This window comes from Cnephaeus nilssonii (genome assembly GCF_951640355.1).
Source record: "Cnephaeus nilssonii genome assembly, chromosome: 1".
Classification (NCBI taxonomy): Eukaryota; Metazoa; Chordata; class Mammalia; order Chiroptera; family Vespertilionidae; genus Cnephaeus; species Cnephaeus nilssonii.
In genome coordinates, this window is record NC_137072.1 from 20,610,988 (window position 1) to 20,755,166 (window position 144,179).

The following is a 144,179-nucleotide window of genomic DNA, read 5'->3' on the forward strand; positions in this document are numbered from 1 at the left end:
CCTCACATCAGCCAGTTTCTGATTTGTCTGGACTGCAGGGCAATTCCCCTGAGGATGCAAAGGAGGAGGAGCTAGCCCCCAGGACAGGACACTCCCCATGTGATTCTGCCCAGGAGAGGGGGCTAGCCTCAAGGCCAGTGGTTTCAGGATTATTTAAACTCTCCCGGGATGTATCATGCGCACACAGTACTGTGAGTCTAACTATAATTACTATAAATTACCTTTTTCAACTGTGCCAGTGAAGAAATACGGGAGAGGATAGCATGAATCATCTTAGTAAGGAGAGGTAGAAAGGTGTGTACACACAACAAAGCTATAGATTTGAATTCCTTTTTTTTTTTTTTTTGTCTCCTCCTCCTTCCCCTGTCCCTCATCCTCCTCTATCTTCTGTCTCTCTGTGTGGAAGACCTTAGAAATCACCTGGAGTGGCAGCAGCTTGGGACTGATAAAAAGCAGAAGGTTTGGAGTCAGGGGCTGCCACTAGATTCCGGTCATGCTCCTGGCACCCAGTAATTATGCGAAAACGGGGCAGGTGACAACCTCTCTGAGCCTCACCTCTCTTAGCTGTGGGTGGAGATGGGAGGTGCCTGCTCTGTCTCCACGGTCTCTGTAAGCACCACGTGGATCCTGCCGGGACAGTGCTTAGCAAACCGGAAAGTGCTTGCGGGGTGTGTGCTCTCTGTCCAGCCCTTTCATCTCCTAAGCGAGGCAACAAGCCCCCTGCAGTGCTCAGATGAGAGCCTCGCCCTTTCACTTGCTCCCAGCCCTCGCCTGCTCACCCAGGATGCATTAGACACTTTCACAGCACCTGTGACGGAGCTGGTCCCAGGGGGAAGGGGTCGGGTGGGAGGCACAAGCTCTGGTGGAGGACATAAAAAAAGAAGATACGTTCTATGCTTTTGAGGAACTAGTGGTTCGGGTTTCACGCCTCCCTAAGGAGTGAAAAGACTACTTCCCTGCGAGTTCAGAGACCTGTACTCAGAATCAGCATTGCCAGAAACGTATTAAAAACTTTGGGCATATCACTCACTCTGCTTCCCTGGGCCTCAATTTTTCCCTGCTGTAAAATGAAGCAGTTTACCCAAGATGTCTCTAGGAATTCTTTAACCTCTAAAACTGTACTATTATGATACCACTAGTGGCCTGGTGCATGAAATTCATGCACATTAAAAGGGAATTAATTAGAGGAAATAATTTAATATTCATATTTGCCCTTTCTCTATAATAGAAGTGTCAGAGGTGAAAGAAAATTAGTAAAATGTATATGAAAACCTTCCTCCTGTCAGAGACTGGGGCACACCATGGGACCCAGAGTCAAGTCCCTGCCCACCACCCGCACGTGCTTAGAAAACACAGGAGACCCAGACCTGGCCAGCCCCACCCCCATCAAGCCCCTCTGTGGGGGAGTGCGCAGCCTCAGGTCCCCTGGCCCAGTGCTAAGTGGGGGGTGCAGTCTCAGGTCCCCCGTCAAGCTCTGCTGGGAAGGGTGCACAGCCTCAGGTCTCCATGCCTGGCACCAGGGTGGGGGGCATGGCCTGAGGTCCCCTGTCAAGCCCCGCCGGGCAGGGAGAGCAGCACAAAGTCTCCTGGCCTCGGCACTGGGGCAGGGGGTGTGGCCTGAGGTCCCCCATCAAGCCCCAACAGGTGAGGGGTGTGGCATGAAGTCCCCGTAAGCCCTGCCGGGCGAGGGGCATGGCCTGAGGTCCCCTGGCCCAGAGCTGGGGCAGGGGGCATGGCCTGAGGTCTCTGGTCTGGCACCAGGGCGGGGGGCATGGCCTGAGGTCCCCCATCAAGCCCTGCCAGGTGAGGGGTGTGGCCCGAGGTGCTCCGTCAAGCCCCGCTGGGCAGGGGGAACAGCCTGAGGTCCCCCGGCCCGGCGCTGGGGTGGGGGGTGTGGCCTGAGGTTCCCTGTCAAGTCCTGCCAGGTGAGGGGCATAGCCTGATGTCCCCTGTCAAACCCTGTGGTGTGGGGGGCGTGGGCTGAGGTCCCCCGGCCCGGCCAGGCACCATGCAGCCTCAGGTCCCTGCTGTTTGGTTGTGACATTACGGCATCCCGGCTAATTTGCATATTCCTCTATTATATAGATAGATTCAATTTAATTGGGCATCAATTTTTGATTTATTAACTGTAGATTTGAAACACTCATTTGCTCTGGGATCCTTTACTTTAAACATATTATGACTTGTTATTTCCATTTCTAATGATCTTATATGTGTAATAAGGACAATAATACATAAAGTTATTTTTTTTTCTGAAAAAGTAAAACAAAATGCCAATGGATAATTCATATAGGTAGGCTCTAAATAAGCTTTAAGTAGGTGCTTACTTGGGAGGTGCTAGGGAAAATTATTCTGACATTTGTTACAAGGGAAGGAAGACTTCATTCAGGACTATTGCAGTGGGGAAGAGAGATTGGGCTTAACTCCAAATACAGAAAAGGCAGCTGGGGATTTGTAGCAGAGGAGCAGAATGCGGGGGTCACTGGATGGAAAAATCACTGAGAGGAGACATCAAGGGTAGGGGATGCTTGCTAAACCATTTCACAGGATTCTTTCTGGAGGGAGACCAGAGTGAACAGAAATCAGGGACAGGGATAGGAATTTGATCTGATTTTGAGGTGGATCAGATAGCGGTGGGAGGGGTCTCAGTAAACTGACTTACGAGGATTTTTCTACAACTGGACTAGGCCCAAGGATGAGTCCTGGTTGAAAAGAAGACTGTCTAATGCTTGGTCAAGGAAAAAATTCTTGTCAGTGAGGGGAACTAATCTATTTTCTACGACAATATAATAGATTTGTGGGTGAATTTTAAGTAATTATTGGATAATTAGTTCTTGATCATTGTTTTACAAATAAATGATGGAGTTGGGGAGGAGGATGTAAAGGAAGGAAAAGTTCCATAGTGCTCAGATCATCCACCTGGCGGGGTGGGGGGAGCTTGGAACCATGGGTTACACGATATGGGGGAAACGACATCTGAGTCAACCACCTATGCTTCCACGAAAAATAGCTGCCAGGACTCAATGTTTACTATGAAAAGGCAACTGCTAGAATGTTTATCGCATTGCTCACAGATCCATCATTTTATAATGGAAAACAAAGTTTTAAGAACCATCCTATTAACTAGTGCTCAGAATGCACTAGGTAAATGTCACAGTGTAGACACACATTATATTGTCTATACAGCATGCTTCTGTACCCTGCCCCATTCAGTACCTCCCCATCCCCGAGCACACTTAGGACCCTGGGTTCTGGAGCTTCAACAACACTGTCTGTAGAACAGTTCTAAAAGGAGAGCACCTTTTTTGGGCTCTAATACAGTATTTTAATTCAAGATTTGAAAGTACAACTTTGAGAGAGAGATATTTTGAACTAAGGGAACAACAAAGTAGGTGTCTGTTATTATCCTTCAGGCCTTGGCTGCAGGGACTTGGGTCGGGCAGGTTTAGACTCAATAGGGATGAGAAGCAGGTACAGGCCCTGCCTTCTAGGAACTTCTGGTTAATATAGGAACACTGCCCTAAATGAGGTGCACAGAGCCACTGGGACCGCAGGAGTGAGGGAACATTCAGAACAGAAGAAAAATTGGCACAAATGGAAAAAGAAGTCATAGCACAAACCACCTCCAGACCGTCTGAAAAACAGAAGGAAAGTGTCTACTTCCATTTGGTTTTCTCAGACTTTGAAAACCTTCCAGAAGCAAAACAGAAAAATGGCAAAATAAAATTTAGAAATACCTTTCTAAAAAGAGCAAAAGGAAAATAATGTTGCCCACTCACCCTCAAATATAGAGAATGGAGAAAAATAAGAAAACCAAAACACGTTTTGCTTTTCCTTTATATGCATGTTTTCAGTGGGAAAAACCCCCCAACAATTTTCAGATTATATTCACAGACTGGCTTTGCTGAATAGATGTAGAGTCATTTCATTCTATCAGAAAATAATTATTTTCAATTAGAACCTATTTGAAGACAATGCAGTTTTAGCCATTGAACAGAACTTTTGGAGCTATGATCAAGGGGTTCCTTGAAGCAGTTTATGGGACTTGAAGTTTGTCTTTTCTTGTACCCAGGCACAGCGACTTCAGAGCCCCAGTGCAAAGGCCTCCCTAATTCATAATTGAGAAAAAAAAAAAAGCTCCTTGCTCTGATCCATGGTTGGAGCAACTCCAAGAGAGCGTTGTCTGGTTAATCTGGACATGACTAACTCAGCCAAAGTGGATTTTGGAGTTGACTAAAAATAAATTGTATCCCAATCGCTTCCCTCTAAACCAAGCATGTCAAACTCTCAGCCCACAGCGAATATTTCTGCAGCCCAGCCAATATAACGATATGTAAGAAACATTTTAATAAAAATTTCATAACTTAATTTTTACAATATCCTGTTATACATAATTATTAATAACGAACTACAACGTTCGCGAATGACTGATTATTATAAATGTGATGCATTCATTTTCCTATGCGCCTTTCGCGCAGGCGCACAATTTCTCTCCACTAATACCGGCAGCGAATATTTTAGCAGCCAATTGCCACGTCCTTAGTCTTGGACTGACTTGTTTGGTGTGCGCAACAGGAAATATTTCGCTTTCAGAGAACAAGAAAAATAGGTTTATTTGCGTTATACTTATTAATTTGTGCAGTTATTCAGTGTCTGGTAAGTTAATGTTCAAGAAAAAATATTAATTTTTATTAAAATGTTATAATAATATATTATGTTAACGATTACTCTTTATTTCAGCCCTTTGTATTAATATATTATGTTAACGATTACTCTTTATTTCAGCCCTTTGTATTCAGCGTGTCTCTATTGAAATAAACCTACATTTCTATGAAAATTGAAGCTTTTGTTTTTTTGTGGCCCTCATAAACTTAAACCTTGTTTATTTGGCCCATGTTAGCCTTTGAGTTTGACATGCTTGCTCTAAACCATCTCAGTTCCCATTCTTCCACTTGGGCAGCAAAGCACCCGCTCCCAGGATTCCTGCCTTGCCTTTCTGTCACACTTTCTCGGCTGGGAGAACTTTCTGGGTAATTAGCATGCAAATGTGCGTTTCAATGGGGGGCGGGGGGGGGGGTGCAAGCGAGCTCCACTCCCCTGCGAGGGGTTGATTTTGTTAGAGGGCTCAGGAAGGCGTGTTTTTCGTGGAGACATGCTTGCGTGACTGAGCACAGAGGGTAAATTCCACCGAGGCAGTAACTGATAAGGAGCCCTATGAGCAATGAGCTCCATCCCCACAGCAAGGCAGCCAGTCTGTGCTGTGCCCTGTGCGGGCGGCATGCACTGGCCGGTCAATGAGAGCGGCTCGAGGAGTGTCTGCTGTGAGCGATTCCTGCTTTTTATGTATTTAAAATGTTGTTGTAAAGGAATTGTTTAAGAAGCTTCCGTGATTATCTGCAGAATAGCTGGTAGAGGACTGTATTAAGTCACACGATCTCAGCTCATTTATTATTTCCAAGGATGACTCCCGAGGGCCTTTGTTCAGTCTTTTTTCCTTCCCCGGAAGGAGGCTCCGTGGAATGAGGCCTGCGCAGGCTTTTCTCTGGTGATACCCAGAAGGACGGCTTCCTTCCCTCTTGTAAACAGAGCTGCTTGGAGCACGAAAATGTGCATTTTTAAGACTGGGTTTCCTGGATTTCAGTCTGTTGATATTTCAGATGCTTCCCATTTCCCCCCTGGGATGACACATCTAATAGTACCTGAATAAACTGAGCAGGGAGAACTGAGCATTTTGGGCACCAAGGCGGTTGGAAGCTCCTGGGGTCATTTTTGGCCAGACACCGATTGCCTGAAATGTGAGCTCCCTGCCTTTTGAGCTGAATTGACGCCGTGGTGAGGGGAGGCGAGGGGAGCTTTGCCCTTGAATGGGTGGTGATGGGGGCAGAGGATGAAAACGGGAAACTTCTTAGCATCCGGGATTATGGGCACCTCAGCTTTAAGTCTATAGGGGGCCAAATGCTTACAGTGCTCGTTATCTCTGTCATGGGACTGTGTGTGACATTTGCTTCTTTACATATTTGCCCACATTTTTAAAACCTTCTACAACGAGACTGGTGCTTGTAGAATCCAATTCATTTTAAAGCTCCTCATTCTGAAGGAGGTCAGGGGGTATCACGGAGCTGGGAACCACGGGAAGGCACTGAGGCGGAACACAGCCCCGTTTGGGCTGAAACCCCACCCAAGGCTCCCCAAACCCTGACACTGGCAAGCAGCCTGCCTTCTGCTGGGGTGCTCCAGCTGCAATATGGCCAGGGTGGGGAGTCTGCTCCCCATGAAGGAAATCTCCCATTCTCTGCCAGGTGCTCCGAAGGCCACCTCTGCTCCCCATCCCCACCTCGGAGGACGTGGGGCCTGCGTTCCCTTAGCGCTGCCCTTGACTCTGGTACCAGCTTCTAGCACGTTGATTTATGGAGCTATTTGGTGTCAAGTAATTGCCCATCAATATCCTATTTATCACCGAGCTTGTCACGGATTGTGGCTGCTATTCCACAAAGCCAAGGCTTTTGAGAAAGAGCCAGTGACTCAAGACAGAAAAAGAACGTAAGAGATGCAACGTGTCCAAGCTCTTGTTGTTGGCTTCTTACCGCTGGGCCTTTGCATGAACAAGGGGAGGGACAGGCCTGTCCCGGGCAGGAGCCTCAGCAGGACTGCTGGAAGATAGGGGGGCACCTTCTCGCCCCAGCCCTTCTCCCCAGCATCCTTCCTAAATAAATGTGCTTTATGTTGGGAATAGCAACAAAAATCTGTATATGCAGTAGGTGATTATATTTTTAAAAAATGTCCAAGTTAATAGACTGGAAAGAAATATATCAAAACATAATACTCTGTGGCTGATCGAAAACTTTTTTTCTTCTTTGCTCTATTTCCCATGTTGTCTCTAATGAGCACATATCTCTTAAAGAAAAGAATACATTTTGCCTATGTTTACTGGTGCTTGATATTCCCCAATTAAAGAGTCATTTATTCAGCTTCAAGTTTTTCGTGCTTTTAAAATGCAGAATCTTTGCGAAGGTGTTTTTAGCCTCCAGCTGAGAAGAACATGGGTCTAGAAAAAAGGCTTTGGAATTGGTGGCCCCCAGAGATCAGGCTCTAAGGGTCCCACCGTGAGTGGGGTGAGGGGAGGGGCTGAAAGACAGGGGAAGTGGGCCCACCCAGGGCTGGCCTGGGTGCTCCCGGTGACCTGGCACACCGGGGTCTCAGTACAGAGTGAGGCTCCTCCCCACTTTGCAGCTGAATTCCGGGAAAGGCCAGTGCCACCCGGAGCCCTAGGGATCCGGAATCAGATGGTCGGTATTAAGAACTCTCCAGGCCCTTCCCTTGCCCTTCAGCTTCAAGGGCTCAGTCCAGAGGACTGGCTCTGTGGGGGGGGAAAGGAAGCCTGAGTAGCTGTGTGTTTCACAACAGAAAGTCCCAGCTGCTGAAGCTGAGTAATTCGAAGTGATTTTTCTTTTAAGAAAAAAACAACAAAGCCTTTTATCATACTCCTCGGGCCGTCAGAAACCATTTGGGTAGATTTTCCTGGTCTTGTTTTCACATGCAAAGGTGGGAGGACATACCTGTCCTCACCCTGACTCACCCCACAAACCCCCTGGGGAGAGAGAAAGAGAGAGGGAAAGAGAGGGGGGGAGAGAGAGGAGGGAGGGAATGAGGGAGGGCGGGAGAGAGGGAGAGAGAGAGAGAGAGAGAGAGAGGAAGATTTCCGGTTCTGTTCCTCCCAGCTCCGCCCTCTGTGGAAGAGGCTGTGTGTGGTTTCTGTCCGCAGATTCCTCATTCTGCTGATTTTGTCTAAAATCTGGGTCCCAGGGCACAGGGGTGGGATGAATGAGATGAGCAGAGCTCACGTTCATTGGGTACTTTCTCTAGTCCCAGGCAATATTTTGACTACTTTCTCCATCCATGTAAATCTTACAATCCTATGAGAAGGGAGTTATTCTCATTGCCATTTTCTGGACAAAGAAACCGAGGGCCAGAGAGTCACTCCTGATACCACTCATTCAGTGAGGAGCAGAGCCAGGATACGAACCACCTTCACCTGAAAACCATGACCCAGGTTATCTGTTTGCAGGTGCTTAATTCAAATTTGCCTACATCTGTGCATAGAGGTTTTAAAAAATAATTATAGTGAAATACCTTTCCAGGCATTATGCTAATTATAATGTGCTAACAATTCACATCTCTAATTAGGAGGCTGGGGACTGAGTGTTTCTGTTGCTTGAAAAGGGAGGGCACTAATATCTCCCCTTGTGAAAATACTTATTCATGGTCCAAGAACAGAAATAGCATGCCAATAGGTACTGATACCCAGTGGGAGCCCAACATCTAAATATTCTCAAGACCCAAGGATTTTAGTGATTAAATATCCCCATGGCATGAATCTATAAAGATAAGAAGGTGGGCCAAACAACTCAAGTCTGCCCCACTTCAATGAAAGAGAGAAAGAAATATTTTGTACTCTCCTCCTAGGTTCTCTGGCTGGGGCCCTATAAAGTGGATTAACAAAAGAAAAGCATGGGGGGGGGGTGTGTGTGTCCCTCAGCCCAGCCTGCACCCTCTCCAATCGGACATCTCTCTCACAATCTGGGACCACTGGCTCCTAACCGCTCACCTGCCTGCCTGCCTGATTGCCCCTAACCGCTTCTGCCTGCCAGCCTGATCGCCCTCTAAGCGTTCCCCTGCCAGCATGATTGATGCCTAACTTCCCTGCTGGCCCAATCATCCCAACTGCCCTCCCCTGCCTCAACCCGTCTGCTCTGCCGGGACCCGCCTCCGCTGTGCACGTGGCCATCTTGTGATGGCCATCTTGTGACGACGTTAGGGCATAATGTGTGAGGGCGTGACGACCACCTAGGTATTATTAGTATAGATAAGTTTTATGTGACTCAGAAGCCATCATAAGGAAATGCAGACCTCAAGAAAGGTGAAAGCTGAGGGTTTTTATACTAGGCTCAATGAAGAGTAGAAAGTTGTAGAAAATCATGATGGACAAAAGGCTATGAGCTCATTGTAGTGAGCGAGGCCTGTCATTCGAATTCCTCTCCTGGTGCCTCTGTCTTCAGAGATAAGGACGCTCCTTTTTTGGGGGGTGTAGGGAGGGCACCTCTCATGTGAAGATCCCAGGATCTGCTTCAGGGGAGATGGAGGAGGTAAGGGAGACCTTTTTGCATATGCCATTCCTCAAATTTCTTCAGCTAAACATAGTCAATATGCCAAGTGGCCATATTTGGAGTAGCGTGTTCTAAACCCTGTCATTAGCAAACAATGAAATGTTTAAGCTATTGACATCTTACAATCAAGCTATTCAGTACAACATAGGTCTCAAATTTCCTAGACAATATCCTATATAACAAAAGCCTAATATGCTAAGTGTCCAGTTTCCGGTTGGCTGTTCAACCAATCAAAGTGTAATATGCTAATGATATGTTAAGGCTGCTCAATTGCTCACTGTATCATGCACTGACCACCAGGGGGCAGACAGTTGACTGGTCAACCAGTTGCTATGACGTGCACTGACAACCAGGGGCAGAAGCTCCGACCAGTAGGTTAGCTTGCTGCTGGGGTCTGGCCGATCGGGACTGGGGGAGGCAGGCCAGACATGCCCTGGAGCCCTCCTGTAGTCCCTCCCCAGCCCCAATCTTGCACCGGTGGGGTCCCTCAGCCTGGCCTGCACCCTCTCGCAATCCAGGACCCCTTGGGGGATGTTGGAGAGCCAGTTTCGGCCCAATCCCGCAGGCCAGGCTGAGGGACCCCACTGGTGCACGAATTCTTGCACCGGGCCTCTAGTCTATCTATAATAATAGAAGCATAATATGCTAATTAGACCGGACATCCTTCCGGATGACCTTCCGTATGAAGCCAAGGCTGCGAGGGCCAAGGCAGAGGCGACTGCCACAGCGGGCCTCTAGTATATATATAAAAGCCTAAGCGACCAGCAGACTGTCTGACCATCTGACCGGTAGCTATGATGCGCACTGACCACCAGGGGGCAGACGCTCAACACATGAGTTGCCGAGCTGTGGTGACTTGGCAGTTGTGGTTCTCGGGTGACGCATCCGGAACCAGAGAGGAGGGAGCCTGATTCCAGGGTGCGTCACCCGAGAACTGCCCTCTCACAATCCAGGACTCCTTGAGGGATGTCGAAGAGCTAGTTTCGGCCCAATCCCTGCAGGCCAGGCTGAGGGACCCCACTGGTGCACGAATCCGTGCACCAGGCCTCTAGCCCATTGGCTCCCCACTTCGGTTCTGGTTCCCCACCTGGCCTCTAGCCCATTGCAGAGGTCGTGAGTCTGGCCCTTAAAAAAACTTTGACTCAATTAGCTAGATGAGGTGTTCAGACCCTACTGACTGTGGCCCTGACATCTGGCCATCAATTTCCAGTGAAGGCAGCAAATTTTCCCACTACTACTCTTGGCTGGGAAACTGGCCATGGCTTCCCTCCTTCCACAGTAGCGCCAGCCAGCGGGCAGCCTCCAGGGAGGGAGGAGGTGAAGGAGCAGCTCAGGTGGGAAGAAGGAGGTGCCCACCACCACAGGACTCCGCCTGGGTGGAAGGGCCTGGGCGGGGCCTGACATTGAGCAGGGTCCTGCCCTAGGCTGACTAGATTCCAGGCTAAGTAAATCCTGCTTGCTGAATAATTGCATTTTGCAGCTAAATGCCCTCAGTTACCACCAAACTTAAGGTAAAGTGAGATGAAAGAAGTGAGACAGATGCAGAGAGAAAGTGACATAATATTGGGAGAAGAGAGGAGGGGTGCCTGATTCCGGGGTGCCTCACCCGAGAACTGCCCTCTCACAATCCAGAACCCCTCGGTGGATTTTGGAGAGCCAGTTTCTGCCCGATCCCCGCAGGCCAGGCCGAGGGACCCCACTGGTGCACAAACCCGTGCACCAGGCCTCTAGTCCTATCTAATAAAGAGGGAATATGCTAATTGACCCTCACACCATTGCAAAGATGGCGGCACCCACAGCCAATAAGGAGGGAATATGATAATTGACTGTCCTGTCCTAAAAGATAGCCAATAAGGAGGGAGTATGCTAATTGACTTCCCTGCCCTCAAATATGGCAGTGCCCACAGCCAATAAGGAGGGAGTATGCTAATTGACTGCCCTGCCCTCAAATATGGCAGTGCCCACAGCCAATAAGGAGGGAATATGCTAATTGACTGCCACGCCCTCAAAGATGGCGGTGCACACAGCCACAAGATGGCGGTTCCCAGTTCCCTCAGCCCCCCAGCCACTAAGGGCCGGCCTGAGGCACAGGTAAGCCTTGGATGGTGGCTGCCCAGCCGCCCAGGGTCGCCCGAGGCTCAGGTAACCAGGGCCAGCCAAGGCTTGCGCTGCTGGCAGTGGCAGCAGCAGAGGTGTGATGGGGGCGTCACCTTCCCCTGATCGCCAGGTCGCCTCCCACCCCTGACAGCTCCCAGACTGGGCTGAGGGACCCCCCTTCAGTGCATGAATTTTCATGCACTAGGCCTCTAGTATTTAATATAATTTTTGTCTTGTTATAGAAATGAATACACTCAATAAAAATATTTGGTTCCAATTTTTTTTAACTTTAAAGAACAATAACTTGCAAACCTCTATATGGATTAATGCCTTAATATGTGGCCTTACCCTTGGACATGGAAACTTGAGCTGAGAGAACACTTCGGATCCACTCTGACCTTCTCTCTAGAAATTTCTAATTCATAGCTGTACTCTGTGGGATTTTTCATTCTTTCTACATAGTATCTTTGACAGAGATGACAACTGTACATGAAAAATGATAACAGAATGTGTCCTTGGGGGAGCCACTCTCAGGCGTCCCCTCCCAGACCTCTGACAGCAAGGGCTCTGAAGTTTGGCCAGGGGCGCCAGGCTGAACGCAGACCTGGCTCCTCTCCTGGAATGATTTACATTAAGTCTCTGGGCCAGGTTCCCAGCCTGATGCCATCCTCTCCCCCTGCCTAGCCCAGGACTTCTGGACCATGCCAATAACACGGTTTTAGGTAGCCCTAAAACTAAGGTTAAAAGGAATCAGATGGTCAGTATTAAGAGATTTACCAAGGCCTTCCTCATTTTTTCATTTCCTTTCTGTGGGATTTCACATTCATGGGCATAGTCTCTGATTGTGATGGTGTAACAGTATTAGACGCGGCCATCCTGATTCTCATGGCAGTCATTTTATAAAGAGCACGTGCAAGAGAAAGCATTAGAGTTATCCTGTAAATGTTTTTAACTCACCAATAATGTTTATGCAGCTAGCGAACATGGCTCCGGGCATGGAGAGGGCTTTCCTGTTGCTAAATGTGGTGCTACTCCTAAAGCCAGCCCAGATGGGTTCCATATTACCACTTCTGAATGGGGCTCTGAAGTCCATTTCTGACCATTCTTAGCTGTCTTTTTATTTTATTATTGTCTTATTAACAAAGGAAAATAACTGCATAAGGGAAGTCTCATCTCACTCAATAATGAACATTCCCCTCTCATCCTAGTTCTCAAAGGAGTAAATAATTGCATAGAAAAGATAGAAGTCAAGCTTTCCATTCTGTAAGAGTTTAAGGAGTCAGCATATTTCTCTCTCTCTCTTTCTCTCTCCCTCTCTTATTTGTATTAATAAAATGAGGTTAAAATGTTTTTCTGGAAAGCTAAATAAATGAAATCACATGGCTAGAAAGCCGTGCATCCAGGATAATGACTATCAATGATTTAGCAAGATAAATGACTTGATAATACAGACATGAATGCATTCATCCTTTTTTTCAGAGTTTTCCTAAAGTAAAGACCATGGAATCAAAAGAAAATGTAGACACTAACTCAGATTTTTCAAAGAAAGGAACCTATAAATAAACTAATTGGACTATCACTTGATTTGTATGTCAGATATGTAAGTACTTAGAGAGAACACTGTTTGCTTCAGCTGTTCTCATCAGTATGATTGATGACTACTTAAAAGTGCTTGATTCCATTTGTATGCCAGCTGTTCTTGTGTAGAACAAACGGGGACTTTCTCAAGACAATCAGAGTCGGACTGTGTGCAGGATTTGGGGGCTGATACCTAGGAGCTGGAAAAGGTTACCGATGGCTCTTAGCTCATTGCTCTGAGATCAGACCACACTCGTAATGAAATACAATTGACCTTGAACAACATGAATTTGAACTGTGTGGGTTCATTTTTACACTAAATATTTTAAAATAAATACTGTAAATGTATTTTCTCTTCTTTATGATATTTTTTTACCATTTTCTATTCTCTAGCTAACGTTATTGTAAGAATACAGTATAGAATACATATAACATACAAAATATGTGTTGATGTTTATATTATCGGCAAAGTTCCCAGTCAACAGTAGGCTGTCAGTATTAAGTTTGGGGGGAGTCAAAAGTTGTATGCGGATTTCTAACTATACAAGCAGTCAGTGCCCCTCACCCCCGTGTTGTTCAAGGGTCAACTATATATCTAAAGTAGATGCTGTTAAAAATAAGAGCCTGCTTCTTTGCAGGTTTGATTGGTGGAAAGATCTTAGCCAATGTTGAGCCGTTGTTAGCAAGTTAACAAGAACCTAAGTAGTCTTAACTCCACACACTAATAGTACTTTAAAAGGTAAAATTGCAAGATGAGTCATTCAGGCCACAGACAAGTTGGGCTAAGCAGCGAAACGAACATCATCAAACCATGGAAGTGATGCTATGTCCTTTCCTAGGGAAGCAGCTGCCACAGGTTACGCCTCTGGGCAGCAAGGTGCCGGCGGTGGGGAAATGAACACATGCACATGGGGGATGACTTCAGACATGAGCTCCAAAGATAGTGGCAGGTCTGCATTTTCACTTCCTGCTGTGCATGTTCCAAAGCAGCTGTCCAATAGATGAGAGTGATTTTCTTTACCACAAAAGTACTTTCAAAGGTATCCAAATGAAAATAAAAAGTAAGAAAAATCTCATTGTTGTTTTTAAGGTCAGTTAATTTCAGGCGTCAAGACGGTCAACAAATGCTGCTCAAGCTACTCTGTGCCCGTGACTGTACCAGTAGGGTATACAGCAGACCTGAAATAGCTCTCTGTTTTATTGGGGGGGGGTCAAAGCATAATTGCTAATGGTTGTCAACTGCTTACTCTGGTTAGTTAGCTGAGCATGTGATATGCACTATCTCTTTTATTCCTCAGAGCAACCTTATGAGATGGCTGCTATTATTATCACCCCATTTTAGAGACAGGAAAACCAAGATGTTTTCTCAACATCCCATTGTTAAGAATGGTGGAAGCAGGACTCAACCCAAGTTTCTCTGATGATCTTTGCCCCACATGCTATATGAGTGCTTTAGGAAAATGGCAATGCCAGGCAGTCAGCTATGGGAAAATGCTAAACTGACTGACAAAAGGTGTTACAGAAGGTCATCAGAAGAGCAAAAATCATCTGGAGAAGCTTAGGGAGAAGGTGAGGCTTAATCTGAATTTAGATTTGAACTTGTAGACAAAATATTACTGGGTAATAATGAGGATAACTACCATATCTTCTCACAAATATTCCTTGGGTGCTATCAGAGAAAAAAAAAATTGGCCTCATGAATCATTAAGCTGATGTACTGTGACCTTTCTTGTATAATTATATGTATACATATAACTGTATGTGCATATAAAGTATATGTAAAATTATAGAAGTACTGGTGAAAGCAAGTTCACATAACCAGGTGTCAATCATCTCTTTTATAGATGAGAAATTGCATAAAGTTTTGTGTACTGTACGAATTGCTTAAGGTATTGGGAGCAATTTTCCAAATCTTTTTTTTTTTTTTATATAGAAAGCAGGAAAATAATTTATTCCAAAAGATGGCAGAAGTAAGAAATTCATCCTGAAAATGGACTTGGTGTAATTCCGTCGGGACAGATCTCCCCTTGAATACGCTCTCCTATGGCTGCCGCACTGGAGTCTTATTGTCTCGTGACAGCATTGGAACACGTCACTGGCCCCCGTGTCATGGCAGGCAGGAGCCGTCTTCAGGCCCACAGTCCCACGGAGAGCGCCGTGTTTCCCAGAGCACCTTCTGTCTCAGAGCAGCACATCAACACTTGGTGGCGTCGGCTCCGTTTAGATGAAGGAGGCACATAGTTCATCCAAGTGTAAAAGGCTAACAGGAGAAACACTGCCCTGCAGAGTAAGAGAGTCCCCTGTGCCCTGCGTGTTTAAGGCAGCATGGCCAGGCCAGGCGGGCCAAGGGAGGCGGCCCATGTGGAGGTGACTGCACATCTAGAGGCATTCTCGTCATGACCTCCATGGCTGGGCAGCGCGTCTTCTTCCTCAAGGCCAGTGATACTTGATATACCAGGTGGTTTCATTTTTCAAATGCGGTCCAAAGAGAGGGCTGAGTTGGGCCAGAATTGCAGTCAGCCAAAAGAGATAGCAGCAAACTGAACAGGTAACCAACATGGTGATGCTAACTCTCCGGTTGGGACCCTTGGAGATGAAACAGGGCACCAGGAGGACGACGATGTTCCAGAACACGCTCATCACGATCAGAGGCACCGTGAGGCTGCTGTATGCCATGGTGGCTGCCTTTGCATGTCCTATAAATATGGGCTTCCTGACAGCCCCTTGTTCAGGGCTGTCTTTTCAAGGTTGTTAGCAAACAGCCTCAGAGGATATAATGTCTCCTCTCTGGTGTAAAGGGCAGGCATGCTTACTCTCCATCATAAAAGATTGGGTTCTCTAAGCTCAGGGTTCCTATCCTGTAACACAACTCACTGCGCTTGTAGGCATCTATGTGGGTCCCCTCACATTGCCTTCAGGACATCTGAGAGCCAGGAGAACTGACTGTCTCATGCTACTTGCTGTGCCATGAGTGAGTGATACAGCTCTTTGCCTCTGACCCAGAATCTTGTCTTCTGACAGCAACCTTGAAACCGTGGCAGTTAACTCATGAGTAGGGTAAAGCCTCAGGCCCTTCACACTTTAGAAAACAGGAACATTTATTTTCTCCTTTCGATAGGCCAAGTCTGTCCTCATCCCTATTGAAAAATAAGGCACCTGCTTCGGCATTCATTAGATGGATATCAAGTAGATCCACGTTGGAGCCTGGAGAAACCAGGGAAGATAAGATGCCCGTGTGAGTCCCCCCGGCATGCTTACACAAGGTGCTCAGGGAGGAGTTTCAGCAAAGCACAGCCCTCCCATGTCCATGCCCTCCAAGTGCTCAACAACCCGAGCAAGCTGACAGAGTGGCCCCTGGGCCAAATCTGGTTGACCTCTGTTTCACCACATAAAGTTTATTATCTAGGTATTATCTGTGGCTGCTTTTGTGCTACAATAGCAGAGTGGAGTGGTTGCAATAGAGACCGTATGGCTGGCAAAGCTTAAAATATTGATATCTGGCCCTTTAAGGAAAACATTTGCTGACTTCGGATCTAAAAGAGACAGATACATAAAGAATAAAATATTCCCTCAAAGCATGCTAACGGCAGAGGTATGAACATCAAATGGAAAGCTGTAAACATGCACACACGCATACATACACATGCACACCCACATGCACACGTGCATCTATCATTGATATGCATGCTCTTATTTCTTCCTCACAGTACCTTTATTAAGCATATAGATTGGTTCAAGTTTGAAGCTTTGCCACTACTAGCTGAGTGATTTTGGTAAGTTACTTAACTTCTCTGTGCCTCACCTGCTAAACATGAGTAATGCTCCTTATACATCATAGGGTCACCGGAAGGATTAAGCGAAGGCATAACTAGCCTCTGACACGTAGTAAGCAATCTGTAAATAGTCCTTATTATTCACCCCCGCTTTCCAGAAGAGTAAACTGAGTGACAGAGAGGTTGAGTAATTTTGTCAAGGTCACACAGGAAGAAAAAGATAGATGCAGAAATTAATCTCAGCTCTAACTCCAAACCTGGGCTTTTTACCTCTGTTATGATATTGCTTCTCAATACTTAAGGCTTAGTGACTTAATAAATAAAATCACCACAATACAATCCTTTTACCTTTTCCAACAATTATTTTTATTTTTAAATTATGATTTGTGGTTTATTTATTGACAGATCCTACAGGTCTCTGGTACCGTGTGAGTTCTGGAAGAGCCTTATTTAAATTCACTATAGTAATACATTCACACTGAACACTCAGATAGGTATTAACCAGCTTTATATTAAAATTTTTATATTCATAATTTTAAAAGCAAAGCTTTGTTAGTAACCTATATAATAATATTCAAGTAATTTTAAATACAGAATAGTACTTTTAAATACTAAGCTCTAGATAAGTGATTTGATACTACTGTCTTCCTCTAAGAATACACCAAAGTGATGTCTTCCATATAGTTTTCATAGAATCTGCTTATCCTACTCTTAGTATTTAGCTGAGTTAAAACAAAAACAAAACCCATCCGTGTGTGGATTACAGCCTTCCTGTGCATGGCTCTAAGGGAAAAGGACCATCTCCTGACACACCTGCACCTTACCTCCTGATTACTGCCTTTGGCAGAGGACTGCTATTGACATATCTTGCTGAAAAAAAAGGTTACTCTTTAAAGAATTGTATGTCAATAAAGAGAAAAGGTCAGCATCCATTTTATTGTTTTTTGAGCTTCAAGAAAAGTGTTTTTCATGGATGACATTGCTGTTTCTTTGACCAGGAAATAATACTTTTGAAATCTGATATGTACTCACTAAAGGTGCAGTGCAAACTGGAATCCTCATTTATATCTGCTCAAAGGCTGGAAGCCTGTAAAAAGAATTCTATTTAAACTAGAGGCCTGGTGCACGAATTCATGCACCAGTGGGGTCCCTTGGCCTGGCCTGCAGGATTGGGCTGAAACCAGCTCTCCAACATCCCAAATTGTGAGAGGGCACAGGCCAGACCGAGGGACCCTACCAGTGCATGATTGATGATTGGGGCCAGGTAGGGTCCCGAATTGTGAGAGGGCACAGGCCAGGCCGAGGGACCCTACCAGTGCATTATTGATGATTGGGGCCAGGGAGGGACACAGGAGGTTGGCTAGCCAGGGAGGGACTGTAGGAGTGCTCCAGGGCATGTCCAGCCTGTCTTGCTCAGTCCCGATCAACTAGACCCAGCAGCAAGCTAACCTACCAGTTGGAGCGTCTGCCCCCTGGTGGTCAGTGCACGTCATAGTGAGCAGTTTAGCAGCCTTAGCATATCATAAGCTTATTACGCTTTGATTGGTTGAACGGACGACCAGATCACTGGACACTTAGCATATTAGGCTTTTATTATATAGGACCAGAGGCCTGATGCATTAAATTCATGCAAGAGGCTTGGCCCTCACAGCCCAGACTGCCTCCGCCCTCGCAGCCCTGGCTTCATCCTGAAGGTCATCCGGAAGATCGTTCGGCTGTTGGGTCTAATTAGCATATTGGCTCTTTATTATATAGGATGTTCATTTCTCCATTTAATTAATAGCTATTTTTGAAAGTTAGATATTACTTTTAATGAAATGGTTTGATTTCCAGAAGAGAAACTGAAGCTTTTGAGTCTGGCAAACTAACAAGTAGCTTTAAATTGTTTTTGAAATCTCACAATACAATTGCCATAGTTTCCAGTTTTTAAGTGATAGGATTCTAACTCAGCTCTCCATAGTTCTAGACATTGCCCCATATTTCCTAGATCTAGTGCTGACTAAATTAACATGCTATGCCAGCCCAAAACTTGTAAGTCCTAAAGGAGATCCTTAGCACTTTGTCATCCCACTGTAGTGACCAAGTTCAGGTGTTCCAGCTACAAATGGAGGAGCTGTTCTCAGCCTGGGTCCTTGAGTGACTGTGTGGAGCAGAACCCCCTCTATGGGCCTGTGTTTGACCTGTGATGTGATAAATAACTTTTATGTTAAGCGACTGATATCCAAGGATTGTTTATTACCACTGTAATAGATATTCTATTCCAATACAATTTTCTTTGCTTATTCTCAAAGTGGATCATCATCTCCCTTGGACCATCTCATTGGTTTTATAAAAGCTCTTTGTTTGTTAAAGATATGAACATTTTATTTGTTATATAGGCTGCAATTTTTCTCCCTGACTATAATTTTGCTTACAATTTATTTTGCTGAACAGAAATAATTTTGCTTATTCTGTCTTTTTCTGAATAAGAATTTAAAAGTTTTATGTAGCCAAACTTGTCAACTATGTTCTATGGCTTCTTTTTTTTAATCTTATATAGAAAAGATCTTCAGTTGCCCAGATCATAATTTTCTGATTGTCATTTCCCCATCGAGCAGAAAATCTACATCTGGACTTGATATTTTCTATTTTTATGTCTGTTTTATACTAATTTATTTATTATTGTGTTTTAAGTATATGTTCTGATATATGATGGGGCTAATTCCTCTATATTCCAAAATATTATTGGCATTCATATGCATTCACTCTTCCAGATAAATTTTATAATTTGTCAAGTTCTAGAAAAGAAAATGTGTTGGGATTCTATATGAAATTATACTAAATGTATATGTTGCTGAGTTTTCTATCAAAAAAATGGTGTGTATCTTCGTTTTGTCAGATCTCTTTAAAATTTTACGTTTTTTTTATGTATTTTGTGTTAAATCTATTTTTAGGTATTTTATAATTTTACTAGTAGCCCATTTGCACGAAGATTCGTGCAATAGACCTTCATTCACCTGGCTGCCTGCACCAGTTTTCTGCTGGCACCAGGGACCCAGGCCTTGGCTGTGGCCACCGCCTTCTGCCTTTTTCAGGGTCAGGGCTTGGCCCCGGGCGGTGGCCTTGGGCTCAGCGGCACCCAACATCCTTGCTAAGGATCGCAGGAGCCGACCCCCAGTGGTTTCCTGCGATCCGTGCAGGTTGCCCACTGGTGCCCAAGGCCGGGAAAGCCTCCGCCCCAGGCTTTCCTGGCCTTGGGCTCACCGCACCCAGCGTCCCTGCTACCGATCACAGGAGCCGACCCCCAGTGGTTTCCTGCCATCGGTGCAGGCTCCCCGCTGGTGCTCAAGGCCTGGAAAGCCTCGGCCCCTGGGACCCCCGGGAGCGGCGGGAGGGGCGGGATGGGCCCGGCCACGCCCCCCCGGGGTGCCGATCGCCCCAGGCACCCCGGGGAGCGGCGGCATGGGCCCGGCCACGCCCCCCGGGGTGCCGATCGCCCCAGGCACCCCCGGGAGCGGCGGCATGGGTCCGGCCACACCCCCCGGGGTGCTGATGGGCCCGGCCACACACCCCCGGGGTGCCGATCGCCCCAGGCACCCCCGGGAGCGGCGGCATGGCCCGGCCACGCCCCCCGGGGTGCCGATCGCTCCAGACACCCTGGGGAGTGGCGGCATGGGCCCGGCCACGCCCCCCGGTGTGCCGATTGCCCCAGGCACCCCCAGGAGCGGCCGCATGGGCCCGGCCACTGGGCACCGCCATCTTGATCTTCTCAACGGCGGATATGCCACCCGGAGTCCCGCCCCCAGCCTCCTGCCGGCCCAATCGTGGGTGTAGCGGAGGTGCGGTCAATTTGCATGTTTCTCTATTATAAGGTAAGATTGCTATTATGAATGTTTTCTTTTTATACTAGATTGTATTATTATTAATAATAAATTAATAATACATTTTATTGCTGTATACTTAACTGGTAAAACAGAATAGATAAACTTTAAAGACTTGAGAATATAATTTAAACTCATTCCTGTTCAATAATTACCTAGAACCTAGTTAAGGCAGACAGTATACAGAATGTCTCAAATGGAGAAGAAATGTCTCGGCCTGTGCCAGACTGAGAAATGTGGTGTCCACCTGGACTGTGTCACAGTGGCTCTGCAGGGAGCCTCCCTCATCCCATTGTGATCTTAGGCCACTGCCCTATGAAAACTGTTCCCAGAACTAACTAGGAGGTTGCTTTTCAAAGATGGTATTTTCTGTATTACATTTGTTATCTGTATGAAGCTCCAAAGAGGAATTCCCTGGTCTTTGCTCCTCCTGAGAAACTGCTTTGTGCTTTCATCTAGTGGCCCTGATTATAAATCATGTAACTTATAGCATTTCCTTCTGCATTGGCTGCTAGAGAGCATAGAGTTAAATTTTCACTCATCTCCAACAAATGCATAAGCGTTACATGGATGCATTTGAATTCTAACCCTATTCCTGGCCTTGTTGAGCTTTCTTTACTCTCTTATGCCTGTTTTTTGTTTTTTTGTTTTTATTTTGTTCCATATTTTATATCTTTGTAATCCACTTTAAATTCTTTCTGGATCAAAACAGATTTGAAAATGCTTAGACAAGTATGTATCCTTGGATCCATGCTCTAGTTCATGAAATTGCATGATAAATATAATGACCACACTATTGGACATACAGAACTTTGTTTTGAAATAAAGAATTATACATTCTTTGAGTTTATAGATTGGTTCACATAGAATAATCTTGGCCTTAATTTCTAAAATCAAATTCACTTTTAAAAACCTTCTAGTAAAATGATTACACAGGAAAACTGTAGTCTTAAAGCCTGACCAGGAAATAAATACTTCATGAGATTCATCATATTACTTATTTTTATCTCTCTTACCATTTAGAAAAGTGTGTTTGCTTCATTTTGTGCTTAATACTGAAAACACAACTCAGCAAAGATTTATTATATTTCCATATTTCAAACTTTCACAGAAAAGAAGAATTTTTAAGTTATATAAATTTAAAATAATATTTTTGTCACCCAGCATTAAAATGTGTAAAAGCAAAACAGAATGTTTTTTTAACTGAAGGTATATTTCCAAGTCAACATAGATAGGACAAATACAATTTATGGAAATAGTTTTTAGAAATATTTATATTTCAGTGAAGTATATAAAACAGTGCTCTTAATAAGTTTCAAAAAATGTGAACAAAGTCATTTTAGAAAGTAATTTGTAATACTAGAATAGATCTATAAATAGTCAAACTCTAAATAATCTTACTTTAAGCAAGTGAGAAAGGAGACCGAAGGAAGACATTAAAAAAAACATCAAATTTTCTTAACCAAGTGTTCCTGAGGCCTTCTGGGCACGAAGAATGACAGTGATGAGGCCACAGAATTGCCTGCGAGCAGCAGCTGAGTGTTTTACACAAGAATCCCAAAGGGCAGGGATACTCCTTGGGAAACAGTGGGCTGGGTTAATTTTGACAATAATAAGCTTTTCACGAGGGACTTTTCACAAGCATAAGGTGATCTAATCAGACTACACTTTGCCAAAAGCCTGAAGTCAGAAGCACAACCATGTCAACGCAAGTACCCTCATCCTGACACAGAGAGAAGCTTTCCAATACTTTTATTTAAAGAAATAAAATTAATGGTGGAATTTCATAGAAAGTGTATAGGATAAATGTCTTGTTTGAGTCACTTCTGTGTTTATTTGCTACTTTAGAGAAATCTGTAGCGATCTGCTTCTTTACTTTTCAGCTTCATCAGTCCTCCTGGATGGAATATGAGGTCAACGATGTATACTTCAGGAGGAGGGAGACCTCCAATCACTCCCTTTTGAGATTCATTCATCAGCTTCACTTCATTCCAAGCTCTGCCGTACTCCCCTCGAACCAGAGAGCAGCCGATGCCAATTTTATCAGCCAGAGCCTGTGGGAGAAAACACAAAATCAGCCAAGAGTGAGGAGGGAGACGGGGTGGAAAAAACCCTCCGTTGTAGGACCCACCTTGGTTGAAGGTGAAATATACAACTCTTGCAAAGAAGTGCTTAGAAAAGGAGGCTGAAAAATGTGGAATAATGTGATAGGAGCCAAGAAAATGTGATATGTTCCCTTGTTCCTCAAGATCCTGTAGATTTAAAATCTCTGTGTAGGTCCTGCTGGGAAGTGACATTTTTCAGGCAGCTACACTGCATTGTATCAGGACAAGATTGATAACGCCATCGGAGAAAAGCTATTCCACGGGCTTTCAGCACTAGTGCCTCTATCAATCTCTCCAGGCTCCTAGGCTGCTCGCTGGGTGGGAGGCACAGGGGGACTGAAGGAGGGACCAAAATGGTGGGGACCTGTTTCTAGCCAATCTCTTCTGTGTGATGCCCGTGGACAGGTGCTGTGGGGCAGGAGGGAACGAAGGAGTGGTCGGTCCTCCTTGGGCTGCCTGCTGCCACCTCCTCAGGGTTTGCTTCTGTTTTGGGGGAGTTGTTTCTTCTATTTGTCTTGACATTGAGGTTATTTTAAAAAGTACCCTTGAAATAATCTAGAAACTTCTTAGCCACAGGATAGTGGATAGGCTCCGATTGCCTGGATTTGAATTTCAGCTCAGCCACTTTCTAGTTGTCACCTCAAGCAAATGGCTCGGCCTCTGTGTGCTTCCATTTCCTCTGTAAAATGAGGATAACAATGGTCTAAAGCAGGGGTCCTCAAACTTTTTATACAGGGGGCCAGTTCACTGTCCCTCAGACCGTTGGAGGGCAGGACTATAGTTTAAAAAAAAAAACTATGAACAAATTCCTATGCACACTGCACATATCTTATTTTGAAGTAAAAAAACAAAACGGCAAAAACACCCGCATGTGGCCCGCGGGCCGTAGTTTGAGGACGCCTGGTCTAAAGTTTAGACTCTAAACACTCCTCATCGGGTGGTTACACAAATGAAGTGAATTAATACATGTCAAGTGCTTAGAGCTGTGAATGCTGGCACACAGTGCGTACTCAGGAGGTGTTCCTAGTACTACAGGGCGGGAATTGTGTTGTTTCAATAATCTCTATATTCATTTATTAATGTAATTTATCTGAATGTATAGCATTCTGTGATACTGTGATATATTTTGGTCTTCATCAGGGTTTGTGGCCCAGAGCTCCTAAAACCCTGGGAATTTCCTAAGAAATGAGAACCAAAAAGGTGCCTTTTGTTATGACAATGAGGTGACTTGGACACACCTGAGGATGGGGGCAGATTGCCTGGAGAATCAACCACTTGATTAGATGTTTGGAATTTTTGGTCCTACTCCCTCCCACTACCTCTGAGGAGAGAAGAGGGGCTGGAAGTGGAATCAATCAATGGCAATGATTTAATTGATCATGCCTATGTAATGAAGCCTCCACAAAAACCCGAAAGGACAGGGTTCGGAGAGCTTCTGGGTTGAGGAGCAGGTAGAGATTTGGGGTGAAAGCTCCACACCCTTCTCCCTTATGTTAACCTATACTCTTCTCTCCATCTGGCTATTCCTAAGCTACATCCTTTTATGATAAAATGGTAATCTAGCAAGTAAAATGTTTCCCTGAGTTCTGTGAGCAGCTCTTGCAAATTAATCAAACCTGAGGATGGGGTTGTTGGAAGCTTCGAAGTGGGGGAGGCAGCAGTCTTGTAGGACTGAACCTTTATCCTGTGGGGTCTGACGCCGTCTCCAGGTACAGAGTGTCAGAATTAATATGAATGTAGGACACCTAGCTGTGGTCGGAACAGAGGTCGACCAATGGACACAGACCCTTAGCGGGGGTGAGGGTATGTGCCGGGGGGTGGGTGGGTGGGGGGGTGAGGAAGGCGGGTGGGAGGAGGTCAATGGGGTAAAAGGAGACATATATACTACTATTTGTAATACATTAAACAATAAAAACAAAACAAAAAAACAAAAACTGAGGTCAGATAATTTTCCCAAGGTCACAGTAAGTGGGCCTAATGTGTGAGCCAGGGAATCTGTCTCAAGAGTCTGAGTTCTTCCGAGACCATGTGAATTCCAGCAACAGAGAGGAATCGACAGGACTACTCCAGCCATGAAGACAGAAGAGAAGCAGTCCAGAGATGGAGGACGCTGACGTTGCCTTGCCATACTAGCAGTTAGCAGCTGTGCGTCACTGCAGGTTGCCCAGGACCAAACCAGAGTCGGACCTGCATTACCACCATTTGTCCACCATCCAGAACTGAAATGTCATTGCTGACATGTACACATAAGGAACTGTTTAACATTGAAATTGGGTCTCAAAAGAACTGTTGGCCCAGAAAGAAACTCACTACAGACTGATTCATTTGCCTGTCAGCATAACCATTATTGCTGGTCTCATTTTCGGTTCTTATAAGTGTATTTCTAATAGCACAAGATCTCACTCATCTAGGGGAAATAATGAACAACATAGACTGATGAAACAGAACAGACCCAGAAACAAGGAGGCATGGATCAGACTGTCGGGCCTCAGAGGGAGGGTAGGGGAGGGTGGGGGTAAAGGGGAGAGATCTACCAAAGGACTTGTGTGCATGCATATGAGCCTAACCAGTGGTTAAGGACAACCGGGGGGTGGGGGCATGCGTGGGGAGGGGTGTGGGATGGGAATGGGGGGATGAGGACAAATATGTTATACCTTAATCAATAAAGAAATTAATTAAAAAAAAAAAAGTCTGAGTTCTTAACCTCAGAATAATATTGCTTTCAGCTGAGATAAATCTGAATGTCTTTATTTTGTTTGTGAAGTGAGAGACAAGGTCATCTGCTTACAGGAAGAAAGAGAGATGCGAAGGTTTAGCAGGACTGGGGAATGTCAGGCCCACAGGCCATATAAGGCCCAAGAAATCATTTGGTCTGGCTCTGCTAAGGCATAGGGGTGAGTTAATTAAATGTTTGACAAATATAGCAGGCTAATTTCTAAGTTGATAATTTTGTATGGCCCAGGAATGATGTTATAAATATCCAAATGGCCCTAGGCAGAAAAAAGGTCCCCCACCCGTGGCTTAGAGAGGTCAGATGTGGTGCACGGTTGCTGAGGAAAATAGAAGCCTGTGATGAGGAGCTAGAAAAGGGTGGCTACCCACATGTCACACATGGTGGACACCTGGATCAGCTGTGGCACTCCCCACTGTTATGTTCCGAAGCCCGAGTGTCATTGATGGAAAGGACAGGCAATCAGATTGGTGGTCTGGCCAGGCAGAGGGGTGGAAGGATGGGTATTAAAAAAATGAGGGAAATTAGTGAGCAAATTATAAGTCTGTGGACAATTCATCTAGGCTTTCAAAGAGGCAAAACAAAAAAGAGCCAAACGACTGGAAGGAAATGGAAGAGACAAAAAATATACATAAGAGGAGTGAAAGATTTAGGATGGGTGGAAGGATAAGAGATTTCATCAGTGAGTTAAATTAGTGTTCAGTATTTCAGCAGTGGCCAAGACCTGGGTAATTGATTGCAAGACTCAGTTGAGGTGTGAGGATAAAGAATTCAGTTTGGCATAATGTTATAACTGAATATTTGTCTCCCTCTCCCCCCAAATTTATATATTGAAGCCATAACCCCCAATGTGAAGGTATTTGGAGACGGAGCATTTAGCAGGTAATTAGGTTTCGATGAGGTCATGAGGGTGCAGTTCCCATGATGGGATGGATGAGTGCGCTTATAAGAGGAGGAAGAGACCAGACCTCTTGCACTCACTCTCTCTGATTATACATTAAGAAAACTGGATGCAAACCAGGAAGTGGGCCCTCACCAGACATTGAATCTCCTGGCACATTGATCGTGGAGTTCTGCCTACAGGACTATGAGAAATGAATGTTTGTTGTTTAAGGCAGCCTATCTATGGTGTTTTGTTACAGAAGCCCAGGCAGACTAATACAGTGCCTATGAGATACTTAAGTGTATCCAGCTCAAGGGTAAAGACATACGTGGGTCTGGAATCAGGAGAGATTTGTGGAATAGAGGAAAGGGTCTGGAAACTTTAGGTGTATTTAAGGCCACATGAGGGGATGTCCTCACGCTGTGAAGTACATAAAGGGAGAAAAGGGAAGAGCCTGATGAGGATCCTGCAGGACCCCACAATTTAAGAGAGGGATGGAGGAAAAGAGGTCTCCAAAGGTGATTGGGATGAAGTAGTAAAAGAGGGCACATTACTAAAGAGAATGATGTCAAAGAAAAAAGAATGATCAATGACAAATTCTTCAACATATCAAGTAAGATAGACAATAGATCACTATAAACCTTACTGAGAGGGAGCAAAAGCCAGACTACAGTGAGTTAGGAAGAAAAATGAGAGGTGTCCCATTGGAAGAACAAGGAGTTGAGATGACTCAGAATTTTGACCAGCAATGAGAACTGTATGGATAGAAAAATTCCGATAGGTTTTATTTCAGATAGGCAGGGGCTCAAATTCCAGTTGTACCTCTGGTTGACCTTAGGCCAATTTCTCCTATAAATATCTGTTTTCTTATCTCTAAAACAAGGAGTCATTTCACTCTGGCATTTTTGAGACTCTTCACAATTATATTTATCAAGTGCCTGGCACATAGCTCAAAATGGTGATGGTCTTGAGAATAGGAGCCATTGTAGTGGCTGTGGATGTTATGAGAAAAGAAAAGATACTTACTCTTAAAATATTGTAGATTTAATTTTAGACTTTAAAGGAGAAATAGCTAAGAGAGAAAGAGATTAAAGACAGGAGAGAAGAATTAAGAGAGCAAGAAATCCAAGGAATTAGGAAAGACTGACATCTGGATTGTAAATAGAATTAGCTAGGAGCTGGAGGCAAGATACACTGAGTGGCCAGATTATTATGATCTCTGAACACATAATAATCTGGCCACTCAGTATATACATGCACGAATTCATGCACCGGGCCTCTAATATATATTAGAGGCCCGGTGCATGAATTTGTGCATGGGTGGGGTCCAGCCAGCCTGGCCAGGGGGAGGGGACATGGGCGGTTGGCCTGCCTGCCTGCTGGTCAAACTCCTGGTCGAGGGGACAATTTGCATATTAGCCTTTTATTATATAGGATATACACTGAGTGGCCACATTATTATACGTTCAGAGATCATAATAATCTGGCCACTCAGTGTACACGTAGATGCAATGAGATTTATAAGTATTTGGGAGAGGGTAATTTATACATTCAGTCTGTGGTTTAGAAACCATTTTCTTAGCTCCTAATATACTACAGACACTGGATACAATGGAGAAAAACAAAGATCATTCCTTTTCTTAACCCTGATCCTTTTTTTCTCACTTCAGCCAATAATGCCTTCATCAGCAGATGCCTTGCCTAGAACCTAGAAATCATTGTGCTCTTCTCCTATAATCTCTCACACCACACCTAGGCAGTCACCAACTCCTTTCAGATTTACCTCTTAAATCACCCTTTCACATCCTCAACTATGGCTTCAGTATAGGTCACCCATACTTCTGCTCCAGTAACCTTCCAACTGGTTTTCCTGTCTCCAGTCTTGCTCCTGCTCTAATCCATTCCCCATTCTGTTCCCTGAATAGTCTTTGCAAATCATGTTACCCATTCAATTCCCCTTAACAATTTTTCAGTGGCTAATCACATGATGCTTTATGATCTGGTCCTTTAGCCTCATCCAACCCTTCCTCTTTCTTCATCCAAACTATTCTACATCTCCCAAATGGCCCATTGACTCATACCTGCTATTTTGTAGAAAATGTTTGCTTTGTTTAAAATACTCTTGTCTTCCTTCCTTACCTGCTAAAATCCTATTTCACCTCCACTATATCATTTTCTCTCCTGAAATTTTCCCTGACATCACCTTAAAATCCACAAGTCTGGCTTTGGTATACCTTGTATGGAACTGTCACTTTGGAATCTCTATATTCCCAAACCCTAGAAGAGGCCTTGGCCCACAGTTGGTACATGATAAATGTTGAATGAATATGCTGTCAGTAGTCGGTGACTATATACACGGAGTGGCCAGATTATTATGACCACCCATCAGTACTTTGTTGGGCCACCTTTTGCCTTCAATACTGGGGCGATTCTTCTTGGCACTGACTCCACGAGATGTTGAAAGGTGATGCGAGGAATCTGACACCATGCCTGATGAATAGCACTGTCTGGTTCTGTGAGATTTGATGGTTGTGGAACCAGCTGCCTGATGGCTCTTTTAACTTTGTCCCACAAATGCTCAATTGGATTGAGATCTGGTGATGGTGGGGGCCCCTAAGCAAGGTAAAGTCTCCCTCATGATCTTGAAACCACTCCTGCACAATATGAGCACCGTGGCATGGCACATTGTCTTGTTGGAAGAAGCCATCTCCATTGGGATACACCATCAACATGATAGGATGAACTTGATCAGCAACGATACTTAGGTATGTTGTGCTATTCAGACTTTGTTCCACACGAATTAAAGGGCCCAAATCATGCCAAGAAAACATGCCCCAAACCATAACATTGCCCCCACCAGCTTGAAGGGTTGTACTCATGCATGTGGGGTGCATGCTTTCATGCTGTTTCCGCGAAATTCTCACTCTGCCATCTGCATGATGCAACTGGAAACGTGATTCATCAGACCACATGACTTTTTTCCAATGCTCGACTGCCCAATCCTTGTGTTCCTGTGCGAATTGGAGACGTTTTATCTTGGTAACTGCAGACAGCAAAGGTGTTCGAACAGGCCTTTAGCTTCCATATCCCACACGATGCAGTGTATGGCTAATTTGCCTACAAACATCAGGTGGTCATAATAATCTGGCCACTCAGTGTATATACCTGTGTATACGTATATACACATACATATATATCTCAAATATAAATCTAAATGATAGGATTAATATTATCCAGTTAAATATTAGCAGCTTGCTCACTCCATTATGATAAAGAGAAAACATTTTTACCTCATGGCAAATGAGACAAACATCTTAAATACCTTGAAAAGCAAAGCTCGATGGGAGAAGATTCCTTTTTTGATCTGTCCAATTGGAACAACATTGGATTTAAGTTGAAATTTTAGTTCACTTATATGAAGTTCCCAGCTGAAATCCTGTAGTTTATCTTTTGAAATTTTACCGCCCATTTTTTCTGCCACATACCTGTGTTAATTGCATTGAGATCAAATCAATCAAGTTGAATCTCACTTTAGACAATTTGAGTGTAACTATATGTAAAATTATATATATATATTTTTTTTCTTTGATTTTGTTGTTTACTTTAAAAATGTACTCACTATAACTGGATAACATTCTGCTTACTAATTCAAAGTAGCATTTATAAACAGATATTCTAAACATTTCATTCAACACATGGCAAGAAATGAATGCTAATTTTCCCAATACTTACAACAAGATACAAATCAGTATCACTAAATTTGTCTCAATGCAGTTTTAAAATTTTATCCTACCCTTGAAAAATATTCGCAAATGATTCAATCTAAAATCAAAGGCATTGTAATAACATATAGTACTTTTTTAAAGAAATTTAAACTCAGAGATAAGACGAGCACATAAAAATTTTCCCATTAGATCCCCAAATATTTTTAAGTTTTATAATTTTTTCTTTTAATTATTTTTTAAATTTAGAGAAGGACATGGTATTTATGTAACACTAAAGTTAGAGGAGAGAGGAAGAGGCAAAAAGGAAAAATTAGTAAATAGGTGAGCAGATGGGATGGATGTATACTTTGCCTGTGGGCTTCTCTTATATTAGGCTCTCACTGAAGAAGTCAGTAAACGCACCGCAAAAATTCTCTGTAGACTAAGGTTACTACATCTTGGAGTAAAGGTAGAATTGCATATTTTAAAGAAAGACTTTTCCTTTTGTATGAAGAACTGAGCAAAGAACAACAGTGACAACCAAGAGAAAGAGTTGAGAGAAAGCTAGTTATCTGACCTGCAGTCCCACCTGGCCCCGTGTACTGTAATGAGAGCTAGCAACCAAAAGCATGGGGACAAATCTCTGTGTCTCTATCTTCATGTGGGCTCAGGTTAACAAGGCAAATATTTGGGAAATGATGAGAAGTATTTCTGATAGGAACAAAGCATGAGGAAATTTGACAAATGTCGAGATGAACTAAATCAGAGTTCTGCTTGAGTCATCCCTTCTCAAGGACATTAGGAAAACTTTAGCAGCCAAAAATATTCTATTCCAGTGCTGGTGGCTGTGTTTCTTGCAGTTGTTGCATCCAGGTTTGATGACTGCAGCTCACTTCTATTTGGAGTAGATACGAGCTCCCATGGAGACCGCAGCTGTTGCCGATCCAGTAGTTCAGCTGCTGGTTGGTGTCAGTCAGGGAGGCTCTCCGCTTCTAGTGATTCCTAATCCCTTACAGCTACCACGTTAAGGTCTCATAGTGCCGTGGTAGGCAAACTGCGGCTCGCGAGCCACATGCGGCTCTTTGGCCCCTTGAGTGTGGCTCTTCCACAAAATACCACGGCCTGGGCGAGTCCATTTTGAAGAAGTGGCGTTAGAAGAAGTTTAAGTTTAAAAAATTTGGCTCTCAAAAGAAATTTCAATCGTTGTACTGTTGATATTTGGCTCTGTTGACTAATGAGTTTGCCGACCACTGTCTTAGTGGAACCAGATTAAATGCTCCAATTAAGAAGGTAACTTCACTGTTTATGCAGAGCGCTGAGCCTGCCCACACATTTTAGAATACTCATGCTCCCACTTTAGAGCAATGTGAAACATATAACATAAAAATAGGGGTTGGTTATTTGTATTAGAAAATAACTTGTGGGTTTACAAATAATTCACAAAAGAATTTCTTTAAATCGTGAGCATCCCATATATCCAGGGAATTGTTTCATTTTCAAACTTTTGATTTATTTATAACTTCTTCAAGGTTAAGATTGAAAGATGCTTTTCATGGTTTACCTGGAAAAATGACAGGAATTTTTTTGCCTATACTCATTTATTTATTTTAGTAAAACATAGTTGGCATATACATAGGTATTTTTCTTTAGGCAATTTCCAGCTACTATTTCTGATTATTGGCAGAAATCTGATCTAAAATAGAAATTGAGAATTTTTCCCCCCAATTCATTGTATTTCTGTTTCAGAGTCAGAGGTAGGAAACTATAAAGTTCAATTTTATTATGGTGTCATTGTCTAAAATTGGCTGAAAAATGCAAATCACTAAAATAAAACATATTTTCCACAAATTGTATATGCGTATATAAACAACTTACTTTGCAAGAGTCTCAATCTGTTCCCTTATATTGGTTATGGGAAGTATTGATTTGGTCACTTCATACACATAAACACAGAAGTCAGGATCAGCAGGAGGGGACCATTCTTTATCTGGGTTTCCTTCTCCAGCCCATTTTAGTACCACTGTAACCTCTTCCTCCTCCTTTAGTTTTTCCTCTTCTTTTTTACCTTTACTTTTCCTTTAAGAGTAAACGACAACAATCAAACTCACAAAATGAATAAGCACAAACTGCTCTGAGTTCATCTGAAGAACATCCCAGAAATATAGTATTTATACCTCAATGACCATACCATATTGTTGTCAAATTTTCAATGACAATGATAGATTTTTAGAGTTTCTATGCTTTGCAGGAGATATTAATTTCAAGAGAACACACACACACACACACACACACATTATGAAAATTATCTATTGGTTTTCTGAACAATTGTGTAGCAAGATTCCTGGCCCATTATAAGTATGTAATAAATATTTATTGAATTGGAAAAAATAGGTTGCCTTCTCATGGAGTCTTTGCCAATTTCATATCATCTCTTGCTTCAGTTGACACCTTCTGAAGGAAGAATGTGGATCACAATTTTTAAGAAAAATTATTGAAAACATAGAAAAAAGCAAAACAAAACAAGGATGGCATAGAATTCTTGTCATGTAGGGACAAAGACTCACCAAAAGTTTATCTGGGGAAATGTAGTTAGTTATTTTTTAAATTAAATTTATTGGTTAATAAAACATACAGGTTTCAAGTGTACAACTCAATAAAGCATCATCTGCACACAGCATCATGTGCCCCTGCCCAAAGCTAAGTCTCTTCCTGTCCCCATTTATCCCTCCTTTGCTCACCTCCACTTCCCCCCATACCCGTTGAAATGTACTTAGTTCTGTACTTAGGAAAAATGGAATATACTTAGTAAATAATGAAGATACTAGTTAATTAAAATATAATATTAATTAAAATTTCCAGATTTAGAGAAATTACTAGTTATTATATAGGTTTTTGTTTACCAAAGATGCAAATTATTTTGTCCAATGGAAAAGATACTCTCAAAGGTTACTGTTTATTGTTCTATAGGATGGTTAATATCCTACAGTATGTTTTGTTATATAATTTTTCAGTCTTTTTCTAACATTTCTTAACTAAATAACTAGCTTCTCAAATGTTCTTTGACCCAATATTAACATCTTACTGATTCTCTCTAATTAATGAGTTGAACAAAAACAATGGCATGGGTTCTTTTTCCAGGTAACATGGAGTAAGCACACTTTAACCTGTCTCTCCCACTGAATACAATCCTAAAACCTGGACAGAATGTATGCAATCACTATTTGAAGATTCTGAAAAGTAATTAGTAGCAAAAAGATCAGAGAAGACACTGAACTCTCGGTGAGTCTAACTCTTTATTTTTGTCCACTATTCTATAAGCTGAACTAAAGATAGCCCCGAATCTGGAAGTGGGCATCAGCACAGGCAGTGAAAGCTCACGGAGAAGCCTGTTTGAGAAACAGGAAAGAGACAGTGGAGTGGGGAAAAGCCCTGTTTTTTCCTTATTTTTCTCATTTTCTTGTGCTCCAGCCCCTAAGGAATCCTGTGACAGTGGTGTTATCTGGGTCCCTAAGAGCCTAAGACTGCCTTAGACTCAGTCCTCCTGCTGTTTGGCTGTATATATGGATGCAGTTATGGCAAAACTGTATCAGGGCAGAGTATATAAAGGGAAGCTCCAATGAACCAGAAAAGACAAAGGAGATTGTGTAGAGGAAGGAGCTCAGGAAAGCCACCATATACATTTGTTTGTGGATTCCTAGGCTTACTCCTAAGCTGTGTGTGCATGGTTCTGACCCCAAAAACAGCTACATAGGTTTTGAAGATGGAACTATGGGATAGACCACTGCCCAAGTCCCAAACTGGACACTAGTTGGCACACAAACAGGGCGGATCCAAACAAAATTGCAAAATCTTTGAACCTGGGACTGACTGTGGATGACAACTCACAGATCATTGGTTGGAATTTGAAGACTGAAAGCAACTGGGTCAATTACCTACTAAAACACACACACACACACACACACACACACACACACACACACACTTAGGAATATCCTCCTTAGAATGCATAAAAGATGCATAAATAAAAACTGCAGCACTCATAACATGATATTACAATCTAATTACTCAGAACCAGGAAAACCTCAACTCATATGAGGAAAGACAATCAACAGACATCAATGTCAAGATGGCACAGATATAAATGCTAAAATTAGTAACAAATACTCTTGAAATGATTAGAGAGTTAGAAAGTTTTAGAAAGAAATAGGAGATATAAAAATAGAATTTTGGAGCTGAAAATATAATACAGAAACTTAGAAAAATACAACTTTCTGAAGGGGTTTAATAAAATAGAGATAACAGAAGAATGAATCCGTAAACTTGAAGACAGATTAATAAAAAGTAACCAATCTAAGCAACACAAAAAACAAAAGATTGGGAAAAAAAAACAAAAAACCACCGACAGAGTCTCAGGGACTTGTTGTAAGATAAAAAAGACCTAATATTGGTGTCATCAAATACCCAGAAGAGTAGGAGAAAGATGAAGTACAGAAAAAAATAATTAGGACTGAGATGACTTCCTCAATTTTGTTAAAGACATAAATCTACAGAGTCAAGAATTTTAGTAAGTGTAAATAAGATAAACCCAAAGAATTTCACTCCCAGACACACCAAAATAAAACTATCAAAAACTTAAGACAAAGCAGATGGCATAATTGTCTATGTAGAAAACCCCAAGGAATCTACTAAGAAAACAAAACCCAAAAAATTCCTAGAACTAACAAGCGAGTTTAGCAAGGTTTCAAGATATATGCTCAACATACAAAAATTGTGTTTCTATATAAAAGCAACAAACATGTAAAAAAGTGAAAAAGTTTTGGAGCACTTACAATTGCTCCAAGAAAGTTAAACCCTTAGGTATAAACTTGACAAAATATGTAAAGAATCTGAGTGCTGAATATTAAAAATGCTGTTGAAAGCAATCAAAGAAGATCTAAATAAAGGATGAACCATACTGTCTTCATAGATTTAAAGATGCAACATATTAAAGATGTCAATTCTCCCCAAAATGATTTCTAGGTTTCATGTAACTCCTATCAAAATCCAAGCAGAGTTTCTTTGTAGACATAAAAATATCATATTCTAACATTTATACAAGAAGGCACAGAATAGCCAAATCAATCTTGACAAAGAAGAATAAAGTGGGAAGAAACTCTCTACTTGATATCAAAGCTCACTATACAATTACTGTAATCCAGACAGGACGATATTGGTGGAGAGACGGGCACACAGGTTAATGCAACAGAACAGAGGACCCAGTAATAGACCCACCAATATGCTCAACTGATTTTTTTTGACAAAGCTATAAAGGCAATTCAATGAAAGAAGTATAGCCTTTTCAACAAATGGTGCTGAAGTAATTAGACATGAAAGATCCTTGTGGTGACAGAAATGTACATTCCCTTCATTGTAGTCATAGACACATGAACTTACAGATGTGTAAAATTGTACAGAACTACACACACACACACACACACACACACACACACGCAGACACACACACTGGCCATAAAACTGGGGATATCTGAATAAAAAATCATTGGATATATCAACCTAAGATACAATGTAATCTAAAATCTCTAAGCAAAATTTAATATTTCTCAGCTGTATCATCTTAACCCTTTCCTTTTATGTAAAACTAGTAGCCCATTTGCAGGAAGAATCCTGCAAGTGGCTGCTGCGGCCGCGTGTGCTGCTGCTGCTGCCGCTGTTGCGGTCTCCGCGCCTGCATCCGCACGCCACTGCCGCCCACCCCGCCCGCCCCGCCCTGCTCCGCCCCACCTGGGCTTTCCCTCTGGCAGCCACCTTGCTTTCCGCTTTTCCTCCCTCTTCCTTCTAAGTTGTCTTCAGTCTTCACTCCTCCCTCCCTCAGCGTATGCAAATTAACCGCCATCTTTGTTGGGTAATTTGCATACTCACCCTGATTGGCTGGTGGGTGTGGCTTTGGCTGGTGGGCGTGGGTTGGGTGTAGCGACGGTGCGGTCAATTTGCATATTACTATTTTATTAGGTAGGATAGATAAACTGAACATAATCACATGCATAGTAAATTAGGAACCAACACTAGGAACCAACACTAGGAAGGTCAATTAGAATGGGTGAGAGCATAGATAGGTTTCATTGCTTTCTAAAATTACAGGCTAAGTTTATAAGACTGAAGAGCTCCACCCTGTGATGACACAGAGCCACCTATAAAACAGAGAGGTGTACTTCTCACTGAGTGTGCTGCCTGCAATAAAAGTCATTTGGCATGTAGAAGATGCTATCCAGCACAGGGGGCTAAGCACATCAGGGAGGGCTATCTCACTGAGGATTACAAATAGATAATTTACCAGAACTCCTGAACACTACTTCCCTGCGGCTATAAATAGAAGTATTTCATTTGGACTTCTTTCCCATGAAGGCTGCCAAGTTTGTTATTAAGGGATTCAATACCTACATGAATTTCATTTCTAAATAAATATGGAAACAAACACTTGGAAATTACAAAATTAATTCCTATAAAAGTAACCCCCAGAAAGAACATCAATTTATGATTAAAGGTAGCAGAGACTAAGGGTTTACCTTTCTTGCAGAGACTTTACCAAAATGACCCCAGAAAGCAGAGATTTACTGCATGGATCCAAAACAATTAGGATATTATCTATTTTCATAGGAGATGAGTAGGTAGGTAGTTAAGTAGATAGAGAGATTTGTCTGGCCCCAAATTGTATACTGATATTTTCAAAGTTTAATCGCTTGCTCTTTATTTGATATCATCAACTAGTTGAATATATAAACTATAGGACAAGGCTGGAGGAAGAAATAAATCATGAATCCAACCCACTTGGGGTTTTAATTTAGGTAGGAAGATTTTGGTGGGTGAAAAACAATCACAATACCAAGTAGCATTCAATGAATTCCATTTGAGTGAAAAAAACAATAAATTCAAGGAGTTCAATGTCCATTGGGTGTCCTATTTCCATCCAGACTATTCCAACAGGATGAGAAAGGAGTATTGTATCAAGTGAAGATATGGTTTATTCAGATTAGGAGGAGCCTATCTAATAAAGAGGGAATATGCTAATTGACCCTCACACCCTCACAAGATGGCGGCACCCACACCCACAACATGGCGGCATCCAGTCCCCTCAGCCCCGCCTCATCCAGCCTCAGTCCCCCAGTCCCCTCAGGCCCACCTAATCCAGCCTCAGTCCTCCAGTCCCCTCAGCCCTGGCTCATCCAGTTGGAGTCCCCAGTCCCCTCACCCCCGCCTCACCCAGTCTCTGCAGCATCCAGCCTCAGTCCCCCAGTCCCCTCAGCCCCGCCTCATCCAGCCAGAATCCCCCAGTCTCCTCAGCCCCGCAGGGGAAAGCAGTTGGGGGCTATTGGCCCGGCAGGAGAGGGCAGTTCGGGATGATCATGTCAGCAGGGGAGCAGTTAGGCATCAATCAGGCCGGCAGGGGAGCGGAGGGGGTGATCAGGCTGGCAGGCAGAGTGGTTAGGGGCAATCAGGCAGGCAGGCAGGCAGGCGAGTGGAAAGGAGCCAGCAGTCCCGGATTGTGAGAGGGATGTACGACTGCTGGTTTAGGCCCTATCCAGGGATCAGACCTAAACCAGCAGTCAGCCATCCCCTGAGGGGGTCCCAGATTGGAGAGGGTGCAGGCTGGGCTGAGGGATGCCTCCCCCCCATGCACGAATTTCATGCACCAGGCCTCTAGTATATATCTACACTAATAAAAGAGAAATATGCAAATTGACCATACCTCCGCAATGCCCATCAGCCAGTCAGGAGTGAGTATGCAAATTAACCCAACAGAGATGGTGGGTTAATTTGCACACACAGGTGGGGAGTGGCCGGGCGGGGCGGGATGCCTATTATGAGGGGGAGGGCGGGGGGCAGAGGGAACTACAGGAGCAGCGCTCTGGCCGGGAGCGAAGACTTGCAAAGGCTCCTGGGTGGTGGCCAGGAGCGAAGACTTGCAAAGCCTCCCAGGCAGCCTGGAGCGAAGCCAGGGGGAGGAAGGCCTATTCTTGCATGAACCTTGGTGCAATGGGCTTCTAGTGTGTGTGTGTGTGTTTGTGTGTGTATGTGTGTGTATATATATATATATATATATATATATATATATATATATATATATTTTAGAGGCCCGGTGCATGAAAATTCATGCACTGGAGCAGCAGGTCCCTCAGCCCAGCCTGACCCCTCTCACAGTCTGGGAGCCCTCAGGGGTGGGAGGTGACCCAGCAATCAGGGGAAGGCAATGCCCCCATCACACCTCTGCTGCTGCCACTGCCAGTAGCACAAGCCTCGGTTACCTGAGCCTCAGGTGGCCCTGGGCAGCTGAGCAGCTGCAATCTGAGGCTTGCCTGCGCCCCAGGTGTTGGCTGGGCAGCTGACATCTGAGGCTTGCCTGTGCCTCGGGCTGGCCCTGGGTGGCTGGGTAGCTGACATCTGAGGCTTGCCTGCGCCTCGGGCTGGCCCTGGGCAGCTGAGGGGCTGAGGGGACTGGGGGACTCCGGAGGCAGGCTCACGGAGTGGCCGAACTTGCCTGGGGGCAGGCCTGGCTGTGCCGCGGGACTGGCTGTGCCGCGTACCTGCTGCCCCGGCAGGGTTGAGGGGACTGGGCATTGCCATCCTGTGGCTGTGGGCACTGCCATCTTTTGTGAGGGTGTGATGGTCAATTAGCATATTCCCTCTTTATTAGATAAGAGATATACTATATATATATATATATATATATATATATATATATATATATATAGTGTGTGTATGTGTGTGTGTGTGGTTTATTTTGTTTGTTGTCTGTCTCCCCACTAGGATTTAAGTTCTATGAGGACAGAATTTTTTGTTCACTGCTATTTTCCCCACACTGGAACAATTCCTGGAACCTAGTGTATGGTCAGTTAATTTACTTTTTCCATTTTACTGATGAGGGAACTCAGGCAAGGATGCCAACTAAGCACTGTGCTAAATAGTGGGGAGGAAGACAGAAATTATTCAATCAGAACATGTTCTTGTCCCCAAGGAGCTCTCAGCCCAGTAGAGGAGAAGCAGAGAGGCCCCATGAAGAGGAAAAGGGAGGTGAGGGGCAAAAGTGTCAGGGCTGGACCGATAGCGGCAGGTTAGAAGCAGAGATCAGAATAATGAGCAACAGAGACTGGCAATACAAAACAAGGTCAGGAATAGAAAGTAAACAGCTCTGCGACCTGGGGAACCTAAACCCTAGGGATCTTAGGGAACAGTCTCAGTTTAGAAAGTAGCTGGTTCAGATTCGTGCCAAATACACTTCAATTCCACAGCGGTTTTGAAGGCTTAAGTCCTCAAAATTAAAGGGTCATGGAGTGTGGCAGGAGGTCCAGGGGGTTTTTGAAGAGTCCAGGAGAGTGCTCACCAGAGAAATAATATATTTTAAAATAAGTAAACAAGTAGGAAGTATGTTTAAAGTATGGCAGGCCTGAAAAACACAAAACCACATTCTGCATGTTTCAACCAAAGAAGAAGTTGGTCTTGTTTCCCTTGTCTCCCTCTGGGAGCTCCCTGTGGGGTCAGAGACCTCAGTGAGCGGCGGGGCGGGATGCGCACAGCAGGGAGAGAAAGAGGACGCCCTCCAGCCTGTGTGCTGCCACCTGCAGAGACAGCCGCCGGAACAGGACAGAAACGTTCCTTTTCAGTTGATTACTACCCTGGGTTGGACTTTTAAATGACTGACTAGAGACTGCTTCTGCTGTCATTTTTGAATTAAAGTGACTGTAGGACTTAATATTGATCAAAGTGACCTGAGTTCTCACCCAGAGGCAGGAGAAGAAATCCCTCTGGGTAAATCTGAGAGACAGTGAGAGACAAAAGTAAAGTTAATTTTAATTACATTTCATGAGTCCTGTTTAGTTCAACATACTGACGCCACAAGAAGAGCTTCCTATTTAAAAGCCACCCCTCCCTTTCACCAACTTTTTTGGGTAATGAAAACTTGACCTGATTACAGTTAGGAGAAGAATAAGTACCACATTTCTTACCTTGATCCTTTTTCTTTAGCGGCACTTTTGCTAACAGCAGTATTTCGTCCAGAAGGAGGTTCCGATTTATCTTCTGTGGGAGATCCAAATCCAGCACTAAAATAATAACTACTTTTTCTTGTCATATGTAAAAAACCACAACCAATTTCAATCATATGGAAAATACATGACATTTGAAGGCATTCAATAGTTTATAAGGTATTTTCACTTCTTTTATATGCTTTGATTCCTTTCACAATTACAAAGCAGGGCACCAGGCATTCTTTCATTTACAGATGAAGAAACTAAGTTTGCTCACAGACTCTAACTCATGTGCTCAAGACCTCACTGTGGGTTCACAGCAGACAGAATGTCAAACCAGGTTTCCTGCCTCCTTTTCCAGAGATCTTTCCCATAGCTATTTTAAAAAAACAATTATGAAGCTATATTACTCTAAGAAGAATCAAAGAATGGTTGCCAAAATCTATTTTTTTTTACTCCCAAATTAAGAGAAGAATTATTTGAGTATAGATAAAAGATCATTTTCTTACCTGGCTTTTTCTTTACTAGCTCTTCTTAAAGAAGAGGAAGAAGAAATACTTCGCCCATAACCAATGTCTGAGGATTTATCTTCCGTAGATGGAGGTGGAGAACTACAATTTTACATATTTGAAATTATGGATGAATTAAAATAATTTACTCATCAATATTGGCTTTGTCCTACAAAACAGATTTCTTCCCTAGAAATCATATTTGGAGTTGACTCTTAACGATGACATTAATTTAAAAGCATAAAGGAGAGGTTAAAATAAGACAAGAAATATTATAAAGCTTTCCATGAACTAGAATAAGACATATTTTTATAAAATGTGTCCCATAAAATGTACTATAGAGATACATGTGACCATTTAAAGAAGGATGTTGGACACCTGCATACAGTTCTGGAGAGTTGCTTGGTTTGCTCCTATCTAGTTATACATTCTTCAATTACTTCATGTCACCAGAAAAGTAAGAAGCCCTGGCTGCTGAAATACACATGGGGTTGACTGGTAACACGGAGTCAGAGGGAAAACCATGGTGCTGTTCCTGACTTTACTATGTCAGGCTATGAATTTATGGGTCAGTGTTTGTTTTCATGGTGCCTGATATACAGGGGAAAGGAAAGAGCCCATACTGGGGATCTTTACATAGTCACATGAGGATGGACAAGCAAAAGTGTATGTGCTTCCCTACATCCCTCTTTTCCCCAAAGACTCACACATCAGATTTACTGTTAACCAAGAGCACAGTACGTAGGTCATTTGGTTCTTGTAAGCAGAGATCCTTCAAAGGCCAAAATTTGGTGCCAGGATTTATCTGTGGATAATTTAAAGATTGTAAAGTAATATCGGCATGCGTTATATTTTTTAATATGATTGCTATTACAATATGTTCTCAACAGTTTGAGGTGTGTGATTTTACACACACACACACACACACACACACACACACACACACACACACATACTTAGAAATAGGAACCTGGGGTTGTGGACATCTTGCTTTTGAGCAGGATTTATCTCTCCAGTTCCCCACAATCTCTGTTGCTTTATTCTCAGCTATTTCACACCATAATGATCAATTTGGCCCCTGAAAGTATCTGAGTTTAAAAATCCATCTATATACATAAGGGAGAACTTATTGTCTGAAAGAGTAACTAGTTACTGAACAGATTACAAAAAAGTTGTGAGACTATCTGAAAATAGGTTAGACAAAGCTCTACACTAGCCATTTTATGAGCCTGGTGAAGAAGATTAGACCAGATCACCTTCTGAGGTCATTTCCAACTATATAATAGTTAGATTCCTCTCTCATCCAAGATGCTTTTCATGGTCCTTTTAAAGTAAGACAGATCATTTCATTCTTCTGCTAAGGTTTCCCAGTTCATTCAGAGTAAAGGCCAAAATCCTTCTAATGGTCTACAAGACTGACATGACCTGGCCTCTCTTCATCCCTGATCTACTCTCCACTCTTCTGCCCCTTGGTTCCCTCAGCTCCAACTGCACTGACTTTGCTATTTCTTAAATATGCCAAGTGTGTTTGCACCCGATGGCTTCTGCAGCAGTTTCCTCTGCCTAGAAAGCTCTTCCCCCAGATATCCCCATGGCTAAGCCCTGCACCTTCTTCAACTTTTTGCTCAGGTATTACCTCTTAGTGAGGCCTCCCTGACCACAATTTTGAAAATTACAACCATCAACCCCAGTCCTCCCCAGCACTACAGAGCCCCCTTATCCTGCCTCTGCTCTACTTCCCTCTCTCCCGTAGCTCTTATTTTAATTATGTGATGTAATTTATTTAGTTGTAATGTTTATTGTTTATTGTCTGCCTCTTCCCACTGGTGCCATGGGAGTAGAGATCCTTGACTCTTTAGTTCACTGACATATTCAAAGCCTACAATACTAGAAATTTAATATTTACTGAATGAATCAGAGAATTCTTCTTTATAAAGGATATTGTCTCCTTAACTTTTTAAAAAACTCATGAACAAGATAAAATTTTTCATCATTTTCTGATCCATGGCAATGATTTTCTATTATGGTCTTTGTTGGTTTTTCTGCTCTTCTCCCTCATTTTTCTTAAAGCATCTTTATACTACTATTGTGCCAATTAAAAAAAAAAAAAAGATGAGATGAGCTTCCTCAGAGCCATGACTTCTCAGCAGTTTGTACGTGCGTTGTAGGGGTGTGTGCCATGTTATGGTGGTGATGGTGGCCAGGGGAAGCAGAAGCAAGAGCTAGAGTAAAATTTTAGTATAGCTATTTTTCATTATTCAAAATACCTCTAATTCTGTCACCATGATAGAGTGTTTCCTGCAAATGTGGCTTAGCTATGGGGTTCTTGTTATGGCCCTGTCTCCTCTGCTTCTTTGGACCAGTTCGGCCCAAGAGGACTTCTGCTGCCAGCCTTGCCCACCCAGCTCCTGGTCCTGCCCTCACCTGGAACAGAGTTTTCCGTTTGTACTTCTGAGTTCTCCCATCACCTCAGGAAGTAGACTTAAATATATATATATATATATATATATATATATATATATATATATATATATATATATATTGATTTCAGAGAGGACGAGAGAGAAACATCAATGATGAGAGATAATCATCTGTACACCCCACACTGGGGATTGAGCCTATAACCCAGGCATGTGCCCTGACCAAGAATCGAACCGTAACCTCCTGGTTCATAGGTTGACACTCAACCACAGGGCCACAGAGCTGGGCAGGAAGTAGTTATTTTTATGGTATTTTCTGAGATCTGCCACCATCAGCTCTCTTGTGCTTTCTTTTTCCTTTTCATTCTTCCTTTTGAACAGCTTCTGCCTGATTTCAGGGATTTTTAGTAACTTTTAAATTTGCTTGAAGTCTGAGGATCATATATGTTTCCAAGTTTTGCCTAAAAAGGAATCTGTGGATTTTAAAACGTTCTTAATTTTTCTTATTGCTTTTGCTTTTGGTTTCCAGAAGAAGCAGAAAACACTGGCTTAAGCAGCAATGCCAAAAAGTCCTCAAGATTCTAATTTTTAGCTTCCCATTTCTGTCAACATTAACACTGAATTGCAGTGTAAGTTGTTTTAAAAATCATAATCAGAAATGCAGTTAAGTAAAACATTATTCTTCTACATTACATTTTAAAATCCAGTACTACAATTTGATTAACTTCAATTATATGATGATAAAATTAAAAACTTATACTTATGGCCTTATCACTAACATTGAGCCCTGGAAATAACAGAACCCCAAACTGAAAATGCTAGTTCTTTCATATCTTCTCTGAAACTTGAACTAACATAGCAAGCTGATTTAAGTAAAAGTAATCAGATTCTAGTTAAAAGTATATGCAAAGGCAAAATCTTGTAGCCAGACAAAGTTAAGGATGAAGTTCTGATTCCCAAGTGTCAGTCTGTAAAAGTAAAATAATGTTAGGTGGTGACGAAATTGCAATGCAATGGCATCATGATTAAGGAAGAAATTCTTACCACACATACACACTGAAATACAAGTCAGTGCTCCCGCTTACCCGGCCGTAGTCATAGAAGCCGTCACTGATGATGTTACTGGATGACAAGTAGCCAGTCTGGCTGTATTTCAGAGACAGGTGGTTGTTGAGCAATTTGTTATAAGCTACCTCACTGAATTTATTTTTTCGACTTACTGATAGATTAATTTCTTCAAGGATATCTAAAGCCCTGTCAATAAAAGCAAAAGGCATTATTTGCTTTATATAAGCCACCCAAGATTAAGTTCTCACTTATCTACCTAGCCAAGATCCTGAATGCAATAGAGAGGTTATAGCCATCCCACCCTTTTAGATAAAGTAATACTGTCGGTTATGAAGACAAATCAGTCTTTCTGAGAACATATACACCTTGTAGTTACTCATATTCAAAGAGTTGAAAAGGACACTTTCAGAAAAAAACAACCATTCTTCATTTAAAGCAAAATTAGTATTTAACTCCAATTTTTGCAACTAAGCAGGCAATATATACAGAGAATAAAAATGTTTAGAAATAGGGTATTCCTGTCTGTGAAACCTAACAACCCTATTGATATGCTAAAAACCCTATCTGTCATTGGTAAGGAACCGGATCTGGGGAGGCTGGCTAAATGTTGGGTTCTGATGGAAAGATTCGGGTCCGGGAAGGAGCAAAATGGAATGGTCATCAGGGCTCACCCATTTTATTTTAGAAAGTTGAGGGACAGATAGGGTTGTGTGACAATAGTTGAGGAAAATGAAAGAAGCATTTCTCAAGATGAAAAAGTGGAAAAGGAAATGTTGGACATGATTTTATAAAGGTGGGGAGGAGGGAAGGACCTTCCTGCCACCAGGCAGTCCCTCCCTTGCTGTGACCTGCAGCCCCCTGAGCGCTCCGTAGACCTGAGAGGGGGAGTGTAGACTCTGCCTGACCTTCCTTTGGCCTGAAAAGTGTGTTCTTCATCTTCTGCTCTTCATCTGAGCCGGAAACTTGAGACAGCTCCACTCACCCGAGCCTGCATAATTCAGAGGCCATCAGCTCATCGCTGGCACAGACCATCACGGCCCAGCTGGCATGCCTTCTGACTTCATCGTTCTTGGAGCGCAGGAGCTCTATGAGGGGCTCCAATCCACCTGAATTTCTTAACTAAAAGTGGACACCAACATTATATGCGTTAGGAGTCCAGAATATAAGCATTATGCTTTTTTTAAAAAAAAAACTCTTTATTATATTGTTTAAAGGTTGCAACTATGTAAAAACATTTTAAGATATTAAATTTATTAAATTTAGGGGGCAAAAATCAATCACAAACCCTTACAAACAAAATCTCAATTTTCTGTTCAAAGTCAAGAAGAGGCCACAGTAAAGTAATCGAGGGAGGTCACGGTGATTTTGCACAGCGTGGGGGCTGGGGAAAGAGCCACCTTCTCACTCCCACAAGTGGGATGCCCTGTGGGCTCCTCAATACTGAATGTCCATTTGGCCCCAAGGTAGACCAAGAAGTCCTTGTTTCTGGAAGGGGTTTTGCAAATGTGATTAAGTGAACGACGATGTCCTGTATTATTAGATAGGCCCAATGCAATCATAAGGGTCCTTAAAAGTGGGAGACAAGAGTGGCAGACGCAGAGAAAGGGGACAAGAGGAACCAGAAGTTAGAGTGATGGAGGAGGGGGCCATGGCCAAGGGATGCACAAAGGCCAGAAAGTGAGTTTTCATCGGAAGTCTCCAGAAGGAACACAGCTCTGCCGACGCTTTGATTTTAGCCCATTTTCAGATTTCTGACCTCCCAAACGGTGAGGCAGTGGATTTGGATTGCTTTAAGTCACTAAGTCGTGGTGATTTGTTATGGCAGGAAAAGGAAACTAATACAGTCCCCAAGGCTGGACAGGAGGAACTGCGGGAGGCAGGGGACACCCGTGTCTGTGGACACTGTACTGGGTTGGCAGTGTGGCCAAAGCAATACTGAGCAATTCCCTAGAAAGAGACTGGTTTCTGTTGTCCTTACACAGTGTCTTTTCTTCATTTCTCCAAAAAGCAAAAGAGAGAAGAAAATAATAAGAGAACTGGACAGAACTATATTACATTATTAAAATAAATTACTTATGTATAAAATTATTCCACACAGAAAAAGAGATTTGTGTAGGGAGCGGCTATAGGGTCAAGCCTCGGACTGACCTGTGGCAGGGCCACAAACAAGTCCCAGCTTGCAGGGCAGAGCCCTCCTAGCATAATTAAGCTTGATCTTATAGTCCTCCCTAGTTCCTTCCTAGGTAGCTAATGGGCTGTGGGAGGTGCAGCAAGTGCTGCCAAAACAAGGTGAAACTCGCAAGAACATTGTAAACATGTTGACCACTACCCTTGTTTTGCTTTGTGTGCTCTGATTATAAAATAAAGACTTGGCTTGCAGGCTGTGGAACTGTCTCTCCACCAGAGAAGCAGCGTCCCACCGAGCCCCAGCTGTGTTCTCTTGTTTGTCTTCTTTAATCCTTCACTGCCCCTCCTCAGGTTCACCAAACCTGCCCATGCAGGACGCGGCACAGATTTGACAGAGCTCATCTCACTGTCTGAAATGCAATACTCTATATCTGAGCCCAGAATACAAAAATAATATCCTGCCGGTCTGTATATGTGGTGCCTAAAGACAAGAGTCCCCGAAGAACAGGATCTACTTTCAGTCATTTCCTTCTCAAACAAAGGGGCTCTGGCAGAGACTACATGGCAGAATATGTGACTTGGGCAGCTTAGAAGAATATCCTGAAGCATCTTATGTGTAGCAGGCCAAAGTTCTGAACACTTTTACTTCTGAGTATAACACAAGATATGTAGTAATCTAACTCCATGTGTTCTTTTGTCAAAGACATAATGATTTATTCACCCCTCCACTCACTCCTCCAGTCCTCCATATATTCCTTCATTTTATTTACTCATTCGTTTCACAACTGTTTATTCAGCATACTCTAGGTGCCAGGTGTGTGTTAATGACATGGACACAAGGAAGAAAGCCCGCAGTTTCCTTCCCTAAAGAAGCTTATTATCATCTTTCATAAGAGATCCATAGAGTGTAAAACGGAGGACCAGGGAGGTCTGCGTAGGGTGCAATGGGAGCACCTAAGTTTGAGGACTGAAGGAAGGACTCATAAAAGAAGATGGCTGAGCTGGGGTTTAAAGGAGAAAACTAAAACTTATCAGGATGACAAAAGTGAAGCTAGCTTGCCAAGCAGAGGACACTAGAAGGTATAAATAAGAGAACAGGGCACACTGACAGTATTACAAATAGCACAGAGCTCCACTTTGGAAGAGACTTCAGGCAGGCGCGGCTCACGGCGGGCTCTCGCCTATCACTCTAAGCAGCTCAACTTTGACCATAGGCAGTAGCACACCACCGGGGACTTGCAATGATGTGAGGAGGCTCATATATTTGGAAGGTCAGTCTGGAGGAAATCTGGGGAGTAGGAGGTGACAGGGGTAGGGAGAGCATTAAAGAGCAAGCTGCAATATTCCAGGAAATAGATGGACTACTCTGCAAGCTGCATAGAGGTATGACCAAGATACTTCTGTTTATCACTGTATCCCCCATCCCTAGCATAGTTCCTGGCACATGGTAGATGGTAAATAAATATTTGGTGACTACCTTACTACTTTACTGGATGAATACAAATGAACTGAGTTAATGGGCACAAAGAAGGGGGATAGAACAGAAATGTAAGGGACAGAAGAGGAAAGACTTGATAGCTGTCTGAGCAGATAGCACAGTGTGAGAGGATGGGCTGACCTTGATCTAACACACACCACATTGTTGGAGCGCAGTATTTATTTCAGCCTCACTGTTCTCATCTATAAAACAGGAATTACAAACATACCTATTTCAAGTGGGGCTTAAATGAATGTAAATTGCTTAGCACAGTGCTTGGCACATAAGTGCTCAATAATGATAGCTATTGTTGCTTACATTGAAGAGAGAGGAACAAAGTGCTAGGCTGTTTGAATGACAAATGGAATACGAGAAAAGCAAGAAATAAAGGGAGGTTTGTAGGGTTATATTAAATCTTTATGAAGATTTAATAGAGTCAACCACAAGGACCAAACACACTTTTATGTGATGGACTTGTGGAAAATGCAATTCTATGTTTTAAAATTTTGCAATATGAGAAACAAGAGAGTATGTATAACTCATATGTGTAATTTTAAGAATCACAGTGAAAAGCATACCTGTTCGTCTACCACCAGCTTAAGAAATGGCACATTTCAATATCCTTGAACCCCTGGGTGCTCCTCTGAATCACATCGACACCCTTAATCCCCCAAGGGGAAACCACTATTTTGAACGTGGGGTTGATCATTGATCATACTTTTTCTTTTCTTTATAGTTCTAACTTGTATGTATGTATGCCTAAACAACGTCTTAGCTTCATTAGCACATTTCTTAGCACATTTCTGAATGGTATACAAATAGAATCATAAGATACATTCTTCACAACTAGCTTTTGCCTAGCATTAAGCTTGTTGAGATTCATCTCTGCTGTTGTCTGTAGCAACAGTTCATTCATTTTTACTGATGTGAGATCCCATTTTATGAATATGCCATAATTTATTCACCCACTCTCTTCACAGTTGGACAACTGGTTTGTTTCCAGTTATTTAGATATTACAAAGAATGCTTCTTGTAGCATAGAGGCAAGGGATTGTCTTAGGGATATACACTTAGAAACAGAACTGCCGGTCTGCAAGGTCTGCTCACATTCTTTGCTAGATAACGCCCGTTTGTTTTCCAAAGCGTTGCACCAATTTCGAAAGACTTAAATGACGGATCAGTTCAAACATTTGAAAACGTTTCACATTAACCCACCCATAAGTCATGACCAGGAAAATGAGAGCAAACGCTATGAAAACACTCACCTCTGCCCGGGCCTCCGCATCGCACGCAGTCGCAGCGATGGTGAGAGCGGCTTTGCTCTGCACGACCATGTTGGCAGAATGCAGCGGGCCGATGAGGGCGTGCATGATGTCGCGGGTCTGGATGCTCACACGCAGAGCCTCCTGCATTGCCATGTTCGTCAGTACAGTGGCGGCGTTGGCCACGGCTCCATCTCGTTTACTGGACAGAATGTTTACTAATGGATCAATACCATCAGCTTCGGCAGCAGCACTGGGTAAACGAAGGCGAAATGAGTGTCATTCATCCAAGTTCAAGAAATTATTTTTGGCCGAAACCGGTTTGGCTCAGTGGATAGAGCTCCGGCCTGTGGACTCAAGGGTCCCAGGTTCGATTCCGGTCAAGGGCATGTACCTTGGTTGCGGGCACATCCCCAGTAGGGGGTGTGCAAGAGGCAGCTGATCGATGTTTCTAACTCTATCCCTCTCTCTTCCTCTCTGTAAAAAGTCAATAAAATATATTTAATAAAAAAAAAGAAATTATTTTTGGAGTGTACAACCGAGCTTATAAAACAAACGAGTACATAAATGCAGTTTTAGAAAGAAATTAATTTACAATGCAATGAGCCCAAAAATGAGGTTCTAGTCATTTAAATGAAGTCTGGGGAAATGTCAGATATGAATGAATTTAAATAATTCTTTTCCTATATCTACAGCATTGGTTATAGAAAAATGTATGACTACTTCTTAGAAAACCTACTGCTGTTCATTTTTTTAAAATCAGTGATATATATAAGATCAGGCAATTCTATTCAAATAAAGTCTCTTGAAATATTCCCAACCAGCAAGAAAATAAAGCTTTAACTATGATGAATCAGTGAGCATGGGAACTCTGACTCAGTTAAAATACTTTATCCCATCTTTCCCCTTTTCAGATTACGTTGCTAATTATAAGCAGAAGTTAACACATTTGAAGGCAGCAACCATTTTGCATGTGAATATTGGTTTTATAAGTTAAACAGCAAAAGTCAAAATCATGACATTGACATAAATAAATACATAATTTCAATTATATAGGCATATTCAGTTGCTAAGTTTCTGATTTCTAGTATAAAAAGACATTATCCATTAACATATTAACATTATCTCACAGAAAGACTAAATCTCCTTTTAAGAAAACAATGTTTTCTATAATCCTTGCTTCATAAATAGTTTAAAACCTCATAAAATAGTAAAAATAAAAGATAATTTTAATGAGTGGAAGATGATTTAATTATGTATTGTAATGTTTGAAATGGCTTCAAATAAGAGATGTTCCAAGCAATAAGATATATAGAGCATCCTGGTTTTAAAGGAATTCCCAGAATTGTGAGCTAAAATCCAAGTAAATAATCATGGAAATAGAGGTAATCAAGACAATAAAAGCATACTTGAGACTTCAATAATATCAACATCTCTTTTAAGTTTATATTTGACACATTTTTTCATTTAAGATCATGTTAATTACCAACACTGAAAAAAAAATAACATGATCTCACTCATTTGTGGATTATAATGAGCAACATAAACCAATGAACAAAAATAGATCTAGAGACAGAGAAGCATCGATCAGATGCTCAAACCTCAAAGGGAAGGCAGGGGAGGGCAGGACTAAGGGGGAGATATCAACCAAAGGACTTGTATGCATGCATTTAAGTATAACCAATGGATTCAGACACCGGGGTGGGGGAGAGGGGTGAGGGCATGAGTAGGGGGATGGGGGGACAATGGGGCGATAAGGACACATTTTGTAATACCGTAATCAATAAAGGAAAAAAAGAAAGAAAAAAAAAATAAGTGAGGCTATATGATTTAGCCCATCACCCTGTATGCTGATTAACTGATTTTAAATGGGCACTGTCACTGAAATTTGCTGATTGTAAAGAAGAATTGACAACTTCAAGAATAGAAGTTTTCACAATTGTCCAGAAAACAAATTCTCGATAAGGAGACTGGTAGTTCTCGGGGAAAGAAGCTATGATTGCGGCACAAGCCAGCTCTGCAGAAGCCTGAATAGCAGAGACTGGGGACAGAAGTGACAAGAGGTGGCAGCTCTGGAGAGTAAGTCTCGGTTGATGTTAACCTTGAAGGCACCTCCCACCCTGGTTGATATACACTGAGTGGCCAGATTATTATGATCTCTGAAAGCATAATAATCTGGCCACTCAGTGTATATCCTATATAATAAAAGGCTAATATGCAAATTGTCCCCTCGACCAGGAGTTTGACCAGCAGGCAGGCTGGCCAACCGCCCATGTCCCCTCCCACTGGCCAGGCTGGCCGGACCCCACCCATGCACGAATTCATGCACCGGGCCTCATATATATATACATAGATATAGATATAGATATAGATATAGATATAGATATAGATATAGATATAGATAGATATAGATAGATATAAATAGATATAGATACACACACACACACACACACACACACACACACACACACACACACACTGAGTGGCCAGATTATTATTCGTTCAGAGATCATAATAATCTGGCCACTCAGTGTAAATCCACCAGAAAACACACCATACTGATACCAAGGCTAAGTCAGCGCTTAGTTCCATTTCTCCCACATTTGATGTATAGTTAACTCTTCCTGTGACATCTCAGAGAAGGCGTCCCTGAAAACTGAAGTTTGGTTACATGACATTTAACCCCAATTCACTGATGTAAAGACATTGGGAGGAAGGCCCACAGCACTCACTATGATGACCTGACGGCGAGCATTTAATTTCCTTTCTTAGGGGATGAAATAAACACGTTTAAGATAATTTCACTTTTAATTATCTCTCATGTTATTAATCGACTTGGCAGTCTTTTGATTTTATAAATAAGGGAAAATTTGGGAGCTCTAATATATTTGTTTATCGGAAACTTATATTCAACTTATAATTGAAACACTGAATTAAAAAAAAACTTCCAGCAAGAATTTCAAATGGTTAATGTTTTCTGATTAATTAATATATACTTAAACCTTTCCAAAAAGTCATTTTTCCTTTGACTTATTTTTCAGGTACTTAATGCAATCAATTCCTTAGACCAAATACTTTTTAAATTTTTTTAGGTTTTATTAATTATTTATTATTGAGTGAAGTTGTAGGCAATCATACAGAAATCTTCAACTAGGGAATTTTAATATCAATGATTTAATCATCTGCTCTCTTACATCCCTAACAAAATCACTTGGAGAACACTTACATTAGAATAGACACGTTTTCCAAAAAGGTTTTTATTTTTTGTGTTCTCTCTCTACTTCTCTCTCTCTCTCTCTCTCTCTCTCTCTCTCTCTCTCTCTATATATATATATATATATATATATATATATATATATATATATATATATTCGGTCACTCCCACCCCTCAGCACATGCCCTCACCCCCTACTGTCAGTGTCCATTGGTTATACTTATCAACAGCATGGATGGACCTGGAGAACATTATGCTAAAAGAAATAAGCCAGTCGGAAAAAGATAAATATCACATGATCTCACCCATTTGTGGAATATAATGATGAACAAAAGTAGATCAGAGACATAGAAGCATCAAACAGACTGGGGGAAAGGAGTGGGAAAGCAACCAAATGACCAAATACTTTTTAGTTATTAATCTTTATAAGCATACTTTGGCTAAAATGCACAAGTCCTTTGTCACACAATAGTTTTTCCTTTGACAATCTTCACTTTTTAAACCATCTTGGGGAGTAAAAAAAAAAGTATACATGCATCCAGGACAGAAGTGTGCCAGGTAAACACGTACCAATGAGTTCTCAAAGGCTGTTTCTTGTGTGGATCAGGGAGCTTTTAGGAAATTTAAGGGATGCATAGGGTCATGCTGCATCGTTTTAATTTCTCTTGTTTATAAATAAACGGGCCCTAACCAGTTTGGCTCAGTGGATAGAGCGTCGGCCTGTGGACTGAAAGGTCCCAGGTTCGATTCCAGTCAGGGGCATGTACCTTGGTTGCAGGCACATCCCCAGTAGGGGGTGTGCAGGAGGCAGCTGATCGATGTTTCTCTCTCATTGATGTTTCTATCTGTCTATCCCTCTCCCTTCCTCTCTGTAAAAAATCAATAAAATATATTTAAAATAAATAAATCAATAAACGGGGCCCTGGAGATCAGGGATTTCCATCAGATGTGCCTGTGCTCATCGCCTCTCTGCCTCCCTCCTGCACAGCCATGTCTGGCTTTGGTTCATTTATACTCCACCTTCGGCTCTTTGCTGTTTATGGAGGCAGTAAAGGGAAGTACATAAAACCTAGCTGTTTAAAAAACCAAAGCTTCTAGTAACGCAGTGGAATATAGCTTTTACTAAATCGGACATAACTGCCAGCACAGAGAGACAAATCACAGGCGCACAGCTGGGAGAACCGCTTGCGTGGTACGTACATATCTGCCCATAATTCATGTGCAGTTAGTTCTGTTTACGTGTAAAAACCATCACTGAGATTAAATTATTATGGTTAAAAATTCAAGCTCTTTTTCTTACCTAAAAAAAACTAATTTTAGGTATAAAAGACATTGTTTGATTTTTCCCTGTCTTATATGCACACAAGCTGAAGCCTGTCATATTCTAAAACACATTTCGGTTTCCCAGATAGTACAGCGTTATCCAAATGAATGGGACAGAAGTCAAACTGCTTTGTTACAAAATCCAGAATTACAGGGCCATATGTCATCACAATAATCTGAAAATGTTTTCTGATATTTACTGTCATTAGTCTCCATCCAGTTGGAGTTTAATCAAGTAAGAGTTTAAAATGTAAATTGAAAGAAGAACCAAGCTAAAATAAAAAAGGGAATGTACAAAAACATCTGTTTGTACCATTTGATATATGTAAAAAGAAGTGAAGTTTGACATGTCATGTGTATCCAATCTATTACCAAGTCCTGACTGTTTTCCACCTCCATATTTCCATATTTCTCAAATCTCTCCCCTTTCTCCATTTCCATCTCTCCCACTGAATCCAATCCACTATGCTCTCCGGTGAATTAGTATAGATACTGTCCTGGCAGGTCTCTCTTCTTCCTCTGCAATTCTTTCTCCAACTTACGCTAAAGTGATATTTTAAAATTATAAATAGAATCATATTGCTCCCCTGCTTAGAACTTGCTTGGCTTCCCATTGCTCAGATGAAGCTCCAGATTTCTCACAAGGCTTCCAGGTCCCGCCTGAGCCAAGCCTGCCTGCCTCATCTGCCCACGATCCCCACCATGCCTTCAGGTTGCTCTGCGCTCTGGGCCTCTCCAACTGGCCAGGCTCTGTCTCACCTCAGGGTATTCCCATATGCTGTCTCCGCCTCCTGACACTCTTCCCTCTGGATATTCCCATTCATCTTTCAAGGTTTGCACAAATGTCTCCAGGAAGAATTTCCGGATCTCAAAACTAGGTTAGGTCTCTTTTTTTGTACATGAGCTCAGAGTATTTATTTGCTAAACATATATACATTTATTTTTGTTTAAAAAAATGATGTTTGGCCCAGCCACTGTGGCCCAGAGGTTGAGCATCGACCTATGAACCAAGAGGTCACACAGTTCGATTCCCGGTCAGGGCACATGCCGGGGTTGCAGGCTCGATCCCCAGTGTGGGGCATGCAGGAGGCAGCTGATCAAGGATTCTCTCTCATCATTTATGTCTCTATTTCTCTCTCCTTCTCCCTTCCTCTCTGAAATCAATAAAAAACATTTTTTTTAAAAAAATGATGTTTGGCACAAATGTTCACAATCAGAGAACAGCAGCAATCGTGAAATACTATTTTACAGCATTTGTATAGAAAGGAATTCAGCACAAAGATTTTATATAAGTGCCCTTACACCCTGGGCACTAAGAACATCATGAAGGAAAAACTCAATTACAAAAATGGTGTCTATTTATGGCTCACTGAAAATACTGGGTGATTTCATGTCTGTGGGCCTTTGCACTCCTGTTCCCTTTGCCCCAAACACCCTTTCCTACACCTCCCTCACTTCTGCCTGCGGAAGTCTAGTTCACCCACTCAACCACCCTTTCCGCTACGAAGCCATCTGTGGCATCACTGCCTCTCCTTGTTAATCACGCCCTCCTCTGTGCTCTGTCTGCACCTCGGACCTACTTCTTAGAGGCAGAGTTTGAGTCTTATTTATATCCCAAGTGCTGACAAGTCAATATATTTTAATTGACTTAGATCAACTCAAAGTAAGTGACGAAGAAAACCTCTGTGGGTGTTGAGAAGGGGTCAGGAAAAAGTACTCAGCTCAAATTTACGTTTGCAAGAAGGGAGAGGACCCAACAAAATTGTGATCCCCACTTTTACCCTTTACAGCTGCTGTTGAAATCAGACTATTTCCTCTCCACTCCCAACGCTCTGCAGTTATATCATGAAGTAACTTATATGAAGTTTAATAAATGAAATCTTGCACTTTGGACGACTTTTTTAGGAATCTGCCTATTTCAGACATCAAGGGGTGTCTATATTTTGTCTTTGCAGACATTGTTGACTCCGTTTATTTTGGTTGTGTCATCAGATGACACTATTTGGTACCTCCCAGAATTTGACCCTTGCTGCAGTTTTGAGGTTCCCATTTACCACATCTGCGAAGACTGGTTACATGAATCAAGGGTGACCTTGGGCAGTGTAGAAATCTGTTTAACAGAGCCCACATACAGGGTAATATGTGGAACCTGGTGGAACAGATGGTAATATTGGCAATCAGAACCTTGTTTGCTAACAGTGATTGCAACCATTCCCACCAGCATGGATTTTCATATGTCTCCGTGAGTTTTGTCACACCAAGGAAGACACATTGGCAGCAGACACACTGCAAGTGGTCAGGAGAGGTGCATGTGCCGCAGCCACTGAGGGCTGGTGCGTTTAAGCCTGCGGACTGCCAGCGTGTCTATACAGGTGTGCAGGGCTGGGACACAGTCATTATGAGAAACAGGTCTCCTGGTTATCACAGCCAGATTTGGAATGCTGTAAACAGGATTCCTGACTCTCATCCCAGCCAGTTTTTCAACAAAGGTAATGATCCAAGATGTCTGTTCCTTAAATTGATCAATTTCAGAGTCCAAAACAGCTCTGACCCCACGGCAGCCCCACAGCTGCAGAGACTGGGATATGTGCCCCTGAACTCTGGCTGAACTCCAGGACTGACAAAGTAGCCAGGAAACTTTCTCCTTTTTAAGAAATATTATTTAAAGAAGCTTATCAGTAATAAGGGGGAGAATCACAATTAGTTGCAGGCAAATGCTTGAAATGAAGAGTGTTTAAGTAACATAATTAATAAAGTAAAGCCTAGCAAAAGAAACAAATGCATGAAGTTTTCCATCCCATAGCCAAATAAGAAAAATGCAAAAATTATTTACAAGTATGTAAAACCATACTGTTTCTATCATATTGATTCTCCGTAACAGGCATGACTTTGAGACTTTCAGAATGTGCTTTCCTGCTGTAGTTGCTGTGACATCATGGTTTCTCAACAGAGAAATGCTAGTTGCAAAGAGGCCAGTACATGCTAACCTCCACAAACAGCATGCAGGTTTTTGTCTAGGGAAATCAAATGTAATTTTCTTACAAGTGACATGGAATCGTTATTGACCTATCTGTTCAGTCACAATACTTCACATCTATACACACCACCTTCTGTCTCTGAAGCTGGAATGGCTGCCAGTAATTAACCAGCTGCCATCAGGAAAGAACAACTGTCTTCATTTTACATGGCTGACTTGTCCCCTGATAAAATAGATATAATGGTTAAGGTGTTCTAGACATAATAAATGGCTTTTGCAGTAACCAAATGTTTCTGTTTAGCCTGGAAATCAGTCTATTTACATATCTGTAGGATAAGGGACACAATCCCAAAGTAATTAGAGATATCCTATTGCTGATATTCTTAACTAAATAATAAGGACACCGAATGCTTTAGTGAGGCCGCAAATAAAAAACCCCTGGGCCCTTGCCAGGAATGGCTTAGCCTCATCAGCTCTAATGTCACTTCTTCAGAAAGGCCTTCTTTGATGAACTCCATGACATTCCCTACGACTCCTTTCACAGCCTCGGTGTCACGCATGCCCTCTCTATGACACTGTGCTGTTTTATTTAATCTACTGGAGGCCTGATGCACGAAAATTCGTGCAAGAGTAGGCCTTCCTTCCCCCGGCTGCTGGCACCGGCTTCCCTCCGGCACTGGCTTTGTCAGGAAGGACGTCCAGAAGATGTCCGGTCTAATTAGCATATTACCCTTTTATTATTATAGATAATGTTATCACTTCTGAAATTACCTTTCTAAAATTTCTCAAGTATTGATTCTCTCCCTGACTAAAAAAGTAAGTTTCATGAAAACAGTTTCATGGAACCTTTGTCATGTACCCTCCTATAACTCTACAGCCTAGAACGGTGCCTAGCACATTAAGAACACCCACGTAATGGTGAAAAAGATTACGAAAGAAGCCTATGTTCAGAGGTAATAGGTTTCTTGGCTTTAGGAATAAAATGATGACAGTGGTAAAGCTCCTGGTAGTTGTGCTCTAGACTACTTGTGATACTGGGTAGAGGGCAATCACTAAGAGGCACAGAATAAAATAGATAATCTAGATTCACTTTTTATTGTTTGTTTTATAGTTAAGAAAGGTAAAATTTAGAGAGGCTAAAAACTTGTCCACCAAACAATTCAATCAACAGACACAGGATCAAAACTATGGTGTTCTATTAGTATATTACCTTTTTTACAACTATCAACCTCTTAAGCTTTAAAAAGTAGAGTATTTTCTAGAAGAAACAAAAAGGTCAGAATCTACTTGGTTCACTTCATCATTCCTTGGGGAATGAGAAACAAGGCAGACCATTTTGATTTACAGTATAATGGGAAATTTTTACTAGCCATTGGATATGTATTTTTTGCCTTGTCTTACTCTCTATAAGAGGGGGAAGAGGAAATAGAGGGAGAGAGGAGGGAAAACAGAGAGAGGAACGTGGAGCAGAGTAGAAGGAGGGTAGGAAGGAGAGAAGGAGAAGAAAACTCACTCCTCCAAAGGTGCTTATTGGAGTTCAAGGAGCCAGGCCCTTCCAATCTGGAGAAATTTAAAGAGATTAGGACACCAAAGGGAAACATTTTGGTGGGAAGGATTTTGAGAAGTTCAGAGTCAAAGAGGCAGTGAGCACAAGGCAGGGAGAGAAGTTGCAAAGGTGAAACTAAGAGCTTCAAACTCTGCAAGCTTCCTAGGGATGTACAGGGCTGACTGCCTTGGTGTGAGAGTCCATCCCGCCTCTGTGCCTCTGTTTCCTTCTCTGCAAAATGGAGGTGACAATAATATTCCATACCCCACAGGGCTGTTTTGAGGATTTAATGATGTATTCCATTTCAAGCACTTAGCTCAATGCCTGGCACACACATGCCAGCCATCATCATCATCTGTTCACACTCTGTGAGCCACAAGGGTACAGATTTCCCTCTATCCTGTCACAATTTCTTGGATCATGGGAAAATATGATCACAATTCAAAATTTGCATATGTGTGTGTGTGTGTGTGTGTGTGTACAATTTTCACTTTCAGACAACTCAGCTGGACAGCCAAATCTCCAACATCTGCAGGGCTAGAGCTGGGGCATTTCCTCAGGAATTCCACCCAAGTTTTTTCATTTAGGTGCAATCATTGAACAACAAAGGCAATTTCCAGAGGGAAAACAAATCTTGGGAAAAGGCAAATATAAAAGGTCAAGGATGAGTAAAAATGAAATTTGTGTAGGTTTTTAAAGTACTGCTTCATATTGAGAGAGTGAGAGAAAATTCACAAAATGTAAAGATAGGCAAATTGATCATTTCCTCTGAAAATCAGTAACACTGGAAATTACTAGTAAACCTAAAAGAGGTACCAGCAATTTAAAAATAGTACTATGCAAATGTCAGCCACTGATCTCTAGGTAATAAAAGCACATGAATAATTTTCTAATTGAATATTTTAAGGGAATCACCTAGCCTCACAAAACGGGTAACTAATAAAGTTCAAATTGAGAAGGTCAAGTGGGCATCAACTGACACACAATGGGGATGTGGAGTCAACTTGTTTTAATTGCAAAATCCAGCTTTTCATTTTATATATTTCTTCAAATCCAGAATAATTTTCTCAATCCAGAATAGTTTATGTTATGACAACATTCCATCAGGCAGAAAAGGAAAAGTATCCATTCAGTAAACTTGGCTAGAAATAATGCAGAAATAATTCTTAAATTTACCATGATGACTGTGCCCATCCACTTAATCTGTTCATTTCAGAAGCCTTTGAAAGTAATAAATAACACTTTGTATAGTTCTTTGAGGAATCATCCTTAATGCAAAACTTTGAAACATCCTTAATGTGAACCTGAACTTCCTGAGATATTTTGGAACTAGCTCAAATTATCATGTAGGGCACTCATATTGTGAGCATTCTAATTCAAAGAACAAAGAATCTTTCAACAAAACAAAATACATAGGAGTTTTAAAACAAAATCATCTTTCGTATACAAAGTCAAGAGCAAAAAAATCAACCCTATAATAACTACAAGTAACAATAAGATTAATCCACAACAGATATTCAGCCACCAGAATAATGAATGTGTCAACACATTTTGAAGTGATTGCACCTTAAAAAAAGGACAAAGACAAACCCAAACATCTGTTAATACACATTTAGCAGTAGGATATTATCTCTTTAAAGGCATCACAATTAAATGCTTTCCAGATTACTATATTTTAATAATGTTTAAAAATATTATTTTAGGCACATCGGAGAATGCTTCCAATTAAATTATTGTGTGGTTCACTAAAATGCAGAGCAATCTTCCATTACCTTTTTTACCCCTCCCCCAACTTCCTCCCAAACTACCACTAGGGGTCAGTATAAAGACATAGTTCCTCTCACTGTTAGGGAGAAGGGTACAGAAAAACATTCCCCTGTGAAAAATCCTAGGCAACAAAGACAATAACTACACAACTGTAGCATTACTAAGTCCAATTGATACATCAAGTCTATAACATGAGTTTACACTTATCATAAGACTGCATTTTAATTTTGTCAATCACCGTGGACTATTTATATGGTCAATGTTCTTTACTAATAATTTAAAAAGCATTCTAAATGACAAGATTACTTAGCTAAGTGAATCCTTGCCTATTGGCCAAGGCCTATGATCTGGAACAGACATTAAAATTTATTTTCAAAGGGTGATAGTACACCTCTCTCCCCATCTCAAAGGTAGATATCCCATCTCTTCCTCAAGGAATGAAGTGTAGGGGAGTAAAATTGTGGTGTTTTGCCAACTTTAAGAGAGGTAGGGTTTTTTCCTTCAAAATGACTATCAGTTCACTGCACTGCATACAGCCTTAAGTGCACAATGAAATGTAGGCAATTCTAAGGAATAACATTAGTCTATGCTTAAATCTACAGAATGCAAGAAATTAAAATAGTAAAAATAAATATATATTACCTCTTCCCAATTCTATTTAATGGGGTGGGGATGAAAAACAAACAAACACAAAAGCCTTGAAAAGTGCTTTCTGTACACATTAGAGAGATTTAACATTTCAAGAAGTTCATTAAGGTCAGGCCCTTCGCTGACAATACTGAAATGTCCTTGAGAGTTTGGGTCGCTGTGAATAAATGAAGTACTGTCCTTTCCTAAAGTGCTTACTGTGTGAAGTGCTGTATGCGGCATACCTTTTAAATATTTTCTCTACGAATTCCATGGCTTTCTTAGGCATGGTTCTCCATGAATAATTCTAGTAGGTATTAAAATTTAGTTAATGCTTTATCTTTATAACGAGGATATTTCCAAGTTCCCAAAGCTCTCAAATGCACATCCATATAGTTTTGGGGCATTCTGCCTCTTTCTGGGGTCCTTTTGGGGTATACTCCTTTCTGACTCTTCACTTCCTTTGTTGTGGTACTGACCTTACATCACAGTAGCGGGACAGTCCCCAGAGAGAAGCTCTTTGTCTTTGCTATTGTGGAGGCCAGCAGTGGCCCAGCAATCAATCAATTTTTCCCCAGTAACCAATATATATATATATGCTGCCATCAGAACTATATTGAGTCAGTACTGTTATGGGAAGTCAAGAAGGGGTATAAAAAATAAAGAATAAAAAAACAAGGGAATTGAGATAAAAGGAGTCTCAAGATTTTGGGAAATCATCTAGTTTTTCATGGAGATAATGTAGAATAAGGATGAAGAATCTGAGTTAGTATGATCTATGTGTAAATACTAGACTTGATTATTTTCTATAGCAAAACTGCAGTTTTGATTTATCTGTAGGCATTAAAATAATTGTAGGTATTACTTTTTATATTTTTATTTTATTCATTGTGTTTTATTTCCTAAAATAATTGTCTCTCTTAAAAAACATCTAGTCAATAATCATAATATTTTATAATCTTTTCATAGTTTACCAATAGCCAAAATTTAGTTAGTGTTGGCAAAGGGAAATGAAAAACATTGACCACTTTTCATTCTTGGGATAACTTAAAAACTCTAATTCTGATCAAATCCAACAGATGGCAGTGATGTTATAAATTAATAGTTTAAAATTTTCGTATACTATGTAGGATCTGCCCCTCAGATGAATGTCAATCAAGAATAATTCTCTTAGTACTTGCATAGTGTAAAACTTTGATATGATGAATTGGATAGAAGACTATAGATAAATATAATATGAAATTTAGCTGAAAATAGCATTTTCTCTTTTAAAAAGCATTAACATTTTCTTTTCAAAAAAGCATTACAAGTTGAGAATTGTCAAAAAGGTTAGCAGTGAGTCAAGAAAGGATAGATAAAGGATAAAGGATAGATAAAGAATCCATACTAACTAAGTGGATTATATTTTTACATAAAATTCATTATTGCTCTTGGACTCCATTTTTATTTTCATCTATTTTTTTACAGAGGGCTGTTTTAGCCTTCTCACTTTTTATTTACTAACTTAAAATAATTTTACTTTTCTCTCTCTTTCTATCATTTTAAATAAGTGAATCTGGTTGCTCTTATCCTGTTTTCCTATTTTCTATTTCCTTTTCACATTTTTATCCATTTTAAGTGATAATAAAGAATTCTGCAGATAATAAATAATGAAAAGTATGAATAGAAGACTCCCAAGGCCTTCAGACTTGGACTGAATTACTCCACCATCTTTCCTGGGTCTCCAGATTACAGAGATCAGATTGTGGGACTTCTCAGCCTCCATAATCAAATGAGCCAATTACAATATATAAAATTATCTATCTATCTATCTATCTATCTATCTATCTATCTATCTATCCATCCATCCATCCATCCATCCATCTATCTATCTAATTACCTTCCTTTTGGTTCTGTTTCTCTAGAGAACCCTGACTAATACACATACCAATTGAGATTTAGGGAGGATAAATAATTATTATTAGTTTACTTATAAAAGTTTCCTTCAAGAAATTCTGTTTTATAAGGAAATAGTATTTCCTGTTGAGAAAAGAATACAGACTTTGGAGTCCTTCAGACCTTGATTTAATTTCCAGCTTAGCTATTTTAATAAATATTTATACCCAGGAAAATTAGGTAACCTTGCAGAGCATCAGTTTCTTCATTAGCTGTAGGGTTATGTTATAATTACATTTTTCAGTGACTATAAGTTACATACCACAGTGCTTGGAATACAGAGGGCACTCATTTCCAATCTTCATAGTATTTACTCATAATATGTTGCTTTAAATTGATTTTTTAAATGTTTTCAGATTTAGCTAATGTTTATATACATTTTGTTTATATACATTTAAAATGGATCTTTTAAGTTTTTCTACATTTATCAAATGTTGTTATATGTTATCTTTAAGTTTTCCATCATTACCCAGTTTTATTTATACTGGAATCTTCCACAAGAAATAACCCGTTACCTGAATCAAATGGTCTGCACATTTGTCCAAACAAGCCCAGAAATAGTCAAGATTTTATAATAGTCACGTGTCAAGTATTTATGTATCTGAACATATATAAACATAGAAAAGTTACAGTAAAAATATGGCATATAGTACTTTTACATGACTGTCATCATCACACACACGTAAGTAATGTGTTGTCCTATGACTTTACAATGGCCACAATGTCACTAGACAATCGGATTTGTGTAATAGGAGCCCCATTATAATCTTTGGAGACTGCCATTATATATGTATGTGGTCGGTCATTGAATGAAAAGTCCTTACTGGCCCATGACTGTATCTTTGCAAAACAGGCTTATCTGATGTCTTATTTTCACATGGGTTTTGAAGGTTTCCTAAGAGTTTATCCCAAGGTAGATCGTCTGAAAGAATGTAAACTTCCTTGAAAGCCAAAATATTAAAATGAGCACCTCTTGCACTGTTAGATTTCCCATACAAGGCAGTGTTGAGTGAGTCTTTTTGTACTTACTTTGCATTAGTGGGATTGCAAGTGGTGAGATTAGCCAGGGCCAGGGCTGCAGCTTCCCTTACCTCTTCATTGTCACTTTTCAGCAACTGAACTAACTGTGGGATCCCTACAGAAAAAGAAAGGTAAACTGTAACTTTGCCAACATCCACATCAACTAGAATATGGTAACCTAAAAATGTACAAAATGGTGTTTTCCAGTTTGCTTACCCTGATGATTGAAAAATTCTTTGCTGCTTAAATTCTCACACATTACTGAAATAGCTTGGGAAGCAGCAATTTTAGTTCCATCACTTTCAGAGCCCAAAAGGGTTACAAGGCATTTTTCAACCTCTTGTTCATGAAAAAATTTTCTGTTTTCAGCTTTCATAAAAAAAGAAAAAGAAAAAGAAAAAAAATAAGAAATGTTCTGCAAAAAATGTCCAAAATATAATAGGAATTCAAACTATTTGCTAGCTTTAGTCACAGAAAGTTTAAACGACACAAAAAATATACCTATTTAACCTTTAGAACACAGCGGTTACACAAAATGAGTCGGGAACATTGATTGCTCTTTTTTCTATCTCCTTATATGATATCACTTCAGGAAAGAAAATTCTATAATAAGAGAGAGGCGAGTTTAAGATTTAGCAAGAACTTATTGAACACCAATTATGTGCCTGGAATGGTGTTGTGTTCACATACACTATCATCTCACTAAGAACAAACACCTGTTTATTTTAAATAAAATCCCAATATTTGAAGAATAGCTAAGATGTACAAATTAGTGAGCTAGAGAAAGTAAAAATGGATAAACTATGATTTCAAGACTTAGGAATTTATAAGCTTACATTAAAAATCATAATCATCTTTTACTTAAGTTACAATATATAGTGACATAGCAAAAATTAAAATAATTAAATTGCTAAATTACTATACACATAATCTAAACATATATCAGCATAGTTTTCTTTATCTGAAAACAAGTAAAGTTACAAATCTAAGTATATACCATGATAATTCACCCCATTATAAAATACTAAATTAAAAACCAAAGTATTTTTAATGCTCTTTCCATTCCTTGTTTTTTCTTTATTTCATTTGATTTTTAAATAAATTACAATCTCATTACTATACTAAAGCAAATATTTTATTCAACTAAATTAGAACATTAAAACCTAATTTTTTGTTTTGTGTTTATAGTTCATTCTAAATAAGTTTCTATCTATTAAAAAGCATGTACTAGAAAATATATATTGAATGAAATACAGTTTTTTTTAATGCCACAAGAAGTACCAGAGACTACTCTGAAAAGAAACAGCTTATAAATAATTTTTGCTAATTTATTTAGTCCCTTCATTAAACTTTGTTGTAGGTTTGATTTTCTAATTAACTTTTATAAAGTCAATTTACATGATTAAAATAGAAGAATGTGAATATATGTTATTAGGATGCTGATAAATGAGAGAATATTCTGTTAAAATAAAAATCTCTGCAAAAAATGTTGATACTAATTGAAATAACAGCTACTAGTACATGTGGAGTTAATTCATTATTTATACATATTTTAATTGTGTTTTTCAGAAAGACTTTCAGAAATGACTGCAACTAGGTCTTCATTTAAAAGTTAATATATGATTTGTCTTTTTTCAACCATAACTTTTAAATCACCCCTTTCACAGAAGCAGCATCACATTTAGATGCCACCATATTTGCAAATACTTTGGCCTTTCATCTGATACACGGATATGTGCTGAGCGATCTGGCCATAATAAATGGCACAAGCTAAGTTACTAACACTTCTGTTCATTCGTCTTAAACCAATCATGAACCATAACCTGTAATCCTATCATTTAAATCCCTTGTTCCTTTCATTTAAAATTAGAATTCAGGCAGTCCATAATGGTTTCAGTAAAAAGCTGCAATTAATAGTTACATCACAAGTATGTGGCTTCTAAAATGTTTAAAAATATATATAGTCCTTATTTGTTTTTCTGAATAATCAAGATCTGAAAATTTTCCAGTCTCTGACCTAAAATGCTTAGAGTTATAATTAAGACTTCCCTGACGGCTCTAAATCAACTTTACTAAACACAACACCCTGAGTGCAGATTCTATCAGGAAAATTGGCCAAAATAATTAATTTGAAAAGATTAAGTTTGGAGTATGCGATTGTTGTATTAAAAGAAAAACAGTATATATGCAATTATTGGAGAGATTTTTAAAAAATAATTTAAATAATTTAAATGGGCAATTAGTTTCTCAACCCTGCTGATCGTGTTCTCAAAATCCAGCCGTGTTCACCAAACCTCAAAAGTGCTGACTGCAGCGTGGCTATAATAAATTTCAAAGATGAATTAACGTAGTAACCACATACCTTTATTGAATTGCTACACGGAGAAGTGAAATATTTATGTTTTAATTATGCAGATAATAAAGATGGCAAGGTAATTATGCTATTAAAGAGGAACGTCCTTTAAAAATTACATTTGTTCAATATCACTAAAATAAAAAGCATGAGGTTTTGTAACTGAAAATAAATCTGTATGTAATGATGCTTTTCTTCACCTCTTCTCATAAGTCACTATTGTGCTACCTGTGCTCCTGCTGAGATGTTAATGCCTGTTCATAAACCTCCTGGCAACGTGGCAATTAACACCTTCCTCCTCCTGATGCCTAGTCGCAGGCATACAGATTTGGGCTTTCCATGGTTAAAATACATGTTAAAACTTCACTCACCAAGCAAAACTTAAAGAATTTGTGCTATGTGTTTTGCATTATTGAGCCTACAAATTTTTTTGATGATGATGAAAAGTAAAAAAAAAAAAAAATGTTATAAATAAGCACTGATGGGTACACTGTTCTTAACAAAAGTATAAGGAATAATATTTGTTAAAACTTAGTTAAGAATGCAATTTTCTATAGGTGGAAAATTATTTTAAAACTCCTTCAAGATTACTTACTTTCAATACAGAAATATTAGAAGATAACTTTGTTAATCCTTATAAGCTTTTAGAGTTTATCTTTGTTACTAATATCAAATAAGGCATGTCTAAAATAAAGCAAGGCATGCCAACGTGGCTGGGTCTGCGGGAGAGGGCAAGGCAGGCAATGGTTGATATAAAAAGGGGTAGACAAGAAACACAGGTCGGACCTGGAAACAAGGTACAGTCTAGCATGGAGGCAGAAAGGAAGAGGTGGGGATCATGGAGCTGGCCAGGTAAACAGCATTACAAGGTCAGTAAATCAACAAAATAGAAGAAAATAACCAGGTAACGGAGGAAGACGCCAGTCTATCCTTCGGCACTGGCCCTAGGGAAGAGGACTGGTTTTGAACACAGTGGGCAGCTCCACCCGCAAATGCTATGGCTAAGGCAGTTCAGAGTCCTGAGGGGAATTCTGCTTGTGCAGAAGTTTGGAATGGAGAGATGTTCTCAAAGCCCTGTCCTGTCAGTCAGGAGAGGCCTCACTCTTTGGGATATGTGTATAGAAAGGAAGCTTGAGTCTTTGTGGAATCATCTCTTTCTAGAGGCTCCAAGAATCAAGTTGCCAAACCAGACTATAAGAAAATTAAACCACCTATGCATCCATTAGTTTTGCAGATTCATTTGACTCACTTGTCCAGTGTTTGCACAATCACCAAAGGTGGAAACAATTTAGGAAGGAAGGAGACCATGCCGGAAATTATAGACAAAGGTTTCCAACTATAAGCTTTTATAGTCACAGATGAAACCTGCAAGACAAAAGTGAAGGGTCTCTACTGCAATACGCATGGGCAGTGGGTCAAGTGATGTCAGGGTATCTGTAGATCTTGTTCCATCTGGAAGATGGGGGTTCTACTAAGCAATGGAAGTTAACTTTTGTCTTGTGCTTGGTTGATATTCCAAAGTATCAGGTCAGACTACCTGAGTATAGCACACTGGAGTGTATCTGAGCAAGAAAAAATTGATAACCAATTGCCATATCATAGTACAAGATGGAAAAATCTCTGATTCCAAGCTAGGGCATCTGGACTTGATCCTATTTATTCTAGTTCAAGAGTGACTAACGTGGAGTCCTGTATCCAGAATCATCACCAGGGAAGAGGAGTGATATGGAAGTCAAGGGATGTAAGAGGTTTCCGGTGGAGGGGGCAGTCAACAGTGTGGGATGAGATCAATAAAGAAAAAACTGAAAATGTATCTGTAGGATTTAGGATTGGGAGGTTAAAGGGAAATTCTACAAGGACTGTTTTTGCAGGATGGTGGAAGCAGAAGGTTAAGGAATGGAGATAAGATGAAGAGGTGAAATTATTTAAATTGGCTAGTCTTTCTTTCTTTCTTTCTTTTTTTAATCCTCACCCGAGGATATTTTTCCATTGATTTTCAGAGAAAGTGAAAGAGAGAGGGAAAGACAGAGAGAAATATCGATAGGAGAGAAACACATCAATTGGTTGCCTTCTACACAAGCCCTGACCAGGGCCTGGGCCAGGGAGGAGCCTGCAACCAAGGTACGTGCCCTTGACTGGAATCAAACCCGGGACCCTTTGGTCTGCAGGCCGACGCTCTCTATCCACTGAGCCAAACTGGCTAGGGCTAAATTGACTAGTCTTTTGGTTGAAAGGTTGATTGAGAAGAAAAGAGGACCCTAAAGCAGGGGCAAGAGAAGAAGAAACAAATTTCCATAAATACCCCTGCTCAATGAACAATTATGGGCCCCACAGAATGTTCCAAATTTATATCAGCTTCCTCCTATATAACTAATGGGACCAGGAGGAAAAGAGCACATTGGTGTTGCAATGCCATATTAGAGAGGAGCTTCATCATCATCCAGATCTGGGCAAAAGCATTCTATGATCATCTGAACTGATGGGGGAAAGGACAAAGGACACCCCGCGTCTGTTTATCAAAATCCGGTCTAGGCAGAGCACTCCTCATTTTGGAGTGCGGAATGGGTATTGAAGAAAGAGGACAGAGGTGTTCTATAGTTAATAAAGATTCCTGGGGAAAATATCAACTAAAACAAAAACAATAATCAAAAGTATAATAGAAAAACAAACAAAACGTGATTCTGGAGATCAAAAGGCTTTACTATGTAATAGGCAGAGAGACAGAGTCTCAGACACATTTTGGCAAAAAAATTTTGACTCATAGGATAAAGGATTCTACCCAAATACAAAAAGAAAGCATCCTATATAGCAAACAGGCTGGCCTTAGACTCAGACTCTACAAAGGCAAGGTGCATAGAACTGTGAGGAGAAAATGTTATGGCAGAAGAATTCCAAACTCAGCTACACTGTCATAAACAGGGTCGGGCAAAAGTAGGTTTACAGTTGTGAGTACAAGTAACAGGGTTTATTCTTGTATTATTATTTATTAATTATTGTATTCTTTTCCATATGAGCAGCTGTAAAACTACTTTTGCCCCACCCTGTATATACAAAGGCAACAGACATTCGCAGGTAAGGACTAAAAAAATATGCCACTCTTGACTATTCCTGAAAAAAAAAGAATACTGAACTGAAAAAAATATACTCCGGTCAATTGAGAAACAAATGAAAAATAAAATCTTGCCCTGACTGGTGTTGTTCGGTAGTTAGAGCATTGGACCTCTCACTAGGGTTATGGGTTCAATTCCTGGTCAAGGGCATGTACCTAGGTTGCAGGTTCAATCCCTGGCCCCTGTCGGGGTGCGTGCAGAAGGCAACCAATCAATGTCTCCCTTACATAGATGTTTCTATCTTCTTCTCTCTCCCTCTCTTCCTTTCTCCCTCCCTCCCACTCTCTGTAAAAAAATAAATAAATAAATCAATGGAAAAAATATCCTCAGGTGAGGATTAACAATAAAGGAACAAAATCTTGGAAATTCACAATGTACACCGAAAGAGATCTAATATGTACGAAACTCTAAATTGTAAATATGGATAAAATTGAATGTAATGGTAAAGTGATTCTTAAAAGGAGAAAGGATTATATAGATTTTATTTTATTTTTAAAATATATTTTTCTTGATTTCAGAGAGGAAGGGAAGAGAGAGGGATAGAAGCATCAATGATGAGAGAGAATCATTGATTGGTTGCCTCCTGCACGTCCCACACTGCGGATTGAGCCTGCAACCCGAGCATGTGCCCTGACCAGGAATTGAACCATGACCTCTTGGTTCATAGGTCAATGCTCAATCACTGAGCCATGCCGGCCAGGCTATATAGATTTTAGAGAGGAGAAGCTATAACCCTCTATGAAATGTACAAATATCAGGAAGAAAAAAGTTTTCAAAGCAAAAATGCTAAATATCTTAAGATAGCAAATTTATCTTTAAAATAGTCATTATTTTAAAAATCTATGTAACAAAAAGAATTAAAAGGAAATCAAGGAGAGAGCATAGAAAAATAAAAAGCAAAAAGAATAAAACGTGATGTCAGAAATAAGGCCAACTACAATAGTTGTAAAAATAAGTCTAACAATGTTTTATCCCTTGCCTTTGGATCTAGTGGTAGTGAGGGTTTCTCAATATTGCTAATTTCTGGGGACCTCACCATCTCTTGTTTGTTCCCTTAACTACTTGTAAAATAGTCTCTTCATTTTCTCTTTATTTAAACCATCTGGAGTTTGCAAAGCTGTGTTAGGCCAAGACCATTTTTGATAATAAAATGGCAATCTTTTTTTTTTAAGTGATTTTTATTTTTTATTTTTATTGCTTTCAGAGAGGGAGGAAGAGGGAGAGATAGAAACATTAATGATGAGAAAGAACCATTGATTGGCTGCCTCCTGCACGCCCTCTACTGGGGATTGATCCCACAACCTAGGCATGTGCCCTTGACCAGAATCGAACCCAGGACCCCTTAGTCCGCAGGTTGACGCTCTATCCACTGCGCCAAACCGGCTTGGGCCATGGCAATCTTAATATACATTAGAATTTAAAGCTAAAAGCAGTAAGTGAGGTTTAAAAAAAATGAGTAGTGGATATAAAATAATATTAAATTAAGCAAAGTTAAAGTTATAAGGAAAAAAAGCAACAGGAACAACATAATGGGAAGCTTCTAACATACCACTTTTCATCAGTGATAGATCAAAGAAAATAAAATATAAAGACAAAAAGGGCTGTACAATATAATTTATAAAGTAGAGCTAAAAGAAAAATAGCAAGCTCTATATTCTACAAGAAACACAACTGTTAGTCTATTCAACAAATATTTAATCACTTATCTCATTGATTGTTATCCTTATCTTTTAGAATAGTGCTTTGCATATAGCATGCATACAACACATATCCTGTTAAGTAGTAGGCAAAGAGTATACTTTTCCACGATTGTATACTAGTAGGATACTTGGACACATTTGGTAATATACTAGGCCTCAATGAAAATGCAAAGCAAAACTTAAATTTTTTCAAAATAAAAAAATGTAGAATTTAAGATGAAAAACTTTGAGGTCTGCATCCTGAATGAAAAATGGAATTTGGGATTCAGTGTAGGTCTCTTCTTCAAAGGATTGGCTCAATATGTGGATATGGTCAAAAGCCTGACTAAAATACCTGCTCCATAAGACTAAAATTGAAAATAAATAATAAAATAGCTCATCTTTATATAAAATAAATTATGGTACATGTTTTTTAAATGTTGGCCATAATACTTGTCACTGTACCTCAAAAAGGGTATCATGAACACAAGGAAGTCCAAAAAAGGCAAGAAAATGATTACAGCATAACCTGAGAACATGATTATTAGGAGAGACTAAACAAGACAAGGATTCTTCAGACTGCAAAAAAATTATAAATGGAATAGATGAACTAAATACAGATTTAGGTATTAGATTCTAAAATAGTCAGGAGACACAATTTGGAACTGAAATGTAGTAGATTCACAAAATATTAAGTGTAAGATGAGAGTTAAAGACTATCTGGTCAAATTTTTTTTTGTACTACAAATAAAGAATGGATATCAACAAATGGTGCTTGGTACATTGGGTATTCATGTACAAAAGAATGAAGTTGGCCTTTCTGGTGGGGCTCAGTGGTTGAGCGTTGACCTTTGAACCAGGAGATCACAGTTCAATTTTGGTCAGGGCACATGCCCAGATTGGGGTCTCAGTCCCCAGTAGGGGACATGCAGGAGGCAGCTGGTCAATGGTTCTCTCTCCTCATTGATGTTTCTCTCTCTCTTCCTCTCCCTTCCTCTCTGAAATCAATTTTAAAAATATTAATTTTAAAAAATTTTTAAGAAGAATGAAGGTGGATCCTTACCTCACACCATATACAAAAACAACTCAAAGTAGATCAAAGACCTAAATATAAGAGCTAAAACTATTGGAAGAAAACATAAGGGGAAAACTTCATGACATTGGATTTAATATCATTAATGATTTCTTGGATTTGACACTCAAAGCACAGGTGAAAAAGGAAATAAATAAATAAATTGGACCATATCAAAATAAAAATCTTTCCTGCATCAAAGGACACAATCAACAGAGTGAAAAGATAACCCACAGAATGAGAGAAAATATTTGCAAATCATGTATCTTATAACAGGTTAATATCCAGAATATATAAAGAATTCCTACAACTCAACAACAACAAAAATAAACCACCTGGTTAAAAAATGGGCAGAGAATTTGAATAAACATTTCTCCAAAAAGATATATAAATGGTCAATAACCACAGGGAGAAGATGAGCAAAATGCTAGTCATTAGGGAAATGCAAATCAAAACACAGTGAAATACCATTTCACACCCATTAGAATGGCTTCTGTTAAAAAAAAAGGGGTGGGGTGAGGTTGAAGAGGGTATAGAGGGGTATAAATGGTGGTGGAAGGAGAGTTGACTTGGGGTGGTGAACACACAATATATTAAACAGATGATGTATTCTAGAGTGTACACCTGAAATCTATGTAATTTTATTAACCAGCTAGAGGCCCTGTGCATGAAATTTGTGTACGAGGGGGGGATTCCCCTCAGCCCAGCCCTCTTGCAATCTAGAACCCCTCTGGGGATGTCTGACTGCCAGTTTAGGCCCGATCCCACATGGGGCCTAAACCGGCAGTCGGACATCCCTCTTGCAATACAGGACTGCTGGCTCCTAACCATTTACCTGCCTGCCAGCCTGATTGCCCCTAACCTCTCTGCCAGCCTGCCTGATCACCCCTAACCACTCACCTGCCTGCCTGATCACCCCTAATCACTCGCCTGCCTGCCTGATCGCCCCTAACCACTCTGCCTGCCTGCCTGATCGCCCCTAACCACTCTCCCTGCCTGCCTGATCACCCCTAACCACCTCTGCCTTGGCCCCCGCCACTGCGGCTTTGTCCAGAAGGATGTCCGGATGTCCGGAAGGTCGTTCGGCTGTCCAGTCTAATTAGCATATTATGCTTTTATTAGTATAGATGTCACTCCAATAAATTCAATTTAAAAAATGAAAAATAAGTGTTGGTGATAAGTGGACAAATTTGAACCCATGTGCACTGCTGATGGAAATATAAAATAGTTTAGCTACTAGGGAAAACAATATGGCAAATCCTCAAAATATTAAGCATAGAATTACCATATAATCTAATAATTCCACTTTTTGGTATGTACCCCAAAGAATTAAAAGCAGGGGCTTGAAGAGATATTTGTACATCCATGTTAATAACAGCATTATTCACAATAGCCAAAGGGTGGAAACAACCCAGATGTCCATAACTGGATGAGTGGATCAACAAAATGTGGTCTATACATACAATGGAATATTATTCAACCTTAAAAAGGAAGGAAATTCTGACACATTCTATAGTAGACCTTGAGGACATCATGCTAAGTAAAATAAGCCAATCACAACAAGACAATTATTGTATAACTAGAGGTCCAGTGCATGATTGAATCATGCACGTGTAGGGTCCCCTACACGCTTTCGCTTTTCACGGTGGAGCTGGGTGCCTGTCCACTCGTGCACCAGGCCTTTCAGAAGCCTCCGGCTCGGCGGAGGCTTCTGAAAGGCCTGGTGCCGGAGCAGACAGGCACCCAGGTCCCCCACTTTTGTTTTTTTTGTTTTTGTTTTTGCTGTGAAAGAGCTCATTTATTGGGGTGGTGGACTCAGTGGATCCAAAGTGGAGAGCTGGTGAAGGGATCGGTGGCTTCCAGTTTCAAGCGCTGGTTCTCAGTCCTGCAGCACCTGTTTATGGATCGCTTCGGCGAGGCTGGGCCAGGTCAGGGCCGCACGCACTTTGGCATCTGGGCCAGGGATGCTCTCCAGGCCCCACAGGGTGAAGCGGCTGAAACTGGAGGAGGCACAAATAAAGCGGTCGAAGTCCCACTCCAGCGCCTCCGGGGGTTCCACCAGCTCCTGCTCCTCCTTGTAGGATCCCGCTGAAAAGTCCTGCTTCCCCACCGACTGCTCTTCCATCACCATCACGTATCCCAGCAGGCCAGGCGGCACCTCCACCTCCTCGCCCCTCAGACTGCGGCCCCGAAACGACACTTCGAGTCCATCGGGACCCTGACGGATGGCCGGGGTGAAAAAGCGCCCCACAGCACAGGGGCGGGCCGGTTAACCCGGACTTCACAGGGCAGGAGGTGCAGCGTGTGCGCAGAGTGACGGGGGCGTAGGTGGATGCGGTGCTTCTCCATGTCTTCCTCGTCGCTGCTCTCCATCCTCTGCCGGGTTTCCGTGGCTAGCTGACTGAGGCCAGAGCTCGCTCCCCCACTTTTGATGGTCCGCGGCCGCTGAGGGGGGCTACCCTGCTGTTGAGAGGCGCAGAGGGTGGGACCCCCTCAGCGGCCCGGATCTGGCCGTTGAGAGGCACAGGGGGCGGGAGTCCAGGCCCCTGTGCCTCTCAACAGCAGCGTAGCCCCGCTCAGTGGCAGCGGATCCGTGCCTCTCAATGGCCGGATAGGCCACCCCAAGTCCCGCCCCCCAGCCTCCCGCCGCCCAATCGTGGGCTTAGCGGAGTGATGGTAATTTACATGGTACGCTATTATTAGATAGGATTCCACTTACATAAGTATTTAGAATAGTCAAAATCATAGAGACAGAAAGAACCGTAGTTGCCAGGGACTGCAGGGAGGGGGAAGTGTTTAATGGGTAGAAAGTGTCAGTTTTGCAAGATGAAGACAGTTCTGTGGATGAATTGTGGTGACGACAGCACAATAGCATGAATTTACTTAATGGTTAAGTGAATTTATTTATTGGTTACTTAAATAATTAAGATTTAAAAAGTTATGTGTATTTTATGATAATTAATAAAAGAATAGAACTTTCCTTTTCTTCCATCAAAACCTGCTTCTCTTCTTGAGTTCCTATTTCTATGAGTTGCACCATTCTACTTCCAGCTGTGGAGGCCAGAAAGCTGGTCTTATCCTAGACATCACCCACTTCTTCCCCCAATGCATGTGGTCATTCAACACACTGTCCTGGTAATTCTCCTTGCCTCTGAGTCCATTCCAAGCACCATGTCTCTGTTTCAGGACACCTTCACCTCTCTCCAAAATTCCCCCAGCAACCCCCTTCCTAATCTTTGCAACAAAAGTGCTCTTTCTTTAAAAAGTGAAAACCTGCAATGTTCCCTCCTCTTTCTATGTCAATTCAAGGCTCTTTGTCGCTATCAATATAAAGTTCAAAGTCCTTGTCTTGACTTAGAACAGCCATTGGCGTTTGGTTCCTCATTATTCGACAACCTTAACTCTCAGTTTTCTGCTGCATTCTATTCACTAACCATTCTGAATAGTTAACTATTCTGGAACTTACCAGGCTCTGTCCCCCTCTGGCCTTTACACACACTGTTCCATCACCTTCCAGTGCTGTTGATCCTCCCCGCTTCCACCAGGAACTCCTTTGCCAAGCCAATTTCTATTATTTACTCTAGGTTCTAGGCTGAATAGGTCCTTCCTATTTCAGGAAGACTTATCTGATCCAAGTCTGCCTGAGGTGGCCCTCCTGGGGTGACCTCATTCTGCCATCATCAAACCCATTTACATTGTGATTGCCTGTTTACCTGCCTGTTCTGCCTTTATTGACACTAAGGGGCTGGGCTCAGTAAACCATTAATGAATGAATGAATAAATAGGCCCAGAGAAGCTGTCGTTCACATCGAGGTCCGTGCTGTGCCCGCAGTGGAACTAGTAGTAGAACTAAAACACCAGGAACTGTCCGTGCAGTGTTCTTCCCCTACTGTGTCACACGCAGGTGATAACCTCGTGAAACTCACTACCCCAAAAGGGGCCGACACAATCTTCCAACAGCCCGGCCACACTAATCCAAAGAGAAGTTGAGATATACACAAATGTTAAGTGTGACAATTGTTCCTGTCTCCCTACTACCCTCTCTTTGGGTCTCGAACAGCTAAGGTCTGCGATAGATAGCAAACGGAACTGACCAGATATGATAAGGTCTAGTTCCATCAGACAGAATGCTGAATCAACCAACTTTTGCCAATATTAAAAACCTTGTTTTTTATAGCCTATCTTTAGATAGGGCACATATAATGTAACTCAAAAGGCCACTCTATATCAACTATGTACCAGACAGTGAAATTTGGCTTTGTATTAAAACTTTGCCCTGAAGAAATCCAGTATGGGTTGAAAAGGAAATGTTTCCCATAATATACACAGAGACATATATACAGATATGAGTATATTTGTTTAGAATATAAATCACTTAAACTAGTCAAAGTTGTTATCATTTATATGAGGAGTGATGTGCAAGGGGAAAAATAAAGTCACATCTTTTACTAAATCATATACTCCAAATATACATAAATTAAAACTATAATTTCATCTTTGGTGCTTGTGATATAATTAATCTCTCATATTTTACAGATTTATGTCAACATATTTTGCCACTGAAATGAAATTGTATTATGTATAGAGTATGAGCGTATTATTTTTCACAGCTCTATAACATGGCACTGACTCAGCTGAAATCTGAAATTACTACATAGATATCATTCTAAATGTGGATTTATTGAAATAATGTTTTCAGGATCACAAGCAATGTGCATATTCTGCAAACTCCAAAATCAAGAGAAATACAGACTTAAAACTTAATTTAGGACTTATTCATTTAAAATAGATAGGGTTATAATTAAATCATATTCCGTTTATTATATCCTTGACAAAGCAATATCTATTTTAACTCACTGGCACTGAGATGAATTTTGGTCTTAAACAGTAAGTATAGCACTATTCCCAAATGGTCATTGAAAAGCAGACAAATATTCTAGTGTTTGCTAGTACTAATCAAAATCAAGAATACAGACGGAATATGTGTGCTTAGACTACATAAATTGAGACATACGATCATAAGCTGCTTTAGTAATTGCTTTTGCTGCATTCTTCTGAATATCAGGGATTGTGGAGTTTTCTGCAAATACTAAGAGCTTCTTAAGGCCCCCTGTCTGTTGAATCTGCACCATGGTGTCCATGTCTTCAAGGCAATTGGCGATCACTGAAAGCGCTTCTATATGAAGGTCATTCAATTCCTAGTAATAAAAGCAAACACAATTTTAAAAAGTTACACTAAAATAAATTTATCCTTTCCAAATTTTACACAAGAGGAACTACGGTCAGTCAGAACATAATGTGATTAATTTTGTTGGGACAGAGGCCCAAGGAAACAGTTCTGCTTATTAACATAACATCACTCTCCCTGACCGTTTGCCCCATCTTTTCTCATCCCCCCTACTCCAAAGGGTTTTATAGATAAAAACAATTACTGGAAACTTCTGGTAATGGTATTCAAGTGAAGGTGCTCATATAACATTTCACCAAAAACAATGTTCAAATCTGGAGAAAAAAATTTTTGAAAAAGCAGACAGAAGCTGAAGGAAAGTATATTCCTTAAAATTTCCAACTGGTAGAGAGAAGTGTGTGAGTGTGTGGCTTTCTTGCCTGAGGAATCTCCCAAATCCCCACACCAGTGGAAAACTGCAGCCTTACCTGAGCTAGAAATTTAAGATGGAAATCCTTAAAGTGAGAGAAACACAGAAAGATGCGCCACCGTCATGGTATTCCACACAGCATTGCTTCTGGTCAAGGAACTTACTTCACAGCAAAACGAGTGTGGCAGTGGGCCCATACTCCTGGAATTCAAGGGCCTCACCCTGGTCCTCATCATCCTAGAGCAGCTGGCTTGATAGAATGGCCTATTTGAGATTCGGTTACAGGGCAGCCGGGTGGCAATACCTTGTAGGTCTGGGGCAAGGTCCTCCAGGAGGCTGTATAAGTTCTGAATCGTATCTAGTACTAGAATATGGCGCTGTTTCTCCCATAGTCAGGGTTCATGGGCCCAGGAATCAGGAAATGGGAGGGGTACCACTCGTTATTACCTCTAGTGACCCACAGGCAAAATTTTGGCTGTCTGTGTGACCTTCTGCTCTGCTGATCGAGAGGTCTCAGCTCCAAAGAGAGAAATGCTTCTCTCAGAAGACATGGAAAGAAAAGATTGCTGCCTGGCCAGTTTGGGCTCGTTATGCCTCTAAATCATCAGGCAAAGAAAGGAGTTACTGTGCTGGTTGGGGTGACTGATTCTTACCACCAAGAGGAAATTGGACTGCTACTCCACAATAGAGGTAAGAAAGAAAGTATCTGGAATACCGGCGATCCCTTGGGGTGTCTCTCATTATTATTATGCCTGGTGATTAAAGTAGATGGAAAGCTACAACAACCCAATCCAGGCAGACTACTAACTGGCCCAGACACTTCAGGAAGGACATTCAGGTCACTCCACCAGGAAAAGAACTAAGATGAGCCAAGGTCCTTGCTGAGGGCAAAGGGAATATTGAATGGGTATTGGAAGGAGGTAGTTATAAATACCCACTATGACCACATGACCAGTTATAGAAAAGAGGCTATAAGTGTTATGAATATTTCTTCCTTATTTTGTTACGACTATGTGTGTATATGCAACATCTTTAATTTCTTCCCTCTTTTATTCCCTTACATAAGATATCTGACTTTAGAGTTAGTATTTAAGTATTGTTAATTTTACTTCATAGTATTTAAGTTATGGGATATCAAGGAGAAGAGTAAACATCATCCAAGGACTATGCATCCTATTCTGGGAAAAGTGTCAATGCATTTTCAGTGGTACACAGGATATCGGTACCATGTTTTTGTCTTTATTTGGAAATTAAGTATGATTTAAGATGTGTACGGGTGCCAAATTGGCAAGAGTGAATTTGTGATGGTTAATTTTTATGTTTTAACTTGGCTAGGCCTCAGTATCTAGATATTTGGTCAAACATTATTCTCAATCTAAAAAAATTAATTATTAATTTTTTTTATTTTTTTAATTTCTTTATTGATTAAGGTATTACATATGTGTCCTTATCCCCCCATTACCCCTCCAACCCCCCACTCATGCCCTCACCCCCCTGTTGTCCGTGTCCATTGGTTAGGCTTATATGCATGCATACAAGTCCTTTGGTTGTTCTCTCCCCCTGACCCTCAACCTCCCCTACCTTCCCTCTGAGGTTTGACAGTCTGATCGATGATAAAATTAATATTCAAATCAGTAGACTGAGTAAAGCAAATTACCCTCCATAATGTGGGGTAAATTACTCATCTTGCTTTACCCTAGAGAAAATTATGGCAGACAAAGGTTAAAAAACTAATTCTAGCCATTTCAGGAAATCATGAAGATCATAAACAGTACTTTAAAACCTTAAATCTTCTTAACCAGAAGATTTTAATTAAGGTATAATTGACATATAGCATTATATTAATTTAAGGTATACAACAGAATGATTCAATATATTACAAATATAACCACAAGTTTAGTTAACATTTGTCACCTTACACAGTTACAAAATTTTTTTCTTGTGATGATAACTTTTGAGATCTATTCTCTTAGCCACTTTCAAATGTGCAACACAGTATTATTAACTATAATCACAATGCTGTACATTACACTCCCATGACTTATTTATTTTATAACTGGAAGTTTGCATCTTTTAAACCTCTTAACCCTTTGCACTCGCTTGCTTTTTTCTCGATTGCTTTATTCTAATGCTAACCGTGTCGAGTCACACTCGACATCCGAGTGCAAAAGGTTAATCCATTTTGCCCCTCACCTATAGCAACTGCCATTCTGTTTTCTGTATGAGCTTGGCTTTCTTGTTTTGTTTTTTTATAGAGTCCTCATATAAGTGAGATCATATGGGATTTGTCTTTGTCTGACTTATTCAGCGTTATATCCTCTAGGTCTACCCATATTGTTGCAAATGGCAAGATTTCATTCTTTTTATGGTTGAATAATATTCCATAGTGCGCATATATATATATATATATATATATATATATATATATATATATATATATATTAGAGGCCTGGTGCATGAAATTCGTGCACCCTCTCCAATCTGGGACCCCTCGAGGGATATCTGACTGCCCACTGGGATCAGGCCTAAACGGGCAGTCGGACATCCCTCTCACAATCCAGGACTGCTGGCTCCCAACTGCTCGCCTGCCTGCCTTCCTGATTGCCCCTAACCGCTCTGCCTGCCAGCCTGATCACCCCTTAACCACTCCCATGCCAGCCTGATTGATGTCTAACTGCTCCCCTGCCAGCCTGTTTGCCCCCAACTTCCCTCCTTTGCTGGCCTGGTCACCCCTAACTGCCCTCCCCTGCAGGCTTGATCACCCCCAACTGCCCTCCCTTGCAGGCCTGGTCCCTCCCAATTGCCCTCCCCTGCTGGCCATCTTGTGGTGGCCATCTTGTGTCCACATGGGGGCAGGATCTTTGACCACATGGGGGCAGCCATCTTGTGTGTTGGAGTGATGGTCAATCTGCATATTACTCTTTTATTAGATAGGATATGTATATATAAGCCTAAGTGACCATTACAAATGGACGACAGGATGACTGGATGACTGGCCAGTAGCTATAATGTGCACTGACCACCAGCGGGGAGACACTCAATGCAGGAGCTACCCCCTGGTGGTCAGTGCACTCCCATAGCCAACTTCCCATGATCCCTCCCCCTGGGCAGCCTGCCCCAATCAGCCCCAATCTGGACTGGGCAAGATGGCCCCAATCAGGCCAGATTGCCGGCCAGGCCAAGGAAACCCAGCAGTGCACAAATTCATGCTCCAAGCCGCTAGTATACATGTTACATTTTCTTATTCATTCATTCACCAATGGACACTTAGGTTGTTTCCATATCTTAGCTTTAGTAAATAATACTGCAATGAACATAGGGGTGCATATATCATTTTTAAGTTAGTGTTTTGATTTTCTTTAGATAAATACCCCAAAGTGGAATTGCTGAGTCATATGGTCGTTCTGTTTTTAATTTTTTGAGAAACCTCCTAGGAAATTTAAAAAATTATTTTACAATGGCCTTTATCATTAGTCTGATTTAATCAAGCTGATAAAACTAAGTAGCGATAAGCAAATTAGTCCACTATATTTAGTACCATGCTTAAATATAATAAAATTTTATTTAAAAAATTCTTCTAAAAATAAAAAATATTCTACAATTTGTATTTTATAACAACATTTAGGAGAGATACATTTCCTTATAGACAGTTGAATAAATGTTTTAAATACCTTAGCTTCCAGGATCTTAATAAGGTGATCCATTCCTTGATTGTCTCTTAACATTGCTCGTGACTCCTTATCATTTGTAATAACACCTAAGGTTTTGAGAGCCAACAACTGAATAATTGGATATTCTGACTTAAAAAGCTCTAATATAGGAGGGATTGCATTTAGTTCTGGAAGTGTAGCTCGACACTTAAAATCCTGCCATGAAATACAAATGATCAAATAAGTAAATTTTAAAGCAAAATATAGCCTCAATAATAGAGAATTTCAATTTTCTAACAAAGAATATTCTAAGTTATAGTTTTGAAATCTTTCATTCCAGATTCCTTTTCAAAATAATTCATAAACCAAAGTAAGCAAACCCTCATTCGACAACACCAAAATATTCATTGTAACTATGCAGACATTATCAATAACAGGAAATAGACATATCTATGACTTATGCAGTATCTATTGTTTCTTTATTTTATAGCAAGTTCTTATTACCATGAATAGTATTACAATGAAAGCTATGCATAATGAAATTCTTTTCACATTTTCTGTCCTGTGTCAAATAGTATTTGATAAAATAGCCGAAACTGGTTTGGCTCAGTGGACAGAGCGTCGGCCTGCGGCCTGAAAGGTTCCAGGTTCAATTCCAACCAAGATACAACCAAGGGCATGTACCTTGGTTGCGGGCACATCCCCAGTAGGGGGTGTGCAAGAGGCAGCTGATCGATGTTTCTCTCTCATTGATGTTTCTAACTCTCTATCCCTCTCTCTTCCTCTCTGTAAAAAAATCAATAGATTATATTTTTTTTAAATAGTATTTGATAAAATGAAATTATGGCATCAGTTCTTTATTATCTTTATTCAAATGGATCGTTTATGAAATTCAATGCTATTTGCAGGCCCTGTGCATGCAAATTCACATCAGGTTTAGTTCAGACACATGACCTCTATTTAAGAAATTTACAATATCAAGGGGTCATTAGAGTCTAGGCAAATAGCTCTGCATTGTCTATAATTTCGTGTGTGTGAGGTGGTAGGAAGGGGTTGGTTAGAGTGAACAATGGAGAAAACAAGACAAAATGCCATGAAAAGCTCCCAAGCTCTGACATTTTAAATCAAAATGTGGTAAATGTAAAAAAAGTATTAAAAGTGGAAAAGGCCTCACTTACAGCTTAGCTTTCCTCTCTCCATCCTTCAACTGTTAATATTCAGCTTCCTTCAGACATAAAAATTGGGGGTTTCTGTGCTTTTTGGTTGAATAATATCCCCCCAAAATATAGGTTGAAGTACTAACCCTCAGTTCCTAAAAAATGTGACCTTATTTTAACAGGGTCATTGCAGATACAACTAAGTTAAGGCCATAGTAGCTTAGGGTGGGTACTTAATGGTGTCCTTATAAAAATTGGTGTCTTTATAAAAAGAGAGGAAATGACAGAGGGAGAGATTGCAGTACTACAGCTGCAAACCAAGAGACACCCACCAAGGATTGATGCCATCATCAGAGGCTAGTAAGAGTCAAAGATGGGTTCTACCCAGAGTCACAGAGGGAGCATGGCCCTCCTGACCCCTTGATTTCAGAATTCCAGCTTCCAGCACTGCTAGAGAATAAATTCCTATTGTTTGAAGCCACCCAGTTTGTGGTACTTTGTCACAACAGTCCTGAGAAATTAATAACACGATTATTAACTAGTGCTTCTGTTATGAATAGTGGAGGTCTTTTCATTCCTGTTTGTTGATTTAAAAAAAATGGGGAACCCAGCCAGTGTGGCTCAGCTGATTGAGCATAGTCCCCTGCACAAGAGATCACCAGTTGGTTCCTGGATTTTGGGCTCCATCCCCAGTGGGAGGTGTGCAGAACATCAGCCAATTGATGTTTCTCTCTCATCAATGTCTCTTTTTATCCCTCTCCCTCCTCTCTCTCTAATATCAGTAAAAACATATTTCTTAAAAATATTGCCAAAAAGAGCTGGAAAGAAACTTGGGATGTAAAACACACACACCCTTGGAGGATTATTTTGGCCTATTGAATAAGGTAAAGTCTTAAGTAACCAGAAAAGGGAAACAAAGCTGAGCTGTTTTTTCAGGATGCCCTTTTAGAGAGAAGCAATGGTAAAACCAGTCACTGCCCAGCCAAGTGCAAGGACTGCTAAGGCCACAAATGAATGCTTTTGCTGCCTTTGGCATAAGCCTCTTGGTCTCTCTTTTTCTGTATGATTCGTCGAGACAGTTTACCCAGAACCCTCCCTCATGTTTGCTTTGCCATCTCTCCCTTTCACACTCTACTGCTGGCTACTTACAGTGGTATATTTGTATTTTCAGTTGATCTAAGCTGATCAAATGTGTGTGGGAATTGTTCAGGAACCTGAGCAAGAAAAGAAGCAGAGAAGGATGTCCATAATTGTCCATAGTGTCAGGGAACTGACCTGCTGTGGGTGCAAGAGTGTGAATGTTGCCCTGGCCAGCTTAGCTCAGTGGATAGAGCGTGGGCCTGAGGACTGAAGGGTCACAGGTTTGATTCCGGTCAAGAGCATATGCCTGGGTTGCTGGCTCGATCCCCAGTGGGGGGTGTGCAGGAGGCAGCCGATCAATGATTCTCTCATCATTGATATTTCTCTCTCTCTCCCTCTCCCTTCCTCTCTGAAATAAATAAAAAATATATATATATATTTTTAAAAAGTGTGTGAATGTTGCGTTGGGAGGTAGGGGCAGAGGTGGGGAACAGAGGGCAAGCCAGGCTGGGGAGGAGAAGGTAGTCAGTTTCCATTACAAAAGAGAGCAGAACAGTGAGGTCACATCTTGCAATTGTGAATGATGAGTTCTGTTCAGTGTCCTCAACTCACAGGCTTTCACCAATAAATACACCTGTCCCAAAATCCTGAGACACTGAGGAGGGTGTATATTAAACCCACTGTGCTTAGGTCACCAAGGTTAGATCAATAGGTAACTGCCCAGGTCAAACCTAGTTAAACATGAATATTAGATTTCCTGTTTCAGAAGAAATACATTTTATCTAGTATAATCCCAACCTTAATTTGTAAACCATGCTATTCTTTTAAAATTTAAAAATACATCTCTAAAATGCCCTTTCATGGTAGACAAATACTTATAAAATGCAAAAACTGAAAGGAATCTACACTAAACTTCCTTTATATCTGAATGATCACTATTAAATAGTACTAAGAAGTATTAATTAAAACCGGTGAGTTTCAAGCTTTTTGTTTTTAATAGAAAAGCAAATCCTACAATCAAATTTTGGTCAAAATACATTTTAGGAATGAAACTTACCTGAACCAGGTTGTAAATGCACTCAATGGAATTCTTCTTCACATCGGGGTCTGGGCTGCTCAGCAGTCTGATGAGAGGCTCTAAGCCACCGTGTTCAAATATTTGCACTTTGCTGGTATACTCTGCAGACATGTTTGCTAGGCAAAGACTAGCAAACTCGTGGATAACTACCTCTTCTGCATATGAAAAATAAATGACATGAGTATGCTAAATACCTATTCAACCATTACTTTAACACATGTTCTGAAAACCAAAGCTCCACAAATCTTACCTTGGCTGGAGCCCATCTTGGTTTGAGAGATTTTAATGACAGCTCACAATTGATATTTCTTAAGCAGTTTTAATAAGTAGTGTAATCAAGTGTGAAAAGTACACCAGTCCCATTTTTTAAAACACATATAGGATGCCAATTTACCTTCTGGAGCAAGCTGAGCAATAACAGAGTTCATGACATCTAACTCTCTTAACAGTTTTTTAACATCATCTACAACAGAAGCAAAATATTAATGTTTATTAATAATAATAATAATGGCCATGCCTGTTGATCAGTCCCTTATGAGATAGGTTCCGTTATCATTTTTTACAGATAAGGAAAAGGAGGCTCAAAACCACACCGCAAGTAAGTGGTGGGGCCAGGTGTCACACCCAGGTCTGCCTGACCCCGACACACTCTGGCCTGTGCTCCTTGATCACTGAGCTATTATGCTACCTTCCAAAACACTAGGAAAAATAACCATAAGACTACAACATGTGATTAGAACATATGCCAAAACTGGTGAGTTATCGTGCCCTACACTTGTTTAGTATATAATAGTAATTCTTTTTTTGTTTTGTTGGAACAGTGTTTTTAAATCTTGATTTGAGTAAAATTTATACAGAATACGCATAAGCATTATCTTCAGCCATTTTGTATTAATACATCTTGTTTACATTTCATTTCATTTCATTATCAAAATGCCAAAAATGCTTAATGATAAGTACACTGATTTCTTTAAAGTTCACTTTTGTGTTATTTATATGAGCCTAATTAAAGCTAGACAGGTATGGCCATGCTTCTTTTTTGCCATCCTTAACCCCCCTTTTCTGAGAAATACAGCATGGCTGCTACTTTCATTTTGCAATTTTTCTTCTTGGTCAGTTATCTTTGTCTGTAAGCAAAAATTAGCATTACCAAAATTTTGGAAAAGTTCACTTTGTAGCAGCCAAAGCAGATGGTTGCTGGATGAATTCTTCCACATTAATTGCTGGATATTCTTGCCTTTTTTTTTTTTTTTTGGATACCTTTTCCTGTGAAATTCAGGGATGGGGCTATTCTTCAATTTATCTGTTTCTGTGCAAAATTGCTAAATGAGGGCCAGCAAAATGATAGCCAGCTACATGTATGTGAATACGCCTGAAGTACAAAAAAAATAATTGAGCTTCGGAGAAGTGTTGTGTCCCAAGGTGGAGGAAATCATTTTAGAGTTGAAACTCATTTGAAAAATCCATTATCTCCACAGGCTAAGAAATAATAGATCCTTCTAAGGGTTCCGGTGAGCTGGGGAGATGTGCGCCCTCTGGAAGAATCTATTGGCATTCTCTTCTCTTACGAGTCCAGTGTGTGTTGCTAGGAATGATTTTGGGGAAGGCCATAACAAAGTCTCCTCTTTCTCTGGGCTTCTGGGTCTCCAGGAACATTCCCCATTCAGTACACAAAATAACCTTCCACGAAGTACGCTTCAAAGTTCCTGCTGCATCACTGAGCACGAGGTCCAGAAGGTTCATGCTCTGTGTGATCTCTGCACCTCTGACTTCTCGGCGGGAAGGATCTGCTCCCCCACCCGGGGAGGGGCCCCTCGCTGCATCTGTATGTGACACCATGTCTTGTTCTGTCAGAGGATTCTCTGCGCCATGAAAACCCTTTCCGCCTACGAATGTAGCCCAAATCTGTTCAACAACAGATCTCTTAGGTCCATTCACTAAACCAGTTCCTTATGGTTCAATGGACAATTCAGATTCACTGGCAGCTTTTGTAAATTGGTGGCATCGTTGATCAACTTATTATTCTGCTTTTTGGCAGCAGATTCAAAGAATCTTTCCTTGAGGTTAAATCTGCAAAAATATAATGGATACGCTGCTACTTCCATCACTTTAAACACAGTATTGATCTCTGTCCCCTTCTTTTTCAACAGAGGAAACTCTCAGATACAGCAACTGAATAGAATTTCCAACTTGTGGTTTGGTCACATGAACATGTTCTAGCTAAACAGTGTGACACCTTCAAATTTAGTTGTTTCAGAACTGCCAGCACCTTATTTCCTGGAGTACATTCATGCAATCTGTTTTACTTGCATTCTTATTTACATTTTTTCCTTTTTCTTGAATTCACTGGGTGACAATAGTTAACAAAATTATACAGGTTTCATGTGCACAATTCTACAACACATCACCTGAACATCTCCTTCCATGCCATTTATCCCCGCTATACCCTCCTCCATCTCTCCCACCATCCTTCCCCCTGGCAATCACATTGTTGTCCGTGTCCATTAGTTTTTCCTTCCTTCCTTCCTCCCTTCCTTCCTCCCTTCCTTTCTTCCTTCCTTCCTTCCTTCCTTCCTTCCTTCCTTCCTTCCTTCCTTCCTTCCTTCCTTCCTTCCTTCCTTCCTTCCTTCCTTTCTTTTCTTTCTCTCTTTCTTTCTTTCTCTCTTTCTTTCTCTCTCTCTCTCTCTCTCTCTCTCTCTCTCTCTCTCTCTCTCTCTCTCTCTTCTTTCTGTCTTTCTGTCTTTCTTTCTGTCTTCCTTTTTTCCCCTCAATTCCTCCCCTCCCAACCCAGGCTCCCAATATCCTCCATTTCCTGACAGCTGTCAGCCTGTTCTTTATCTATGAGTCTGTCTCTATTTTGCTTGTTAGTTCATTTTGTTCGTTCGATTTCACATGAGTGAAATCTTAGGGTACTTATCTTTCTCTGACTGGCTTTACTTAGCATAAGAGTCTCATAGTCCATCCATGTTGTCCCAAAGGGTAAGATTTCCTTCTTTTTTTACAGCCAAGTAGTAGTCCTTTGTATACATATACCACAGCTTTTTTATCCACTCATTTACTGATGGACACTTGGGCTGCTTCCAAATCTTGGCTATTGTAAATAATGCTGCAATGAACCTAGGGATGGCATACATACTTTCACATTAATGCTTCGGATTTCTTCGGATAAATTCTCAGAAGCAGAATCGCTGGGTCCAAAAGCAGTTCCATTTTTAATTTTTTGAGATAACTCCATACTGCTTTTCCACATTGGCTGCACCAATCTGTATTCCCACCAACAGTGCCTGACGGTTTCCTTTTCTCCACATCCTCACCAACCCTTGTTTGTTAATTTATTGATGGTAGCCATTGATGACAGGTGTGAGGTGATATCTTATTATAGTTTAAATTTGCATTTCTCTGATGATCAGTGACACTGAGCATCTTTGCATATGTCTATTGGCCATCTGTATGTCCTCTTTGGAGAAGTATCTATTTGGGTCCTTTGCCCATTTTTTAATTGTATTGTTTGTTTGTTTTGGTGTTGAGTTTTATAAGTTCTTTATATCAGTGAATATGTTTTCCCATTCAGTGAATAGTCTTTTCATTTTGTTAATGGTTTCCTTTGCTGTGCAAAAAACATTTTAGTCTGATGCTGTGCCATTTGTTTATTTTTGTTTTGTTTCCCTTGCCTTAGGAGATATATTAGAAAAAATATTGCTATGAGAAATGTCTGAGATTTTACTGCCTATGTTTTCTTCTAGGATTTTTATGTTTTAGAGTCTAACATTTAAGTCTTTAATCCATTGTAAGTTTATTCTTGTGTATGGTGTAAAAGGCGGTCTAGTTTAACTTTTTGCATGTGTCTGTCCAATTTTCCCAAACCATTTATTGAATAGATTATCATTACCCCATTGTATGTTTTAGCCTCCTTAGTCAAAGATTAATTGGCTATAAAGGTGTGGGTTTATTACTGGGCTCTCTAATTCTGTTCCATTGATATATATATCTGTTTGTATATCAGTACCATGCTGTTTTGATTTACTATAGCCTTGTAGTATAGTTTGATATCAAGTAGTGTGATTCCCGAACTTTATTCTGTGGTTATTTGGGGTCTTTTGTGGTTCATATAAGTTTTTGGAATTTTTTTCTAATTCTGTGACATATTCCATTAGTATCTTGATAAAAATTGTGTTGAATCTATATGTTTTTGGGTAGTATGGGCATTTTAATCCATGAACATGGTATATGCTTCCACTTATTTGTATCTTCTTCAATTTCTTTCTTCAGTGTCTTATAATTTTCTGAGTACAGGTCTTTTACATCCTTGATTAAATGTATTCCGAGGTATTTTATTCCTTTTGAAGAAATTATGAATGGGATAGTTTTCTTAGTTTCCCTTTCTGATAGTTCATTATTGGTATATAAAAATGCAACTGATTTCTGGATATTTATTTTGTATCTTGCTACTTTACTGAATTCATTGATCAGTTCTAGTAGTTTTTTGATAGAATCTTTAGGGTTCTCTATATACAGTATTATGTCATCTGCAAATAATGACAGTTTTACTTCTTCCTTTCCAATTTGGATGCCTTTCATTTCTTCTTATTGTCTGAGTGCTGTGGCTAGGACTTCCATTATTATGTTTAATTAGAGTGCTGAATGCGGACATCTCTGTCTTGTTCCGATCTTTAGGGAAACACTTCTAGTTTTTGCCCATTGGGTACAGTAAACCCTCAAATTTGCAGACCTCAATGTACTGGATTTTGGGTTTAATGGATTAAATTTCCAGTCCATATATCCTATGTGAAAAATAATACCCTGTTATGTTAATCTTAAAATGCTTTTAACCAAGATTTGCTTATAATTAACAGGTTATTTTTTGTTATTAATTCACTGTTATTTTTAACAAATTATAGCAAATAGGCCATATGTTGGAAAAAAACACTGTAGTAATTTTGCCAACAGAAATAAATATTACTAGTACATATCTACAACTATAGTCTACATATTTAAATCCAAGAGTCACCACTCATAAACAATGTTTAAGGAATGATCAGCACGTGATCACACCGCATCACACATGGTAATTGGGTTCTGATGTTTTGTGGCATGATCTTCTGCAGCAATTTTAATGCCTGCTGGCCAGTGTTCCTAAGTATGCTGAGATGTGCCCCAGATGGATGCATTTGTCTACTCCAGTGACTGGTGAATGCACACATTAACTAGACCTACTCAGTATAAATATAGAAAGCTTTTCTGTGAAATTAAGCTTTTCATACATACTTAATTTTAATTACAAAAATGTGTCTACATAAGTAAAAACAGGTAAGCTAATTTGTCAAATTTTTAACACGTACATTCAGAAAACCTACTTTATTATATAATGGACTTTCAGCTTTAACAGACACCCTCTCGCCTGAATTAGTCTGTTATATTGAGGTTTTATTATATGATGTTGGCTGTGGGTTTGTGATATATGTATGACCTTTGTTACATTGAGTTATGCTTCCTCTATTCCTTGCTGAGAGTTTTTATCATAAATGGGTGCTGGATTTTATCAAATGCTTTTCTGCATCTATTGATATGATCATGTATTTTTTATCCTTCATTTCACTTCTGTAGTATCACGTTTATTGATTTGTGAATATTATACAATAAATCCCACTTGGTCATGGCATATGATCTTTTTAATATATTGCTGGATTTGGTTTCCTAATATTTTGTTAAGGATTTTTTACATTGACTTTGGAGAGAAGAAGAGAGAGGGATAGAGAGACAGAGACACTGATGAGAGAGAAACATTGATCATTGATCGGCTGCCTCCTGCATGCCCCTCTCTGGGGATGGATCCTGCGACCTGGGCATGTGTGTGGCCTTGCGTACAGCAGCACAGCGCCAGCCCGAATGCAGCTGAGCACAGAGACTAAGCTAGCAGAACTGGGACAGAGACTGAATGGGACTAAGCTTTGGCATGGGCTGAACTGTGAGGCACAGAATTTCTGGACCCTGGCCCTTCTCCCACTGCGGAATGGATGGAGATGAGATACCGGGAACCTGGGGACAGTCTTTTATTTCCACTCCAATAACAGACCACAGTACATCTCATTCTTATGCACGGGCCACCGAAATGCTTTTCTCACGACCCCGTGGACGAGCCCTATTGGCACCAGCGGCACTACCAGGCTCAGTGTGGCTTCTTCTGTAAACTCTTGGTTATCAGGCCAGTCTTCAGTTGGTTATTCAGGGTGACTGTTCTATAATTCAGTTGTAATTCCATTTTGGTCCTGGGAGGGGGTGAGTATAGCTTCCACCTACTCTGCTGCCATCTTGGATTTCCCTACAATTTGTTGGTTGCATAATATTGGCCATCTAATTTACCCTTGACCTTGTATATGCTTACATCAACCTCTTCCTAAGATGGCAAGCTCTTCAGATTGCCTTAAAGTGATACAAAGTCTAGGCTTCGAAGGCTACTTCTCACAGGGATCCTGATGAAATCTCTCTTTAACTGACTTCATTAAATGAGTCTCTGTTATAAGGCCTCATCAAATGAAATACAAACTTTCAATTAAAAGAAGACAGCAGCTCCATTTTGATAAAAACGTTTAACAAAGTAATTTAAGTGCCTGTCTCAAATGACTCAGGCTTAGCATAGGCACATAGCTCAACCACTCTAGGGGGGGAAAAAGAAGCAAGAATTTGTTTGCAACTGCCAAAGGGAAAGATGGCTCTCATAGCAATCCTTTAAGCACCTGGAATTCTGTTGAAACTTCTGTTGGTTCATCCACTATGAACATAGTTATATTATTGAGTGCTTGAAAAACACATGAAGAGACAAATTTCTGAAGAATCAGCCATTTTTTAAGACTTCCCAAGGATGATAAATTAACTGTGTATTTAGAGATTATTCTGGAAACATGGCTTTTCATTGAGATCAAATGACTGCTTATTTTTTGTTCTAAGTTTTCCATGGGCATGTGTGACAAATGAAGCAATAGCTGTTAATGGCTCTCTTAACAAAAAAGGAAATTCACACACAGTTGAGGATGCCATGTGTTTTTTTCATGTCCACAGATGGAGCAAACAGAAAATCAGTTCAGTTAATCCCAAAATATGGTTTGTGTGTGTTGTTTTTTCACCCAATTCATAGAATCAATGGAAAGCTCTTAGAAGTTCATACCTGAGACTCAAGCACTCAATGGAGACCTTGAAGGCAGTCAAGTTCTTTCCATTGTTAAGCTTGTCGGTTGCAGACTGCACTGGCCCTAGCACTGGTCCTTGTCTAGCAACCAGCTTACAGAATATGGCTTGGTAGGTCTAAGAGGGTCAATTCATTTAGTACCCAAATGTAACAATAATTCTTAATATTTGGGGGTCACAGATTCCTTTAGAAACTCATGGAATTCCTTTTATAAATCTTCTCAGAAAAAAAGTTTGCAACCAGTTTGGAGGGCTTCACAGATTATAAACTTCTCATAGATTGGAACATGAGAATACAAAATAAAATGAATAGAAATTAAGAGCTAAGTAAGCAGGAAAAAGTCATAGAGAACTAGACATTAAACTAGAAAATATAAGTATAAACAAGAAATTATAATTCTCCTTTCCAAATGAGATGCATTCTCCCCCAATATCATTCAGAAGGAGAACCTGACTTAGCATTCACACTAATGTTAAGGATCATAAAAGATCTGGTGAATAGGAAGTCTGCTAAACTATGAGTCAGAGAGTAAAGTTCCAATTCTAGAACTAATCTTAGTTCTGTTAATAGCCACCTGCATGACTGTGGGCCAGGAACCTAATCCTTTAGGGATAATTCTTGTTTTTAAAATGAGGAGTTGTACAAGAGGTGTTACAAAGCACCTGTGGTTCTCAAATTCTGTAGTGTGTAAATTTTAATTTTCCTTTTTTTGGCAATAAATACATTCAACACAGCACATTCAGTATGGCAACCCTTGATAAAAATTTATGAAGTCCCCGCAATATAAATGATTACTACTTTATTCAACTTCTCTGTGCCTCAGCTGACTCATATGTAAAGGAAAAAATAATAGCACCAACCTCGTTAGTGATTCAATACATAAACAGCACATACAATAATGTCTGGTAAGTACTACGTTAAGTGTTGACCGATGTTATCATAATCCAAGTTGGTGGAACACCTACTCCCTCACGACTGTCCTCATCCTGCTGTCATCCCCAGAAACACTCCCAGAGCCCCAGCACAGCCACCGTTTGGAACTCCTGCAGTTGCTGCCAGAACCCCCTCCACTAAAATTCCCGATGGAATCCGGTTTCTCCCCCACACAGGTGCTGCTGGTGTAGTCTCTGCAGCTGAGGTGGTAAAGGCACGGATGCCAGACAAAGCTTTCTTCCCCCTTCCCACCCCCGCCTCCACTCACAACTGTCTCTGAAGACACTAAGGCCACGGTCCTGCTGGACACCACAGAATAAGGAGACGCCACTGCCTTTGACAGGGTCCAGGGAAAGTGAGGGAGAGGGGGGCAGGACTTCGGGAAAGTATAATACAGGGAGAAAGTTTGATAGTTTTAGCCAAGTGCTATGATAGAGACATGTTCATTCCTAGCATCCTGAGGTTCATGTTAGAATTCAGTCTCCACCAAGAATATAATTTTTTTATTATAAACTAGAGGACTGGTGCACGAAATTTGTGCACGGGGAGAGGGGGTTCCCCCTCAGCCCAGCCTGCACCCTCTCCAATCCAGGATATCCCTCTCACAATCCGGGACTTCTGGCTTCTAACCGCTCACCTGCCTGCCTGCCTGGTCGCCCCCATCTGACCCCCCTGCTGGCCTGGTCACCCCCAACTGCTCCCCTGCCAGCCTGGTTGCCCCATGCAGCCTACTGTTCAGTCGTCCATCCGGTTGTTTCGGTTGTGACAGCCCCTGGCTTTTTATATATTAGGATTACAAAGCTTTTGTTGGGTAACTCAGAAACCTACCATTATAGCATGAAAATGACTTACACATGAGAACTTATCTGTTCATTAGTGAGGGACTGCCTTAATTTGCATGATTTTGGTCAAACTGATATTCTAATAAACATAACAGCACATTTTAACTAATATTATTGCTCCACCCTATTAAATATATGAAAATATTCAAACAAATAATAGATCTGATTTAAATGCATATCTGAATTTATTTTTGGCAAAATATAGTTGGTGGCTTCAAAGAATAAATGTATCAAAACTCTTTACCCTGAGTTTCCTTCACTATGAAATACATATGAAGAGTAACTTATATATAGTCAGACAAATTACATTATACTAACTCAAGAAAAAAACTATTTCAATTTTAAAAGATAATAATTGCTCTCCTAACTATTAAGTCTGGAACATCACCAACTTAGAGAGCATTTGCACATATTTTTTTTATATTTTAAAAATATCCCTTAAAATATGAAATCATACATTTGATACATCTTACTTAACTTTTTTGTTAACATTAAAGTTAGTTTAAATAAAATTAAAATAAATCTCTTAACATTAAATTTACAAGGCATTTATGAGATTACTTATTTTAAAAAGTCTTTACTTACTATTAGAAGCCATGATTCCAAATATCATGGTGGCATTTCTTCTTACAATTTTGTCTTCATGGGTGAGCAGTTTAGTTAAAGGTTCCACTGCTCCAAGTTCAAGGAGGGTTGTCTTATTTTCCTCACCTGACATTACAGGCAAAATAAAATAATGCATGGCTACCATCAATTTCACCAAAACTTCTTTGTGTTATTCCAATTTCTTATTTGCCGTCTGCCTTCCCCATTCCTCTCCTTCCAGATGTCTTTCTCCCAGACTCAACTTTAGAGCACAGGTATCCTGGATGTCTGCTGCTCTCCCTTCCCCCATGTTTACGAAGCTGGCTTCCTCTTGCCATTCAGTTCTCAGCTCACCCTGCGCCTCCTGAGAGGTCTCCTTCCCCTGTCTGTCTAATGTTGTCACCACCTCCAAGTCTTCCTTATCTCTCTTTCTCCTGCTTTATTTTCTTCATACCACTTAAGGACCTCTCTGCATGGTTTGCCTACTCCGCTATAACTTAACTTTCCATGAGGACAGATACCCTTTCTGTTCTATTCCCTCATATCCTCACTCAGTGCCTAGCACAGTGCCAGTCATGTGATGACATAATTAATTGAATAATTGCTTAGTTATAAAATTAATTAACATTCATAGGAGTATGTTATTTATTTTCTATTGCATGATGGTCTCGAGTTCTTTGTGCTATTGATTTTTTATTTAATTCTATTGTGGCATGGCATATTTTTTATCACTGGAATTCTTTTAAATTGATTAAGGCTTGTTTATGGCCCAGAATATGGTCTATTTGAAAAATGTTCTCTATACACTTGAGAAGAATGTATATCCTGCTATTTTTGGAGTGCTTTATAACTATCAATTAGGTTAAATTAATTAATATTGCTGCTTCAATCTTTTAGTCTTTTAATGATTTACTATTTACTTGGTTTTTCATTAATTGGGAAGTGGGCATCAAAATCCCCAGCTACAATTGTGGCTATCTATTTCTCCTTGAATTTCTAGTTTCATGTATTTTAAAGATGTGCCATTAAGTAATGACTGTTTAGGATTTTTCATAGCCTCTTGATTAATTGATTCCTTTATCATTATAAAATGGCTTTCTTTACCTCTGTACTATATTTTCTGTCTACTTTTATGATATTAATAAAGCTACTCCATCTTTCTTTTGTTTGGTGTTATCATAGGATATTTTTTCATCCTGTTACTTTAAAATAATTTGTGTTATTATATTCTAAGTGCATTACTTGATGGTGGCATGTAGTTTGGTCTTGCTTTTTATCCAAGATAACACTCTCTCCCTATTAATTGAAGTACTTAGTCCATTTTACATTCAATTTGATTTTTGATAGGGTTAAATTTGCCATCTTGTCATTTGTTTTTATATGCCCCATTATTCTTTGTTTTCTTTTTCTATTTCCCTTCTTTGTATAAACTAATTATTTATTTTTAAAAATATATTTTATTGATTTCAGAGAGGAAGGGAGAGGGAGAGAGAGAGAGAAATGATGAGAGAGAATCATTGATCGGCTGCCTCCTGCACGCTCCCCACTGGGGATCGAGCCCACAACCTGGACATGTGCCCTTGATCAGAATCAAACCTGAGACCCTTCAGTCTACAGGCCGGTGCTCTATCCACTGAGCCAAACCAGCTAGGGCTAAACTAAATATTTCTTATGATTCCATTTCATTTCCTTCATTAGCTTATTTGATATATTTTTGTTCTGTTATTTTACTGTTTGTATTAGGGTTTGTAGTATACATCCTATGACAGTCTACTTTCAAGTGATAATCCAAGAACCTTACAATAGTATACTTCCATTTTCCCATTTCTACCTTGGTGCTGTTGTTGTCATATATCGTATTCGTATGTTTCAGACCACAATATATGATTATTATTTTGGTTTAAAATAACCAACTTGCTTTTTTTAAGTGATTTCAATAATAAAAAAAATCTTAAATGTTACTATTTCTAGTACTCTACCTTTATTCTTTGTGTAGATCCATATTTTTATGTGGCATCATTTTGCTTTTGTCTAAACTACCTACCTACTGTACCATAGTTAGCAGTGTGGGTCTGCCCTCAATGAACTGCTTTTAAGATTTTCTCTTTATCACTGATTTCAAGCAATTTGATTATAATGTAAGTTGGTGTCATTTTCTTCATAGTCATTGTGATTGGTTTTTTATTTCTAATCACAGTTGACATACCTTATTATATTATTTTCAGGTGTACACCCCAGTTTTGGTGAGCTTCTTGGATCTGTGAGTTTGGAGTTTTCATCAAATTGGGGGTATTTCTGACTATCATTTCTTCAATTTTTTTTTCTGTCCTTTACTTCTTTTAGAGATTCTAGTCACACATATATTGGTTTACTTTCGACTTAGTTATTCATTTATATCCTCATTATGGGTTATATTTTCCTGCTGCTTTTTCATGCCTGGTAATTTTTTATTGGATACCAGACATTGTGCATTTTACCTACTTGAGTAATGAATATTTTTGCATTCTAGAAATTTGTTCTGGGACACAGTTATTTGGAAACAATTTGAACCTTTTAGATCTTTCAGAACACTGCTCAATCTAGGGTTATTTCTAACTACCAAGACTCTGTATTCTGCACAATGGTCCATGCATCCTGAGGTTTTGGGTCTGGCTATAAGAACAAGCCCTATTTCTGGCCCTGTGTGAACACCAGGCACTGTTGCCACTAATCCTGTTGGATTCTTTGACTTCAAGTAGTTCTCTCACATGTACATGCTGACCAGTACTCAGCTCAATAACCGACTGGGCTGCTTTGCAGATCTCCAGAGTTCTCTCTCAGTTAACTCTATCCTGAAAACTCTTGCTGCCTTTGTACCCTGGACTTTCAGGTCTGTCTTCTCAATTCAGAGAGTCCAATAGGCTCTGCACAGGCTACCCCTTCTTGCGCTGCTCCTTGGAAACTCTGAAATCAGTAAGCTCAGGCCGTCACAGCACTTCTTTCCTTTGTGTTCTGTCTCTCAATGGTCACTGTCCTTCATTGCTTAATAGTCAATGTTTTGCCAACTGCTACTTCATATATTTTGTCTATTTTTTTGGTTGTTTTGGTTAGAGGGTAAATCTGGACCCTTACTCCATCTTGGCCAGAAGGCAAAGTCCCATCATTTATCTTAAAAACTATTTCAGAAAATACTGCTAGAATAAAACACCAGACTTAAAATAACTTCTATATTGATTAAACATAAAATACATGCCTATCTATTTATTTATCTCATGTCATATCATATAAAAGATGATATGTAATTAGGTACATAGGACAGCCAGGTGACTTATGATGATTCTATAAGGCTGAATGAGACTTATGCTACCAGAGATGCATAATCCAATGTCTCCATGAAATTGATCCAGTATTCTATATAATCTGTTCATAAACTATACCTTCCAGAACCACTCTGGATTTTGTCTGGATTCCCAATGATGACAAGAGTGACATAATGAGATGAGTATTTTATCATTTGCTAACTGAATATTTTTTTGTTCTATCATACAAGTCCTCAACCAATGTTTAATCATTTCTTTAAAATCAAATTGCTCCTTAGTTTAAAAGATCTTGTTAAAAAATACACTAAACTCTTCAAATAGTCACAATTAAAATGTTATACAGTATAATAAAAATCTAATTTTATCACCATTTGGAATGAGTTAAAGTATAATAATCTTTTATGTTTGTAAATCCTCAATGGGTAAATCTCTCAATAGAATTAGATTTGTAACATTTACAATGTTTTAATAAACTTTATTTTTTACAACAGTTTTACTTTCACAGAAAAATTGCAAAGATAATACAGAGAGTTCCTACATATCCCATACCAAGTTTCCTCTGTTATTAATATTTTATACTAATTTTGGTACATTTGATACAATTTGAGCCATTATTGATGTTATTATTAATTAAAAGCAATAGTTTATTCAGAATTCCTTAATTTTAGCCTAATATTCTTTCTCTGTTCCAGGATCTTATCTAGGATTCCCCCATGAGATTTCTTATCACATACCCTTAGCTCTTCTTGGCTGTGAGAGTTACCCAGGATTTCTGGCTACATATTTGTATAATGTCCCTGAGTGGGAATTTTATTCTTTTTAAATAATAATTAGACTAAGGTTATAGGTTTGGGGGGGAAAATACACAGAAGTAAAGTGCCATTTTCATTATATTGTGTCAAGGGCACTTGACTTATTGACAAGATTATCAACATGATTTATCACTGTTGATGTTGATTTTGATCACTTGGTTGAAGTAGTTTTGCCAGGTTTCTAACTATAAACTTATTATTTGTCCCCTATTTCCTTACTGTTCTCTTTGGAAAGAAGTCAGTAGGCACAGCCCACACCTAAAGAAGTTATATTTTGCCTCCTGGAGGGCATAGTCTCTACATAAGTTATTCAGAATTCTTTCGCTTGGGAGGTTTATCTTTTCTCTTCCATTTATCAACTCACCCAATCATTTATGTATTGAAGTATACTCATGGATATTTATGTTCTACTTTGGGTTATAATCCAATACTACTTTATTTTGTTGCTCAAATTGTTTGGCTTTGACCACTGGGAGCTCTTTCAGATCCTGTGTCATTTACAATTTTTTAAACAATGAAGTCTTCAAAATGACTCTTCTACCCAGTGAAAAAATTACTCCTTAAGATTAAGTTAGGCACTTAGGGATATACATTACTTTCAGGTAATGCAATAAATGATATTCTGGTTGTCTGAAAGAATTCATCTGACAAGAAGTAAGTTAAAGACTGGGGAGAAAAGTGCCCCTTATGTAGTAAATATTTTAAGCAACTAATGACATAGAAAGACAAACTAAAAAAAAAATCCAAACCTTTTAAAGCAAACTTATAAATGGCTTCACATGCTTTGGCCAAAATTTCTTCTTCAGGAGAATTAAGCATTAGCACCACAGTTGCTACTTTTTTGCTTTCAATTGTTAATGGATCAAACTGAAATGCAGAGAGAGAAATATCAGGTTCACATTTGGGCTTTGAAAAGCACATAAAAAAATGAATGGTGTCTTGACTTAAATAGAACACAATCTTACAAAAAGGATGTGGTCACTGCTCAGTAAATGCATTGTAAAGTTTTTACTTAGAAAGCATCATTAATACAGAGACAGCTGTGCACACGGACAGCTCTGGAATACCTGGTGTATGGGGGAAAGAGCAAAGCATTTTGGAGTCTGGCAGACTTAGTCTCTCAATTTAGCCATGTGGAATCAAACAAGTTACTTAAGCCACTAGAATTTCAGTTTTCCTTTCTGTTTAATGGGCAAAATTATTAAGGAGAGAATTAGATCATCTACATACCGCACTGAGCACACTGACACATAATAGATGCTCATTAAATAGCATATGACAGTATAATTCTTAATCAATACACAAGAATCCTTGAGTACCTGTATATATTAGTTGCCCTGACAGTCTCAATAATCTGTACCTGCTTTCTGATTACTACACTCTTTCTTGGAAAGCAGCTATTACAATTGAAAACCAATAGAAAACAATATATAAAAAATGTAAAATTGGAAAAAATCTGGAACAGAGGAAATGATAATATAAAGAAAAAGTACAGGACTGTAAGAAGACCTCCTAGTATATCCTGCTGTGATCTTGAGAGTCCTGAGAATCCATGTGCAGCTGAATGAACCTATGGACTTTCTTGGTCAAGAAGAAGATACATTATTACACAATTTCTATTCCATTTCCAGGGACAGGTGGAGGAGGGAGTTCTGCTTATGCTAAAGAAAAAAAAATGGCCCTAGCTGGTTTGGTTCAGTGGATAGAGTGTCAGTCTGCGGACTGAAAGGTCCCAGGTTCGATTCCAGTCAAGGGCACATGCCCAGGTGTGGCCTTGATCCCCAGTAGGGGGCATGCAGGAGGCAGCTGATCAATCATTCTCTTATCATTGATGTTTCTATATCTCTCTCCCTCTCCTTTCCTCTCTGAAATCAATAAAAATATTTTTTTAAATTATGAATTTCAAAGCTTTAGCTGGTTCTTACTGGATAGCTTATTGTGTTTTAGGATAACAAAAATTGATGTTCAGTTATAGGTAGAGGATGGAGAGATAGATCAGTCTGAATAACAAAACAATTGTGTGAGGTTGGAAGAATGAAGAAGACAGAAGATAGCAGTGAGCAGAGACCTTAAAGGACATTGCTGGGATAAAAATTCTCCTTGGAGGGGAAATGGCTATTGGATTTTAGGGCAGCATTATCCAGCATCCAAAGTAAGCTGTCGTTTGTGTATGTCTGACTAGACTAGAAGCTGTAAGAGTTATAAAAGTCATGTTGCTCATTCTCAAGCCTTTTAGACTCTTTTTGGAGAGACAAATCTTCAGTAAAAGTTGGCCGTATACTCCAGGCTTGTAACACTTGCAGGTGTCCAGTGGCATGACCAGTGAGAATAAAATGGCCTCTAGCAGAGCCGACAGCAATGGCTTGGACGCCAGCTGCAACCCTAATCAGGAGATCTTGAGGACCTGGAAACCCACAAGGTTTTTAATTGAGGACTTCCAAAAGCATTTTGGGATTGAAGCTTGAGAACTATTTTATTTAGGTACTAGAGGCCCAGTGCACGAAATTCGTGCACTGAGGCGGGGTGTCCCTCAGCCCAGCCTGAACCCTCTCCAATCTGGGACCCCTCAAGGGATGCCGACTGCCCGTTTAGGATCGGGCCTAAACGGGCAGTCGGACATCCCTCTCACAATCCAGGACTGCTGGCTCCCAACTGCTCGTCTGCCTGTCTTCCTGATTGCCCCTAACCACTTCTGCCTGCCAGCCTGATCACCCCCTAACCACTCCCCTGACAGCCTGATTGATGCCTAACTCCTCCCCTGCCAGCCTGTTTGCCCCCAACTTCCCTACTCTGCCGGCCTGGTCACCCCTAACTGCCCTCCCCTGCAGGGTTGATCACCTCCAACTGTCCTCCCTTGCAGGCCTGGTAACTCTCAACTGCCCTCCCTTGCAGGCCTGGTGCCTCCCAACTGCCCTCCCCTGCTGGCCATCTTGTGGTGGCCATCTTGTGTCTACATGGGGGCAGGATCTTTGACCACATGCGGGCAGCCATATTGTGTGTTGGAGTGATGGTCAATCTGCATATTACTCTTTTATTAGACAGGATAGAGGCCTGGTGCACTGGTGGGGGCCAGCTGGTTTGCCCTGAAGGGTGTCCCGGATCAGGGTGGGGGTTCCCTTGGGACATGGGGCGGCCTGAGCGAGGGGCCTGTGGTGGTTTGCAGGCCAGCCACGCCCCCTGGTGGCCCAAGCAGAGTCCCTGGTATCTGGAATTTATTTACCTTCTACAATTGAAACTTTGTAGCCTGGAGCGGAGCCAAGCCTTCTGCTTGCTCCGCAGCAGCAGCCATTTCTGTTTAGGGTTTATTTACCTTCTATAATTGAAACTTTGTAGCCTTGGGTGGAGGCTTAGGCCGGCAAGGGCAGGCAGAGAGCTTGGCTTCCTCTGTTGCCTGGGAAACCCAAGCCTCCCTCCTGCTCTCTGTGGCTGTAGCCATCTTGGTTGGGTTTATTTGCATACTCGCTCTGATTGGCTGGTGGGCATGGCTGGTGGGCGTGGCTGGTGGGTGTAGCGAAGGTATGGTCAATTTGCATATTACTCTTTTATTAGGTAGGATTAGAGGGTAGCCCCAGAATGCCAGAAGGCTTGGGGTCTCTGGGTTACAAACGTGGCTTAGTGACCACCTCTTTTATAATCTGAAAAATTAGGGAGTTGGATTCTATCTCTTAGATCTCATCCAGATATAAAATCCTAGGATTCTGGGAAGTACAAAAACATATGGCAGAGATAATAAATGTTGTGATGAGAAAGGGGAAATTATTACAAACTGGGGTAAATGGAGAAAGATCCATGGAGGTGGTAGAATTTAGAAATAATTTGAAGAATGGATAAAACAGAGTAGGATGAGATAAGGAGAAAAGATATTTAAAAGGGGAAAACAGCCCTAGCTGGTTTGGCTCAGTGTATAGGGTATCAGCCTGTGGACTCAAGGGTCCCGGGTTCGATTCTGGTCAAGGGCACATGTCCGGGTTGTGGCCTCAGTCCCCTGCAGGAGGCAGCCAATCAATGATTCCCTCTCATCATTGATGTTTCTATCTCTCTCTCTCCCTTCCTCTCTGAAATCAATAAAAATATATTTAAAAAATAAAAATAAAAGGGGAAACAATACTAGGAAGGTTTAAAATAGGAATGAATGTTGTATTTGTAGTGATAAAATAGGAGCTTGACTAAATAGAAAATATATAATAGAAAGCAGAAATAATCCTATCTAATAAAAGAGTAATATGCAAATTGACCGTACCTCCACTACACCCACAGCCAATCAGGAGCGAGTATGCAAATTAACCCAACCAAGATGGCTGCGGCCACGGAGCTGCAGCAAGCAGGAGGCTTGGGTTTCCCTGGCAATAGAGGAAGCCAAGCTTCCCTTCCGCCCTGGCTGGCCCAGGCCTACACTCAAGGCTACAAAGTTTCAATTATAGAAGATAAATAAATCCCAACAAAAATGGCTGCGGCCAAGGAGTGAGCAGGAGGCTTGGCTCTGCTCAAGGCTACAAAGTTTCAATTATAGAAGATAAATAAACCCCAGATACCAGGGCCTCCACTTAGGTCACCAGGGGGCGTGGCCAGCCTGCAAACCACCACAGGCCCCTCGCCCAGGCCGCCCCATGCCCCAAGGGAACCCCCACCCTGATCTGGGACAACCTTCAGGGCAAACCAGCTGGTCCCCACCCATGCACCAGGCCTCTATCCTATCTAATAAAAGAGTAATATGCAAATTGACCATCACTTCAACACACAAGATGGCTGCCCCCATGTGGTCAAAGATGGCTGGCCCCATGTAGACACAAGATGGCTGTGACAAGATGGCCAGCAAGGGAGAGCAGTTGGGAGGGACCAGGCCTGCAAGGGAGGGCAGTTGGGGGAGATCAAGCCTGCAGGGGAGGGCAGTTAGGGGTGACCAGGCCGGCAGAGGAGGAAAGTTGGGGGCAACTGGGCCTGCAGGGAAGGGCAGTTGGGGGTGACCCAGGCCTGCAGGGGAGAGCAGTTGCGGGGAACCAGGCCTGCAGGGGAGAGCAGTTGGGGCCAATCAAGCCTGCAGGGGAGGGCAATTAGGGGTGACCAGGCCGGCAGAGGAGGGAAGTTAGGGGCAATCTGGCTGGCAGGGAAGCAGTTAGGCATCAATCAGGCTGGCAGGGGAGTGGTTAGGCTGGCAGGCAGAAGTGGTTAGGGGCAATCAGGAAGGCAAGCAGGCAAGGAGTTGGGAGCCAGCAGTCCTGGATTGTGAGAGGGATGTCCGACTGCCCATTTAGGCCCGATCCTACGTGGTCGCGACCCACAGGTTGAGAACCGCTAGCAGGGTCGCCTAAGGCCATCGGAAAACACAGATATTTACATTACGATTCATTAACAGTAGCAAAATTACAGTTATGAAGTAGCAACGAAAATAATTTTATGGTTGGGGGTCACCACAACATGAGAAACTGTATTAAAGGGTCGCGGCATTTGAAAGGTTGAGAACCACTGATCTAGACCCTCCTTTCAACCAACTTTCTATTGAGGATAAACAACAAGGAAAAGGATTATGACACTAGAAATTTATACCTGGCTAAGTGATCATTCATACATGAAAAAGACATGTTTAAGCATTCACAGACTCAACAAGTATATCAAAAACTCCAGCCAGAAGTGGGAGGACAAAATATAAAAACAATAGTGCTGGATTGAGACAATAAAATATGTAGTTAAACTCAATTACAATGATGTTGTGTATCATAATGTAATTTTAAAGAAAGGATTCCTGAAGTAATAATGACACATTATAAGAAAGAAAAAAAAAAGCTAGATTCTAGTTTTTGGGTTTTCTTTTCAACAAAACTCGGGTAAAGGAAATTTTTGGTAAAGGGAACAGGACTGTTGTCTGTTATTGCTCATTCTTTACATTGATAAAAATACAGGTTTAGATATGTGTATCTTTAAAAAATATATTTTTATTGATTTCAGAGATGAAAGGACAGGGAGAGAGAGAAACATCAATGATGAGAGAGAATCATTGATAGGTTGCCTCCTGCACATCTCCTAATGGGAATCGAGCCTGCAATCTAGGCATGTGCCATGACTGGGAATCAAACTGTGACCTTCTGGTTCATAGGTCAAGGCTCAACCACTAAGCCACACCAGCCAGGCTAGATATATGTATTTAAAGGCTACAGATGAGTAGTAGGAGTTTCCTAAAAGAGAAAGGTTAACAAAGGAAAGTTGCTCAATTCAGAAAAAGAAGATACAAAAAATACAGCATAAAAACATAGCAAAGAAATACCAAAAATGTAATGTAAAATGATAAAAATAAAATAAAATATATCAATGATCTAAATAATTATCTATATGGCAAATAAACCTTATTAAGATACTAAGATTGGGTTAAAAAGCAAACTCTACTCTGTTTTTTGTGTACTGACAGATATTTCTTTCACTTGATTTTTCAGAATACAATACCTCTCTGACCAAGTTACAAAACATTTTTATCACCCCTGAATATTTCCTCAAACTCCTTCCCCAAAACCCTCCCAGAAAGGTAACCATTATTCCTACTTTCAAAATCATAACTTAGTTTTTCCTGTTCTTGAACTTCATATAAATGGAATCACACAACATGCATTCTTTCACATCTGCCTTCTTTAGTTCAGCACAATGTCCCTCAGATTAATTCATATTTTCATATAATTGAGTCATATTTTTATGGCTATATGGTATTCCATTGTATGGATATACCAGTTTGGCTTCTTTTATTTCAGTTTGAAGCTATCTATAACAAAAATGTAATATGCTAATTAGACTGGACAGGCAACGACCTTCCGGACATCATTCCGGACGTCCTTCCAAAAGAAACCATGATGGCGGGGGCTGAGGCAGAGGCAGTTAGGGGTGATCAGGCAGGCAGGTGAGTGGTTAGGGGTGATCAGGCAGGCAGGCGAGCGGTTAGGAGCCAGTGGTCCCGGATTGTGAGAGGGATGTCCAACTGCCGGTTTAGGCCCAATCCCTCTGGGGAATTGGGCCTAAACCGGCAGTCAGACATCCCTTAAGGGATCCCAGATTATGAGAGGGAGCAGGCTGGGCTGAGGAACCCCCTTCCTGTGCACAAATTTCATGCACCAGGTCTCTAGTCATAAATAAAGCTGCAATTAATATTCTTGTTCATGTATTTTTGTGAATATATGCCTTCATTTCCCCTGGGTATATTCTGATGAATAAAATTGATGAGTCACAAGGTAGATATATATTTACCTTTCACAAGTACTGTTGAACACATTTCTAAAGCGGTTTTATCAGTTTACATTCCCAACATTTATTAATAAGAGTTCCATATCCTTACCAACACTTGGTATTATCAGTCTTTTTAATTTGCCTTTCCACACCTCTTCTGGTATTTTTAAATCCATCTGCTTTTTATTTAATTAAAAAAAATTTTAATGTTGACATTATTGCAGGAGTCTCCCTCCCCACCTTTGCCCTCCTCTCTCCTCCCCCCCCCCTTTCCCCTTCCTTGGCCTTTACCAAATTATTGTCCATGTCCATGGGGTATACATATATGTTCTTTAGCTATTTCCTTCACCTTCTTTATCCAGTCACCAACCACCCCTCTCCCCTTGGGCACCAGCCAGTCTATTCCATGTATTCATGCTTCTGGTTCCATTTTGTTCATCAGTTTATTTTGTTCATTAGATTCCACATATTAGTGAGGTCATATGATATTGTCTTTCTCTGACTGGCTTATTTCACTTAGCATAATATTCTCCAGGTCCATCCATGCTATCACAAACAGTAAGGCTTCCTTCTTTTTTACTGCTGCATAGTATTCCATAGTGTAAATGTACCACAGCTTTTTTCCCCCCACTAGTCTACTGATGGACACTTGGGCTGTTTACAGATCTTAGCTATTGTAAATAACACTGATATGAACATAGAGGTGCATATATCCTTTCTGATTGATATTTCAGGATCTTAGGATATATTCCTAGAAGTGGGATCACTGGGTCAAATGGCAGTTCCATTTTTAATATTTTGAGGAAACCCCATACTGTTTCCCACAGTGACTGTACCAGTCTGCATTCCCACCAGCAGTGCACAAGGGTTCCCTTTTCTCCACATTCTCACCAGCACTTGTTGTTTGTTGATTTATTGATCATAGCCATTCTGGCAGGTGTGAGGTGATACCTCATTGTAGTTTCCATTTGCATCTCTCTGATAGTTAGTGACTTTGAGCATGTTTTCATGTCTCCTGGCCTTCTTTAGGTCCTCTTTGGAAAAGCATCTATTCAGGTCCTTTGCCCATTTTTTAATTGGATTGTTTGTTTTCCTGGTGTTGAGATGTGTACGTTCTTTATATATTTTGGAAATTAACCCCTTATTGACTTAAGGAGTTAAGGTTAACATCAATGATATGGGTGATATCATTGGCAAATATGTCCTCCCATAGAGTGGGTTCTCTTCATTTGTTGACGGTTTCTGTTGCTGTGCAGAAGCTCTAGAGCTCGAGTTGCTATACTGGGGGAAATGCCCCACTGCTACCCACCACTACCACATCCTATCCGGAAGCAGAAATGTTCTCACTACTTTTGAAAGTTCTCTTCTATGTCCTCTACTTCATTCTGACTCAATAGCGTCCATCTATCATTCACCTTTGTTTTCTGCTATTATGCTTGATATCCCACCAATTCCTCTTTACCTACTCACTTTGCCTTCTTAGTGCCCACAATGTTCAGACTTTAAGGGTTTCTTGGTAGAGATACAGCTTCATTATTCAGTTACTCCCACTACAGCTATCCTTCACTTTCATTGGGATACCCGCCCCCCCCCCCAACCTCTCTCTGCTTTCACTTCATCAGGTTTCTCATTTCTTCACTTCTTATGCTGCTTAGATTTTATGATCTATTATTTTAATAACACTCCTGCCAAACCTTAAATCTCCTTGTCCCTCTATCTTTTCATCAAATCCATTTTCAAAAACCTAAGCCATGAATAAACACTAGTTTTTGCTTTCTTTGCATTTGCACCCAGTCATCCCTTTCATTGTCAAATATCTTATAAACTATTTACTTTTATTCATTTTCTCACTCTTACCTCCGGTAAGCATTTCCTATCTGACTTTCACCCTCACTGACCCACCAAAATGGTTCTCACTAAGGCCATCAACTGTGAGATGATATCACCTACCACTTTTTGATAGTTTTATTTCATTTCTAAAAAATTAAAGTAATAAAATAATACTTGAAACTATAAAAGCTTATGGCTCATTTAATAGTCAGGTCTCCATTTTTCTGGATACATTTTCTATTGTTTTTTATTCATGTTTTTGGGTGTTAAAAATCCTGGGGCTTTCCTTTCTTTCCCACAGCTATATTCCTCTAAATTTCTATAAAATAGCACTTAGCACACGGCACTGTTTCTTTGTTTTACATGTATACTTTAGTATATTTTACCATAATTTACTCAGTTGCTCAGTCCAAGAACCTTGAAACATCTCAGCTCCTCTCTTTCCCACACCCCACATACAACCCATCAGCAAATTCTGTCAAATCTACCATCAGCATGTGTCCTCATTCTGGTCACTTCTCACCTTCTCCACAGTTACAGCCTAATCCTCGCTGGCCTGCTGTAATAGCCTCCAAATTGGTCTTTCCGCTTTCACTCTGCTTTCACATTGTAGCTAGAATGACCTTACTTTTTTGTTTTAAATGTAACTTAGTTATTGCTACTCCTCTACTTGTAACCTCCCAATGAATCCCCCATTTTGCACAGTAGAGGAAAAAAATATTTAATATAGTCCAAAAGGCCCTATCACAGTGCCACCCCACCACCTCTGTGACCCACCTCCCAATTCCTTGCTTACCAATCTCCAAGCACACCAACTTCTTTGGCATTCCTCAAACATATTAAGTCAAGCCTTAGTTATTGTTGATCAGCTGGGGTACTCTCACTCAGATATTTGCACAGCAGATTCCTTCATTCCATTTAAGTCTTTCTCAAATGAGACCCCACTGGGAAGGCTTTCCCTAATGTAGATCCTATTTAAAGTGATGCAGATACCATCACTCTTCATCCTGCATCCTACCTTTTCTTTATGGAGCTTATCACTACCTGAATCATATTATTATTTGTTAATTGAATATTTCCCCCACTAGAACGGATGCTGCCTTGAGGCCTTAATTTTGTTTTGTTCTCAGGTATATGCCCAGGGTGTAGAACAATATTTGTTCAATAAGCGAATTAGTTTCTTCAGGCAAAGGACCATGTTATTTCTCTATCTCCATTACCTAGAATAAATCTGGGGTATGGAAACTCAATACATGTCTGTAAGGTGCCTCTGGAAACTTCTTTTTTATGATTCTGGCCTAAAGTACCTTAACTGTATTGTGTGTTGGTGTGAGGAGAGAAGGTTCTAAATCAGAGATTCTTGGAACCATCATTGGGCTGCTCTAGGGATACATTTGCCCACTGAAACTGCTTGCAAAAATTTTGGTGTACATTTTTGTGGGGATAGAGTCCACCATTACCATTCTACCCACATAAGACCCCCTCCCCTGTACACCCCCTCTAAACCCTTGAGAATCACAGCCTTGGGTCAGCTTTACCGCTTAAGACAGTTTCCCTAGCATTCTGGCAGGTTACCTTCTCCATCAACCCCCATTCAGAACAAATTTCCCTTCCATTTTAAAACTCTCACTTCAGAGTCCTCTGACATTTCAATATTTTTAAAGCTGATTTTATAAGATTGTGCATAAATATACTATGTTGGAACATGGATATGTCATATCTTCGCAGAATGCCTACAATGCTTAAAAGACTAGAGTACATGAAAATACATTTAAACAACCACTATAGTAAGTATCTTTCATCCTTCTTCAAGTGTTTAGAAAACATTTCAGTATTTTGCCACATCTTCTGGTCATCATTAAGGAAAAGATGATATGGCGTCTGTGACTGTGAGAGACACAGACTAAAGAGCTGTCAAAGGAGGAGAAATGTCAATGTTTGGCAGGCAGTGGAGAAACTTGGCATGACATTTGTTTCTCCTACAGAGCCTACAGCATTATAGTAATTTTTTATTTAAAAAGGTGCTGAGAATAAAATGATAGCTCTAACAGAATGCCACACAACTAAATAAATAATACTGTGCTGTAATTACACATCCCATCTGCTTTCCTGTGAGAAACTCACAATCAGTCACCGACAAGCTGGCTGTGAAATTATAATTTCACGCTCTGCACAAAATAAATGATAAAACCAATTATTTACAAAAAGAATGAAAGAAGGGGGAACCATTTTGGCTAAGCTTTGAATTTTAAGCTCAGTCTATTAGAGAGGCCATCGATTTATAGGGACACTTTTATATGTCTGTGAAGAAAATAAGACTATCTAGGGTAGGGTTGTCTAACAGAATGTGGACGATGGCATTGCTGATCTGTGTCTCTAATACGGTAGTCACAGCCTCATGTGACACTTCAGCACTTGAAGTGTAACTAATGTGACTGAGGAACTGAATTTTTAATTTTTTTAATTGTTAATTTTATTAGCATAATTTTATTACTATAAGTTTAAATGTAAATAATTACATGTGACTAGTGATTACTGGATAGCACAAGTCTAAAAGAATACAAAATTACAAAGTTGAACTCAGTGAAAAGTAGATAAATCATGACAAGTGAATGATTTTTATGGTGCTGGTAAGTGCAAATAAAAGGCCTTTTTTTTTTTTTTTTTTTTTTTGGAAGGTGTTAACCACATCAGTGGCCTCGGATCACATGGAATCAATTACACAGGAAAAGAGAAACAGATATAAAAGGAAGTGTGAACTTTCAGTAAGACTACATAGATTTTAAATCTGCTAAAAAGCGTAAAGGTTAAAATGAAAACAGCTAATTTGTTTGGCCTCTAGTTTGCTTTACAACATGATTCAAGGTAACAAACATTTAGTGCAAGGGGAGCAAGCTGATAATTACACAGTTTCATATATGTGCATACTTATGAATTTATACTATATTTCTTATTCATGATGGCTTGTTTATCTGTGATGAAGGAAAATAAGTCCCTATGATGCTTCATTTCTGGAAAAAAGTCTGGGGCAGTTTTGGCAGTCTTTGACAGAGTGTTAAAGATTGAGTTCTGAGGTTGATGAAGAAGTTTGAGGGAAAACAAGCCCCAGGAGACATCCCAGTCTTCCAAAGAACTGGGTTTGGTTGCCCAGATGAGGGAGCAGGTTCTACTATTGTATGTTGCTCCGATTCAATACTCACCGAGCTTAGCTTCCCCATAAACAATTAACTATGGAGAGAAGGTGCTGACCCGTTAACATAAATGGTCAGTTGATACTTAATCATTGATACTCTAGAGCCAGGTCACGTTCTCTTTCGAGTTTAGATACTGTGATTTGTCCACTGAAGCTCAATTGCCTCTGAAATAGTAAGAGAATAAAATTTCCATGCTCGTAAACTCGAAGACCTGGCCATGAATCGTGATGGCCATGCACCAGGCCTCCTGGAACTTGAGAGGCCAGCTGGTCTTCCACAGCTGATCACCTGTCTCCTTTGACAGTTCAAACTTCTACAGTCCTATAGGATAATGAACAGTACCCTCAACTACGTTATTAGTAACAACAGCATTTATTAAGCTCTTAACTAGTGCCAGGCACTGTTCTAAACATCTTACATTGATATAACCTTGCCTCTATGAGTAGATATTAAGTGGATGTCCTGTGAAGTGGATACCATTACATCCTCACTGAGGTATACAGCGGTTGGGAAATTTGCCCCAGATCATGGATGGTGGATGATGGAGTGAGGGTTCAGATAGTTTAACTCCAGAACCTTACTCTTAGCTGCTGAATATCTTGCCTTATAATAAATATTTCCCACTAAGGTAATTTCTATTGGTAATTATTTTATGCAATCATTCCACAGTAAATTTGCCATTTATTATAGCATCGCTAACAGCCTTTCAACCAAACATGGGGGAGCAGAATGTACTAGTAGCTGTATTGTTTGTTTAAGCCACATCTTCCAACATCCAGGCATCTTCTTAGCTAGTGTTCCCTTTTATGAGAAGGAATGGAGATCAATAAACCATATATGCACATATTAATGTATGTTTTGTCAAGAAGAATATTAAGAAAAGCAAAAGGAGTTTTTTGTTTTAAACATATCACTAAGCACTCCTCTTCTCTCTGTCCCTATTACCCATTTTAACTAGTAGTTGAAAGACTAATGAAAATAAAATTTATTGACATGCACTAGAATATTTATGGCTACACATTTATAACACCCTAAATGGGAAACTACTAAAAATGCCTATCAATGCTAGAATAAATAGGTAAATTGAGGTATAGTCATACAATGAGATGTCATATAGCAATAAGAAAAAAAATCACAATTATATGCAACAGTATAGATAAATCTAAAAAATGCACTATTAAACCGAAGTCAGATAAAAGAGAATATACTTTATGGTTCCATTTATATATTTCAAATACAGGTCACACTATTCTATGAATTTAGAGTCCTTGGCGGGCATGGGGGATTTCTAGGAGACTGGTCATATTTTGTTTTGTTTTTATCTGGGTGCTGGTTACATGGGTGTGTTCATTGTGTAAAAATTAATTGAACTGTATCTTTCTGTGCACTTTTCTGTATGTATATTATGCTTCAGTAAAAAGCTTAAAAATTGGGGAAAGAAAGAATATGTTTGGAAACAATGGTTTCAGGAAATATATAAAAAAGCAAAACTACCATTAGTTGACACAGAGAAGTTTATTTTCTCAGGCAGTTATGTATCTCTGTTTTAAAAGTGGTTTTCATTTATAACTTGTACATCAAACCTTGCCTAGACTTTGAAGTAGAATGCCTTGTAACAAATTCCAAGTTCAGATGCCTTACATTGCAGTATACTGTTTTAAAGTATTAGAATTTACAAGACAGAAAAGTAGTTAGATATTTTAATATTAATATATCAACTTTTTAGCATAAAGTCAGAGTAGGGGAAAGATGGAAGGACCCGGGGGCAATCGGTAGTCAGGGACCATTGGTAATTGCTGCACATGCCTCTGGCTGCCCCCAAGGCTGTTGTGAACTTAGAAAGCAAGAGCTAGATTTCTGTTAAAGCTAGGGTTGGATTAGTTTCTCAAGTCTTGATACCCAAGGATTAGGATACAGAGAATAATACTAGGAATACATGATAAAATTACAGAAAGAGTCTTAGACTAATACATCCATTAATAGTCCCTTAATTCTAATTTTAATCCAAAGTGTTTGTCATCAAGTACTATGTTCATGAGTTCACTTTCTAGTAATAAAATGTCAGCAAAAGGAGAGGTAATGAAAACCTAGAATGTAATGAAAACTAAGAGAATTTGTTACGTTTTAAGAGTATGTTCAAAGGAGAGCAGCCAGATTGATGAAAATACATCAGGAGACCACAATGCAAAGCTTTCTTAAACCTGGGCAGATAGGTGCTTCCATAGCCTCTGTTCCCAACTGTACTGAAGTGTGCGTGTGTGTGTGTGTGTGTGTGTGTGTGTGTGTGTGTGTGTGTGAGTCTAAAGGATTCCCATGATTTAAATCTTATTAGTGAGTATTAACTATGTGCCAGGTAATGAGAACTTTATATGTTTTATTTCATTTTAATTCATACAACAACTGAAATGAGTCGGTCGTCACAATTCCCATTGAAGAAATAAAGAAAAACTGAAATAACTTGTCCAAATTTTGCAACTTCATAAAACACACACACACACCATTTGTAAGAGGCAGAACAGGGACCAAGCTTGCATTTGTAATTGGAGCTTGATGCTCCAATGCACTAAATTCAGTTTCTTTCAAACTATAAAATCCTGTGAGTTGACTATACATGCTTTTTATTATTATTATTCATGTTTTATTTGAAGAAAATCATACCAAGTATCTCTCAAAATAAATTTCTAAACTAAAAATTGTCCAGGGTCATTTTCTATTTTAAACATCATTTTTCAGTAATTCAAAAAATGTGAAGAGAGAAGATAAAAACATGCTTTTAAAAGACAGAAAAGGGGCTTTGTGTTATAAGGAATGTATTACGTAAGCATTTGGAATAGAAATTGATGATAAATCCAGACTTCTCTCTCCACAGAATTGGAAAATACAAGTCTTCTGACGTCCAAAAGGTCATCCTCTGACAACCTTATATACAAATATAATAGCTATAGTATAATCCCCAGTTAATTGTGAAAATTCACTTGGATAATGAACATTAATGAGAGACTGGCAAATGTAAAGTATTTAAAAGAACAAACCAAAACTATTTATTCATTAACTTGGCTTATAAAGATGCCATCCACATACTAAAAGCTAATAATGACTCTTTAATTGTGCTAATTAGGTAATGACAATGCTGTAAATGTTTGTTTATATAATATTAGCTTTCTCTGACTAATCTTATCATTAGTCAGACTTTGGACTTCTGCCACCATGTACGCATATACTGGTACATGCCAAACTGTTTGAACAATTTCTTTTTGAAACTGGTTGTTGACGTGCTGCTAGTATTCAAATCAGAAACTTACCACATCCTTAGGAGGGGGTTCTGCTTCCTTCTTTATCTTTTTACCCATTCTGGGAAAAGATGCAATAAATGGTTAAAGTGTCGTTTACATATTATTTATGTATAAATTTCTCAGTTATCTATATCTTTATGAGGTCTATTTCCTTTAAATTTTACCTAAAAAGAGACAATGAGATACATGTAGAAATTACTGCATATGTACAAATATGTTACCTACATCCCCATTCAAACCATGATTTTAAAGGAACTGATTGATAAGATTGTTGGGAATTAGTCCTGGCTTCCAGTTTGGAAAGAAAGAGAATATATTATTAGTGACATAACTTTCACTTTTTAGTTTACCATGTAGGGCTTGGGAGACAAAGTCCAAGATACTTTTGAAATCTGCAAGAAGGTTTTGCCACAAAAGGAGGGATTTTTGTCTTCTTTCTTGCATTGATCTATCCCAAGCACCTAGAAGAGTGTCTGGCACATAGTAGACCTTCAGCATTTATAAAAATAATTAACTCTGTTTTCCTGGGAGTAATGGTTTTGTGAATTGTATCCAAGATCTATCAACTCCAGATGAACATTTGTGTCATTTTCCCAAATAACAAAATTTTATCTGATGTAATCCAAAGCTCAATAAAAACTAATTGAGAATCTAAAGAAATGCATTCTTGGGAAATAGGGATTACTCCTTGCCTGTGTGGAAAAAGTAAAAGGAATCGTAGACATAGTTGATATACCACAGAGGATTAACTCCACCTGGGTTCAGAAAACTTTTCAAGATGTTAGAACAACCCTAGAAATCTTTCAAATTTTCTCCAATGAAAGTTCATGGGATTATGTTTAGCATTAGGCAATCTCACTCAGAGGGTATATTCCAGTTTTAAGAAAATGTCTACAGTCTCAAAAGAAATCCTGAGAAATAGAAAATCCTTGGAATCTACAATGTCAGCATTAGTTCAGATGGCTGTCAAGGGAGAAACGCAGCTGCTAGCATGAGAGACACTGACCAGAATTTATCACATATGTTAAAAACCACATGATCCTACAAACTCATAGGGACTTTTGAAAGACATCTACTCCAAGTCCCTAACTTCAGTTCACATAAATTTGAAGATCTTTGATGGCCTGGACAAGCTTACTCTGTGATGCACTTCCTCACACTATATCCAGTATATTAAAATGTTAAAATACACCCCCATCCCCCATCCTATATAATAAAAGGCTAATATGCAAATAGACCTAACGGCAGAACAACCGAACAACCGGTTGCTATGACGTGTGCTGACCACCAGGGGGCGTGCACGGAACATGGCAGGCATTGGCAGCAGGTGGCAGAGTGCGGAACATGGTGGGTGGTGGCCACGGCAGGATGGTGGAGCAGGTGAGCGGGGGCGCCAGACCAAGGTGGGGCACCGGTCGCTGTCATCAGGGCTAGCCTCTGGTGGTTACTAAAAATTTTTTGCTCCCACGTGCCATGGTACCGCCTGTAGCTCGCACCCGCAGATGGTGCTGGAGCTTCCCCTAGCACCTGCTGCCAGCACCCAGCGCCGGTCCTGATCACTTGGTGCCGTCAGCGGGTGCAAGTGGTGGCTGCCGGCCCTGATCACCCCTGAGGGCTTCTTTACCTCCCCCTGCTCCTAGGGGACGATCAGGGCAGCAGCTGCTGCTCGCACCCACTACTGATGCCAGCCCCAATCGCTCAGCACCTGTCAAGGGTTGTGAGAGGGGCCGCTGCCAGCACATGGGAGTGGCGGCAGTAGGAGCAGGGCTGCCGTAGACAGGGGACTGGGGGCCGTGCCGGGAGGGGCTGGGCAGGGGTGTGGAGGATGGGCTGAGACCTGCCCCTGTTAGTGGGGGAGGATGTATAAAGCTGACACAGGCCACAGACAAGGAGCCTCAGGGATGACCCTAAGATTTTTTTTTTTTAATTTGTAAACTTATTTCACTTAAAATCAATATGATACAATTAAATTATCTTATTTTATTCTTTGAAGATTTGTTTTCCTTTAAAGCTACAGAGATGTCGAATTAAAAATAATAAATCCCTTTGACTTTTTGAAGCAAACTAAACCTGTTTCCCTTGACTCTTTTATCACCTGCCCATTGATTTATTTTATTGTACTAAAACACACATAAAATTTACCATTTTAACCATTTTTGAGTGTACCACTTATAAAGGCAATGCATTTCACTAAAGAGAATTTGTAAAACCAAGAAGGCCACATGAAATAAAACAAAAATCACTCATAAATAAGCTCCGTGAGTTAACACTATTTTAATATAGTTCTTTTGTGTGTGTGTGTTTTCTACAGTGATTTTACCATCCTACTTGGATTTCTATCCCCTATTCTCAACTTCCTTTCCTGGGACCATTTCATACTAAATTCTTAAATTAATGAACAGGTTTTGAAACCTCTGCCTCAATTTATTGCTCCAATCATATCCAATGAATCAGCATGTGTCATTTAAAATAATACTTAAAAAGCCACTAGGTATCTAGCCCGTCTCCTACTATTGAGCATTTGTTTCCAATTTTATGGAACTATGGGCAAGGCAGCAGTGAACTTTAGACATAAATAAATAAATGCATCCTTAGACATAAAATTTTCATCCACATCCTCAACTGTTTCTTTAGAATAAATCCCTAGCTGCAGAAGAACGAGATGAAAAGGTATGAACCTCATACTCAACGCACTGGGTATGAAAACAAGTTGGCTTTAATTTTGCAGCTTCTTGATTTTTTGAGTTTATTGGTCATTCACATTTCTCCTTCGTGAACTTTCAAGTCTAGGCGATCTTAAATATTTTCCAATGGGAAGATTTATTTTGAGAAGGCTTAAAGGGGAGGGAGAGGGCTAGAGCAAGTCGAGAACCACTCCCTGAGTCAAGTAAGGGAATCTGAAACCCTCAGCTCTCTTCTCGGGGTCTGGGGTCTCGGTTTTGTTGTCTGTGAAAGGGGAGGTGACCAGATGCTTATGAAACCCACTCCTAGCCCAGCCTAACTCTGCGGGTGTAGGCGAGGGACCGACCACCGCTCACAAAGGGTTCCCTTAGTTGTCCCTGACGTCCCCACCCGCGCGGCTCCTGCTCCGGTCCCCACGTTTTGCTGGGACTTCTGCCCTGGGCCTCTCCACACCGCGTGGTAGCCGTGCAGCCGCCCCCTCCCTTTACCTGCCAGGAGGTCCCCGCGAGCAGCTGCTCCCTAGACTCAGCCAACAGCACACGCCAAGGCTACTCCTAGTCCAAGGTTGTCCCCGGTTGCTAGGCGACGCCGGGCGGCGCCTGCGCAGCGGGAACCCACGTCCGGTCCGGGGAGCGCGCTCGGCGGTCCTGCGCGCCCTGCAGCCGCGGGAATAGCGGCCGCTACCAGAGGGGCCACGTGCGCGCTCAGCTTCCAGCGCCCCTTGTTTGGGGACAGGATAGACACTGGAATCCTCCTCTTCGTAGTTGTCGAGTGCCCGTCCAGGTGAAGACTGTACACCGGGACGCGGTGCAGCCGCAAACGCTGCCCAGAGGACTGGCTGCGGGTTCACCTGCGCCGAGATGCTCCCGAGGGCAGGCCTCAGGCGGAATCCGTGCGGACAACCTACACATCGCCACGTCCTGCCAGGACTTCGCTGAGCTGCCGACCCGCACGGCCAGCTCCCCAGCACCGAGCATCCAGTCTTTCCCCGCAGAACTTACCCGTCCCTTCGAACCCCTCATTTCTTTCCTCTTTCTGCGTTCCTCCCAAAGGTCGAGACAAGAACCGCAGGTTCTCTTCATCCTCTTCCGCTGCCAACCCCAATCAGCAGCTGAGTCCATTAGCCATCTCTATTTTGGCCCCTATTTTGCCCCCTCGCTCCACACTGTCACCCCAATCCAGGGCCTCCTAACTGATGACTGTGGTTTCTCTCTCCTTGCAGTTCTTTCTACAACCCGCAGGCAGATCAACTTCCAGAAATCATTGCTCTAGTCCTGTCACTCCCCTACTCAAAGCTCACTGGCTTCCCAAAATAGTCTACACTCATTAACCTGGTGTTCAAAGCTGACTGCCTTATCCCTAATCTTTCAGGACAGCCTATTTCCCACCAGTCTCCCACCATACAAGCACCCCCAAAATTTTTCCCTACTTTCTCCTCTAGATTTTTTGCTCACTCTATTGCTTCATCATCTGTTCAACAAATATTTGTTAAGCAATTACTATTTGCCAGGTTATATGCAACTTTTGGAATATTCTTTCTTTCCTACTTAAGTGCTATTCAAGGGATATCTTCATGAGATACTATTTCATTGACTTTAGCAAAAAATCTGCCCCTCCCTGGAATCCCCCTTGCACACTCCATCTTCTACCAGCTCCTGTTGGCCCCCCAACCCCAAGAGTGCTTTATACAGTTGCTACTTCACATCCCTTTATGTCTCCTCTCGCCTTTTAAATTACCTGATAAATAGCTTTCTACATATTTAGCAATTCTTTTTTAAAATTTTACCTTTATTATTACAGACTAGAGGCCCGGTGCACGAAATTCGTGCACGGAGGAGGGTTGTCCCTCAGCCCAGCCTGTACCCTCTCCAATCTGGGACCCCTCAAGGGATGTCCGACTGCCCGTTTAGGCCCGATCCCTGGGATCGGGCCTAAACGGGCAGTCGGACATCCCTCTCACAATCCAGAACTGCTGGCTCCCAACTGCTTGCCTGCCTGCCTTCCTGATTGCCCCTAACCATTTCTGCCTGCCAGCCTGATCACCCCCTAACCACTCTGCTGCCAGCCTGTTTGCCCCCAACTTCCCTCTTCTGCCGGCCTGGTCACCCCTAACTGCCCTCTCCTGCAGGGTTGATCACCTCCAACTGCCCTCCCTTACAGGCCTGGTCCTTCTCAACTGCCCTCCCTTGCAGGCCTGGTCCTTCTCAACTGCCCTCCCTTGTAGGCCGGGTTCCTCCCAACTGCCCTCTCCTGCTGGCCATCTTGTGGTGGCCATTTGTGTCCAAATGGGGGCAGGATCTTTGACCACATGGGGGCAGCTATATTGTGTGTTGCAGTGATGATCAATCTGGATAGTACTCTTTTATTAGATAGGATAGAGGCCTGGTACAGGGGTGGGGGCCAGCTGGTTTGCCCTGAAGGGTGTCCCTGATCAGGGTGGGGGTTCCCTTGGGGCGTGGGGCGGCCTGAGCGAGGGGCCTGTGGTGGTTTGCAGGCGGGCCATGCCCCCTGGCAATGCAAGCGGAGGCCCTGGTATCTGGAATTTATTTTCCTTCTACAATTGAAACTTTGTAGCCTGGAGCAGAGCCAAGCCTGGGGCTCCCTCCGAGGCCCGAAGCCATTTGTGTTGGGGTTATAATTAAGCGGGTGGGCCCGGCCAGAGTGTGTGGAAAGCTTTGCTTCCCCTGTTGCCGCCGGCAACCCTGGCCTGCTCTCTCAAGCTCCATTCTGCCGCCATTTGTTTGAATTTGTTTATCTTCTATAATTGAAACTTTGTAGCTTGAATGGAGGCTTAGGCCTGCAATGGCTGGCAGAAAGCTTGGCTCCCTCTGTTACCTAGGAAACCTTGCTCTCTGTGGCTGTAGCCATCTTGGTTTGGGTTAATTTGCATACTCGCTCTGATTGGATGGTGGGTGTGGCTTGTGGGCGTGGTTTGTGGGTGTGTCGGAGGTATGGTCAATTTGCATATTTGTCTATTATTAGATAGGATGTCCCATTCCCCGCCCCCCCCCCGCCACCATTGACCCTTTTCCTGCCCACTCCTTTCCTCTCCCCAGGCCTTCACCCACTATTGTCTGTGCCCATGGGTTATTTATATAAGCATATAAATTTTTTGGTTGATCTCTTCCCTCCCACCCTGCGCCCATTCCCTCTGAGGATCCTCAATCTGTTACATGCTTCTTTGTATTAAATTTTCTGTGGTCAAATAAAACTTAATTTCTGTCTCTGATTGGACCTTGAATATTACACCCCTAGAACTTCAGCCTCTCCTTTGCTTCCAGGCCTTTGCCCTTCAGTATATGTGAACTCTCTCCTATGCCTTATGCAAATAATAATAATAATAATAATAATAATAATAATAATAATAATAAAAAATAAAATAAACCTCCTTTGGTCCTGTATCTCCTTCTAGCTATCATTCTATTTTTCTCTTTCTCTTCTTGACCGTGACTTTCCAAAAAAGTAGCCTGCATTTGATACTTCCATATTTTTAACCTCTCATTCACTCTTCAAACTATAGTCATCTGGTTTGGTCCCACCACAGAATCTATCAAAATCTATTGGCTATTTCTTAGTCTTCATCTTCCTTGACCTCACTGCTGCATATAACCCTCTTGACGATACCTCATTTTTGAAACACCACCTTTAGTTTCCTTGATACTATTTGCTCTTAACCTCTTATTTTCATGACTACTATTTCAGGGTTTTTTTTATAGGATCTAAAATGTTGATATTTCCCAGGGATCTGTTCCTGACTCTCTTCTCATACTATATGCTTTTCCAGGGTGACCTTTTACATATTTGTGACTTCACTGCCCTGTATATAGCTCCAAATCAGACTCCAATACTGAGCTTTAGGCTTATATATCCATCCTCTTTCTGCATGTTCACAGGCACCTCAAATATCAACATTAATCCACCTAAACTCATCATTTTCTCAATATAAACATTGTTTTTTCTATTTATCAAGTGGTAATACCATCTACCTAAATACCCAACAAGAAGTCTAACACTTATCCTAGAATCATTATTCTTCATAAACAGTCAGTTATTGGATTCCCCAAACGTCGCTTGAATTTATTCTGACTTTTCCATTTCCATAGCCCAACTACAGAATGTCACCATCCCTTACTGTATTCATCTAACAAGCCTTCTGACAGGTCTCCCATCTTCTAGCTTCATCCGAACTCCAATCCATCTTCTCAGGATGATCAGTTATCTTTATATTATAATACTAGTAGCCCCTTGCAGGAAGATTCCTGCAATAGGGCTTCCTGCTGCACTCTCCCCTGCCCCACCTGCTTGCCTCCCTTCTCCTCCGGCCCCGCCTGTTTGCTTCTCCGCAGCTTCGCTCCCTTCTGCAGCGCTTGGCTTCTTCCTATGCTGTCTTGATATGCAAATTAACCGCCATCTTGGTTGGGTTAATTTGCATACTCACCCTGATTGGTTGGTGGGCATGGCTTGGTGTAGCGAAGGTGCGGTCAATTTGCATATTACTCTTTTATTAGGTAGGATGCCTCTCTCTCTCTTCTGGCTCCCAATTGCTCTACCACATACATGATGAAATGCAACAAGATTCTTTTTTTTTTTAATCTTTATTGTTGAAAGTATTACAGATGTCCCCTTTTTTCCCCATTGGCCCCTTCTAGCCTGCACCCACACTCCTACTCCAGGCCTTCACCACACTATTGTCTGTGTCCATGGGTTATGCATATATGCATGCAAGTTCTTTGGTTAATCTCTTCCCATCCACCCACCCATCCCTGGGGCCTTCCCTCTGAGATTCATAAGTCTGTTCCACGTTTCTATGTCTCTGGATCTATTTTGTTCATCAGTTTATTTTTTTCTTTATTTTTCACATATGAGTGAGATCATGTGATACTTGTCTTTCTCTGACTGGTTTATTTCACTTAGCATAATACTATCCAGGTCCCTCTGCTGTCTCAAAGGGTAAGAGATTCCTCTACCCTCCCCCCCCCCTTTTTTTTACTGCTGCATAGTATTCCATGGTGTAACAAGATTCTTAAATTGGCATTCAAGGCCTGTTCTGGCTGACTGCACACTATTGCAATAGCTTCTCTAATCACTAAAAAAAAAAAGCAAATTGCTTGTAATATTCCAAGTATACCATGGCATTTTATGCCCTTCATTCTCCTAATTGGCCTGAAAACCATCTATTGATCTTTCAAATTTTCAGTCATGATTTTCTCCAGAAAGTCTTCATTGACTTCTCTAGACATCACAAAACATTTCTCATTTTATGCCATCACTGTATTTTACCCTTGCTCTATTTCTGCTGTTTCCACATGATACTGTAAATTATTTGCTTCTATGTGTCTCCCTAATTAAGCTGTTTCTAAATGTTCTTCAAATAACTAATATTTGTTGAATTCTCATGATGAGACAATTATAAAGTGGTTAAAGTACATCATTAAATCCCCACAATAACCTTATGAGGGATGAATGAAATAATTGGCATAAGTTCTCTCTCCTGATGGCTGGCAAAGGCAAGATTTGAACCAAGGTCAGCTTGACCCTTATAGCCAAGTTCTGAACCAACACAATGTTATAACAAATTGTAAAGAGCTTTCATGAAATCATTAAAACTGCCGTTTTAATTTTTTCCACAGATTTAGTCTTTACTACAAATGTCTATTTATTTTTTGGTCCTATTTATTTTACTATACACAGTTGGATGACTTTTGACAAATGTTTATAGTTGTGTGACCACTACCACAGTGAAGATACAGAACATTTCCATCATCCCAAATTTCCTTCCTGCCCTTTTGAAATCAAACCTCTCCCTCCACCCCCACTACCCTGGGAACAACTGATCTCGTCCCCCCTCCCCCTATAATTTTGCCTTTTCCAGAATGTCTTATACATGGAACCACACAATATGCTGCCTTTTGTGTCTGCTTCTTTAATTTAGCATAATGCTTCTGAGACTTGTCCATGGTGTTGCTTGTCTCCTGATTCCGAGTAGGATTACACTACATGGATGCACAACATCCATTCACTGGTTGATGGACATTTGGGTTCTTTCCAATTTTGGACTGTTATAAATAAATCTGCTCTAAACATTTATATACAGGCTTTTGTGTAAACATATGTTTCTCCCTTCTCAGGAAAATACCCAAGAGTGGAATTTCTGAGTCTTATGCCATGTGTATGAGAACTTGCCAAACTGTTTTCCAAAGGAATTATATTTGCACTCCCACCAACAATAAGTGAGAGATCCAATTGCTTCATATGCTCTACAACACTTGATATTGTCAGTCCTTTTAATTTTAGCCATCCTAGTGGGTGTGTGGTGGTATCTCCATCTGGTTTTAATTTGCATTTTCTTTATGACTAGTGATAAACTCATTCTCTGTACTCATTGTCTATACTTGTTAACCATTTCTATATCTTTTTTTGTGTGTGTGAAGTCTCTGTTTAAATATCTTTTCTACTTTTAATTGAGTTGTTTATCTTACTACTGTTGAATTGTAAGAGTTCTCTAAATATTCTGGGTATAGGTCATTTATCACATAAATGTAATTTGGAAATATTTTCTGAAGTATATACCTTATTTTATTTCTTAAAATTGTCTTCAAAGACCAGAAGCTTTCAATTTTTAAAAATATATATTTTATTGATTTTTTACAGAGAGAAAGAGAGAGGGATAGAGAGTTAGAAACATCAATGAGAGAGAAACATTGCTCAGTTGCCTCCTGCACACTCCCCACTGGGTATGTGTCCACAACCAAGGTACATGCCCTTGACTGGAATCGAACCTGGGACCCTTGAGTCCGCAGGCCAATGCTCTATCCACTGAGCCAAACCGGTTAGGGCAGAAGCTTTCAATTTTGATAAAGTCCAATTCATTTATTTTTTTAAGGTTAGGACTTTTTGTTTTGTTTTTGCCCTAAGAAATATTTGCCTAACCACTTCCAAAAGTATAAAATAAAGAGCTTTTCTTATGTTTTGCTTTAGAAGTCTTATTATTTTGACTCTTACATTTAGGTCTGTGATCTGTTTCAAGTTAAATTTTGTAAATGGTACAAGATGGGGGTTGAGGGTAACAATTTTACATATGGATATCCAAATGTTTCAGTACCATTTGAAGAAAGCACTTCTCTTTCTATTTTGAATTACCTTGGCATCTTTGTCAAAAATAAGTTTATCCTTTATATTCATGTCTATGTCTGGACTCTATTCTGTTTCCTTGATTAACATATATATCCTTATACTAATACCACAATCTGGGGATTAAGCCTACAACCTGGGCATGTGCTCTGACCAGAATCAAACAGTGGACTCCTGGTTCATAGGGTGACATTCAACCACTGACCCACACCAGTCACACTTTTGAAATAGATATTCATGTAATCTATAAATAAAGACATTTTTACTTCATTCTTTTCAGTCTGGAAGTCTTTCCTTTTTTTCTTGCCCCACTGCACTAGGTAAAATCTCCAGCACAATGTTGCATAGAAATGGTATAAGCAAACATTTTTTTTTTTTCCAATTTTTTTAATTAAGGTATTATATGTGTACATATCTTGCCATTGCCCCCCCCACCCCACTCCCATATATGCCCTCACCTCCAGAGTTTTGCGTCCATTGGTTATGCTTATATGCATGCATACAAGTCCTTTGATTGATCTCTTATCTCCCCCATCTCTCCCTAACCTTCCCCCTGTAATTTGACAGTCTGTTTGATGCTTTACTGTCTCTGTATCTATCTTTTTGTTCAATTTTATAATGTTCTTTATTATCCATAAATGAGTGAGATCATGTGGTATTTTTCTTTCATTGACTGACTTATTTCACTTAACATAATGTTCTCCAATTCCATCCAGGTTGCTGCAAATGATGAGAATTCCTTCTTTTTTATGGCAGCATAGTATTCCATTGTGTAGATGTACCACAGTTTTCTGATCCAGTCATCTGCTGACGGGCACCTAGGCTGTTTCCAAATCTTAGCTATGGTGAATTGTGCTGCTATGAACATAGGGGTGCATATATCCTTTCTGATTGGTGTTTCTAGTTTCTTCGGATATATTCCCAGGAGTGGGATTACTGGGTCAAATGGGAGTTCCATTTTCAGTTTTTTGAGGAAACTCCATACTGTTCTCCACAGTGGCTGCACCAATCTGCATTCCCACCAGCAGTGCACGAGGGTTCCTTTTTCTCCGCATCCTCGCCAACACTTGTCGTTTGTTGATTTGTTGATGATAGCCATTCTGACAGGTGTAAGATGGTACCGCATTGTTGTTTTGATTTGCATCTCTCGGATAATTAGTGACGTTGAGCATGTTTTCATGTGTCTCTTGGCCTTCCTTCTGTCTTCTTTTGAAAAGATTCTATTTAGGTCTGTTGCCCATTTTTTTATTGGATCATTTATCTTCCTTTTATTAAGTTGCATAAGCTGCCTGTAGATGTTGGAGATTAAACCTTTATCAGTGATGCCATTTGCAAATATGTTCTCCCATGTAGTGGGCCTTCTTGTTGTTTTGTTGATGGTTTCTTTTGCTGTGAAAAAGCTTTTTATTTTTATGTAGTCCCATTTGTTAATTTTCTCTTTAGCTTCCACTGCCCTAGGAGCAGTGTCAGTGAAGAATTTCTTTTGGCATATGTCTGAGATTTTGCTGCCTGTGGATTGCTCTAGTATTTTTATGGTTTCCCGTCTTATGTTTAAGTCCTGTATCCATTTTGAGTTTATTTTTGTGTATGGCGTAAGTTGGTGATCAAGCTTCATTTTTTTGCATGTATCTGTCCAATTTTCCCAACACCATTTATTGAAGAGACTGTCTTTATTCCATTGTATGTTCATGCCTCCTTTGTCAAATATTAATTGAGCATAGTGGTTTGGGTCGATATCTGGATTCTCTATTCTGTTCCATTGATCTATATGTCTGTTCTTGTGCCAGTACCAGGCTGTTTTGAGAACAGTGGCTTTGTAATACAGCTTGAAATCTGGTATTGAGATCCCTCCTACTTTATTCTTCTTTCTCAGGATTGCTGTGGCTATTCGGGGTCTTTTTTTATTCCAGATGAATTTTTGGAGAGTTCTTTCAAGGTCTGTGAAATATGCCGTTGGTATTTTAATGGGGAGTGCATTGAATCTATAGATTGCTTTGGGTAGTATGGACATTTTAATGATGTTGATTCTACCAATCCATGAACATGGTATGTTCTTCCATCTGTTTACGTCTTCCTCTATCTCTTTTTTCAGTGTCCTGTAGTTTTCCGTGTATAGGTCTTTTACCTCCTTAGTTAAGTTTATTCCTAGGTATCTTAATTTTTTTGGCGCGATGGTAAATGGGATTGCCTTTTTAGTCTCTCTGTCTGTAAGTTCACTATTGGTGTATAGAAAGGCCATAGATTTCTTGGCGTTAATTTTGTATCCTGCTACTTTGCCGAATTCATTTATTAAGTCTATTAGTTTTTTGACGGAGTCTTTCGGATTTTTTATGTACAATATCATGTCGTCTGCAAATAAAGACAGCTTTACTTGTTCTTTTCCAATTTGGATGCCTTTTATTTCTTCTTCTTGTCTAATTGCAATGGCTAATACTTCCAGTACTATGTCAAACAGGAGTGGTGAGAGTGGGCATCCCTGTCTTGTTCCTGTTCTTAGGGGAAATGTTTTTAGTTTTTGTCCATTGAGTATGATGTTTGCTGTGGGTTTATCATATATAGCTTTTATTATGTTGAGGTATGAGCCATCTATTCCCACCTTGTTGAGAGTTTTTATCAAGAAAGGGTGTTGGATTTTGTCAAATGCTTTTTCTGCATCAATTGATATGACTATGTGATTTTTATCTTTCAATTTGTTTATGTGATGTATCACGTTTATTGATTTGCGGATATTGTACCATCCTTGCATTCCTGGGATAAATCCTACTTGGTCATGGTGTATGATCTTTCTGATGTACTGCTGGAGCCGATTTGCTAGAATTTTGTTGAGGATTTTGGCATCTATGTTCATGAGGGATATTGGTCTGTAATTCTCTTTCATTGTGTTGTCTTTATCTGGTTTTGGTATTAGGGTGATGCTGGCTTCATAGAAGGAGCTTGGAAGTGTTCCTTCCACTTGAATTTTTTGGAATAGTCTGAGGAGGATAGGTTTTAGTTCTTCCTTGAATGTTTGGTAAAACTCTCCTGTGAAGCCATCAGGCCCCGGGCTTTTGTTTGCCGGAAGCTTTTTGATGACTGCTTCAATTTCGTCCATAGTTATTGGCCTATTGAGCTGTTTAGATTCTTCCTGATTGATTTTTGGAAGGTTATATTTTTCTAGGAATATGTCCATTTCCTCCAGGTTGTCCAGTTTGTTGGAATAGAGTTGTTCGTAGTATTTTGTAACAATCCTTTGTATCTCAGCAGGGTCTGTTGTTATTTCACCTCTTTCATTTCTGATTTTGTTTATTTGGGTCCTCTCTCTTTGCTTCTTGGTGAGCCTGGCTAGAGGTCCATCAATCTTGTTTATCCTTTCAAAGAACCAGCTCTTGGTTTTGTTGATCTTATGTATTGTTTCTTTGGTCTCTATGTCATTTATCTCCGCTCTGATCTTTGTTATTTCCTTCCTTCTGGTTACACTGGGCTTTTCTTGCTGCGCTTTTTCTAGCTCTTTGAGTTGTAGGGTTAAGTAATTTGTTACCATTGTTTCTTGTTTTTTGCAATAGGCTTGTAGAGCTATGAACTTCCCTCTCAAGACTGCTTTCGCTGTGTCCCATAGATTTTGGATTGTTGTGTTTTCATTGTCATTTGTTGCCATGATGTTTTTTATTTCTTCCTTGATCTCTCTGGTGACCCAGTCCTTGTTTAATAGCATGCTGTTTAGTCTCCATGTGTTTGATTTCTTTGGATTGTATTTATTGTAGTTGATTTCCAGTTTTATGCCACTGTGATCTGAGAAGATGCTTGATATAATTTCTATCTTCTTGAATTTGAAGAGATTTTGCCTGTGACCCAGCATATGGTCTATCTTTGAAAATGACCCATGTGCACTTGAGAAGAATGTATATTCTGTGGCTTTGGGGTGAAATGTTCTGAAGATGTCAATTAATTCCATCTGGTCTATTGAGTCATTTAAGATTGCTGTTTCTTTGCTGATTTTTTGTTTAGAGGATTTGTCCAGTGGTGATAGTGGGGTATTAAAGTCTCCTACTATGATTGTATTGCTATTAATCTCTCCCTTGATATCCTCCAGGAGTTTTTTTATGTATTTGGGTGCTCCTATATTGGGAGCGTATATGTTTACCAGAATTATTTCTTCTTGTTGGATTTCTCCCTTTAGTATTATGAAGTGGCCTTCCTTATCTCTTGTTATGGCATTTACTTTGAGGTCTATTTTGTCAGATATAAGTATTGCTACCCCTGCTTTTTTTTCATTTCCGTTTGCCTGAAAGATATTTTTCCATCCCTTCACTTTCAATCTGTGTGAGTCTCTTGTTCTGAGGTGGGTCTCTTGTAGACAGCATATACATGGGTTGTGTTTTTTTATCCATTCAGCTACTCGATGTCTTTTGATTGGAGCATTTAGTCCGTTTACATTTAAAGTTATTACTGAAAGGTATTTGTTTGCAGTCATATCTATTTTTGTGTCTGTATTCCTTCTTACCTGTTTATTTCTTCTTTTTACAGTATTCCCTTTAGCAATTCTTGCATTGCTGGTTTGGTGGTGATAAACTCCCTGAGGCTTTTTTTGTCTGCAAAGCTCCTGATTTCCCCTTCAATTTTGATTGATAGTCTTGCTGGATATAGTATTCTTGGATTCAGTCCTTTGCTTTGCAACACTTTGTATACCTCCTTCCATTCACTTCTAGCTTGTTGTGTTTCTGATGAGTAATCATTTGACAATCTGATGGGTGTTCCTTTGTAGGTAACTCTCTGTCTCTCTCTTGCCGCCTTTAGGATTCTCTCTTTATCATTTATATTTGCCATTGAAATTATGACATGTCTTGGTGTGGGTCTTTTGGGGTTGATCCTGCTTGGGACTCTCTTTACTTGCGTAACTTTTATCTTTCCCATATCCGGGAAGTTTTCTGTCATTATTTCTTCAAATAGATTTTCTAAACCCTGCTGCTCTTCTTGTCCTTCTGGCAGCCCTATTATATGCATGTTACTTCGTTTCATGTTGTCCCGAAGTTCCCTTAGGCTTTCCTCCTGCTTTTTAATTTTTTTCTCCAATTAAGCAAACATTTTTGCCTTATGCCAAATCTTAGGGAAAAAGCATTCAGTCTTTACCATGAACTGTAAATTTATTTTTGTAAATGCCCTTTGTCATGTTGAGAAAGTTTTCTTTTACTCCTAGTTTGCTGGTGGGTTTTTTTCATAAATAAAGTTTAATTCTCTCATGTTTTTCTTTGATTATTTAGATAGTCATATGGTTCTATTTTTGTCTATTAATATGATGGCATTACATGAAATTATTTTCAAATTTTGAACTAACCTTGAATTCCTGATATACATTCTATTTGGTCATTATGTATTACTAGAGGCTCGGTGCACGAAACTCGTGCATGGGGTGGGGGGTGTCCTCTCAGCCCAGCCTGCACCCTCTCCAATCTGGGACCCCCATCCCTCTCACAATCCTGGACTGCTGGCTCCTAATCACTCACCTGCCTGCTTGCCTGGTCACCCCTTACTGCTCCCCCTGACAGCCTGGTTGCCCCCAACTGCCCCTCTCTGCTGGCCTGGTCACCCCTAACTGCCCCCCAATGCCTGCCTGGTTGCCCCCAACTGCTCCCCGCCAGCCTAGTAACCCCTCACTGCCCCCCTTCCAGCCTAATCTCCCCTAACTGTCCCCATTGCTGGCCTGGTCGCCTCTTACTGCCCCCCCCCACCCCGCCGGTTTGGTCACCCCCAACTGCCCCCCTCTGCCAGCCTGGTTGCCTCATGCCGCCTGCTGTTCAGTCGTTTGGTCGTCCCTCACTAACCCTCCTGCCGGCCTGGTCATAGGCAGCCATCTTGTGAGGGTGTGAGGGTCAATTTGCATATTACCTCTTTATTATATAGGATCATTGTACATAAAACTGAATTGATTTGATAACATTCCCTTAAGGATTTTGCATCTATGCTTGTGAGGAATATTTGTCTGTAATTTCCTTTTATTTGAATGTCTTTGTCTGGTCTTGGTATCTAAATGATGTCAGCCTCATAAAATAAATTGGGGAGTGTTTCTTCTTTTTCAGTTTTCTGGAAGTGTTTATGTAGAATTGGTAAGATTACTCCCTTAGAATTTATCACTAAAGCTATCTAAGCCAGGAATATTTTCTGTGGAAAGGTTTTAAATGATGAACTCTTTTTAAAAATAGATGCACAACTATTTAGGTTATCTATTACTTTTGAGTGGCCTTTGGTAGTATTTGTAATTAAAGGAATGTGCCCACTATAAATAATTTGCCATATTTGTTAATATAAATTTTCATAATATTTCTTATTGTTTTAATATCTATAGTATCTATACTGATGTTTCCTCTTTCATTATTGATGTTGCTACTTTGAAATTGATTTAAAATGATATATTCATACAAACCTGCACGTGAAAGTTTATATCAGTTTTATTTGTAATCTTGGAAGCAACCAAGAAGTCTTTCAATAGGTGATTGAATAAAGAGTATATCAAATATTCTTACAGTGGGCCCTTGCTGGGTAGGTCAGTTGGTCCTATACACCAAAAGGTTGTGGGCTCAATTCTCGGTCATGGCACATACCTAGGTGGTAGGTTTGATCCCCAGTCAGGGTACGTATGAGAGGCAGCTGATTGATGTTACTCTCTCACATTCATGTTTCTCTCTCTCTTTCTCACTCTCTAAATCAATAAAAACATAGCCTCGAGTGAGAATTGAAAAAATATTTTACAATGGAATTTTATTCAGGGATAAAAGAAATGAACTATTAATTCACACAACAAAACTGATGAATCTTAAATTTATCTTGCTCAGTAAAAGAAGACAACCCAAAAGGGCTAGAAAATGTCCCATTCATTATAGAGTCTGGAAAAAGCAAAACTATGGAGATTAAAACAGATTAGTGGTTGCCAGGGCTTTTTGGAGAGGAGAGTATTTGACTAGGGGAAGCATAGGGAATTTTTAGAGTGACGGAACTAATATGGTACTATAGTGGTAGATACATGATGCCATGTATTTGTCAAGGCCCATAAAACTTTGTAGCACAAAGAGGAAACTTTAATGTATTGTATGCAAGTTAAGCAAAATTAATCAGGAGGTTGAAAGGTGCTAGTATTTAATGCAGACTAAGATAAAATAATTTAACTGCATTAAAAATGTATGACATAACCTCACTGAAAGGGGTGAGGGAAAATAGAGCTGACCTAAATAACTTTGGAAAATTGTGTTTTGACTGAAAACAAAAGAACTATATATAAATAGTGTATTCTACTTGGTAAGGTTGTTCCTTACAGGGATTTACAAAGTTTAACAGTTCTGAAATAGCAGTACATTTATTTTGGGGTTAAGCAAATAAACATGAAAGGCAGCCATGCTACTAATAAGTAAAATTTTAAAAGATCAAATTATCTGATAAAGGTCAAGAAAGCAGGTTTCATTCACTGAAAAAAAAATGATAATCTGCTATTTGCTACCTCTACTTATCCTACCTTATAATAGAGAAACATGCAAATTGACCGCACCTCCGCTACGCCCACCATTGGGCCGGTGGGAGGCTGGGGGGCGGGACTCCGGGTGGCCTATCCGACCGTTGAGAAGATCAAGATGGCGGCGCCCAGTCCTCTTAGTTCGGCGGTCCCTGGGGAGATCGCTGCCCCGGGAGGCAAGACCTGGGTGCCCAGACACTCAAGAGGGTATCGGGAAGATTGGCAACCTGGGGGGGCGTGGCTGGGCCTATCCCGCTGCTCCCGGGGGTCCCTGGGGCGATCGGCCGCCTGGGGGGCGTGGCTGGGCCCATCCCACCGCTCCCGGGGGTCCCGCGGGCGATCGGCCGCCTGGGGGGCCATGGCCGGGCCCTTCCCAGGTGATCGGCCCCCTGGGGGGGGGGTGGCCGGGCCCTTCCCACCCCACCCGGGGGTCCCGGGGGCGATGGGCAGCCTGGGGGGGCGTGGCTGGTCCCTTCCCGCCCCTCCCGGGGGTCCCGGGGGTTGATCGGCAACCTGGCGGGGCATGGCTGGGCCCTTCCCGCCCCTCCCGGGGGTGGGAGATCGGCAACCTGGCGGGGCATGGCTGGGCCCATCCAGCCTCTCCCAGGGGTCCCTGGGGAGATCAGCACCCCGGGGAGGTGAGGCGGGACTCGCCAAGCCGCTCCCAGGGTCCCTGGGAACATTGCAGGCATGTGGTTGCTGAGACCCAGACCAGGCCTCTGGCCACAGATTCATAGCTTTGCGGAGACCTAGGGCAGGGATCTGTCTCATCTGCAGAGAGACAGAGGTTCTGCAGTGCCCCCAAGACGTGGGTGGGCCCAGCCAGGGATCAAGGGGCATGGAAGGACTCCTGGCAGAGGGCCAGGACCCTCACCCCTGAGGCGGGGGTTGAGGGGTGGTGCCACCTCAGTGGAGGGGTGCTGCACTGCAGGGTACTGGACTGACTGATGTGATTCAGAGAAGCTCCCAGTGCTAACCGGCCACGCTCAGGAGGCCTTCACACTTCAGAGGCAGTGACTCCTGCTCCTGCCTTGACCCAAAAGCAAGCTCGCTACACCCTGCCCCATAGCAGAGCATGCCTAGGCAGTGAGTGGGAAGCCTTCCACCTGCTTCGGAGAAGGGGGGGGCAGTAAAGAATGGGGGGAGAGGAAAGAATGTGGAGCATCCGCAATGAAGAGGTGCTTGAGAAAGAGGCTCGGAAGCCTGACTGGAAGCTTTGTTCTGTTTGCTGGGCCGCTGCCCCTTAGGAAGCGCAAAGAGCATGGCTCTGAGGGCTTCCTGTGTGCTGAGTCAAGTTCCACAGCCAACTGGAATTGGCCTCAGTTTCCTGGTCTGTAAAATGGATTAAGCGTGTCCCAGTGCCTTCACTGAGCTTTGATGGCCAATTGAGATACTATATAAAGAAAATGAGGGAAGAAGTGAGAAAGAAAAGGAAGGACGAGCAACACAAAAGAAAGACTGAAAGGAACCTGTAAACCCATTGTCACTTAAATAGGGAATATAGTCAATAGTGTTGTAATGATGGTATGATGCCAGGTGGGTACTAGAAATATCGGGGAACACTTTGTAAAGTATATGATTGTCTAACCACTATTCTGTAACTAATATAAAACCTGAAACCAATACAAAATAATGTTGAATGTAAAGAAATGAAAATTGGAGTGAAATTTTTATCAATTTCAAAGTTTAAATAAAAGCTGTAAAGGAAGGAAGGGGAGAATAAAAAGTGTTTTTCATTTTGCCACTTCATTAAAAAGACAGTTGTCTTTATATGGTGCTTTTATACTTTTCTAAGTCATTATCTCATTTTAATTTCCGGGCAACTTAAAGACAAGATAAGTATTCCCTCCACTATTCAAAGAAAGGAAATCTTGGTGTCTGGTCCTAATGATTCAATCGTCAAGCCCTTATTGTAAAGCAGGGTTAGTAAAATTTTCTGTGCAGGGTCATATCTATACTAATAAAAGCCTTGGGGGTGATCAGGCCAGCAGGGGAGGGTATTTGGGGGCAATCAGGCCCGCAGAGGAGCAGTTAGGGGGCAATCAGGCCAGCAAGGGAGCAGTTAGGGGGCAATCAGGCAGGTAGGTGAGCGGTTAGGAGCCAGCGGTCCCGGATTGTGAGAGGGATGTCCAACTGCAGGTTTAGGCCTGATTCCACAGGGATCGGGCCTAAACCTGCAATTGGACATCCCCCAAGGGTCCCATATTAGAGAGGGTGCAAGCTGGGCTGAGGGACACCCTCCCCAGTGCACGAATATCGTGCACCGGGCCTCTAGTGTAAATAAAATTCTGACCAAGGTGACTATGAAGAATATGAAAGGTTTTGATCAGGAATTACATATAACAATCTTGAGCTGTAAATCAGGTGTGTGTGTGTGTGTGTGTGTAAAATATTCACAGAAGCAAACTCAACATTTTCATTTAAAAATGAAAAACTATTTGGAAACAGCCCAAGTGCCCATCAGGAGATGAGTGGATAAAAAAGCTGTGGTACATTTACACAATGGAATACTCTGCAGTGGTAAAAAAGAAAGAACTCTTACCATTTGCAACAGCATGGATGGACCTGGAGAGTATTATGCCAAGCAAAATAAGCCAGTCAGAGAAAAAGTATCACATGATCTCACTCATATGTGGAATCTAATAAACAAAATAAACTGATTAACAAAATAAAACCAGAGACATAGAAGCACGAAACAGACTGATGAAATTCAGAGGGAATACAGGGGGTGGGAAGGAGAGAAATTAATGGGGAAACATATATGAATACTAGAGGCCCAGTGCACAAATTCGTGCATGGGTGGGGTCCCTCCACCTGGCCGGCAATCGGGGCTGATCAGGGCCGATCAGGGTCGGTGCCCAGGGAGGAACCACAGGAGGGACTGCGGGAGGGCTCCAGGGCATGTCCAGCCCCATCTCGCCCAGTCCCAATCGGCCGGACCCCAGCAGCAAGCTAACCTATCTGTCTGCCCCTGGGTGGCCAGTGCATGTCACAGCGACCAGTTGGTTGACTGCTGAGTCAGACACTTAGCATGTTAAGCTTTTATACATAGAGATTGTAACTCACAGCACGGAAAGCTTGGCACGCACTTTCCCTCCAGCCCCTGGTCTTGGAGACCTCATGTCCTCCCAAGGCTCTGCTCACCCTCTTCAGCTGCCACACAGAGTAAATTGCATCATGTGGGTGGAAACCTTTGCAGGCTCCATGGGTGTGTCTTTACTTTCCTGTGGTTCCGATTTCCCCAACAAAAGGAGAGACACCCTCATTATCAGGTAACACCATCATGGTAAGAACCCTGCTCAGCCTACTGCAGCAGTTTTAAATCGGCCATGGATCGCCCTAGAGGTTTTAGCTCAGTGGATAGAATGTGCCCTGGGTTCGATTCAGGTCAAGGGCACATTCCTGGGTTTCAGGCTCAATCTCCAGTAGGGGGCATGTGGAAGGCAGCAGATCGAATCTCTCTCATCTTTGATGTTTCTCTCTCTCTCTCTCCCTCTCTCTCTCTCTCTCTCTCTCTCTCTCTCTCTGAAATCAATAAAAATATATTAACAAAAATAAAAATAAATAGGCCATAAATCAAACATCACTGCTCTCCATCCATCCAGTCCCCTCACACCCTCTTTTGTCTTTTCCCTCCCCGCCTCCCCACGCGCATACTCTGCTGGGGTCTGTGAAATGGGGTCAGCATTTCTACTTCAACCAAGGGCTACACTTCTGCCTGGCCCTCCTTCTCCGCCCATCTCTGTCCCCAGTCCTGGGGGGTCTCTCTCCGTCCCCTCCATCTAACTTGGTGGGCCCTGCTCTGCCCCTTCCTCCTGCGACCTCCTGTCTGCAGCCTCCCCTTTCCTCCTCCGGGGGCGGAGCTCCCCAAAGGCCGTGCGGGACAGGGCGGGGTTGTGCGGGGCGGGGCTGTGCTGGCCATGCAGTGGTGCAGTGCAGAGCTGTGCGGGGAGAGCCCAGGCGGGGCCTGGGAGGAGAGCTGGGGTGACAGGTCATGGGGAGGAGAAGGGAGGGACATGGAGCCTGCCCCATGGGAGAGGCACCGGGCTCCTTGGCTGCCCACACCCTGCAGCTTTTCTAGCCCCTGCGCCCCTCCCTGCCTCCTGCTTCCTTTCAAGTTTTGGACTCGGTTTCTCCGACTCAGTTCAGTCCCACCCTCCTCTCTGCTGCATCCCAGGGAGCCTGAGGCCACCCCTTGGCCTCAGGCAGGAGCGCCTGGCCCATCTCCTCATAATGGTGCTACCCACTCTCCTGGAGTAGTTTGTGAAACTTAACAAATGAAAAGAAGCAGCTCTGAAGTTTATAAATTGCGCACTGAGGGCTGCGCAGTCCACAGCTCTCCGATCATGGGAAGCAGCCTCCCTCGCCACCTGGTCCCTCCGGGCTCCAGGCCCCGCCTCTGCCTGGGGTTTGGGCCAAACCCTGGGAGCTTCCGATGGCTCTCACCTCACACCTCACTTTCCAGTCCAGCCCACCAGCGCCCGCAGCAAGCTAACCTATTGGTTGGAGCGTCTGCCCCCTGGTGGTCAGTGTGCATCATAGCGACTGGTCGAGAGGTCAAACTCCCAGTGGAACTCCAGTCAAGGGGACAATTTGCATATTAGGCTTTTATTACATAGGATATGCATAGCCCATAGACACAGACAGTAGTGTGGCGAAGGCCTTGGAGGGGCAGTTGCGGGGTGAAGGGGGTCCAAGGGGGGGGGAACAAAAATAAAGGGGACATCTGTAAAACTTTCAACAATAAAGATAAATTTTAAAATAAAAACAGAAAAAATAGAAATGTAAGACTAATTTATTTGTAAATTTGTTACAAACTTCTCTTTTTTCTTTATCATAAATATGTACTAAAAAGAAAATGTAATAATTTTTTTCACCTAGTCTTATTCTGACTCCCACAAGTCTCCTCTAGTTCATCTCAGTGTGATTTATAAATATTATCATTGTCTGAATTTGCCATGTGTGAAAATGTTTGAAAAACACTCATCTGAAGTCTTGTTGACCACTAGTTCTGTTCTGGGTCTATAGGATTTTGTCTCCAACAGTTCCATCCGGTAACCTGACATTATCCATACACGGGGAGGTCATCAAACACATGTTAAACAATCTATGAGAGCTATTCACACTTCCTCTAAATCAGTGTACTTTCTTTCCTGGTATTAAGGTACTTGAGCAGCAAATTAGCTATCTGAATATGGTTGGTGAATATGAACTAGGAGAGTGAGAAATCTGATGGATTTTTCTACCCCACCGCAGATATCTGGATTATTACTGACCTTCAGACTCAGCATTTCTCCCCTGGACTCTGCTCCAACCTACGTAGTTATTTCCGTGGCTAGGAGATCATTTGTCTCCTCATATTAAGCATGTTTTAAAATCGGTGTCCTTAAGTACTGTCACCTCATGCACCACCCACAGGTACTGTGGTTTTGGAAGCTAATTGAACCTCATAATACTATCATATCTCCCAGGTTAACAACTTGAGAGTCTTTAGCATAACAAACTTCATTTGATTCAGCAGATATATTCCAGAAAATATGATTTTGAAAATAATTTTTGAAACCTTGTTATACTTTAAGAACATTTAGAGAAATCTGAAGATGAATCACTTTATATAGAAAAAGAAGAGTCCTTTGGTAAAAGAAAGCAATTATCTATTAGTTATCTATTTTATAAACCTAAATTTGCTTAAAGTGAGGGGGTACATATGTGTAATATTAGGTAATGTATCATAATACGTTCTTTTTATTCGATTTGAATTAGCCATGTAGATGAGTGTCATAAATCAATTGAAATTGGTTGAAGATAAATAATAAAATTGTAAAACTTTTGTTTATAACATTGATTACAGTCTTAGCGATGTAAGAAAACCCATAAACAGCATGGTAAACTTTCACCTTTTCTAGAGCTTAAGCATATATACTTTGCCAACATGTACTGTGAATACTTGCTCTTTTTCTCAACAGCGGATTGCCACAGGCAGTTTCTTCCACCACGTTGTGTTATTTAAAAGTTATCTGCTTTTTTGGCTGTTGTTCAAGGGAGTTCTTTGCCTGTAAATCCTCTTTATCTGATGCTCTAGTTAAGCAAAATCTTGGCACAATTTCAGTGCATTTGTCTTGTACTGAGGAGAAAAAAAAACTAAGGGCCCCAAGGGACTGACACTGTTCTGCAAATGGTCATGAAACAGTGGGGAACCCTGTCGACTATTCAAAAGGGTAATGCTACTGAGCACCCACTGTGAAAAATAGGATCTCCTCACATGAAAGGCAGCCACACTACAGAAAAGATCATTTACCAGCCTGAAGGATAGAGTTGCAAAGTAAACGATGCTCATTGTGTACTTGACTCGTGGGCCTTTAAAATCAGCTTAACTTAGTGGACTGGGTCCATAAGTAGCTGTCATTTAGTTGTTAGTCTAGTTTTTACATCTTTGACTCTGAACTCAGCTTCTGTAATTGCACTATTGAGGTATTCACCAGTTTGCTAGAGGTCGTGAGGTTTAAGAGAAATCAGTGTGCATCCCACTTGAAGAAAAAGAGTGATCACAGATGTGTTGTGACAACATATGCCTTCTCTCAAATGAGAGGGGATCTCTCTCCTTCAGACTGGTGGAAGATGAGATGTCTGCGGATCTTAGACAACGAAGAACCAAGCTCTGCTCCCGGTCAGTGCCACAGGAAGCTGCTAGAACCAGAGAGGAATGGCTGAATTGTTTATTTGGGAGAAAAAACTACAGGCTCCACCTTTCCGATCTTGTTGATGTCAAAACAGAATTAGACGTGTAAGAGATTTATTGGGGAAACGCTTGGGAGCGATAAAGCAGAGAGGAAACAGGAGTAGGTGGACCACCATGCAGGACTGAACCTGTGAACGAAGAGGGGGGTGGAAAGAATTGTGGAGGGAGAGCCTGAGACTGCAGTGCAGCTCTGAGCAAGTCCCCAGCAGCCTGATAGGGATCCCCAAAGCAAACACTGTCCTGGCCCACTATCTCCACTGTGTCCTCATCAAAGGCCAGGAGGGGCCCAGGACAGCATGAAAGCAGCACTTACTTCTTTCACTGCAGCTTCTCTTGAAAGGAAATCCGAGTAATACATCTCCGCAGCCACCGCAATGATTCTAAAATTTTAATGATGGCAAAATAAAGAAAGCAAGAAGAGCCAGGAGAATTTCAAAGAGAATAGTGAAGTTGGATTAACTTTATGAGGTTTTTTTTTTTACTTATTTATTGAAGTACAAATTACACACAGTAAAATACAGCCAAGTGTAATTTGATGAATTTTAACATACATATGCCTGTGTAACAACCACCCAGATCAAGACAGAGAACATTTTTAGCACTGCAGAAGGCACCTTTGTACCCCTCCCGGTCAATACATTCCAAAGGTAACCCTTGTTTTGATCTGTAACATCATGAACAATTTTGACTGTTTTTGAACTTCATATAAATGGCATCATACGACATCTACTGTGTTATGTATAGCTTTTTTTCACTCAGCATTGTGTCTGTGAGATTCATCCACATTGCTGCTTATAGCAGTAGTTCAATCTGTTTCATTGATATAATTATTCTATTTTATGTATTCTTCCTATTGTTGATAAATATTTTGGTAGTTTCTAGTATGGGGCCATTATGAATAAATATTTGTAATATAGGCATTAAGAGCACACTGCTTGCCTTGGCCAGTGTGGCTCTGTTGGTTGGGCATCATCCCTTGTACCAAAAGGTTGCCGGTTGGATTCCCAGTCAGGGCACATGCCTGGAATACAGGCTCAATCCCCAATAGCTGGTGTGCAGGAGGCAGCTGATCAATGTCTCCCTCTTTCATTGATGTCTCTCTCTCTCTTCCTCTTCCTCCTCTCTCTCTAATCTTAAAAAAAAAGAATACACTGCTTTAACAGTATCCTAAAACTTTTGACACATCATTCATTAAAAGTATTTTCCAATATTTTCCGTGTGTTTTTTTTTTCTTTAAACTATGGTTTACTCAAAGGTATCTTGCTTAATTTCCAAATATTTTAAGGTATTTTTTGTTGATTTTTAGTTTATTTTCACCTTGATCAAAAAACACACTATAATTTTTATCTTTTGAAATTTGATAAGACTTGCTTTGTTATGAACTAGGCTATGCTCTGTTTTGATAAATGTCCATGTATACTTCAAATGAATGTGTATTCTGTAGTTGTTTGTTAATTGCACTATTCACATCTTTTATCTTTACTGATGTTTTGCCTACTTTCCCTCCTAGTGACTGAGAAAGGTTTGTGAATCTCTAACTATAATGGTGATTTGTTAATTTTTCTATTGTATTTTCAAATTTTGTTTTATAAATTTTCAAACTATGATATCAGCAGCATACAAAGTTAGGATTTTTTTTATGTTTTCCTGTCAAATTAATCCTTTTATCATTATGAAATATCCCTCCTCAAATTTACTTTTTTTATTAATATCTAATTCAGCCTTTTTTGATGATTGCATGGTATATCTTACCACAACTATTTATTTATTTATTTACTTACTCACTAGAGGCCCGATGCACGAATTTGTGCAAGGGGCTTGGCCCTCACAGCCCTGGCTTCATCTGAAAGGTCATCCAGATGGTCGTCTGGAAGGTCGTCCAGATGGTCATTCTGCTGTTCAGTCTAATTAACATGCTAGCTCTTTATTATATAGGATTTATTTATTTATTTATTTATTTTTACTTTCAGTCTTTTAGTGGCCTTCTCCCCTGTGTCTCTGTGTCTCTGTCTTCACATAGCATTCTCTTCCTTGTGTATTTGTGTCCAAATTTCCTACTTTTTATAAAGACATCAGCCATTGTATTAGATCCCATTCTCATTCAGCATGACATCCTCTTAATTTAATTACCTCTTCAAAGACTCTTTTTCCAGATAAAACCACCTTCACAGTTAGGATTGTTACATATATTTTTTGGGGACACAATTTAATCCACAGCAAACTGTACTGTCCTTATTTGCCTCTATGTAAATTTCCCTTAGCAGACTATTCGCTTCTTGAGAGCAGGAACTTTATCTTTACACTCTTAGAGTTTAGCATAACATCTGACTTATATTCAGGTAATTAATAAATGTATATAGAAGGTAACTGAACTGAATTAGAAAAAAATGTTTGCTTTGCTAAAAATGAAGTTGGGAAAATGCAGGAGGAAATACAGAATACTATGTAAATATTTCAGTTTTTGGCTGTGAATACAACTCTGAATATAGTGTTTCACATAGGATACAAATGTGGGGAGCTGGCAGCAGAAAAATCCAACTCATACTGTCTTAAAATAAAAAGGAAATTTATTGGTTCATGTATCTAAAAGTCCAGCAGTATAGGTCATTTTTCATGTGACTCGTAGGCTTAATGATTCAACCAACAGAAAATGGAGAAGGTATTGAACTAGCCATAAACAACTAAAAGCTGAACAAAAATGTCTGAAACAAGAGTTTTTAGATGTTGTAAATAGCCAGGCCTGTAATACTTTAGAAAAATGAAACAAATAATGTGAAACTAATAATCAATCACCTCTGGCTTCTGCCTAGAGGCACTTTCCAGATTGCAGCACAGAGACGGGGAGCCAAGCAGGCCACAGTGGTTTAGCTGAGTTAAGAGACAGAAATATGAGTTTGGGAATGCCGAGGTGAAGGAAATTTGCAAGGCAGAATACTGAGGAAAAGAAAACTGGGCAGAGCTAGAGCTCCCGAGATCTGTAAATGTGCACAACGGTCTGTTGAATGTTGGGCTGAATGCCGAGTTGCACGTGTGCAGTGCAGAAGAAGTTCCGGAGGCCCTGCGAAGGAGCTGTAAAATGAAAAATCACCAGAGCTCACAGGAGACTGGAAGGTGTTTGATTTTCTAACCAGCTATAATGGAAAGGTAATACTAAAAAAAGGGAGCATTATGTAGAGAGGATAGATGTAATAGTGTTTAAGTAGCCTAGGGTAAAGGCTACTATACACCCTCCTAAACAAAGCTTCTAAGTAAGCATCAAGCTGATCCACAAATAACTTCCCTTACCAGTCATAACAATATTCAAGACTCTTTAAAGAAAGCTGTAAAAAAAATTAAGCATCATAATTTCATAACAACATAATTTTTGTAACATCCAATATCTAATAAAAATTACTAGATATACTATGACTCATACCCAATCATCTATTGAAGGACACTTTGATTGTTTCCATATCTCTCCCTGAGTCATAGCAGAATCTTAGCAACATTTTGTTTCTTCCTTTCCCTCTACTCCTACCTGCCTTACTCCTTCTGTTTCATATATTGAGTTCTTCTAAAATATTATTTCCGATTTTTTATTGCTTTGAATTAAAAAAATCAACACATTTAAATTTAATAATCCGTTTCACGTATTTATTTATTTTGTATCTTATATTCCACTTTTTTTTTTTCTTAAATATATTTTTCTTCTTCCTGGATGTGATGCTTTGTAATGTCCCAACTTGACTAGAGTGAACTACATTTCCCAGAATTCCCTTTCTTGTATGTTTCTGGTTAGAATGCTCACACATGTTGTTACTGATCTGCTGAAGCATTGCATAGGCATGAAGCAGTTGCAGCTAAACCTGCAATTGTTCTATCTTCCTGTGGATCAACCTTCCACTTCTCTGACCCCTGAACCAGATGTGCATGTTTAGCTCTGTGACACAGAGCCCAACTTCTTCAGGATACCCTTGTCACCAACGTCAGAAGTAACAAAAATAGGTGCAGGTTTTAGTCTCTCCTCATCAGGTCCCAGCTGGTGTTTGTGGATTCCATCCTGCTCATGATCTTCCCATGTTGATTGCCTGCCCTGTGGACTTCAAGCTTCATTATCAAATGCAGAGACAATAGCATTATAGGGACTGCTTAACTAGCTCCCACAATTGTGTAAGTGGCTAAGACAATTCCCTATAACAAATTTCTCTGTACATAGGAATATATATATTTACCTACATCTCCTATTGGTTCTGCTTCTCTACCTCCCTATCTGATACACTAGAATACATCTATTAATTCATAAAAGATCTTTAATTTCAGTTCTTACATTTCCAACTATGGTTTTAAAATTTTGAACCTGTCTGCTGTCCATAGTTGACAAGTGCCTCATAGTTTTGGTCTTCAACTGCTCCCTTGTTTTCTAGAGCAGGTATAGATTTACCAGTTTATTGTATTCCATCTTCTCTTTTTTTTTCTAGGGCTTGAGAGTAATAAGGCTTCTGTGTGAGCTCAGTCTTCTATTATAACCTCAATTCCTTTAGTCATTTTAAAAAAATAAAGTATCTGGAACAATTTTTTAAAAGACTAAGAAAAATATCATTATAGCTAAGCCTTATTAGTTGATAAGTATAAATTTGTAAAAAGTTCAAATATAGAAATTATAAAGGAACAAAGGTTGAGGGCATAACTCTCTGCATCTGAAAATTCCTGATAGATAAGTTGGTATTATATTAAAGTAAAAAAAAACTTTCACACATTCTAAAAAAGAGACATGATAGAATTTCTACCTATTTAGGGAAAAGGGGTAGGTAAATATTCTGCTTAAATGACAAATGGGTGTGGTGGGGTTGTTTTTTTTTCTTCTGCTTTACCTTAATTTTTACGTCACACTAACTTAAGCTTGACTTTAGAGAAAAAACTACCGTCTATCAAATTTTGAATTTTTGTGAGTTACTCAGTTTTCCTGGGTCTCTCCTATGTATATGAGATATATATAATATGAAACTTTATTTTTATCCTGCTAAATGCAGTAAATTTTTTGAACTTCTAAATTAATAAAACATCTTGAACTATATTAACAAAGGATAGCCACATCACAGAGTTCTTAGATGAAACTAAATTAGTATATCAATTGTCATGTAATGATGCTTCTGCCCTGCTAGAAAAATGAATTCTAGTACAACTTAATTCTCCAATGAAAATGTTGAATGATCTTTTTGCTATGTTGTCACTCAATCTTTGAATTATTTATTTATGCTCTTTTTTACTTGTGACTAACAATGCAAGGGATAAGGTATATGAAGCATTTCGTAAACTATAAATCACCAGAGAAAGGCAAGGTAAAATTGTTGGAACCTTTGGTTGAACTAAGCGCTACTCTGGTCATTATTTAGGTCCTCTCTCCCTTCTCTGTCTGGTAATATTAAATCTTCCCTTCTACCATGAAGTTTAAGGAACTGAAAACAAAATAAAGTGTGTTGATAGCATTTGAAGACTCAAATCTCCCTAAGCCCCAATTGTTTGTTTGTGGTTTTTTTTCCCCTTGGTTTTGGGCCTATATATACACTTAGGGAAATGTATGCAATCTGTCTGTCCAGGACGCCAACCAGCCAGTTCTAAGATGCTGTGTAGTGATGATTCACTTTACTCAAAGTGAAGTCTGGCCTTTGTCCCTGCTCCTGGGAGTTAACCTTTATACCCTTGGAATGCCCCAAGTAATAGGAATGTGTTGCTAGTCATGGTTTATGCTAATGAGATGACTTATGATGGACACCTGATAGGTTATGCTAAGAGATGGCTCAGTGTGGGGGTCTTGCCTGCACCAAATGTCTTAAAGTGAGTACTGGCCACACCAAAAAGACCAATCATATGATTAGAGAGTTGGGACTTTGAGCCACACGATACCAGTCTGATCTTTAAGGATGGGAGAAAGCTGAAGATTGAATGTGGACCATGATTCAATCAAGCATGCCCAACTTAATAAAGCCTCAAAAAATACCTGGTTAACTATGCTCCTATAAGCTTCTTAGGGTGGCAACACTCCGTGTGTGAATTGCCACATGTAGACACCAGGAGAACAAGGCGTCACTGAGTACATGGAGCTTTAGTTTGGAGCCCTCTCGGCTCCAGATTCTGCCCTCTGCATCTCTTCCTTTGGCTGGTTCTGTTTTGTGTCCTTTGCTATAATAAAATTGTAATCATATACATCATAATAATTTCCTGAGTTCTGTGAGTCATTCTCCCAAATTATCAAACCAGAGAGAGTCCCTGAGACTCCTGAATTTTTAGCCAGCTAGTCTGAACTAAGGATGGCTCTGGGAACCCCCATACTTGCAGATGATGTCAGAAGTCTTGGGAAGACTTGGTAGTCTGAAGAACTGTGCCCTTCGCCTTCAGCTGAAGTGGACGGATTTGATATGCAGGAGCTGGAATCAACAGGATTTGGTGATTGACTGGAAGTTAGAATAATGATGTGGGAGGTGTCATAGATGACTTTTAGGTGACAGACTTGGGCAACCAGGGACATGGTGGTGCCATCCATCCACTGAAACAGAGAACAGTGGAAGAAGACAGGTTTGTCATGGGAACATCCCAAGCTCAGTTGGACTTGCTGAGTTTGACACACCTACAGGTTACAACCAAGTGTTCTGAGATGTCTTCTATGAAGCTCTGTTTATAGGTCTGAAGATCTAGGAATTGTTGAAATACAAATGGAATCTGAATTCATGAGAGTGATAAGCTTTCCCAGAGAGAATGTTCACAAAGAAAAGCTCTGGTACAACTTTAGCTGTGCTCTCTGCTCGAATGCATTTGTTGTTCAGGTCTTTCTCAGGAAGTAAAGGCTGACTGTGGCACAAGGTAGATGGAGAAGCCAGAGCCATGGTTTTTTAAATATGTGATCACCATCTTTCTCTCTTTTTCCTCCTTCCTCCTCAAGTCAGAAGTTAGGGAGGGTTGTAATGGGTTTGGGTGGGTTATAGGCCTTGTCTAGGGTTATCTGGAGATAAAATTCCTGCTGCTGTTGAAAAATACCTT

The 144,179-nt window shown here is 40.8% G+C and overlaps 2 protein-coding genes and 1 pseudogene across 3 annotated transcripts; all 3 read right to left on the bottom strand.

The window, feature by feature from the left end:
- Positions 1-15,269: 15,269 nt before the first annotated feature.
- Positions 15,270-15,515, bottom strand: LOC307101351 (V-type proton ATPase subunit e 1-like; the record flags this gene model as incomplete). Its single annotated transcript, XM_079774191.1, has 1 exon — positions 15,270-15,515. The coding sequence occupies one exon, from the start codon at positions 15,513-15,515 to the stop codon at positions 15,270-15,272; it is 246 nt and encodes an 81-aa protein (XP_079630317.1).
- A 6,801-nt stretch (positions 15,516-22,316) lies between these two features.
- Positions 22,317-116,386, bottom strand: ARMC3 (armadillo repeat containing 3; the record flags this gene model as incomplete). Its single annotated transcript, XM_079772891.1, has 19 exons — positions 116,307-116,386; positions 113,146-113,194; positions 98,366-98,483; positions 93,506-93,631; positions 84,357-84,425; positions 83,942-84,117; positions 80,669-80,863; positions 76,415-76,598; positions 63,403-63,555; positions 63,196-63,301; positions 48,781-49,030; positions 44,894-45,030; positions 43,929-44,097; positions 41,131-41,228; positions 40,424-40,525; positions 39,894-39,989; positions 31,771-31,971; positions 29,514-29,676; positions 22,317-22,526 (listed from the first exon to the last, which is right to left on the bottom strand). Exons 2-19 carry the CDS (start codon positions 113,191-113,193, stop codon positions 22,317-22,319), a joined length of 2,601 nt encoding a protein of 866 aa, XP_079629017.1. The 5' UTR covers position 113,194; positions 116,307-116,386.
- LOC307104531 (ribonuclease H2 subunit C-like) lies at positions 73,194-73,773 on the bottom strand (annotated as a pseudogene). Its single transcript has one exon. The product of its transcript is annotated as a ribonuclease H2 subunit C-like (transcript).
- Positions 116,387-144,179: the final 27,793 nt, after the last annotated feature.